The sequence below is a fragment of the Pyrgilauda ruficollis genome, unplaced genomic scaffold (assembly GCF_017590135.1).
Source record: "Pyrgilauda ruficollis isolate IOZ18807 unplaced genomic scaffold, ASM1759013v1 scaffold106, whole genome shotgun sequence".
NCBI lineage: Eukaryota > Metazoa > Chordata > Aves > Passeriformes > Passeridae > Pyrgilauda > Pyrgilauda ruficollis.
Window position 1 is genome coordinate 1,262,154 of NW_024508766.1, and position 106,202 is coordinate 1,368,355.

At 38.7% G+C, this 106,202-nt stretch overlaps 2 protein-coding genes across 9 annotated transcripts in view; one reads left to right on the forward strand and one right to left on the reverse strand.

The window, feature by feature from the left end:
* Window positions 1-2,237: 2,237 nt before the first annotated feature.
* On the reverse strand, window positions 2,238-70,379 carry GAK (cyclin G associated kinase). 5 transcript variants are annotated; one of them, XM_041470671.1, is made up of 29 exons: window positions 70,081-70,379; window positions 63,759-63,820; window positions 62,457-62,516; window positions 60,535-60,649; window positions 59,969-60,111; window positions 57,755-57,880; window positions 56,570-56,659; window positions 50,388-50,523; window positions 49,664-49,776; window positions 48,995-49,106; window positions 46,625-46,748; window positions 38,253-38,302; window positions 38,018-38,166; window positions 34,236-34,359; window positions 32,311-32,443; window positions 31,120-31,314; window positions 30,444-30,561; window positions 30,238-30,330; window positions 28,040-28,119; window positions 27,516-27,709; window positions 25,451-25,609; window positions 24,214-24,681; window positions 22,086-22,256; window positions 15,370-15,504; window positions 14,917-15,036; window positions 12,152-12,364; window positions 10,587-10,735; window positions 9,330-9,506; window positions 2,238-7,726 (listed from the first exon to the last, which is right to left on the reverse strand). In XM_041470671.1, the coding sequence occupies exons 1-29, from the start codon at window positions 70,220-70,222 to the stop codon at window positions 7,625-7,627; spliced, it is 4,053 nt and encodes a 1,350-aa protein (XP_041326605.1). In that variant the 5' UTR covers window positions 70,223-70,379; the 3' UTR covers window positions 2,238-7,624. The 5 variants fall into 5 exon arrangements, with proteins under 5 accessions (XP_041326605.1, XP_041326596.1, XP_041326629.1 ...); XM_041470662.1 differs by having other exon boundaries at window positions 24,214-24,684; XM_041470695.1 differs by lacking the exon at window positions 31,120-31,314 and having other exon boundaries at window positions 24,214-24,684.
* A 27,150-nt stretch (window positions 70,380-97,529) lies between these two features.
* The window catches only part of TMEM175 (transmembrane protein 175), an 11,745-nt gene continuing 3,072 nt past the window's right edge, over window positions 97,530-106,202 (forward strand). For all 4 annotated transcript variants that reach the window (XM_041471251.1, XM_041471259.1, XM_041471266.1 and 1 more), the window contains exons 1-8: window positions 97,530-97,703; window positions 97,870-97,908; window positions 99,011-99,108; window positions 100,188-100,239; window positions 101,095-101,130; window positions 102,488-102,571; window positions 103,214-103,378; window positions 104,673-104,751. In XM_041471251.1, the coding sequence (XP_041327185.1) occupies window positions 97,572-97,703; window positions 97,870-97,908; window positions 99,011-99,108; window positions 100,188-100,239; window positions 101,095-101,130; window positions 102,488-102,571; window positions 103,214-103,378; window positions 104,673-104,751 (685 nt within the window). In that variant the 5' untranslated portion in view covers window positions 97,530-97,571. The remainder of the gene's footprint in view (window positions 97,704-97,869; window positions 97,909-99,010; window positions 99,109-100,187; window positions 100,240-101,094; window positions 101,131-102,487; window positions 102,572-103,213; window positions 103,379-104,672; window positions 104,752-106,202) is intronic.

Consider the following 106,202-nt stretch of genomic DNA (forward strand, 5'->3'; position numbering starts at 1 on the left):
AATATCTCAGCGTGAAATGAGATAGAGTATACACTGGGCTCAACAGCCTTAATTCAATCCATTGAAAAAATGTGTAGGAGTCCAGTTCTTGTGGTTCATACATCTCTAGAACAGAACCTGGCACCTTATTTACCTCTACGGTGAGCCACTGCTAGGATGTGGACGGGGCAGGTGTGCAGCAAGAAAGGAAGAGCTAAGAGCCGCCACAGCAGCTAACTGCTGTAGGTCTGGTTTCTAGTTCTAGAACAGTTTCTGGTTTTCCTTTGCTGGAGGTCAGTTTCCACATGAAGCCTAGTGAATCCATTGCTTTAGAAACTCCTGAAGACCAGAGAAAGATGAAATCTTGGAACTGTTGATAAAAGGGAAGTCGTCTTCTTTCTCTAACAGCTTCTAGGAATGCTGTCAGCAGCATTTTTGAACTTTGTAATGAGACTGACAGTACTAGGCTAGTAGGGATCAGGAGAGGAGCAGACCCAGCAGGAGTGCCAAACTCAACTATTATGGAATACTCACTGCTTCATAGCACACACACAGCAACATCCCTGCAATGGCAAACCAAAGCTTGTACTTTAAATCAGCTTCCTGAGCAAGCTGGATGAGCTGTTCCTTCACATTTCCTCTGGCACATCAGAAGTGTGCTGGTCACATTGCATAGAGTCAGGGCTGCAGCACACTGACAATCCCATCTCCTGCAGAGTAATTGTGCTGTCCTGCTCCTCAGCAGAGCCATGCACAAGGAAACCAGCATTGCAGTTCACCAATTAATAATGGCTGGGTCTGCCAGCACCATTATACACCAGAAAACTTCACCACCATTATTTCATGTGTGTCCAGAGCTTTGACTAGGAGCTGAAGGCACTCCAGCCAGCAGCTTTACAGATTAAAGGAGATGAGGAGTTCCTTGTAAGTTTGTACTAGAAAGGAGGCAGTGCTGAGGCAGGATCATCTCCAACATTACTGTAACCAGGTCAGGTGTCTACAACTGCAAACTTGGAAGGCTTTGATTGCTACCGGCTGCTCTGCACACTACAGTACACAGAGTGTTTCTGCTGCCTTCTTTTAATCCCCATTCACTCTGTTTTGTTTGATATTGATTTTATGGCCATGCTATCTCTTTGCAAGGCATTCTGCTTACCTGGTGTAATTCCTGATGCTTGGTAGGTTGAGTCTTCAGGATTTCTATTTGCTGTGTTCTCCCAACTCAAGTCTTTCTATACTCACATCAGAGTAGCCAGAAGCCTTGCATACAGCAAAGAAAGATGCACTTGACTAACATTATCCTCCTTTGCTGCAGAGGTGAAGAACCAGAAGTAGGTATCAATACATTTTTCAGCATCTTTGCATGTTAGGAATGAACTGATCAGCAGCAAAAGTGGTAGCATGTTTTGTACATGATACAAGGAGAGAGGTCTTTTAGCATTTTGGCACTGAGTAATCTATCATAAATTCTTGTAAACCCATCAGATTATTCAAAGTAGTAAGCAAAATATGAAAAACATTATCCAGTAGCAATCTTCTGCCTAAGAGGCCATTGGTACTGGATAATTTGGTCATGCCTGTCCATTCTCTTATTTCCTGCCAGTTTTTACCCTTCTCCTTGGGAAGCCCCAGTGGTAATCCCATAGTTTTGTGCTTTTAACTTTTAAAGAAACTTTCTCAATGTCACCAAGTGGCTTGTTCCCACCTATGAAAGATCCTGCTTGCCCATTCTTGTTGCAGAGTATGGAGTCAAGATGCTTCTGGGCACCTTGTCAGTACGCTCCCAGCAGAAGCTCACCATTTGCTATGCCACATTCCCTCAGATTCCTGCCATCTGCAGTTCTTCATTGCCAAATGTGTCCCCCCACCATCCTTACAGGCTGCTCATATTCCTCTCTCCTGCCTCAGTCGTGTCCATGTGCTCCTGTTCTCTTCCCTTTGATCACTGCTACACACTTAAGCCAGAACTTCCCTTGGGCAATGGAAAAGCACTGCAGCAGCTCCTGTGCAAGAACCCCTCAACCCAACACAGGCACTTTGAAAATGCAGCTGCCAAATCCCAGAGCACACTGCAGCGACCCTCTCCAACACAAGAGACTTCTCAAGAGCCACTCAGCCCCTAACAGGTTCAGTCAACCTGAACATAACAAGAACCACTTCTCTAACATTTGCAGACTATTCTGGAAGACACAGTGGAAATGCTTCAGGTGTTCAGGCCATTTCTCTCTTGGTAAAGAAGGAAATAGACAAAGTTATTTTGTTTGTTTTAATTGATCACTGGTTAAATTGTAATACATTCCAAAGCAAAATATTCTGTTCAAGGACATTGTACCAAACATTAAATCTACTTTTAAACAAGGCTTAATTTGACCATTTTACCTTATATACATATAGGTATAAGTTTCATTTCACTAGTAGCAAAATTACACAGTACATTGCATTTCCTGAAAGATGGCAAAACCAGGAACTGAATGTCTGTTCTGTCCTTCCACACACTCCAAATCGGAAAAAAACACAGGTATTGAAAGTACAATCACAACTACAGGTAAATACAATAAGGATCTCAGAGCAAGCCAAGACCTTATGAGAGATGACAATCACTTCTAGAAATCTACATCAAATATACAGTACATTCCACTAGAGTTTTGGGAATTCCCACAATGCCTCTTAATCCCCTTTTGGTAATAAAAGCTTCTATGACAACATGTATCCTTCATAAAAAGTACTGAATTTGTATTTTTGGAGCATATGTTGGAAGTTTAATGCAGTCTAAGCTGCAGTCCACAATAAGCTCACCCAAAGAGAGAGTAAGCAAGCATTGCAAGATTCATCAAGTTCAGAACCAGAGCTCAGCTCCTCATCATTGAGCTTCTGGGTGCAAGAGCTGCTCTGCACCAGGGACAGGCTCAAAGGGTGGGAAATTATACATTCCTTTTACAGCTTTCACAGGTCAATCACCTGCAAGTTCTTGACAGAAAATGTCAACTGAGTCATACAAGATTAATTTGAACTTATTTACAAAGCAGCCATTACATTGCAATTGTTAGACAATTAAGGACACAGATGAGCAACAAGGTTTCCACATTTATGCTACTCCTGAAAACAGCAGTGAGTGCAGTGGCCAGCAAGTATGCAAACACACTGCCACTGCTGGGAAAACTGCAGTCTGGCCTCGGGAAGTGGAATGGTGCAGAGAACCCATCAGCCCCAAGGCCTGATGAGATTTCTGTTACGCTGAAACTCCGCTTTGGTTTGTGCAAAAAATTGACCTTGTGCATTTAGCTTTCACAAACTAACTGTTGCTCTGTGCTTGGCAAGACAAAATGGGAGGAATTGTTCAGAATTACCAAGAACATGGAGGTAAACAAGGCATTTTTCATGAGCACTAGTTACCCTCACAAGTACAACACCAAGGACTCTGCCACTGTTCCAAGGAAATGTTCATCAGTACTTTTGGAGGTTTTCTGTTCTGTACTTGCTGAAGAAGCTACCACTGATTAGCAAAATAGCTGAACTTGACCCAACTAACAATGCTGAGGACCTCTTCCTTCCAGACTTTATGTCTAACTAACCACGAACACTCTTTGCTGCTCCTAAGGAACTCTGACAGCACTAGGAAACACCAAAGGCATGCCTGTGGTTGAAGACACCAACTGATTTCCTCTGGTTAAAATACCTCACTTGTTTCTATTAGGCAGACTCCAGCCACACACTCTCTTAACACCAATTCTTCTTCACAGATCTCTGTTTTTAAAAGTTGTTTTGCTGGACTCTCCAGATCTAACAGCAATGTAACACAAGTAATCTGTAATTAAAAAAAAAAAAAAAAAAACAAAAAACTAGTGGAAACCTGCCCATACATTTTTTAAACCTGTTTTATATAAATTTTGGTGGGGGCAAGCTAAGGACTTGGTACTCCAACTTGTTACAGTCAGTCAGCAGTGTTCTAAAAGGAATGAAAAGCAGGCTGCAAACCAGGTTCTCTCTACTAGTCTACACCTGTTTTTAGCAGAGGTAGGCAGCAATAGGTCAGCGAAGAGAGAATTAGAAAACAGTATTTTAGATGTACTTTAGAGCCCTGGTGTTTTTCTCTACTCTTCCTTTAACCTATCTTGTGCTGTTTTCCTTTTATCTTGCACTAACCATCTCAGCCTACTTACTTTTGTGAAGTGAGCCCTGGTAGTCTGCAAAAAATATATGACATTAGTCAGGTGTTGTTACCAGACAGAGGAAGAACCAACATGGGCCAGCAGGCACCATGAGTCGCTGCAGGAGTCAAGGAGGTGCTTCATAAGAGAACCTCAAGTGCAAATCCTTGGAGCACACGCATGCATGCAGAGTATCAACCTGCAGGCAACACCCAGTGATGTCACCTTCAAGCTTCACAGACAGCAGAAGCAGATCTAAAGTTCAGCTTTCAACACTTCAAAACTTAACTGTGCAATGAACAACTAACATGAATGGAAAATAAACATTTTAAGAAAAGACAGAATCCAGCCAAGTCTCTGATTAATCATTTTTTTTCTGAGGCCTGCTCTAAAAGCTTTTCAGTTTGTGGACACTAAGAATAGAACTACAGTGAAAAATGTGTGTTACCATTTGAGAACTCCTAGTTCATACAGCAGACAGACAATTAACGACCAAGTACAAATCAACAGGTTGAAAAGCCCTCATTCCCAGATTGTCTACCATTTTTTATTACTGTTTTAAGATGAATTCATAAAACTGCTGGACTTTTTTCTTCCAAATTACCATCTCCTATAAAAGCAACAGTAAGACTCAACACACATTTATATGAAATATACTTTAACTTCCCTCTTCCCAGCTTCTTGTACTTAATATATAAGCCTTACACTAAGAAACATCTTTGGTGGTCCTCATGCTGCTTTGTGTTGCACAGAAAACAAAACTTCCATTTATTATGTTTATATTCACCACTTGAACTTTTTTTAATTTCCAGATTCCAATTTGCTTACAGAATCTTAATGAAATCCCCATTGTTTGCACATTCTTGTATGTAACACAGAAAAATGGCACAGTTAAAAAAATCAAACCAAAATCAAAACACGCTACCCAAAATAGTTTCATTGTCAAGATTTATCAGTTTACCAAGCCAAGCTTGTCCCAGATTCTTAGCAGCAAAATTCAATTATGTAGAAAGGAGCAGGACAGAGAAATGAGCCAGTTCCCCCACAGAACCAGAGCTGACTAAGCCATAAAATAAGCTAAGCAGCTCTGTCAACCCAGCTGAAGTTTCAGTAATTATGTAATGGCTCTTGGAAGAATCCATAGCCAAATTTCTTGAATTGCCATAATTTTTAAAAGAGAGAGCTAATTTCAAGAGATCTTCAGTTCCAGGTAAAATACTTGCACTCATGTTTTCCCTGCTAACTTAAAATCACATCTAAAGGTTCTTCTCTGATGTTTCAAGAAAATTTTGCAAGCAAGAGTAGAGAAATTTAAAAAAGCTTAATGTAGACATCATCCAGAAAACGCTACCAAATATACAAAGCAGAGGAAGATATTTGCCTCCCAAATTTCAGGTTTTAAATTTTTATACACATATTTCAAGAAAATAGCAATTAAAAATGTATGCCTTAAAATGAAGTTGCCTATACGTGCTGAATGAACATGGGTTTTTAAAGCAGTCCTTCCTTATTCTAAGCAGCCCCCTTATAAATGCTTTATCTCTCAGTTGTATATAGCACTACCGTCAAAGTCATTATATATCTGTGTTTGTCTTTTTAAACCTATTCCTACATAGCATTTGCCCTAGAATTGTAAAAAGCTCTCCCACAAATCTATCCTACCAGCAGAAGCCTTCAATTTCCATGGTTGCAGAACACATACACAAAGAATTAATGAAGTATCCAAAGGAAAAAAGATTAACTCTTACTTTAAATCAGACAGCAAGTTACATACATTTGTAAAGAAATCTACTGAGCTTTAAGACTGCTTCAAAGCAGTAACTGACGTACAACAGCAGCTATGAATAATATATAACCTTCCTGATTCATAACTGATCCTAGCTTCACCTTAAAAAAAAAGAAAAATCACAGCAGCTAAATATATATGCAAATATACACAAACAAAACTTTTGATCAGAGGTTAATAAGTAACTGTGTTATATCAGAGCTAGAGATTAGGCATAGCAAGTGTTCAGCAGTCTCTAACCCACCAGCCCTCGGGCTGGTGCAGCAGTGGAAAATCTCATCCTAGGTACCTTTCAGGTGGCATTAGAATCTCATGTTTCCTGTTCAGATGTTGCTCAGTGAACAGTTACCTCTGCTAACAATACAGCTTCCCTCTCAGTTAAGCATGCAGAATGTATAAAAAAGGCAAATGATCAAAATATCCCCTTGAATGCCCAACTGTCTGGTTTCAGGAGACTGTTGCTGAAGATTTAATAGCTCAGCACTAATTTTCAACATTTTCAAACTTGATATGAAAATTGCATTTTGTTATTACACAGAGTATAACAGTCATTGGTTGTTTGCATCATCCACCCTAGCACTAGTGAAAAAGTGCCTTCTGAACAGGGATGAGAAAACATGGCAAGTTTTGTTACCAAGCTGTGTCTCTACTCATCTTGCACTAAGCAGTGCATGGAAATAGGTGAGCAGAAATTCAACAGTATACCAAGACACACCATGTTTTCACATGCACTGATGCCATGAGTATCTCAAAAATACACAAGTGCAAACATGCAGCAAAATGTTTGTTAAAGCACTTTAAATGCTCACCAGACGACAATGAGTGATTTAATAATACTCAGACAAATCAAAGCACAGTAAAAGGTTTGTGCTTGCACTTCAAGTTTCAGAGTAAAATTGTTTCTATCAGAGTATTTGAAGTTCAATAAGAGGAACGTTCCACTGAATTTAGAAGCAAAAGACACCATTTAAAGAACTAGGAAAATAAGCACAGGTCAGACTACTGCAATAAATAAACAAAACAGCAGGAACATGCAGACCTCAGAGTCAAAATTTCTTTTTAGATTCATGATATGTTTAAAAAAAAAAAAAAAAAAAAAATCAAGAACAACCCTGTCTGACTTTCCCACATATGCTGTCTTTTTGGCTAAACAACTGCTATTCTACTGTAAAGAACACAGATATTACCAGAAAACATTATTTACAGAATGATTATCAGATTGATTATATAAAATACAGATGAAAATATACACCCTTAGGTTTGAGATAAGCCAAGCAAATTCACTGCTGCTAACTAAAGCACTTGGAAGAAGGCAACAGGCACCAAATATCAAAACTTAATCACAAAACTACTCGAAGTAACAGACAAATTTGGGACGGTAGAGGTACAGCAAAGATCAATTAAGTTGGAATGATTTATAACTAATACTAGCCTATCACTTATTACTTAGCTTCATTCAAATTCTATTTTTCTTATACAAAACTGAAGAGAAACCCTTACTCCCAGACTGATTTCTTCAGCAGCATTTTTTCTTAATGCATCTATGTAATGCTTTGTACTCTACATCTTACAAAATACATCCCCACATTTAAGTGCATAACTAGAAACTGTGCTGAAATCGTGGAAAAGCGCTTCATAAATCTCAGGCGCAATAAAGTCATAACAATGATCAGCTCCAGTTTCTGGAAGCAGTTCTGTGAAAGTTGAAGTTTCAGAAAAGGGACTTTGATCCCTGGTTTTCAAACTCTGACCACGCATCATTCAATTCCATGAAGATCATTTTGGCATATTGCTCGTAGGGTTGTCCTGTGGCCTGGAAACAAAGAGAACGCACCATAAGCATAAAAACATTAGAAATTAGGTCTTTAGAAAAGATCCCACCCCTTTTACATTTGCTGTCTTATTCAACAGCTATAAAGTGCTCTATTAATATAATTTTACAGACAGAGAACTCTTTCCAACCTTATCCAAAGCTTGCCATGAGTATTTTTTAAGAAATCCAAATCCTTGATTTCCTTATGCTTTCAGTACAATTTATATGTAATCGAAATTGAAGCTTTCAGTACAATTTATAAGTAATTGAAATTTAGCTAAAAACAATTTTCAAAGCTGTTCTTTTCATAAATAGTTTCAGTTACTATTACTTACTAATCAAATTAAGTAATTTTTTAGAATTGCTTCCTGAAAGATCTTGCAGCAGTGTACAAGGATAAAATCTGAGTCCTCTTTAAGACAACTTATTTTGAATGAAATTTCCTGGAGGAAAATCTGTTGCTGGTTATGAATGATGCTAAGACTCAACATGACTGACACAGTCCTGTGTGTTTGCTTCCATACTCAAAGATAGTACACTCCTGATTCCCTGCCTGTTTCACAGCTACCCTGACTCTGGGCCAACACAATCCAGCCCTTTTGGTTAATAAACACCTAGTCCCAAAAGGTGGTTCTCTCCAATAAAAAAGGAAGACCCAGAGCACCCTCCAGTATCCTTCCCCTTCTCCTGCTGCTTAGCTTTTGCCACCAGTAGTACTTTATTGACACATAACAGGTTAGTAGCAGAATAAAAGAAAAAGGAAGACAAATATGCCTTAAACAGAGCTGTGTTCTGACACTGAAGCATTACGGGCCTTACAGAAAACACCTAAAAAATCACAACAAAGGTAGAAGTCACATACCCAAGAACTCTGAAGGAGAGGAGGAACCAAAAAACCAAAAAATGTCATGTTTGTTATGGCCACAAGACAACATAGGATTTAGACTACTGCTCACTAAACCACCAGTAAATGCAAACCTGAAAATTCAAACCAGGTATATCCAATGCTTCTCTTTCTATCTAATGCAAGAGCTCACAACAAGAAGCTACCTTGATACACTGGAATGCATTGATTTTTAAACAGCCTGCTGCAATGTAATATTCATTACATATTTTTCATCTGATAACTTGTTTATTCTAGTAAGTTTACTTTTTTTAGTAAAAATGGTTTAGTAAATGAGGTTCAGCAGGTTTTTCCTACCAGTTTTGCTGTGGCCGCCTCAGAGTCTCCATACTAGTTCTAAAAGACTTGAAGTACTAGCTCACAGAAATGAAATAGATTCTACTAATCAGCATTAAATCTGCCATCTGACATCTGTCAGTCAGAACCCAGCATGACTGACTTTGGTGCTCAGTACAACCCTCATGGGATCTTTCATTTGTTAACCCTTCTCTGTTGAATTCTGTGCTGTGTCAGGATGGCAAGAATAATTCTGTACCACATGAATGCAGTAGGACACCACATTCAGAAGACAATGGAAGCACAGTGAAGAACATCTAGGGTGCTGATTGAGAAGCAAGGCATTTGCCAGTAACCAGTATGGTATAGTAAAAGCAGTTTGTATTCCTCCTATAATAAAGAAGATCAGAGGAAAAAACTCACCTTATCAGGATGAACCACAAGCACTGCTTTCCTGTAGTACTTCTTTACTTGTTCAGGAGTTACTAGATCTGCCATGCTGACTGGTTTCCACTTATTTTCCCCTTCCCAAAGCACTGTATGTAGAGTGGATATTAATGCTCTGATATTTCTCTCCTTTCCTTCAATCCATTCAAGAATCTGGGAAAATCAGAATATACAGAACTGAATGCAGCACTGTAAGCATTCTCAGCCTCTAGAGACAAAATCCTCACTCTCTGCAAGACTATATGATCACGACTCAAGTGCAGCTGTCCTACTGCAGTCACTCCCCAAATTCAATTGTCTTAGCCACTCAAAAGTCATACTTTGCATCTACCACTAGAGAATAGCTCATTGTTACTAGTTTATTGCAGAAATTCAGTCATTGCAAGAGAAATGACAGGAGTAATTAACACCTGTTACAATTAGATATTACATTAATCTTTTCCCTGTCAGGGCACACACACAAATTATTACTTGATTTGTACAAAAGTGTAAATATATTTTAAAACTTCTATTGTACAAGCTTTGTACAAAAGATAATGTCTAGTAATAATTCATGTTTACTTAAGCAACATGCAGAGGTACACAGACTAAAGTGCTCTTTGAGATCCCCAAAGTCAATTACAGTAATGTTGCTCAGACTTTAACAGCAATATATTCAAGCCATAACATAGGGATACAGTGTTTTCATTGAACTCTTACTATCACCAGTGAGGATGGTAACTAAACATCTGTACTTATTTCTACTTGTGGTGATTTCTGTTAAAAGGTACCCATGCACTCTCTCTTCAGCAAGGACACTTTGTGAAAACAAATTTCAGCATTCCTTTAAAGTTCATTTACAAACTTTTCTGAAGCATCATAAAGACTAAAAAACTGGAAGTGTATTAATATGTGAAGTTATCAATGACTAACAGGTCAAAAAAATCTGAACAGCAAGCAACACATCCCAAACTAGTTATAAATCCTGTCTCCAGAATTGTACCTTCTAGTAATTTCTTAGGACAGTAGCAGCAGTTATTAACCAGAAAATGAAAGTACATGATCACCCTGAAGACAGCTATACTCATATGCATCATTTTTAAAGTGTATTTTTGTAGTATCAGCTAAATTAATCTTTTCTAAACCATTAGCCTTTAGTTTCTCTGTTGGTCATTGTATCCTTCTGCTCTGTTATCAGCAGGTCTAAGCATAAGATCAGATTTTCACTTGACTCAAAATCACTGTTAAACAAACCTTGAGTTTCAAGGGGTCCATATCTTTAGACATCTCTTGTTTTCTCATCTCAGCAATTGTCTTTGGTCCCTTTTTATCAGATTTCGCTGAAAATCCTTGATTAGATAAGAGATCCTCAAAGTCATTTTCTGAAACTTTTGGTTTTTGACCTATGAAAAGAGAAAAAACATTTAATGAAAAGTTTCCCTGGAGAATGCATTATCAGGGGAAATATATTGCCCTTAGATACACCTGGATGGCATTTATCACTACTATGATAAATATATTCTTCAGTGACGCCAAAAGCCACAAAACTAAAAAGGATAAAAATAAAAGGGATCTTTAACAAACTTTCAGTCCAGCAGGCAGACAACCTAACATGCTAACCTGGGACTAAATACTTGCATGTCCTCCTTTTTAAAAAAATGGAGCAGATTTAAGGGAGCACACATCTATCCACAATTTTGGAAATGGCTCCATTTTTCCACTGTAAGTTAGTTTCAAATGCTATGCAGCAGTTTTTCAAGTAACCGTATACTCTATAGTATCATTGAAAGCATGTGAAGTAGTCAACACCTAAGCATGTTGAAACTTATCCAGAATAATGAATGGATAAAATACCAACATGAATATTCATTACAGAACCAACAAATTTCAGAGAACTGTAGAGTAACTGAACTCTGAAGAGGCTTCTGGATGTTGTCTAGTCTGATCCCCACTCAAAGCAGGGACAACCAGGTATATTTGTTAGGCCCTTGTCCAGCTGAGGTGGAAGGGAGAGGAATTACAACAACCTGTTTCAGCATTTCATCATGCCAATTGATTTTTTTGCCTTGTTCTACAGACTCTCCTGTGCTGCAACCTATACTGACTGCCTCTGCATCCTGACACCTTTCTCCAGGTATGGACCAACAGAATAATTACAGCTTGAGGAAGTATCTGCTGCTCACTTACTTATATGTCAGTTTAAGGGAAGCATAATCCTAATACCAATACACCAGAAAACAAAATTTTTCAAGAAAGTTCATACAGAAGAGGCCACGCCTAACCCTACAACTCCAGGTTTGCCTACTCAGTTGGAATGTGTTAAAAGACTGTATGATTCTACCTGGTCTTGTCCCCACATCTCTTTCAAAAACAAGAATTTTCAGTAATTTTAACCTCAGTCTTTCTCAAGACAATCTACTCTTCTTCAGCTAAGAAAAACAGTGTATCCCTTTATCTTTGTATCACAAACAGGCTAACATGAAACAACATTATCAACCATCTCTCCCCGGATGGATCAAATTTACCTTTCTAAACTCACTGATACAAAACCAGTTCTCATGTGGGTGAGTAATTATAGCCTTGAGACTTTACGCCCAAACTCACATTTACCTGTGCTATCATCAGTTCATCTGTTATGTACTGGGATAGCTTTGGAAAGGCAGGATACCAGATTTGGATACCAAGTATTTTTCTGTTTTCTACTAGACACAACTTAAATATAAATAAAAATATGAAGGTAGAAGAGCTTCTGCAGGTAACAGCCCACCCAACTAACTTCACATGGGACATTATAAGTAATACACATTCAAAAAACTTACCAAAGCTTGGGGCTCTGACTCCTCTTTCTTCTCGTCCCCCAATAACACTGAAGTTTACTGTGTAGTTGGGCTTAGCTGCTGTGCTGGACTTAGTTTGGGACTGCCATGAAGTACTTGGTGGTTTGGAGGATTTCTGCCACTGATTTCCTAGCTTCTGAGATGGAGCAGTCTTCTGACTAAATCCACTACCCAAGAGTCCACCAGTGGATGAACCTAACAAAGAAATACTAACTTAGTTGTTCAGTTCAATGCCTGTCACATATTTAATACAAGTAAGACAGTTTGCTCTTAATATATAACCACATAGCTCACAGTGTAAAGGAAGGCATGAGTAAAATGAAGTTCAGCCTCATTAAGAAGTAACTTGGATAGCAGGAGCTGGAGGCTTTACTGAAAGTCTTCTCTTACAACTCAAGGTTTCAAATGTCCGTTTTAGCAAAAACATGCACCCTTATCTGAAGGGTCAGGCACATGTCAGGCTAGGAGATAATATGGCTGTGACAGTAGTTCTGCCTCCCACTTCTGCTAATATGCAGTGCATAATAAATAATTAATTACAAAAAATGGTAACAGACTGAGAAGATTTTCAAAGTCTCTAGTAATTCCTTGCACTGCTGTTTAAGGAAGATGAGAACATTATTCTATAGCAGCATTCACAGGGAATATACTCCACATGAGTAAGAAAAGCACTGCAGGAGATACTGTAATCACCCTCCTTTGGCATAGGCCAAGCCTGTCTGGGTATACACAGCAATGCAAACTTGATTTGCTCTTTCAAAAATGGCTCCTCACACTTCAGCTCTCCTGATGCTTTTCTCATTTTTTTTTTCTCCTTTTGAAGTGGCTGCTCATACCTCTAACTTGCACAAGAGGATGTCTCCCCAGGGCCACGTACCATACACCATACTATATCTTGAAATATCACACCTGATAAAACCCAGTATTGCAATACAACACCCAGTAAAATCTAGGAATGCACTGCTTTTTCATTAAATCACTCAACTGCAGTCAATTCAGTTTTTTTCAAGTCAGTGACAACTTGTGAAATTTACAGAAAAAAAATTTGTTACTAGTCAGAGCAAATAACCCTGCATACTGAAAAATTATCTCTCTTTCACCTATTCTTTCAAAACATTCTAAATTCATTATTGAATTTTTCTAGGCCAACAAATTCTTCCTGTAGGACAAGTCAATGCCTCACTGTTCACAAAAACTTTTCAACACCACACTCCTACTTTCTGATAGAAGACCATTCCTAAAGAAGAGTGTGATAACACCAACCAGCACAGAACACTATTGGTATCCTACCAGTATGCTAATACACCAGCATTCATTACTTTTAGCTGCTATTTCTTTTGGATTTATATAGCATTTATATTTAAGCAGTTTGCACTCTCATAAATTTTCTTCCAGAACAGCATCTTGTATGTGGAAGCCAAAAAACTCTTATGAAAAATACAAAAGAGTGTGGTATTCCAGCTGTATTCCAAAACTGAATTCCAGTTCTTGTGACGCCTTGAAAATTCCAGTTCTTGTGATTCCTGAGAACATTAACTAGGACAGCGACATCTGGCTGCTTCTTAATGCAATCATTTTTCCTATTGAAAGCTAACTGAAAGAGTAATGAATTGACCCTGCTAAAATTAGTTTCATTTCTTTAATCTGATTTAGTGTGGGCTATGCCTATATCTTCAAGTCAAGAATAAACAGACTTTTTTTTCTGTCACACTATCTGTGCAGTTAACAACCTGTGTTAACCTGAATTATTACACTAGAAAATCTTTGAACATTTTTTACTGCAAAGCAGCCTCACTGGTACTGCTTCAACAGCAGAATTTTGCAGCACTTATGCCCAAGCAACATGAAGAAGTCAAACACTGCATGCTACCTAGTGTTTCTACAACAATTCCACTCAATTCAATACACAGTACTAACTGCCAAGGCAACAGGGTAAAACCTCCTTCAGCTCCAAGCTAAGGGAAAAAGCAGGTTTGCTCAATTCAGCAACACTAGGCTGCTCTGAATCATTCCATGTACCCTGGGCAGCTGGTCACATTTATTATGGCAGTGTGGGCTCTGAAACGCAAGGACTTCAGCTCTTTTGTGATTGCTACAAGACTAAATTCCCGAGTTTCAGGCCAATAAAACACCCTGGAGCAAGAGTTACTTTGCAATGTGTCTTATCTTCCAGAACTCCTTGTGCCCTTCACTGCAAACTGACAGATACTCATAATGCTTTTGGTACTGGTGTGCAATGTATAGCCCTTGATTTGTGCTTATCTTACTAACATGGTAGATGTGAGTAGCAGAGCTATGAAAGTCTGCTGAATTCAAAGGAAAGTACTGAATTAACCGTTACTTTGGAACTAAAAAAAATTTAACTAATTCAATCCTCCTTTCATTTTAAATCCTTCAAGAACAGTATTAATCAATGTTAGGTAAGAAACCTCATGCTCAGTTACTGAATCAGCAGCTCCTGGTTTCTCTTACCTTCTCAACTCAATTCTCAAGCATTAATTATTTTTACTCTTCTTACATCACAGCTGTAGTTATATTCTGAAATATTATTTTGAATATTTAAAAAAATATCTGGAAGATTCAATCTTTTCTTGATACTCACCAGGTCTCAGCAAATACGTCAAGCTAGATGTTGACAATTAAAAGGAAACACTTCCCTTTATAGGCTGTCAGCAACATTTATCGGTATGAGAAGCAAATCAAACAGCAGAGGCAGTAAATATAGTCTATCAAAAGTAAGATCTTACCTGGAAGACCAGATCCCAGATTGGCAAGATCAGCAAAAGGATCAAAGTTCTGAGCTTTCGCCTGGCTAAAAGACAAACCTGAAGACACACTGGACTGGCTTCCGGTGGTAAAAGCTTGGCCTGTATAATAAGAAGACACATCACATACCTAATCTGTTTGGAAATTGAGAGAAAGAATAAAAGTAGTATCTGCACAGCACTTCATGCAAACCTCCCCAGTATTCTACTTCACAACATCTTCTCCCATTACAGGAATCACCATTATTATAGAGAATTGAAACAATTTAATTCATGTGTCTTGAACTTTAATCTGAAAAACTACACAAGTGCTTTACTAAAAGAGCATTTAAGAAGCAAAGCAAAAATGCATGAAGACATGTTCAACAGTTTCAGGTGATTAAACTGACCCAGTCTGGAGCAGTCCTCTAATGGAAAAATTTAATTTCATAATACCTTCACAAACAGGCTTCAGCTGTGGTGATGCTACATTGCTGGTTGTTGAGGAATCTGCCCAAGAATCCCATCCACTTAAGAGATCTGGGTGGCTTGTAGATGATGATATTTTAGGTGGCTCTGGTGTCAAATTGCCTACAGAAGAAAAAGTAAATGTTTTCACGTTTAAGAAAACCATTATAATAGTATATATATTTGCCAATACCAATAGAATGTGTATCACATTGTCAGCTACACAGCTTGCTTAAATCTCTCGGTAACCGTTGTGCAGTCTTAAACAGACTCAAAAGGGTTGTACCACTGGAATTCCTCCCTTTCTATTTTAAAACATCTCACGCACTTCATAGATAAGGAATTTTCATGCACAGGCAATGCTGTGAATTTAGCAGTTTAGGTCTCCCAATCCAAAGGACTAGCTCAGGTACAGATCTAAGGCACGATGCTGTTTCTGACAACACAGCTGGTAAGTGGAAAGCAGCAGTGCTCCATGAATGGTGCTCTTTATCACTCAGCAGTCTGGGTGTTAGACAGGTGAAGACAGGTCACTTCAAAATGCAGGTTTGCCTAACCCAGGCTGCTTGTGACAAAGGGGCCTCTTGCCCAACTAATACACTCTCTGAGGTGTAATACACAAATGAAAGCACACACGTGAAGAGCAGGATACAGCAAGAGTGATTTTTTTCTGGGAAAAGGTTAAGAATCTCTAGCTGCATGGATAATAACCACTTTTCTATAGACCATGACATCTAAATGAAATTGTCATATTTAAAAGCACGCAAGGGTGCTTCCACTAACTCCTGGAAAATGTCATATCCCATCTAAAGGTATTATAACTGCCATCCCTGACACTTCCAAATGATTCCCCACTTATCACTCATACAAACTATGAGGTGAGCCATCCTCATCAGAATGATATATGCTATGTACAGAACACTCAAAACTGCATATCAGCTCTGAGCATTCTCCTTGAGCAGAGCTTGTGGAGACTCACAGTGAAGGAGGATAGCTTTTGAATGTAATCCCTACTTTAATACTATAACAACACTCAGTGCTACAGGGAGTGGGGATATTTCAGTAATTTAGTGGTGGTCTAAAACATTTCACAGACATAGGGTTAACCCAGCCATCCTTACAAAAGCAGTAACATTCTGAGGCTTTCAAAGTCTCAACTACATCACAGCCTTTCACTTGTCTCAGTATCTCAGCTTTATATTTTAAATATTAATATCAAATTCTCTTCATTAAGGAAATAACTAGAAGCACATTAAATACCCCTATAGTATCTCAATCTACTAATACCATTTATAATTAGATCTTACAGCTGCAAAGTGAGCACATCAAATACTGTGCAATAAATATCTGCTGAAAGCCTGTATTTCAGCAGTATTCTCTGCTGCATGTGAGGGAAAACATCAGAATAAAATGCAAGAAGTACCCACCATTTCCAGCCCTTTCTCCAGACCCAAGCTTCATCTCCCTGCCTCTGAAACCATGGGAAAAACAATACATATTGGTCTCAGTACCCAGCTATCTGCTAAACTGCAGTGTCTCTGGCTATAAATCAGCACCCATTCATCAGCTGAGAACTTTGTTGTATCATATTCCACTCTCCAAAGTTAAGTGGGTCTTGAATTACTATTAATATTGATTTTTAGGCTAGAAATTATTTTGTTCTATAATCTTTGCTATTAAAAGTATTTTACAGGAGCATAAGAAAATTAAGACCATCATATGAAATTAACTACTATGAAAACAAATTGAGAGAAACAAGAACAAATTAAATTACAGACAAATGCATTTGAAGGATTGAGAACATACTATGGGAACGAGCTGTTTTGTAACAGTTGGCTTAAGAGAAGTCAAGTTCCTTACCTCCCCCAACCTGAACTAAGCAGGAAGTAGCCTACTGCTACGTGTAGCAGTAAATTCACTATTAATAGTAAAAGCTCATATACAACCACTACACTTATCAGGAAAATCTGAAACAATGCAATGTACAATATATTGAACAGATAACCCATTCTTCCTGAAACTGTTTTCTCTCATGCTATCTTCTTCTTAATTTTACAATGTGGGCATTATGTCAGATTTTAACATCAAGAAAAAGTGTTATCAACTTTTTGACTTTGATACTTTGACTTCTACATGTTCTGAAGAGGTATGATGCAACTATACTGAATCCCTGTTTTTATAGCTGACACATTGCAGTTCATACAGACACATTAAGATAAAGGAGCACAATTACTAAAGATATGGTAAAACATGAACTATAGCTCGATATCCCAAAAATGGAAGCAATTAAGATCATGAACATGAAGATCCAAACCTGGCTGTCTCAAGTTTTTTAATATGCATATTGATAATCCTTAGCCATACAGCAATTAACCACTGGAGGTCATGGCAAAGAACGTTGTTCTTTACTAGCACTGTACAAACCAAGCTAACATGTAAGAATCAGTTGGTGGTAATCAGATCACACTTTCCAGCTTCCCAAAATAAGAGACCCGCATTTTACTACACACAACTTCACATAAGGTTTTCTTTATTTAACTTGTCGTGTCTACAGGAAATCCTTTAATCACAGACAACAGGATTTTCTGTGAACCAGGAGGCTGGTTTAGTATGATGCAAGGTTTCTTTAACCTTATCTAAAGCCTGTCTGAGAACTCAAGTTCACAGGAACTAACTTTTCCTCAGGAGGAAGCTACACTGATCACTCAGGTTTCTTTTGATCACCTTCCAAATCTCCTGCTGTCTTTGAGGTAAGTATATCTTGACTCAACCTGCATTAAAAATGATCTACTACTTAAAAAACACAGAAGAAAATTAAGTTACCTTGTTAATACACAGCTGTTTAGCAGCAACAGCACAACATTATCCTGTTACAGGACAGCATGCCTTAAAAGACCAGATATTGTGTAAATATCTTTCATTTTAAAACTCCTATGATTTTCAATTTTAAGCCAACATCTATGAATACAAGGTTAAAGCTCTACATCTTGAACTTGTATTCACTGAAACATCTTTTCTCCTGGTATCTACAGCAGTTTACTAACCATGTACTAACAAACAAAGCTTATCTATCACTAAAATTTGATTCTAGACAAAACTGCTCTAACAGTAGAGTCATCAAATTTCATTACTGCAGCTTATTTTGAATGGTCACTGCCATTACTACTAATTTACTGTTCGTTTAATTTTTTTTTCTCTCTTTAATGACATTATGTTTGCACTATCTTCTGCTCACTTAACACAGAATATGTCATTTGAGAACATGTTCTTATTTTTCCTTTCTTCTCCAGTTACTAGTGATCCTGTCCTTTCATGACTCAAAAATTCACATTAAGAGCAACATAACTATTAATATGCCTTATTTACTTGATAAAATTGATACCTGTAACTGATAGAATGCTAAAGGCTCAAATACATACACCATTTCAGCTAAACACACATATAAGCTCTCATTTGAAAAATAAATATAAAGGAGTATGATATGTCACCCTAGTTCCTCCACTTCCAAACTGTTTTTAAAGACTGCATAGCAATAGAGAAATATTAGGAAATCAATGTAAAACAGTAGGCTGAAGAGAAAATGGGTACACTTTAAGTATCTTTTCCTATGTTGACAGAAAGCTCCTGAAATTACATTAAAATAGCAGGTATCCTAATACAAGGGTGCAAGCTATCAAGTAAAACCAGAAGGACTAAGCACAAAACAATAAGCATTGAAGTCAGATGTGAAAACATTCCTTTTTTTTCTCTACTTGCTCAAATGTTATTAACAGCTGACTATTGATGGTCATCTCCTTAAGGCTGCAGATAAACATTTAGTGAACAGAAATCCATATTTTATTTTCCCCACTTTAACTTAACACATAAAAGGTTTTTCTGTGTCCTCTCTGATATGAGGGTTCTGGTACTATTAAACTTGGAGAAAAGAACTGGGAACATTCTTATAAATGTGTAAAAATACATAATGTAAAGAAAGAAAAAAAAGACTGAGACAGACTCTTCTCCATGTTACCCACTGAAAGGACAACAGGCAATAGGGCACAAACTTAAACACAGGGAACTCCATTAAAAAATACTTTCTTTCCTCTAAGATCTCCCCAAACCTGGCATAGGTGGCCCAGCTGTAGAGTCTATAGCACTGGAAATGCTAAAAACCAGAAAGGAAACGGTCCTGAACAGCCCACTCTACGCAACCCTGCTTTGAGCACATCAGGTAGAGAATCTCCTCTTGAGAGGTGCTGCCTCTCCAGTAAGTTAGATTTTGGCTGAGATTATAAAATGTGCTGAATTACAAGGGAACTACAAGGATCACAGAGTACAGCTTCTGGCTCTGCACAGGACAGCCCCAAGAATCACATAATGTGCCTGAGAGTGTTTTCTAAACACTTCTGGAACTCTTGTCAGGCTGGTGCTGTGACCACTTCCCACTGTTCCAGTGCCCAACCAGCCTCTGAGAAAAAAAGTCTTTTCCTGATACCCAACCTAAACCTCCCATAATACAACTACAGGTCCCTTCACTGGTCACCACAGAGATCAGATCAATGTAGGCCCCTTCTCTTCCCCTCTCAAGGAAGTTGATGACTGCAGTGAGGTCTCCCCTCCATCTCCTCTTCTCCAGGAGAACAGACCAAGTGACCTCAGCTGCTCCTCATACAGTTTCCATTTAAGGGAGAATTCCTTCTTTACCACACTCATGGCCCTTCTTTGGACAGTCTCTAATGGCTTAATGTCTATTTTCATACTGTGGCACCCAAAACTGCCCCCAGCACTTGAGGTGAGGCAGTCCCAGCACAGAGCAGAGTGGGACAATCCCCTCTTTTGCCTGGCTGGTGTTGCTGTGCCTGACGCACCCCAAGACAGAGCAGGCACTGCTCAGTCATTCAGGCTGCCATCGACCAGGACCCTCAGGTCCCTTTCCATGGTGGTCCTCCCAGCATCTCATTCCCCAAGTATGTCTGCATCCAGGTTGCCCCATTCCAGATGCAGAATCTGCTCCACAGACGAGTATTGATCAAATCTTCTATTAAGCAAAATATTTATGTTTGGTAACCTCACACAGGGAGAGCAATAGCGGCATAAAGCTGGTAACTATACAAGTACACAACTGAAACCTACGGCTCTTACTATCAACAGGACAGAACAAAAACATTGCAAAGCAAATGGAATCTTTCCAGCAGAATCAATCACAGCTGGAATATAATGATTAATAACACAGAGCGAGCAATCAGCTGGGTAGCCTTTTATTTCAAAGAGAAAGCCCTTTTCTCAGTCAGACAAATAATGTATTTTTTTCTGCTGAGTTTATCTGTAGCTAACACTCAGGCTGCATCATTCAGATGCAGAGTCAACTAGAGAAACTGCTAAACAAAGAGGGGTAAGTCAAAGGTGCATACAATAAGCCCTGGGAAGAAATCACTCTGGATTCAGGAAAAGGTGCATGATATCACCATTCCTAGCTACCTGCATGTTGTAAGTAGGCGTCTGCAGGAGAAGAGGCCTGGGCTTCTCTGTTGGACACAGCCAGCTCCAGCAGACTCACCACAAGCCACAGCTGAGCCTCCCAAACAAGATGTCTTTGGGAAAACATGTTTCCCCTAAAAATGCTGCACAGCAGCTGTAAGAGAAGGGACAGATATGACAGAAACAGCGCTGCAGACATTAAGGCAGGTATGGAAGGAAGGGGAGGAGGTGCTTCAGATGCCAGAGCAGAGATTGCCCTGCAACACATGCAAAAGACCAAATATTCACACTGCAGCCTGTGGAGGACCCTACACAGGTGGACATGTCCTCGATGAAGCCACAGCCCAGCGAGAGCAGCCGACACAGCAGCAGGTTCCTGGCAGGACCTGGAGCACCTGGGAAAACCACATCCCTACAGCAGTTTCTTCCTAAAGGACTGCACCCTACACAGACCTGTATTCTTAAAACATTGTATCCTGTGGGAAGCACTTATACAGAAACAGGGGACTGAGAGAGCAGCAGAGAAGAGCCTTCACAGACTGATAATAACTCAAATCCCTATGGAGAGAGCTCACACTTTTCTTTGAAAGTCAGATTTTAAAAAGCTTAAACACTAGTGCTCTACCACTCCACCATTTTTGCAAATGCCTGTTCCTCCTAAAAGAATGATGGGAAGACTGAACATATCACAAAGATTTTTGTTTAAAGATTAACAGATTTTAAAATAAATGCATGAGGAAAAGGCTTCGCCAAGAATATATCAGAGAAATGAAACAAATAAGATTAGAGTATTACATAATGTACTTTGTAAGTATATTAGCAGAATACATTCAGGTCAGAAAGGTGCAAGCTAGCCTCAGCCTGCACTTTGAGAACTGGCTATATTACAACTTGACTTGCTCATTTGTCTTCCAAGGTTTCCAGAAAATCTTTAAAATCTGAATATAGTCAACATAGCATATTATCATCTATAAAATAAGTTTCCAGATGTTTGGGCATCCTCAGTTATTAGATCATTGAGAGGAAACTCCAGCTCCTAACATATTATCATTAATAATAGCATGACATTTTATAGGAAATACTTGCTTCTTGATGCATTTGCATCTGTACTTCCAGAGTACAAAGCTAATTAAAACAGCAATCACAACAAGTGGATCTATTAAGTTACTAATCCACTAAGCTGAAAGACAAATGCATAGAAGAGAAGAAACTGTTGAGAAACAGAACACCAGAATCACACTTACCTAAATTTAAGAAATCCGAGCTGGAAGAAGGTGGAAGTGAACTTTGTGTGGAAGGAACTGTATTAGCTGTAGATGTTGAGGTTGGATTAAGGAAGTCCCCAAAGAGGTCTGGACCAGAGAGGGCTTGATTCTCTGAGCTTGATGACATTGTGAACGGGTCAAATGGATCGGCTAAAAAAGAAGCAGAAAACAAAATTATCTCATTACAAATTGTAGAATAAATGAAGTTGAAAAATACTTACTCCTCTTAGGGCACAGACAAGAAACAAAGCTCATGCTAGTAACTGCAGCAGCCTTCTGTGAATTTTGTGTGGCAAAGAGTAACCACCTATTCCTTCCTCTAGACAAACTTACTTTCACATGGTACAGAAAGGGTCTCAGCTATATATAATATGAACAGCTATGTCTTCTAAAAAAAGCAGCAAGACTGCATACAATTCAACAACATTAATTTCATCCATTTAAGACACATCTAAAGTTTGTGTGACCATCTGACACACAGAAGAACTACATTTGTTAAATACTCTATAATGCCAAATCTGCAACAGATTTGGAGAAAATGGACTATTATACTATTAAAAAGAATATGACGTAAAATGTTTATACTACCATTCAGACTTGAAGGCATTGGCGATTCTGGGGCAGAAAACACGTCAACCCAAGAATGAAAACCAATAGAAGTAAGACTTCGGCAGGTCTCTAGTGATCCCAGTGAAGAAAAAACTAACTGGAAGAGTATTTATAGTCAGCATGGAGCAACATGTGACAGTCAGCTGGAATCAGGGCTTCAGATATTCCTGTTCCTGCTGCCCTCTAGGGTCAAAACCCCTCAAGAGCCCAGGGAGTCCTGCCAGATTCACTCAGAAGCTGAAGAGAAGGAATAATCCTGCTGTAATACCCCAGCACATCCTCAGGTAATGACCACAGTGTACAGGACTCAAAGACATTTCAAGCAAATTTACTATAGCATCACACATAAACAAAACTTCAAGTTTGTTGTGCAAAGCCAAAATACAAGTGGCCAAATATTCTCACTTCTGCAAGTATCTCTCTTAATACAATTCATTGAAATACACTAAATGAGAATGACTACAAGAATGAGATACATACATGACTACTGATCAGATATTTCATGCAATAGACATGGCTAAAGAAAGATATTGTAATGAAGGTTTCCTTTTATAGAATTCTACCTGTGTAAAAATGGTAAATTACAATTATTCTTCCCTGACCACAGTAACAAAGTTCAATAGTGAATTGCCTCAAAATAAGAAAACATCTCAAACGATCTAAACGCTCTGTAAAAAATACTTCTAGTTGTCTACAGATCAAAGCTTTTAGTACCTATGAATTATCTTTGTGCAAATAAACAAAACTTTGTAGTGGTTTCCCAGCTTATGCAAGTAATATTCCCAGAAATCTTACTATTAACTTTAGGCAGAGAATTGTGACTCCCAAAAAGTGACAAAGAGATGAGTATTCACTGGTAAGACGAACAGAATCTCTGAACTAAAACACCTTGCTTAAATACCAAATAGACAGCACTACATAGCATTCTCTTTAAGGATACTGACTTGCCAACAACATCAGTAAAACCAGCATGAAAACATCTTTTAGCAGTATCATTATCCTGGTTTGAACAATAATCTACAGGATTTCCAGTTGCTCAGCAGTCTTAGGTGATTAACACTTAAAAATCCCACACAGACATTTGACCTAAGCAGCACAGCTCTACACATCTAATGCCACTGCTTTAAGTAAAGTTCAAGTTATGGCAAGTCTATGCCTTAACAAGGAAAGTTATGGATTTAGAAAAGGATCCAGCATGCAACATTCATATAGGAAAGCTAAAAATTCCTTAAGATACTGAATTCCTTTGAAATTCAAATGTGATACTTTTCTATTTACCAGAGTTTAAAGTTAACAGGATACTGGCAACATAACAGAATATGTGGGTAATGTACAGGAACTTCTTCATGCAGAAGTAACATTTATTCTATTCATAGTCTTGCTACAGACTGACATATCTTCACCATTCACCATCTTGAAACATGGTACTTATTTTCTAAGCACAAGGCAAGCAGCTGTTTTCATGTGTTGCCCAGCTGACAAGTACTGATTTACATACCTGAAGACACAGCTGCTGCTGAAGATGAACCCTGAGTAGCAGCTGGACGCTGACTGCTGAAAAAGAAATCTGCTCCTTGTCCAAGAAGATCTCCAGTGGGCTCATTTGAAACCTGTGACACACTGCTCACAAACAGATTGTTCAACAAGTCAGCATTACTTGATGAAGAGTTTATTTCTGAGATAGGTTGTTTCTGTTCTGCTGAAATATCAGAGTCTAGTCCCAGCAAGTCTACATTCTCTTCAGGGAGAGATTTTTGTAATGGCGCAGATGGAGTTTCAAAACTGGCTTCAAAAAGCAACTCTCCCTCTGGAGTAGAGTCTTTCTCATCAACAATTACTGCACTTCCTTCATCTGGAAATGTGGGGAACTCTTCATCTGAAGGATCACTCTCTTCCCTGTCATCAGACAGCTGAACACAATCATTTTTAGATGAACTGTCCTCTATTCCACTTTCTGGAGTTTTACCTTCTTGAATAGAAAAAAAAAAATAAAATTTAAATAACCAGCATTATTCTTCTGACTAGGGAAAGAGAAACTTTTATGGTGACATCATATGAAGTTAATTCCTAACTAACCAAAACTTATATAAGAACTGATGAAAAAGGAACTACATGCTGCCTGCCACCTCTTTGGACAGGTAGAAAAAGCAGCAGCTGACTACCGTATTTGCCACTCCACAAAGGTAGGCATTACAAATTTTTTCAAAATGAGACTGACTTGGACATTCACCTCAGATCACTAAGTGTCTTAGAGCTTACAAGATTTCCTAGTAACTGCTGCACTCACTAGAAGCATAAGCAGCTGCTGACATTTTTAACAACACAGAAGCAACCAGAAAAGGGAGTTATGTATGTGCTATAAAATTATATTTTCTTAGTCCTACTTACTGATCTGGACCCCACTGGCTAGTCTACCTTGTTTCCTCTGTTCCTCAGCCAAAGTGGGGCTGTGGGAATGAAAAGCTTCCTTGCAGACCTTTAAGGTTAAGTTTTTTACAGAAAAAGAAAAATTTAGCTCAGCATTTAAGTTATACTCAACACCAAACCCCCTTACTTGGTGTTTATCCAAATGAAGCAGAATAACCACTTGTTATTCTGCAGAGCTCACTCTTTAAATAGCATTTCCTCGTGGTTAGTGAATTAGAGACTTTTGCTGCCTAAGAAGGCTTAAGCATTCACTGGAAAGCATACAAGACAAACATAAACCACACAGTACTTCAAAGGAAAACCTGTACCTTTCCAGTCCAGAGAGTGAAAGAAGTTGTTTGCATCAGTACTACCACTGTGCGGGGATTCTGTATCAGTAGGTGCACTTTCTGAAGACTGCTCCAGCTGGGATGCCTCTGGTTCATATTGTGCAGTTGAACCTGGCTGTCTAGGCAACTCTGGTTTCCCTATAAAACAGAATTTAAACCAGAGCCCTTAGAGAGAAACTTCTCAATCCTCCACACAGCAGCTGATATTTGTCTTTCATGCTGACTGCTGTAGGAAGGCAATTATCACCAATCTATTGCTCTGCAAATGCAAATTCCTGCCCCCACCATTTTTGAAATTAGTATTAACTTCTTTTCAACCGCAAAAACTGGTAAAACCCAGTTTTGAACTAGGACATTAAATCAGAATCATAGAGTAAAACTCAAGCATTCCATTTACATTTGTAGGAAAAGGTAATTAACACTCACTTGTACCAACCATCCCCTAAAACACAAAAGAGCTATGAACAGTATCTGCAATAACAGACAGAAAAACGCAAATGCAGCTGTAGAAAAACCCAGAATATGCAAAGCCAGTGAACAACATGGAGTGGTTAAAAAGGGGGTGTTACACTGTATGATGCTATTAACTGCTTCTTATATTTCTTATTTTACTGAAATCAGGTATTAAGTGATTCTTGTGTAAGATTCAGTTGCACTGTTACCTACTGCTGTATCACCTCTCAAAACCTAAGTTTCCTGAAATCAAATGAAGAAGACGTCCTAAATTAGTCAATATTCATCTACTGTTTGAAAAAAATGGATGGATGGATGGATGGATGGATGGATGGATGGATGGATGGATGGATGGATGGATGAATGGCTAGGAGAAACCTATTTGTCCAAATTTAAATACACAATTGATAGAGCACTTTTTCACTCTCCTTCCACATTCTCAGCTATAGCTTAGAGATGCTGAAAACATAGTTTGTCTCAGAAAAAATAAAATATCATAACTAATGAAATAGTAAATTCAATTTTAATTGCAAGTTTGTTTTTTTTAAAGCAGTTCACATTACTTATTTTTGTCCTATTCCTTTCCCACCAATCTTAAGAAATACTTTCAGTGTAATTTGAAATCCTTACATTTCCTGTACCAATCAGAAAATGGAAGTGACTTAAGAAAACAAGACTAACTTTTACAGAGCCCCATCAACAATGATGATGTAAAGCTAAACACCTTAGCTTTAGAGAGCTGATAGTTGTGTTCACGGCAGGATTAACCTAAATTAAATAGAAAATGGCCTAAATTATAATACAAGCAACACATATCTGCTTAAAAGAAAAAAAAGGCCAGCAGCAGCTATCTTGTATGAAAAGAAATGCACTTGAGATGTACCACATTAACAGCACAGGGTGAGATCTCATGTATCACTCAAATCAACATAGTAATTTTCATCATGCTTCTTTATCCTCAAAACACAGAGGAGGCTTAAGAACCTGAATGAAAATGTCAAAGCTAATCACTGATACCAGGAGAAGAAAGATACTGAACAGCATTAACTGCAACTAATGCAGGCATCTACAGATAAAGATAAATACAGATAATAAAATAGTGTCTGCTGGAACATATTAGGGAAAGTGCAGGAAATTAATTACAATATTACATGGCTATGCGTAAGAATGTTGATAAGAACATTCTTACCTAAAACCATTTGTGAGGAATGCTCACATAATTTTAAGTGAAATTATACTGGTGCCAGTTTAGCCAAATAAATCCCATTCAAGACATTGTGCCTACAACACTGACTGTTACAATTCTATTTGCTAGAAGTCCCTCCCTGCAAATAGCCTATTCATATTTTTGTAAGCTATGAAACCAAGCACATGTAAGCACAGTAGAAGTAAGACAAGTATAATTATAATCCTCATTACAGGAGGATAACTTAAGCTCCTCCACACAATGCATATTTTTAACTGATATATAAAAAAAAACCCTTTCGGATTTTTTTCAATTAATGGCACATCAAATATTAAACAAAAGCCTCAAACACTAAGTACATTGAAAACCTTCTCATATTCTCTAGTTTTTCAATGGATTCATTACCAAATTTTGATAAAATCTCTTGCTGTTCCTCTCGGGTGGAGAAGAGTATCTTGGGATTCAGTCCCTTTATATTCATGTTATCCCAAGGTGGCTGTTCACAGCTGGGCCTATCTCTGGGCTCCACCTCTACTTCCAGATTGACTTGAAATAAATCAGGGTATTTCTCTTGTATGTCACAGGCATCCAGATCGTATCTGTAAAGAGACAGACAAGAAGTTTCTTGATACTGATGGCTAACTGGATTAAATCTACTGCAGTCCAAAACAAAACTCTAAAGCAATTAGTATAAGGCATTAAAAATGCTGTATTTGTTTACTTTTCCCATTTTAAACAGGTGGTATTTTTGTACATTGTTCGTATCATGAACAAAACATTTCATTTCCTTAAGGTGAGTAAACAAAAGACTCTTTTTGCAACCGAAGTAATCTACTTCCTGCACTCCCCAAGTATATGTTGATGTTTGGCAGGTTAAGCAGTTTCAAAGACAACTTCTTCCAGTCTCCCACAAAAAGGTGTCAACATACTTGGCAAATTTCACTGTAGTGGCATTTCGGGGCACAAAGCCTGTATGGAACTGAATCTGAAACATCTTCATTGAAGCCATCTGTTGAAAACAAGAAACAGGAAACTATAAATCCACATGAACAGTGTTCTGCCTTTAACATAATGCAAAGTATTATCAGTATTAAAATATTTTGAAGTACTTGCTTTGCTACAAAAATTTCCATTTAATTAGAAGTATACTTTATCTTGAAAGATTTAAATGCAGTTGGGATAGAACATAAACCGATCTATTACTAGCACTAACAAACCAAAAGACCTTCAAGTATGTCTCATCACTAACTTCAAAACTGACTATCAAAGTCTAAAGTATTTCCAGATCCTGTTCTGGAGGCTAAAACTGTATGACCCTTGTTCCTTTTCTGAATAGCATATGCTCAGAAAAATCCATTGTGCAATACACCAAACAAGAAATATATGTACATCACATACAAAGGAACAGATTTAAAACAGTTTTAAATGTACCACATTTAAAAGGACACTTCAGAAGGCATGCAAGGAGTCTTTTTTTGGTGCAACTTCAAGTCAGCCATTCATTCCAGACAAAATTCCAGACAGGGCTTTTGTGAACTGACTCATTTTGATCTCTCAACTGTTCACAGAAAAACCACTTTCCCATGCCTGATGGGAATACAAGTGTCCAGAAAATGCTACTATAGAATATTCAGGTAGCTTCAGATCTTGCACAAATCCAAATTACAGCTCACTGATCAATGTAGCCTGTATTTGTTTCCTGGCATTAGTCACAACACCTGTGATATACTCTTGCCAGTCTTTACAAATAAGTCATGCAGTAGTAGTCCAGAAAATATAACAAACCTGAATTATGAAAGCTTTCCTTGTAAATAAGTATTTACCGAACATGATAGCCAGAAACCAAATAATACAAAAAGCATTGCCACAGATTAAGGCAGGGTTGATCCTTCCCCTCTATTCAGCACCAGTGAAGCCTCATCTGTAATTGCAATGCCCAGTGCCAGGCTCCTTAGTACAAGAGAGACATGGACATACTGGAGCAAGTTTTCCTGATTCTTCCATCCCTACCATCACTTTCCTAAAAGATAAACTGAACTCTCTAATTAGCTGTGAGAAAGAAGATGACATTCATAATGACCAGCTCTAAACACAGGAGAAATTTTGAAATGTGGTGGTTAATCTCTGTAAGAGATCTGTAGAGTACTTTAGGGGGCAATTTACAGCACATAAAACTAAGGACACATTGAATACTGTTCCATCAAACCTCCAAATCCAGATCATCACACACACTGTTGATGCATCATGTGCTATAGCTGACAGCTGAGAAAATTCTAGTCTTTTCTATCAATGAATAAACGCCAAAGAAACCACATAAAAGAAACTCTACCATGAATAAAACAAGGAGTATAACCTAACCTTGGCTAAATTTTGTCAGTTTTATGCCTTTCTCCTGACGACCTTGAACAATACAGTAGTTATGTTTGCACACTAAGGAATCATTTCACTGAGTTTTTAGTTTTAAGGTATTCTGGAAGGTCTTGTTGAGCATGACAAGATTTGATACCTTCCTACTCACAAAGCAGAAAAAAAAAACAGGGGGAAAACAATTTCAGGAAACAGTATGTATGAATACACATGTATGTCCCATATGTATCAAAACTGTCTGAAAAGCTGTCTTATCAATTTCCACAAACCTCCAAGCTCTAAACTTTGCGCTATCTGTCCTTATCTTTTACATGGATTTCCAAGTTTAATTGGGTAACTTATCTAGAGAAAAAAGAACATGCCTTTTAAAAAATATGAAGACAGGCTTCATTAACAAGTTTTTTGTGATCTTGCAATACATTTGCATCCATAGTTGAACTAAAACAGAAATATGCATTCTCCCTAGTAGAACAAAGACAAGTAAGAAAATTAGCTACAAAAACTGAACCTGACTTTAGAAATAGGCTATAAAACCACATGGATTTTTCTAGCCTGTTTTGTACAGGCAGTCTCTGGAATCCCACTTTTCTGCTGAGTGGTATTTTTCCTTTGTTTGCAGTTTGTGTGCATAGAATTAAAAAGTTCTGGCTTGCTGTGCAACTTAACAGATAATAATTGCTGCCTCAAAAAAAACTGGCTGGGGACTTTCCTTACAAATATAACAATTATCAGTACTGAAGTACTTTCCAGAAATACTTACAAAAGCATCAACATGTACAGCATTAGGAGTGGACATACTCAGAAGGCTTGAAAAGGTTGAATTCACAAGTGAATGAAAACCACAAACATTTCTCTGAACAAAGAACAGTAAATAAAGCAAAGTATTCAGTAGATAACAAGTAGGTTACAAAACTGCAACCAAAAACAAAGCAAATCTTCCATTCAGGCTCTTAAATTTATCATTACCTTGGCTTGTAGTCGTCCTCCTAGAGTTGACCTGGCATGATAGATCACAATGAGAACATCTCCTTGGACTGTTATACCCAGTGGGATTACTGCCTTCCCATCTTCAATTTTAAACTCCCTAAAGGATAAAAAAAAAACCAAAAACATAACCATAGTCAATTTGGTTTAAAAAGTGATTAAATAGTGTATTACTTTAGATTTAGCCTGCTTTCTCCAAGGCCTTCAGTAGCTGAAAAGCTACAAGGACTTCAGTATTCTTTCATTTCTATGATTACCCACATCCAGCAGTGTTAGTACCATTTGCAATTGTGCAGACACCAGAGTTGTACAGGGACTAATAAGCAGTCACCCTGCAGCTGCCATGCCTGGGGGATCCTTACAGTTTCCATGACTGACACATGATGTTATGCTCAGCACAAGTACATCAGGGATCTATGTTCCCAGTCTTACTTCACATGGAGCGAGAAGAGGGTCTTGCTCACTGCCTCACATGGTCCAGTGTGCCACCCCACCATCACACCCACTGTTCTGCAAGACCAGCTCCTCTAACAACCACATTCACGATTCACCTTTTGAGACCAGCTAAAAGGGGACAGAGGAATCTAGAAACATGTAAATGCTAGAATCTAGAAAAATGTAACTTGCTATTCCCGAGCAAGTCAGAATCTGTACTTACTTCATTTTGTCATATTCCTGGGAGGTAGTGGTTACTCTCTCATCTCCCACATAAACCTCACAAAAAGGCCTGCAGCCATTACGCTGCTTACTGAAAAGCGGAACAGGAGTCATGACAATTGATCTGACCAGGATGGGCTTGCTGTGAGGAATAATGGGTTCTTCAGCCATCATGTCACACATGTACTCAATGTATCTGCCAAAACCAGATGGTACTCATTTAGTCAGAGCACAAAATTCTAAGAAACGGATGGAACACATAAGCAAGTTACATCTCACCCAGTCACTAAGCACTGCTAACACTGAAACAGTGGGAATATTTACCACCACCTCCAGCAAACAGATTTTCAAATCTGATAGAATGACACAAAAGGGTCTGTAGCTTTACATATAATGACTTGTAAAATAAACTAGTTACTATTTCAAAAAGTCTTAAAGCACTAACCTAGGAAAACTATTTATTTTGTATCTTATATATAATAGATCACTCAAATCTTCCTAAAGGCTTTAAATTTGTCCCGATTATTATATATTATTTTGTGGAGAACCCCTTAAGTATACATGAAGTAAATGTATACAAAAACATAATTTGCCATTTATACCGAACTAATACTTGATTTCCCATCCTTCAAAATCTAATCCCTTTTTTTAGGAAACACCCTTGCTACCAGTGTCACTTGTTATTCATACTTTACAGTTATAAGATCTATCAAATTAAGTCAAACAAACAGTTTAAAACATTTCTCAAAGTATATGCAAGTCACCTCTACATGCATTCCAAAAAAAAAAGCCCACTAGGCATTTTTACCCAATTGAGAAAAATAATTTCTGGTATTCCCTCAGAGCTTACCGTGTTCTGACATAATAAAACCTATTGAAATAAACTAGGAAACATGAAATAAGTCTTACACATGTGGAAGAGAATTTCATAATTAAGAAAGCATTCAAAAGCTCTGCATAGCCTTGTGTTCACTCCTAACACTTCTTCACCACAGGGAATAATTGATCCATTTCTGATGGGTACTTACAGGGTCAGAAAATTCAGAACTACCTTTAATTCATGATACAGCAAAGTACTTGGAAAAACAGATGTTTGAACACAGACATTATTGAAATAATTTATCTTTCTAAAGACATCCTCTACCATATTCAGAATTGAATAGCTACTTGCTTCAACAGTACCTTACAGTACCTTTTATGAGAAGGCCAAATGCCAGGTGGACAGCGTTTCATACTGAACATATAAACAGCAGCTTCAGCAGTAGTGAAGAGACGACAAAAACACAGAAAGGAACAAACTACAACAGCAGATGCTGCTCTTCCAAAAAAAAAAAAAAAAAAAAAGAAAAAAAGAAGAAAAAAAAAAAGTAGATTTGTTAGTAAATCTAGTGGAAAAAGCATTATCCAAGTCACTGAAGAACATCCCGTTATGTATCCTATATCCTATCATTATTTAATGTCATGATGTCCAAAGTCTAGTGCCATTATTTGATTTGAAGTTTGCAGTTGAGTGTGAAAGGTTTTCATTTAACTTCTACACCATACAAAACGTATTACATATTACTTTCTCATTCAAATGTGAATAACTACTTTAGCTTAACACCAGTTGAAATTTTCAATTTATGTTCTTTACCTTACTGTCACTACTACCCATTTTTTGAGCTTTGTTTCCTGGTTGCTATCTGAAATCCCAGAACACTGCTATTTTTGACTGACAGCCATGGACTTCTGCTGCAAGAAAAGTACAAAGACTCAGAAGAACTAAACCACACTAAACTGTTTAGACTTCTGTCTAAAACTTTTAAGAGCCTGCTAAGAAACAAAGAGAAAGAGATTAAAACTGAGCTTCTTTCTGCAGGAATCCCTGCTACACACATATCCCAGATACACCCCTGTATAATAAAAGGCAGAAGATTTGACAGAGATAATGGTGGACAGAACAGGACTTCTCCAGGTTTGTTGGCTAGCAACATGGAATGGAATATTTATCATTCATTTCTTAAATTTCTGATATACACTTTACATCACATCTGGCACAAAGCCAGGTATATACAAAAGTTTGCCTCACAAGTGAGGAAAAGAAATGAGTTAAGTACCTTGAACAAAAGACTTCAAGGGAAAGATGTTACAAAAGCTGGTGTTAACTCATCACATCTGCTTCTCACCTACTTGACCAGCAATCACGTGACACTGAGGTAGTAGAAGTATCGCATTAATATAGAATTAAATGCCTAACCTCACAGCAGCACTGAAAATTCTACTGCCTTTCAGGAGCTGACATGAACTGGCTTTTTACTTGCAAAACACTACATAACTCACAAATATGATTTGTCAGATTAACAAATCCTGGTTTTGACTCTGATAGTGATATTCCCTATTGATGGCTATGCCACATCACCAGATAGGTTTTGAAAGTTTTCCAGCAGTATTGCAAGTATTGTCAACTAGTCACGTTTTGCTTTTTACTCTGCAGCAAAATAAAAATGACAAAAATTCACATGCAATATTCTTAAACAAATGTAAGAGTGACCTAATTTTCAACTTCTGAGCAAAGTATTCCTTAAATTCATTCCTCTCCCTACACCATGTTTGACATGATGTGTCTCTATAGACAGTTTCATTGCTTTTTTGGTTATATCGAAGTTAATAATACTTTGAAGAACAGTGAAATCTACAGAGCAATCTGCTGCCAGCAAAAGCAGGTAAACCAGAAGTCTTACAGTCAGTTTCTGAAATTCTGTGGCTACAGATTATATTCTAAATGGACAGTAAAGGGACATGCAGTGTACACCCATCTACCACACAGAAAACAAAAAATGGAGCAAATACTGAAAGAGGAGAGCAGATTTTTTTTCTTCCAAAGGATACTTTATCTTAATACTGCCTGTATGCTGCCTTCCACTCTAAATGCAAGCAATGGCTACATTACCATACCAATTTCCCTAAGGAGAAAATTGATGCAAGTGACTTCCCTACGAACACAGCAGGAAGGAATTGACCCTGTGGCATCCAGTAAAGAAAGCCAGTAACAATCACAAACTGAATGGATACCAGCACCCTTCTTCACAATTTAAAGCTCTATTGAATAAAGTGCTTCAGACTTAAATCAATTTCTTACAAGGCAATGCACAATGCAAACATTTTTCTGGTCTTGTTTCAGCCATAAATGCATATTCTTGCATATGCTATAGAGATTCTGAAGATTTGGTGCTCGTCTTGCTGGCCAGCCACATTCAGAAACCTGCAATGAGAGAGACAAGAGACTTGAGAAACAGTATAATATTGTCACATATACACAACTTAGGTTATGCAAATGTCTACAAGGCAATTTTACACTTGAATGCCATGTTCATGTTGAAATTAAGAAAGACACTCAAGAAAAGCAGTGTTGCACAGTGTAAACACCACTTTTTAGGATGAAGTGCAATAAAACTACAGTTCTGTCCACAAATCTGCTGCACAAGAAGTATCAAGAACTCAGATTACTACCTGAAATATTCTTAGAGCAACGAGTAAAATAAAACAGCTTTCAACATGATTTGTGCACATATACTTAAGAAAAAAAAAAAATAGAAAACCCCAACAACAGAAAAATTAGGCTTCTTCTAATATTTGTCCTTTGTTCAGAGATTGAATGATTCAGTAATATTCCATTTACAATTCCTGCTTCAAAGCACTAACAAAAAATCAGCTTCACTGCTAGGAATCTATATCCTTAAAATCAATTGTCTAGTAAGGACATAGGATATGAAACTTGATTCTTGGGGGACTTAAAACACTTAAAGAATAGATACATTAAGGATTCAGGAAGCAAGTTACAAATTAAGCTTTTTGTATTTTATTCTCAGCTGCAATTACCAGATATTGAAGACCAAGTTTTCCTATCAGCAACATGTCTTCCTATCTAGAAAAAGAGTTCAAGGGTTACTCTGAGATAAATTACCTCAACTGATTATCACAAAAAACTGTATTTGTGCCAAGCACAGGAAAATAGACTGAAATAAACAGTCAAAGTCTCCTACAACTTTTCATTGTACTCTAGTATTTTAATTTAAAATTAAGGCCATTTCAGAAACAATCACTTTGCAAGAGATTTAAATTCCACATTCCTTTGTTAGTGCAATCTTATGTAAAGTCTCTAGAAAACAAAGAAAAGCTAAGGCAAAAAGTCCTTTATATGCCTGTTCACCACAGGATTCAATGTGGGCTTCAGTGTATCTCAAATATGACAACAGTAGCGTGTGTTGGTTTCAGCTGGAGTAATTTTCTCCATAGTAAATACATGAGGCCGTGTTTTGTATTTGTGAGGGAACCTACTAACTGTATTGTTAACACAAGGATTTATTTTTTTTTATTGATAAACACGGCTTAGTCAGAGTTAAGGTCTTTTCTGCCTCTCACATCGCCTCACCAGCAAGCCGGCTTGGGGTGCACAAGAAGCTGGGAGGGGACACAGCCAGGACAAGTGACCCCAGCTAACCAAAGGAATATTCCATAACATAGGACATCATGCTCTACCCATAAATCTTTGGGAAAAAGAATGGAAGGGGAAACATTCAGAGTAATTACGTTTGTATTCTGAAGGAATCACAACGCACGATGGAGCCCTGCATTCCTGTACACCTGCCTGCCCATGGGAAAAGGTGGATGAATTCCTTGTTTTGCTTTGCTTGTACCTGTGATTTTTGCTTTACCTGCTTTTATTTCAACCCACGAGTTCTCACTTTCACCTTGTGATTCTCTATCCATCTCTACCAGGGAGGAATAAGCAAACAGCTTGGTTGCTGGCTGAAGTTAAATCACAACACCACAAAAGAATCATATTGAAGAGTGGCAGCTTCAGACCAGAACACAGCCTAACAAAAGTGTATTCAAAAAAGCAAAAAGTACTGACTTTTTTCCTTTTAATTTACCATTTACTTTCCACTGAAACACTAGGTTTCCTACAAGACGTAACAAAAACAACATTACTTTCTGTTTCTTTATCTGTGTTTTCAGCTCCAAGTGTCCTGACAATTAGCAGAATTATGGATTATGCCCAAACTCTCAGAGCAACCTATTCAAAAAAGAACTCAAAACTAGCAGAGAAGCTAATTTCAAAACTACCATTAATTTTAACCAAGATTAAAGAAATTTGTAGAAGATCCATACAGACAGCAAACAGCAAGAAACCAATCATATGTTGGCTTCATATGAAGCTATTTCATAAATACCTTCTTAGCAAAGTGTCATAATAAAGAATTTCAGAAGCTGTTCTCTGATTGTGTTTAAAGGTTTGCCATAATCATCTCTTGCCAACAATAAAGTCAACCTAAGCTTCTTTAGATTCCTACATGGCTGCTCTCATCCAGCACTGAACAATAAAGTTAGTCAATATTGCTAAACATCTCAATTTCAATAGGCAGGTAAGACTTCCAAATACAATTAGAGTTTGTTTCCAAGTAAAATAACTGCCTTCCTTTATTTAGACAATAAAGCAGTCATGAACCTGTAATGTTTCAACTAACTATGACCTACTATGACTCCTTAACAAAACCAAGATCATATTACTATTCTTAGTACCAACACATCAGAAATATCAGGTGTATAGACACCTCAGACTTGCACAACCAAAAAAATTCACTAGTAAGAAAATTCCCAGTCACAGAATTTATCATTCCAGAAACAGAAACTGATCACTTTGCAGGATGTGGAATAAATCAGTCCACCACAGCAATCTAGTGCTAAAAAGAATTGCTGAACATTTTGCTTTGAGGTACCTGCTACAAATAATCATGCAGTAGATTTCCTGTGTAATCAAGCTTTTTTGCCTTCCATCTTGAATAGCCTCTGCCTGAACCTCATATTGAACTAGAAACACATAAAAAAGCTGATTGCATTCATCCAAAGAGACAGTAATTTCAGGTGTTTTTCAGTTTCAGTAAATTCAGGTTTCTTTCAGGTGTGACAATACTTTATCTTGTTTACAAGGAAACAAAAGGAAGTGATAGCATTAGAAAAAATACATTAAATATATCTCACCCCAACATTTTAAGTCAACTCTGGTAACTGAAATAATGCTAAGGATGTCTCTGTATAATAAGGCCCAAAAGGCTTTATTATTCTGTAACCAATAATGGTTCTAGACTCTCTTCTTGGCAGATAGTATTGTGTGGAAGGGGCATGATCACTACAGACTGTTAAGGTGCTGGACAACTCACAACACAGAAACAGTCCCAACTGTTGACCAAGGACAGATGAGTTTTACTTAGGAGCAAACACTGAAGTCCAGTATCTTGGTACCTAACAAGATGTTCTTAATGCCTTGTTGCTGAATTAGGCAAATGCCTTCACATTAGTATCAGAGAAATTGCCAGGAAGGATAATGGAGGCTCATGTAAGCCACAACAATACTGAAGATGGTGAGAACAATCAGACAGCTATGGCTGAGTCATATGGTAGTCAAATGGTATGCAGTGGGACAAGGAGAAATTCCAGTGAACAGGTTATGCAAATCAGTCACCATGTCCTTGACACAGGAAAATGGTAGAATATAGGAGAGACTGACATTTTAGTAACTTTCATTACTTGAAGCATTCTCCACTTAAATTTGAAACATATAAGGTACATGAGCATGTTTTCAAAGATATTACTATCCTAGAAAAAAAAACCAGACTTCAGTCTGTTTAACATTAGTAAGATTTTTTTAAGATTAAAGATTGGTCCGCTACCAGTTAAGTTTGGTTTTAAAAGAAGGACAAGGAAACAATAGGTAACTCTTTGACCTTGTGTTTATACTTACTCTTTTGCCATCTTTTTGATGAACCTACTTTAACCTATTTTACAATAAAAAGCTGAAGGTATAATGAAAACATTATGTTTCAAGGCCTTTCAGAAAAATACACAAAAACTATACACACCCTGTTATGGAATCTTGAAGGCCTGTATGTTCTTGGAGAGAGATTGTACACAGCATAATGGCCAGGATGTTTAGAGTCCAGACACAACCGCACATCTTCTATGTTATTTTTGATGGCAGATTCTACACCTTCAGCTGGAAAGGACATCACTGAAGACAGAACAAACAGCAAGTGAATTTTTTCATGTATTAAGAGCAAGGAGAAATCATGTTTAACAAAAATATAGATATCATACCAGCAATCCTGGAAGTGATGTATGATATATCCAAGTCTCCTTTTGCATAACTGAAAGAGAAGACATTGGTTGTAATACTGGGACATATAACCATTCAAAGTGTAAGCCAGATCTCTCAAGTGGCACCCAGCATCAGGAATACTGTTTCATTATTTCTATCTGAGATTTGTTACATTCACATTTCTAGAATTTCAGAACAGAGCTTTCAGAACAGAAAATGTTTAAGCATTAAGCATGTCTACTGTGTTTAAGCAGTTACTCATTTATATTAGTTGCACCAAAACCATCCATGGATTTTGTACAGATACCTTTAATCTTTAACTCACTCCTCCAGCCCCTGTTCTTACTGATAAAAATGCACTAAAGGGTGTCAGCTTGAAAATCTAACGATGATACATTAATATCTTTAATGAAATATCTCAATGCTTAAAAGAAAGTTGAACATCAAAGTTTAAATTACATAACTCTGGCATGTTACTATCTATCACAGATGGCCATGCTGCCCAATACCCAAATTCCATAGAGACAGCGTTAAGAACATTTTCCTGTCTAGCCATCCAGGAAGGACTCTGGCAGCACACCTGAACCACCACCAGATCTGACACTGCCAGGACTGAAGCCCCTTTGCAGCTGGAGAGCCAATGGGTGCCCCACTTGACTCCCTACACCACTCAGTCAGACCAGGTTTCCTTACCAGTCCCACCTCAGGCTTCCCATAGCAGAGTCCCAGATCTATGGTTGCTCAAAGACATTTAATCCTCCTGCAGCAACAGAGTAACAGCTGGAACTGCTGCCTCCCAGAAGGGACTCCCAAGAAGGGAAACAGTGGGCTTTTACACCCTCACAAAGTGTGGGGTCTTCCTGCTGTGTCCTTGGCTCCTGCAGCGCCTCAGTGTCTGGTCACCTGCCTGGGTCACAGCCCCTGTGCCCTTTGCTGTGCCAAACGTTGGCAATTCCTGACCTCTTGCCTCAGGCTCCCAGCCAGAGCTCAACCTGCAGCTCCCACTGCAGCTGTACCCCGAGCTACCTGCACTCAGCACAGAGAGTACCACAATCACCTTCCTCATTTAAATAATTCTTACAAAAATTCACTTCCAGAACTCCCATAAGTGAGCAAGGCATTAGTCATTACTCATCTCTCTCTCATACAACTGTGCACAGTTCAAAAGTGCAGCTTTTTCAAAAAATCTCCCAGTGATACTTAGATTACTTACAATTTCCCACACCTTTACCTAATCATCCACATTATGTCAACCAAAAAAAAAAAAAATTAACTAATTTAAGACCACTATTACTTTTTTGTTTCGATGGTATCTGCTATGTAGCAGAATGAAAAAGCAAGGGAAAAAAACTGAAGAGAGCCAGTGGAGGCCAACAACCTTGAGTATAACCACACAGGTCTTCACTCCTGGATTGGCAAAATAAGAACAAAACTCACCAACAGAATTTGATTTCTACTAATGGGTGAATTTGACTTACACTAACTTAAATATCTCAGTAGCCTATTAACTCCAAAATATCAAAATGTCATTAAAACACTATGATGTATATTTCATTAATTCAGAAGCACTAACAAAACTTCTGTATCACAACAGAATTTCAGGACATTGCTTAGAAGAGCAGACCTAGGATACTACACTCAAATTTTGAAACACCAAGAAAGAACACTAAGTTTTGATTCCTTACTGCTTGCTAGTAATGATGAAGGTAAGAGGGATTCATTAAAAATATATATTGTATATATAAATGTATATTTCATATTCAAGGATAGTGAGGAGGATTCTAGATTAGGGAAGAAAAATCTTCTGAATGCAATGCCATTTAACAGTATTTATGCAGAATGACATCATCAGTGTCTTAGCAATGACAAGGACTCACACTCTCAAACTAAAACCACAAGGGACTTCGAGTCTCACTAGACATAGCATTAAAAAAAAAAAAAAAAAGAAAAAAGAAAACAACAAAACCCTCAGCCTTGAGATACCTTGCATAAGGAGGTAAACAATTTCAAAATTGTTTGCACCTTTGGAAGGATATACTTCATCACATAAGCTCAGGTGTTAATCTTGCTGCAGCCAAACTCATTAAGGCAGAAATTTACAATCCGAGATAAAAGCAATTGCTTACTAGAATTTGTGATGGCTGTAGCCCTTTACAGAGATAACAAGTGTCAAATGCTATTTGTTGATTACATCCAGCTGTTTCAAGCAAGAAACATGTAATCATTCTAATATCAAATTTTTTTGGTATCAAGGTAAAGGACCAACTAATACCACAGCTGCAGAACACAGAACCATTATCCCTTGAACACTGTAACACCGAGGTTAAGCAGCGACTTGCAACATTGGCACAGAACTATTAAGAGCAAAAAACCAACAGTACACACACCCATTCCCTCGAGAAGACTTTCAGAACTGATTTCTTACTACCACCACCACTCAACCAAGCTTTGCTTTTTACATTTGTCTAAATTAAAAAGCAACATTAGGAGCATGGATCTCACCATACACACATAGTATGTCAACAACAGAGTACAGCATAGCCAACTTAAGCTTTATATTTAGCAGGAGTATTCCAAGTATGTGACTATTACATTGAAAAAGCTTCAGAATTTTTGTGCAGTTTTGATTAAAATGAAGCTTCTTAACTGTAAAATCAACACAAGTCTCCAGAACACCACCATATCCTTGAATTCATTGAACTTTATTCTGAAAATTTCACAGCTATTTCAGTAGTAAGACCTGAAGACAAGGTACTCTGTTTTCAGCAGATTGTTGTATGTCAGAATCGTAACTGAGATTTCTTTGAACAGTAAGAAGGTGAAAAAAACATTTATTAGCCACATTGTTTAAGCATTCCTGTGCATTTCAAGATAAAACTCTCTACCTAAAAATCACAAATAGAGCCTTTCCTTTCATATCCTTAACAGCAGAAATTTCATTCAGATAGCAGTTTTGCTAGCAGGTTGTAACAGAAGAAAAGCATGCCAACAGAAACATACATAGAGTGTTCTCAGCCTGTGGTCCAACATGGGAAACTCTTGTGTTTTTAAGGGTCTAATTAAGCTTAAAAAAAAAAAAAAAAAAAAAAAGTATGATATGACACCAACATTTAGTCACTTTTCTGATCATGCAGACTTATTCAAAACCGGGACTACTTCACTGTGAGACAGGACTAGCCTAGTCTAGTCTCTGTATGGAGGCAGGGGGCTATTTCCTTACAATATCTAATGGGAGCCTACAAGAAAGCTGGAGAGGGACTTTTTGCAAGGGCATGTAATGACAGAATATGAAGGAATGGCTTTAAACTGAAAGAGAGCAGATGGATATTAGTCTGGTCTAGTTGAAGGTGTCCCTTCCCATTGCTCAGGGGTTAGAATCAGATCCTGCTTCCAATCAAAACTACTGTTTGATTCTATGAAATGAAGCAAGTAAGACATGAATTCTGATTTTGAAGAATAAACATCAAAGCAAAAATAAGAAGTTCTAACTACATGTTAAAAACTTCTCACTGTGTAAATGGTTGGCATTATTATTATTCTTGCCAGAGACTAGATGCACCTAAAGACCATAAGTAATATTAAACAAAAGACTACTCCTGCAAACTAAAAACAATGGAACTAAAATTAGCAACTAAACTACAAAATAAACCAGATAACATACAGAACAAAATTCTACAACAGTACCATCTGTTTACAAACAACTGAAGATGATAAAGAACAAAGAATGACAGACTAACCAGCACAGCTACAATGTCAGCATATAAACCATTAAATTAAATACTGTCCTAACACTAAGCAATCTTCCTACAGACATCTCTGCATTTACAAGATTAAAAAAAATCCATTCATCTTTTTTTTCAGTTTATTTTTTAAAATCCAGGAAGAAAAACAGCACTAAAAGTCACATCAATCTGTTCCCATTTGGTTTTGCTTCAGGAAACTGAATTAATCATGCAACTACCTAGTGCAATGCAAAGATCCATGAAATAAAATATTAAACAAGAAACAAAATTACCTTAAAAGCCAAGAAAGCAAGCATAAAAGGCAGTTAATTGTTCCTAGATTACTACATTATAATCTTTTCTGCAAAAGAGATTGTTCTGACAAAGCAAAGGAAGACTGATCACAAGTTTTGCCTGCTGCTTTCATTACCAGTGAAGATCCAATCCTTAAAACATTTAGCTATGTTTTTTGACAGGGCATTTGTAACCTGTATGGATGCAGGCCTCACTAAGCATAAAAACTGGTGTCCCAAAAAAGAGCACAGAAGCCCCACAAATGGGAAAAAAAAAGTTCTCTGGGCGTAACAGAAATGCTGTGGCTGCACAGCTGCAGGCTGAGATTTCAGGCACATATGGGCACATCTGCTGAATCGAGGCTCCCGTTCGTGCAGATGTGCCACTTCATAAAGCAATGCATATCTTCTCCATCTCCACCCTGGTACTTGCTTTTAAGGCAATTTGTAACAAGAGGGTTGAACCCCCATTGCTCTTTGTCCTCTCACACTGCATCTGCCTGACCTGAACCTGTAACAGAGGTTATGACACTTGCAACTGAGGTGGTCTGGGGGACAATGAAGATAGTCCTCATTTACTCTCCTGTTCCAAGCAGCCTGAAATGTGTGCTTCCGTTTTCAGATTTTATCTTTTATCAGGACTAACAAGAAACCAAAATCAGAATTAACCTAAAGGCAGCTACAGAAAAGAAAAAATTAAGATTTTTTTTTTTTTTTTTTTTATCACAACAACAAAATACTTAAATCTTACACTGTAGTTTGGATTCAGCAAGATAGAAGTCTGTCTGCAGACAAAGGAAGTAACCCTGTAATTCAAAAACGCAACGATAAGTAGGAAGGAAAAAGCCTACCTAATGAAATTATAGACTCCAAAAGTACTTAAGTGGGGTTAGAAAATGCATGACAAAGAAGAGACATTTTAATTTTTCCAGAATGTCTGCTTCTTATGTTGGTTGAAGAGTTTTGAAAAGGCAGTCAAAGATGCAATAGCAGAAGAGGTATGCTCACATCACCAATTGCATCAGCTATATCCGCAACACAAGCTTGTGAAGGCAGAGAATGAATATGACAGAAACAGGCACACCCTATAGCAGATGCAAACAAAGAATTAACAATTCAGCTTGATTAAAACACAGTTTAAGAATGCAAAAGCCCAGTGGTGGAACTCTCAGCAGAACAGTGAATGTTAAATGCTAGCAATGGTAAAATACTAAAGGACTTAAGCCTACCTTAGGCCCTATAGAACAGTAAGTATTGGTCATGTTATTCATGTTTTGCCATTTCACTGTTAAATACAGTAAGGATTCAAAATATAACACAATACAAAGGAAAACTACACAACTCAGTGCAGCAGCCACAAGCCTGCAAGGCCTCCCTGGCAGTCAGTTGCTTAAATAAGAAATGCCTAGTCATGATGACTGGACCAAAGAAACCCCTCTTCCACCTTCGGACCCTTGCTACCTCTCTATATGACAATAGGTCATTTTTGCCTCGACCCTTACTATTGGACTGTTTCCCAAAACGCCTACACCCTATAAAAACCCCTCTTTCTGCCCAGCTCTGCAGAAGAGCTGTCACTGTGGCCTTCTGCAGAAGCTGCCAATAAAGACACCTCTGTGGAACCGCATACAACTCTTCTCATCTCTCTCCTGCATCTGCCGAGGCACTTAGCAAGCTAAGAGCTGGAATCACTAAAGAGCTGAATTCACCAAAGAGCTGAGCTCACATAAGAGCTGAGCTGCTTGCTAAGATTGCCTACAGCTGGGAGCCTGCTGAGGGACCCAGACAGGTTGTGCTTAGCAGGACTTTGCTATCTGGGACACCTATGGCAGCCGGGCTTGCAGAGACCCCGAGAACCCCTGCCGTAATAAATAACTGAGGGCTGCTAAATAATATTGGTAAATTACAAATGGAGAGAATTTGTCTTTCAATCACTGGAAAAGTAAGTATTAAAGTAACTGATTCTCACTAGCAGAACTACATGCTTGGAGCATTTCCTCTTTTTTTCCCCACTCCTCAGCCCAATGACTAAATCCACTCAGATAATGCAAGAAAAGAAAAACCCAGTTGTAGGGAGACAGAGGGTGCTCCACAAAACCAACATTTGCTTATGATAGCGCAGAACTTAAACAAAAATTTGACAGTTTCACATATTGTGTCAAAGGTGATGGTCAAGAGCCACTTAAACAAAACCCTTATTCAACTAACCGAGTCCAAAACATTTGAGAGGGACTGATCTCCTCATGATCAATCTTGGGACATAGCATACCCTGTCTGACAGCCCTCTGTCAACCCACCTTCCTCAGTAGTTTGAACAGGTCTCTGGCTAATTGATCTTATCTGGATATGACAACATACCCTCACACTAAAAGCTACAAACTAGTATCAGGTCAAACAATTACGTTTTCAAGATACTCAGTTCTAGTAAACGTCCACATGTGACTTACTGTAATTCAAACAAATGAGGTAAAAGTAGTGAGTTTTCCTTTGGCTAATATTTAGTAAGTTCCTCAAGCCATGCACTAAGCTGTTGTGTTCAGCCACAGAACACTAACTAGAGACTGAGAAGAGGCATACTAAGTTTCAACAATAAGACAGATGTAAGACTTATTTTGGGCAATCACCATAATCTAAACAAACAGTTGTGGAGAAGAGCATGAGAACTGAACAGAATCTTTTCAGACAGCAAGTACTCACTGTCCAGTACTTCAGAAGTTGCTAGATGAGCTCTGCAGATGTGGTTGGATGTACAGTTACTGTTTGATTCCTTGCCCACTACACTTACTATGGAAGCAAAGGAAATCACACAAAGCAAAAAGCTACACACATCTGTAAGGTAAGAGAAATAAAAATAAGGCGTAGGCACAGCACAAGCCATTCCATATTAAAAAGACTATTTTAGACAGTTCTAACCCATTGCTAGAAAAGGGAAAAACTGCACAGGATGAAATTTAAAAAAAGATTAAACTTCCAGTAGCCTTTAAGGAAGAAACCACTTGCAAGAGCAGGAAGAGAAAACTCCTTCAAACATAACTAAGTGATGAAGGTGCACCCAGAAAGTCATGTGGAGTCAAGAGAATAAGCAAGTGAAGTGTAGGAGTACTTCAGATGCATGTAGAGTACAATAAAAACATAGTATGATCTAATAAACAACCATGGGAAAGTAGGGCTTGTAACTTTGTCAAAACTGCTTTTCATCATGCAACAGTTTGTTCCCCTTGTACAACCTGCCCTGTGTTCATGTGGTTTTCCCAGGGATAAAAGTTTAATGCCACTATCCTAGTTACTTCTATAGAATACTTAAGGACAAACCAAAGCAGCTTTTGCCAGTTTTAAAAAATAGAAGACCTGGCCCTTCTAAGCCATATTTAGAAGTTTTAACAGACTAAGCGTAAGAGCCAACAGCTAAAAACACACTTGAAGTGGACACAGAGGTGCAGTATCTACAAATCTAACTTACCTGATCATTATAAATACTTTAGAGCAGTACTATGCACAAGTAACACCCGAATTCTGAAAAAAACCTACATATGAAGAAACGCATTTCACAAGCTGTAACGCAATATCCTAACTAAAGGATCACAAAGCCTACAGTGAGAAACAGAGTTTAGTATTCTTTTGGAGGCTCTAATTCAGACAACATATTCAGTAGTGACTTACCTGCTCTTATTTTAACAGTGCATAGAATTTTATTATGAGCTAAAAATGTATAAATTTACAGACTGATTAGTATTGATCATAAGGAAGCATTAGAAATATTTGAAATGGGACTGACAACCTGATCAGAAAAAAAATAATCACACAATACAAATCTGAAAACATACACCTCTAAACATTAGAGTATTCATACATGCAATACAGGGCACAGGAGACAAAGAGTGCCTCTCCCACTGTCTTGAAGGCATAGGATTCCACCTGGAAACTAAAATGAAGAGCTTATTTTCCTGCAGGTATTTTCCCCTCTTCACACCTATTCCCTTGATTTGTACATTTCACTACTCCATCTTTTTAATTCCTCTTTTATTCATGAAGGCCCTATCTAATAATTCAATTCTTCATGCTGCTTCAGCCCCCACCTGCTCATGTCTCAAAGGTTTTCAGTATTTAAAGTACAGTAGGGCAAGTAGTACTTACAAACAGGCTCTTACTGCAACATTCTCAATTCTAGTACATGACTGTTGAAGTAACTTTTGTATTAATATCATACATAAAATCTCAGAGGGTAGCTATCAGCTACTACAGCTCAAACTTGGACAAATATGCTGAATTTACCATTTCTGGAGTAAACTCCTGTGCCTTCATTTAGAACTCTTATCAGCACAATTTTTTATTTTTTGTATTTTTTATTTTACTCACTTGGCCACAGACTGGATAACTTTAGAAGAGGTATCCTTAATATTAGTGAAAAATCGCTCTGTTCCACCCCTCAGAATATCAAAGAACCCTCCATAAGTCTGGTCACATTCCGCAACGGTCAGGCCTAGAGTAGTTGAATAAAAATAATTGTACTTTATTATGGAGCCCATTCCAGGATATGACTTAAAGTATGTTGCCTATAAAGCTGGAAGGAAGTGAATGCACATACAGGCTACACCTTACTGTAAGGCTCACAGTTCTAAAGTTCTCCTTAACTCTGACCTATGCAAAAAAATAGTACTTCCAGCAATCAGGAAGTAACAGTGATATACCTGACACATTGTTTAATTTGCTGTCTGTATTTATGAGAAAACAAGGCAGAAAATTCTGGAAGTAAGGCATATGTTTCATAGTGTCAATGCAAACATTGCCTTTCTTTAGTACCAGTTTCTGAAGTGCAGTTTATCATAAGCAGATCTACTTAATCATCTCCAGTAGACACATTTTAATGCATTTTAGGGCTTCAGAAGCAGCTGGCATAGTTAAACTTAAGTATCAAGTACAACATCCCAGATAGCACAACATCACAGCACAATATACCTATTAATATGATTGTATACAACAAACAGTAGGCATTCTTACACAAAACAGATGACCAGACAGACTTTTGATTATAATTGCACTAGGATGTTGGATTCTTCCACAGACGTTGATATACACACATTATTAGTGCAATAAATGCTACCCAATTTTAACATTTCCCCTGGAAAATTGATATCCCTTGTCTCATTGACAGTTCATCATAATTAATATCAAGCAAGAAATGTCAAGCTGGAAGGAAAACTGAATACAATACGAAATAGTCCCTTGGTATCGTCTACATTAAAGAGCTCCATATTCAGCGGGGCTGGCCGGGGCTCACTGGGAGGCACCCAGAGAGACGGAGACAAGATATAATAGTTAATATGGATGCAGAAAGAATAGTAAAAAACTAGATGCAAATAAGCCTATCAAGCTTATTTTCTTTACTATATTTTCAACTGAATGTACTCTGGATTATCTATTTCTACAGATTAAGTATGTCAGCTTTGAATTGTGTCATTTTGGAGAGATGTTTTGGTTGATTCCATTTAGTTCTGCTAATCCAACAACTGTTTTTCCCAGATGGAACCCCAACTCCTCCTCACCACTGACGCCCTAGAGTGCAGCCCTCTCCTGAAGTCCAGTCTGGACAATGCTCCCATAATTAGCTGGATTCAAGGCAGTACCAGCTACAGCTGTTCCTGAAAGTGCTGACTGGACAGTCACTAAACCGAATGCTGCCTTCTCCCTTTGAGGTTGTCAGACATGGATCTTTTGGAAGTGAAAAACTAAATAGCTTTAGACTACTATCACTGCCAGATGAACTTCAAAATATCACGGTGGGGGGTCCAAAGTCTTTTTGAGCAGGAGAGAAAATGAGAGAGAGGTGGACCCAGGTGCTTACGGAACTATTTCTTCCTCATACAGGCTTTTTGCAGTCTAAAATAAACACATTTGAGGTCAGCAAATTCCATGCATTACTGAACTACTATGGTCCATAGCCAGAATCCCTACAATTTCTTCTGTATTTCTTTATTAAGCTATCTGTATTTATCCAGACATTAAGCCTGTTTTAACACAAAGTGATAACAACACACCAAAAATAGCTGCTATCTTTTTTATGTTGTAACACATCTGATGTTAAATAGTTCCTCTTGAAAAGCAAAGGCAACTGTTGCTCTATTTACCTCAGAAATTCAGTGTCGAACACAAACTCAGGCTATGTCCTGATTTCAGTACCTTCTGCCACAAGGTAACAACGTTTCAATTAAAATACAAAACCCGAGAATTTTTAACAGTTTAAATTCAAACTCCTATTAAATGCTGCTCTTTAGACAACGCACTTTCAAATATCGTTGCCTAATTGAATCAAAAAGTTTCAGGGTTTAAAATAGGCTATTTTCACCCCTCTGTCATAACCAGAACACTTCCTCTACAGCTCTTATTCGTTAAACTATTATTGCTTCTCATAACCACACCTTTACCAAGTTTTAGTTCACTTATGTCAACACCTCTGCTTCTACTGGTCAATAGTGCACTTTAAATTATTTTCCATAGGAAACATAATTTTTATCTTGCACAGCAATGGACTTGAGAAATTAATATTTGCATAACAACATAAATTCAAATCTTGCAAAAAAGAAAAAATATAAGGCTAGAAGCAATGACATAAATACCAAATAGCTAGTACCAGTGCAAAATATGTAAAATCCCCAAATGACTTTTTTTCCCCCCATGGAAGGTATGCATTTGTCTTTATACTAAAATGGTATCTCTTTTAGAACATACCTGCATTGTACAAATTGTTGAGCTGCCCTGCAGGCTTGGAGCTCTGTGAAACAGATGTCACAGATGTCCGAGGCTGAGCATTGTTTCCATAGCCTCCATTTTGCTCCAGAAGCTGAGAAGAATAATACTCCAGATGAGAATTTTCTTCCTAATTTACCCATCTTGCTATGCTAGGCAAATTATTGCTCCTTGGTGAGAACAAGCAATCTAAACCTCAGGACAAAGCCAGAAAGTTAAGATACACTAATTGACTCAGCTGCAGTATAGTGCAAATTAAGCATTGAACAGGAGATGCCTAAGTGGGTTTCAAGTTAGTGTAAGCAGAGCCTTCATATACAAAACTTTACTGTGCAAGTTAATTATGATAGAAAACAGCATGTCAAACAGAGTGCTAGCATACTAAAAATAAACAAGAGGATGAAAAGATTTTCAAAAAGCAGTAAGAAATACTAAATTTCTTTTAAGGTCTCTGTTCTTTAAAGGGCATATTTTCAAAGATCCTACAAGTGATACTGATCAATTCAACTGAACTTCAAAATAAATCCGTGCAAAATTTTCAAAATATGAAGGAACAGGGGACCTGCTCAGAAATCTTCTACTAAACACACATACACTGCAGAGGACAGAAAGGAGGCCTAATCAATTATATTCCTTATGAGACATTTTTACCTCTGTGATGGGGGATTTAGGATTGACATTCCTAGCTGCTGCAATCTCCTGCAGTTGGTTCACAAGTTCAGTGATTGACAATCTCTCCTCTGGGTTCACTTTCAAAGTGGAGCCTAAAAAAAGGAGATCCAGACAATGTAAACACTTCAAAGCTTTTCTCCCAGCTGATAATAATTTCTTCAATACATTCCAGTGCAATAAGCAAACACCTGAACAGAGTGGAGAAATTACTAAATCAATATCCAAGTATAATTCTCTTAATAGTATCCATGAGCAAAAAAAACAACACTACATAGGATCAATAATATTTCAAAGAATGCACCCTGGGAACAGTTAAGAAAGAACATGAGAGGTAACTTTGTGTCTAATACTATTGCAGTCAGATACATTTCTGGAACAGTAATTAACAATTCCAGAAACCTATCTGAAACCTAAAGCAAACAATTTTTTAAGCAAGTTCAAAGAAACCAAATCAAAACACCAGATGTTCCAATGGACTAATTCAGATACCATGCAAGACACTTAAAAGAAACTAAAAAAGCAACTTTCACATAAAATTTCATTATTTTTCTATAATGGATTAAGATTATTAATAAAATAAGAAGTTGCTGCAGTCTACCTTTTTCACCTTCACATGTCAATAACATTTAACTATCAGTAGAACAACTGTTAATAACAACATGTATCCACAAAGACACCCAATAAAATAATACTGTAAACTTACGAATGAGATCATGAAAGACAGAGTAGCGGGTGTCATTTTGTGGGATGACATATTTCCCATTGACTATGCGAAGTTTAGCTCCGTCTTCAAACGGGTGCTGCCTAAAGCACAGCAAGTACAGGATACAGCCCAGAGCCTACAGAGGTAAACAGAAATACTGCGTAGGATTATGCATAGGATCATGCAGGGGACCGTGAGGCTGGAAAAGACCTTTATGATCCTCAAGTTCAAAGGTTAATTTAGCTCTGCCAAATCCACCGCTAAACCGTGTCCTCAGTACCATATCTACACATCTTTTGAATGCCTCCATGGATGGTAACTCAACCACTGCCCAGGACAGTCTCTTCCAGTGCCCAAAAATCCTTACAGTGAAGAAATCTTTTCTAATATCCAACCTAAACATCCCCTTGTGCAACTTGAGGCCATTTCCTCTTGTCCTATCACCTGTGATATGGGAAAACTATTCCTGTCTATTTTTAAAAAATCATTTAGAAGTCATTACAAGAAATCCATTTTATGAATTTCAAAGCATACAAAAATAAGTAGTCTTGCCATACTGAACATGTTCAAGAGCAGGAATATTCTTTCAAAAAACGTTCAGAAGTTTTACTTCATATCTCAATCCTGTGCTGCAAGGAGACACATTTTATTTGTCAAGACAGAATTTGGTCTAACTTGGATACATTTTTATGCAATACAAAAGCTAGGTGATTATATAAGTACTACGCAACTTGCTTAAAAAACTCTAGGGAGACACACAACACTTTCTCTAAAATGCATCTTCTGATGAAGGTTTGAAAAAAATAAGCCCAAAATTACAGTCCTTTTATTCTCTACAGTCAGATAGCCATTCAACTCTTGGAACAAATAAAATTTAAGACCATTTTCAGACAAGTTTATTCAAGGCTCAAAAATCACAAAACCCAGACTACTATATCTTGGGAACTTCCAAGTTCCTTCCTGTGTCCAACTTGAGATTCCTTTAACCTGAGAAGACAAAAACTAACAAAGACAGAAATCAGTTGTGAATTCTAATCACCTGAATAATCCAGGTGTTAAGGATTAGCTAGGATAACTGAACCCGTTACTGAAGTAAATGTAAATTGATACATATGTTTTCAAATAAGATATGAAATATGCTGGCAGGTATAATATCATAACAGAAACATGTTCTTTCTTCAAGAAAGAAACAAACTTTCACCTATAAAAGTTTGATAATAAAGCACCCAATGCTCCACGCAACTGTTGGCATAATGAGTTGTGAAAATTCCTCTTCTAAGTTTCTTCTGAAAGCCAATATGTATAGTTACTTAAACACTGGGGCTTTTATAGCCCTCACAAATGAAGCAATCCATTGAAGATGTTACCTAAGAAAACTGCCCACTACCTTCAGCCCTCTGTGTGCACCATCTCCAACTGCCCTTGGTTGTCAATTTATCCCAAGAAGAGCTTCTAAAGTCTGAAAGTTATTGAAGTCTCTGAGGTGTAGGGATTTAGTTACTCCAAAATACTTTGAGAGCCTCTCAGTCCAGGACCAGAAATAAAGTACATTTGTTAATTCTGTATATTCTTGCACATTTTTGTCAGGCTGTGGAGAAAGACTCTCTGTAAAGTGTACACAGAACCATCATACAGTCCACACCAAATAACTCAGCAGGGCAGTACAGAAAATAGCATCTACTCCTCCACAAAATGCTTACTCACAAAGCAGATCATCATTTAGTTAGAGAAACAAAACTACTCCCTGTGCAGCCCAAGATACTCTGCACATCAGGAGAGAGCACCCACAGCCACACAGGAGAGAAAAGTACCAAGGCAATCAGTTGAACACACAGGAAACAGAGAGGCCGCTCAGATTTGATTTTTGCTTCAATTGCTGGAGAATGTTATTAACTTCCTCTGGTTTACCTGTAACTTAGGATTGTAACTGTGATAAATTTTGGTTGTTTTAAACACCAACTGTCATTCAATTTGTCTAGAAGGCAATTTCAGCTGCAGCAAGGCAAGTCCTCAAAGCCAACACCATTCACACAGCCTCAGCACTGCTACACTTGACAGAAGAGTTCATTCCCAAGATGTTGTCCCAAAGCTGCACAGTCCTTCTACAGAAGTTACCCAGACCCATCTGACCACTCACAAGCCAGAAGGTAAAAAAGCAGAACCACAATCAAAAATAGCTAGGAGTAACTTTTGACCTGCTACTGGGCCTTTACCAGCAACTAATTGAAATCTTCCTTAGGATGACAGTGGTGTTTTTAAAAGGTTCAGACAGTGTTTGGGGATTAAGGGGATAAGAAAGAAACAAACAAACAAATAAACAAATTTAGACAAATAAAAATAGTTATTTTTCCCTGGATTATTTTCAGGTAACAAGCAGCACACTAAAGTTCTACAGTACAACTGCAGGATGACACAAATATTAGACACAAGTAAAATTAAGTCAAATTAAACTACATGAAACCTGAAGAGATTGTTCAGCTCACATTGAATTAAAAGCTGCAGTATGTCTTGCATGGACCATTAAAACTTTTTAATTAGATATTGGCTAGGAGAACCCAGCTTTGAAATTTTGCTCCTTAACAAACATTTCTGAAGTCAACATCTTTGCTTTTCAAAAATCTTTGAGAGTGAGAGGGTATGAAGGGCCTTTCAAGCATGGAGAAAAAGCACTTGACAAGGAACAGCCTGTCAGTAGAATTTGAGTTCAGGAATTCACATTAATTTTGAAAACAAGTAACTAAAACATTTGGATTCAGTGTATATTTTCTGATCTTTAGATTTAGGTAGAAAATGTACAGAAAGCAGACAGCAAGTCTAAGAAACTCTGGACTTATAATGACACCTAATCACATTCCCACTGTGGAGTCAATGTGGTTGATAACTAACCTTTCATCTGTGCTGCTGTTCTAAGACAGACATTACTTCCTTTGTTTTTAAGCTCATGCAGTGATAAATACACAGACTCAAGAGTGTTAATCACTCTACCTGTTTTCTTTGAAAAATTGGGTTTTTTTATCCTAGGCACAAACTACAAATAATTTATGCTTCCAGAGACAGGGCCATATTCTACTGCCAAATACTTTTATATTTTTTATTGAACCCAAAGCATAAAGGAAAAAATATGGAACAATACATTCCAACTCAGGTATGGTAAATGAAACAGATCTTCCTAAAATACAGAAGGAGACCACCATGTTAACATTAACATATACAGAGTTATTTTCAACAAAAAATAAACTGCAATTGCCCTTTTGAGCGAGGATTTTATTGAACACATTCCTAGTTTTGTTTTTGACTGGACATTAACACGGCAAACCTGGATGGGCAATGAGGTTTCGAAGGAACTTAGGAATAAAAAGAAGATTCATCATCTTTGGAAGGAGGGTCAGGTATATCAGGAAGTATTTTATGGGGTTGCTAGAGCATGTAGTAGGAAAAAAGTTAGGGTGGCCAAAGTTCAGTTTGAACTCAATTTGGCAACTTTTGTAAAGGACAATAAAAAAATGTTTTTACAAATACATTAATGGCAAAAGGAAGGGTAAGACCAACCTTTGTTCTCTACTGGATGTAGGAGGGAACTTAGTAACTGAAGATGAGGAGAAGGCAGAAGTGCTTAACACCTTCTTTGCCTCAGTCTTTAGTGACAAGTTGGCTTGTGCTCAGGACAGCTCTCCTCCTGGGTTGGCAGATGGTGTCAGGGAACAGAATAGTCCCCCTGTTATCCAGGAGGAGACTGTCAGAGACCTGCTGAGCCATTGATGTTCATAAATCTATGGCCCAGATGGGATCCATCCCAGGGAGATGAGGGAGCTGGCAGATGAGCTTGTGAAGCCACTCTCCATCATTTACCAGCAGTCTGGCTCACTGGTGAGGTTCCAGATGGCTGGAAGCTGGCCAATGTGACACTCATCCACAAAAAGGGTGGGAAGGAAGATCCTGGTAATTATAGGCCAGTTAGCCTGACCTCAGTACCTGGTAAGGTAATGGAACAGTTTATACTGAGTGTCATCATGCAGCACTTAGAGGATGGCCAGGTATCAGATGCAGCCAGCAAAGATTTAGGAGGGGCAGGCCCCATCTAACCAACCTGATCTCCTTTTATAAGCAGGTGACCCACCTGGTGGATGAGGGGAAGGTTGTGGATGTTATCTATTTGGACTTCAGCAAGGCCTTTGACACTGTCTCCCACAGCACACTCCTGGAAAAGCTGGCAGCCCATAGTTTAGACAGGGGCACTCTGTGCTGGGTTAGGAACTGGCTGGATGGCCGGGTCCAGAGAGTGGTGGTGAATGGTGCTGCATCCAGCTGGCAGCCAATCACCACTGGTGTCCTTAGGGGTCTGTGCTGGGGCCAGTTCTGTTCAATATTTTTACTGATTTTTTATTACATGCATGAGGGTGTTGAGTCTTTCATAGTAAATTTGCAGAGGACACTAAGCTGCGAGTGTTGGAAGATAGGACGGCTCTGCAGAGAGAGCTGGAATGGTTGGATGGATGGGCAGAGTCTAACAGGATAAGGTTTAGTAAGTCCAAGTGCCGAGTCCTGCATTTTGGCCACAATAACCCCTGCAGCGTTACAGGCTGGGGCAGAGTGGCTGGACAGTGCCTGGGCAGAAAAGGACCTGGGGGTGCTGGTGACAGCCGGATGAACATGAGCCAGCAGTGTGCCCAGGGGGCCAAGAAGGCCAAGGGCATCATGGCCTGGATCAGGAATAGTGTGGCCAGCAGGCCCAGGGAGGTCATCCTTCCCCTGTATACTCAGCACTGCTGAGGTCACACCTTGAGTGCTGCGTCCAGTTCTGGGCCCCTCAGCTGGGGAACGATGGTGAGACGCTTGAGCGCATCGGGAGGAGGGCAACGAAACTGGTGAGGGGCTTGGAACACAAACCCTGTGAGGAACAACTCAGGGAGCTGGGGTTATTTCATCTGGAGAAAAGGAGACTCAGAGGTGACCTTACAACTTCTCTACAACTCCCTGAAAGGTGGCTGTAGCCAGGTGGGGTTGGTCTCTCTCCAGCCAGCAGCTGACAGAACCAGAGGACACAGTCTCAAGCTGCTGCAAGAAATATAGATTAGATATCAGGAAGAAGTTTTTTACAGGAAGACTGGTAAAGTGCTCCCTGTCTGCCCAGGGAGGTGGTGGAGTCACCATCCCTGGATGTGTTTAAAAAAAGATGGGATGTGGCACTCAGTGCCATGGTTTAGTTGAAGTGTTAGGGCACGGGTTGGTCTCGATGATCTTGAAGGCCTCTTCCAACCTAGTCATTCTGTAATCCTGGCTCAGGCTGACAGTATTTAATGCACATGAAGAGACCAAATGGTCAGAAGAATGTGTTTTATTTTGTGTTTCTTCACATGCCACAAGGACATCACCAACAGCTGTAGAAACTGAACAAGAGTTCCCACAATATCTTGCAACTAATTTAATAAACTGAATGAAGTTCCAAGACTGTTTATGCAATCTTTTAAAGCACCAGCATTACACTTTCTCAATTTGTCTTTTGATACACTGCTGATACAGGTAAGAACTGAACAGCTTGACACCTGTCTTTATAAGAACATCCAATAAACCAAGTCATTAAGTGCTACACTACTGGGGAGCACCTCAGTACTGCAACATTATGCAACCGGAAAAGATAGAGCTGAGGATTTAATATTTACCTTTAATCCTCACTACAGATTTAGTGAAAGTGTGCAGCTTACTATCCTTTCAAAGCATGAATGATCTCTGCATTGCTCTCATTCTTGATATCTGTCAGTATTTTAGCTACATTCCATACCTAGACATAACCATTTTGAACTCAGCAATAGGCTGTCACAGGATTATATGCATGGCAGAACATGAAAGGCAAGAATTTGAATCTAAGGACTCTAAGTATTCTGGATTTATGGTGGCAAGCTCCAACTAGGCAACAGTTCTACCGAATGTTAGTTCAGCATTGCCTTTCAAATAGAAGTCAAGTTTGATCTGGGAAAAAACCTTGCATAGTATATCTCATTCTTTTAACATGTAGATACAGAATCCATACTACTTAAGTTTATTTTGATCTAAGACAGCATCCTACATTTATTTCGGTGCTTTAGTTATTTAATCAACAAACTAACACAAAGCCTGCAAAATCAGTTTCACTATGACATGAGCAACTATGATGCAGCAAAAAAAAAAAAAAAAACACTTCTTACCCAAATGTCCTGCTTTTCACCAATTGGGAAGTTTGAATACAAGTCTATCATTTCTGGTGTCCTGTACATTGGTGTTGTATTCCTTGTGATCTGGAGAAGACAGAATTTATTGAAACAATCTTGAACAATGAGCTTTAACAGCAATCAACCAAGGAAACAGCTCTCCATGCAGAATGGATAATACGCTCATTTTTAAAATTAATTTCAGAAACACTTGTCAAGGAAAAGCCATCAATTGAATCCTGCAGTAGTCACAACAGCTTTGACATAAGGTCACGTGAAGACAGTAGGACTCAACATTGACCACCAGGAGTCCTCCCAAACAGCAAAGCACATGAAGTGACTGTTCTACATGAGGCAAAAATGGACAGGAACACTAATACCAAAAATTGACAATTAGCCAATAAGTGAATTCACACTCCAGTGCATCTCTCTCACTTTCTCAGCTTAATGACAGTGCAGACAAATCCAAAGAGAAACTCTGGTCATAAGAATACCTGGAAAGACCTTTTCTACCATCTTTTTGCACAGACTATACAAAACAGTAGTACAACATCATCATTTCATCAGTGCAATGCTTTCCAAGAATACCAGACTGCAAAACAGGGGTTTGTAATGTCAGAAGTTGTACCCATGAACTTAAGTGTATTTCTCCCGCTGATGTACTACACTAGATTTGCTAGCATTACTCTCAACTCTAAACTAAGAACAAATGCACTTTGCAAAAGTATACTGCGTCCTAGATTTGGTTACTGTAGTCCAAGGCACTGCAATAATGCCCACTCCTATTCTGCTGAGCAAACTTGCCTCTCATTTACAGATCATTCAACTGAGGAAAAACAGATCAGGTGGTGGACATCAGTGTGGCACAACCAATTTCTTCTCCAGTGCAACTAGAAGAAGCCCTAGTAACCACTTTTATTTTCACAGCAGACTGCAGAATAGACACTGACCATGCTGAAGTGTTTCTACATGTAGCTAGAGAACACAAGCTGTGATTGTAAATGCAGACAGCTTTTGAACTCTAGCAAAACTAACACAAAGCCAAAGCTTTATAAATAATGCTCTAGCTGAAAAAAATCTTCAGTTGTCTTAGATATCTCACAAATTAATATCAGATTAATATTAACAGTTAAATTAAGCCACTGTTGATATTAGAATTAAATCACATTAAAATAGTCTCACCTCTTCTTCAACCACTGCTCTCTTCTGTGCAGACCAGTTGTAGTCAGGATAGTAAGCTATAGTTGTAGCACTACCGAAGTCACAAAGTTTAATTGTCCCCTGGTTACTAATAAGCAAATTTTCCACCTTCAAAAAGATGTAAAGTAACAGATTTTAAAAAATGTCCTTTTCATCCTAACACACATGCTCTTTTATACACATCATCTTACTTGTGCATACACATAAAAACTAATCACTTCAGCCAAAAATATTGTTTACAGGAAAACAAAGATTTCAGACATTACTGTAGTTTTATATAGTAGCAACAGAGCTAGGTTTTGAAAGGAAGCACCAAGCACACCATGAAGAGGAAACATTCCAGAGAGCAAGAAATAAATCTCAGGGAGAAAAAAAAAAAAAAAGTAATCTCATTAGAGCCTAAGAAAAGGCCAGTTTTTCAGATGAGAACTCTGCAAGCAGTGTCTTAGAATCCAAATGTTTTCAGGCATAAAACTGAACACTGTTAGCTCAGCTGCAGTGGGATGAAGGTTACGATTGCTACAGGCAAAAAACAGAGAAGTACTAATAGAGAAGCAGGCTGCTAGGAGACACCCATAAAGAAGCAGCTGTGACCCTGTGCAGAGACAGTTATTTGAGAACCATGTGCTGCCTAGATAGTTTATCATCCATTATTCCTGCCTTTTTCTTATTCATAAATTCCAAACATACTGTATTGTTGATTGAAATGTGGAAGAAACTTGAGGAAAGAATAGAAGTATTGGGCAGATGTACTTGGAGTCATAATCACAAAAGGACTGAAAAATAAAATTTGTACCTCTGTATAAAGTTAGGAAAAGGTGTCAAAGTTAATTGGCTCAAAACTCTGAATTATAGTTTTCTACGCTGTTGACCTTAGTTTAGACTGCTAACAAGGGTAGCACAGTTAAATGATCCCTATTAGGCTCCTGGCTGTAGTCATGCCTCTGCCTCTTGCAGCACAACAACCATTTAATCTTGTTTTGCAGCCTCTGCAACATGAGACCAGCACAAAATCAAATTCCTGTCTTTTCCCATGTTTTAGCTCTGTCAGGAAGATACATTCCTTGAGAAGAAAAAAACAGTTCTGAATTACAACGTTAGCTCAATGTCTACGCAGCTGGCTATGAAAGAAATTGTGTATTTATTCGTAAATAGGTTTTTTACTTTTTTTTTTTTTTGGAAGAGAGATGCACATTTTCTACAAAAGCTAGAGGCCAGCATATAGAAATTTCAGTGCAGAATGGTTAACGTGTCTTTGACACAACCTAAAAGTCTGTTCAATGGTACCAAGCGAAAAAAACAGAGAAGGAGTGCCCTGTCACCAAAGCTAGGTTTATATTTATGGGCTATACTAATAGCTAACATCAAAGCTTTCATCAAGAGTGTTAAAATCATTAACACTCTTACTTCTAGAAGCGGTCTTATTTTCCTTTCCCCAAAGTAATTGAGTACATGCTTACTTAAGGAGGAACAAATTTTCCTAGTTTTATATTAAATGAAATCACATCAGGTTGGAAAGACGTGTGAAAATTAGACACAAATCCAAGAATAAGAATCCCCTCTGTCTTATGTTTTTATGCTAAGTAAAATTCAAATATATTCATAGCACAGCAGAATCTCACTGATGATGAGGACTTCTTCATCTAAGAGTGACAGGCATATTGGACAGGTAAAGGTGAATCCCTGTCTTCAAAATACAAAATTCAAACTCAGGTAAGTCCTTTCAAATCTCCAAACCTCCTAAGGATAGAACACTTTGTTACAGCATAAGCCTATAGATTCCAAGTAAAGACTAATTAATTAAAAAAAAAAAAAAACTAAACAAAATACAACCAAAAACCCCCTAAGAAACAAAATCAACCCTGAATTATGCCTATCAACTTTTACAATTCAAATTATAAACAAGCACTGAAGTACAATGCAAGTTACCAGTTCTAAAATTAACAGGTTACTATACATTCTCAATGGCAATGTAATCCTTCAAGATAATTCAATATTCTTCTCCTTCAAAGCTTTACCTCTTCTATTAAGACATCTACTTAACCCACAACTGCACTTCACTAGTTGTAACTGAATATTTTATCAAAACCAAAATACTCAGGCTAATTCAATCAGTAAAACATGATACACTACTTTTCTGCCAGCTTGTTTCAGATAGACTGCTTGTAGTCTATTCATTTAAATATTGTAACATACCTTTAAGTCTCTATGAATAATAGGAGGCTTCTGCTTATGCATATGCTGCACTGCTCTGCAGGTCTGATAAAAGATCTTCAAAACTGTGTCACAAGAGATAGGTCCTTTGGATTCTACTTTCTTTAAGAATTCCACCAGCTGTCCTGCAGGAAGTGAGAGAAATTCACATAAGCACACAGAGAACACTGCAAATTTTGAAAGACTGATACAAATAGACCCTCTCAAGAAAAAATCTTGAGTTGTATTAAATAGATTTTCTGAAAATGGCAAGTCCACACTGACTACAATGACAAGAGAAAGAGTGCTCTAATGAACTACTCTTACCCTTCCTTTCTCTGACTAGTCTCAAACACAAAAAAACTTAATGATTACCTCATATTTAAGACAAGGTTAAACTGTAGACTAAAAACCCATGATCTTTATCCTATAAAAGATAAGTTTTAACTCTAGCTCCACTGAACCATGCTATCTTCTACAGTCATTTCAAGCTTTTAAGTTAACAAGCAACCTGTGCAAAACAGCTTCCAGAAGAAGTGTGCACTGCTGGGAAAAGAAATAAAGCTTACCTTTACACAGCTCTGTAAGCAGAAGAAACTCTCCCTGCCCCGTGTCTGATTCTTCTTTTCCTATAGATGCTGCAGAGCAAAACTGGACAATGTTGGGATGACCTGAAAGTTTTTTCTGGAGACAACATGCTCAAGGAAGATGACTCCCAAGTTCATTGATACTATTGCATCCAATAGTAGTTCATTTGAAATGTTAGCTTAAAACCACAGATAGCATAGTAGCTGCAATCAATACCCTAAGCAAAACTGGGAAATACATACCTCAGCTGTAAGAAATCTGAGAAAGAAATCTAAGGTAATTTGATAAAAAGTTTTAAAAAAATTTTTAAATCCTTATGATTATGGCTCGGAAGAAACTGGACGCAGTAACAGGGCTAATTCTTTTTGTCTTTTGACAATGACTGCCTAGAAGCAGTAGCAGGGACATCTTCTAATTATCAGCTGCTTCTCTAGATGGCTGATCAAGAAAGGGCTATTGTATCCTCACCTATCTTTCCCAAAGAAGTATTAAGTATGCCATGCTTCAATTTTAAGTAATTAAAATAGAGTTCAAAACAATTAGAGGCCTAAAAGGGCATCTCTCATCATTAGTAATAATTTGTCATGCTAAAACCTCTATCATGTTTCACTTTCAGTTCACAAACTTGAGGTATCATTTTTGAGCTATGTAATGGGGAGTACAGTGTAAGCGATCTCAGCTCCTGTCAGCGGAAGTTACGTTGCACTATGCTTGTCTGTGCATACATTGACACTCATGCCTGTGAGACAAACACAATCTATTTACAGGATGCATTCATCAAGTTTGAAGAGAGAAAAGCAAAGACTTTGTAAGTAGAACAAAGCTGTTAAAATGGGCAAGTTGGATCCACACAATTCATATTAATCTGATCTTATGCATCTCTCCACAACCCTCTATTCAGAGCTCTAGAAATTAATTGCACTTCACAGTCTTATCTCAGAAAGTCAGCAACAAGTAACCCTTCATCTTGTTGTACACCTGCTTTAGTGGCTCTGAGCTGTGAAAAACATCTAAAGAACATAGAGCTCTTTACTCTTGGCAAGATAATGCCAGAGAAGATAGAAAATGTATAGTGTTATGGTACTCTGTCTTGGAAGTGTACTTCTCATAAGTGGTGTTTAGGCTAAGATTTTGCCAAACATATCAGCAGTCATAAAAAGAAATATTTGAGTAGCTTGAATCAGGATCAGTGGGTTTGCCTGCTAGTTCAAAATGAAGCTGAACTCTCAGAAGGGAACGCATCAGCATACCACAGCTGAATAGCTGACTCTTGAAACAAACTGAGGGTCCAAGAGGAGCCAGGCCAGGGAGAAAATATTGAATTTACTAAAATCAAGGATTCAAAACACACTGAGATTACATTATACCCTACTATCTGACATCACTGAAAATAAAGAGGACAGCAAGGCCACTGAGAAACATCTGCTTGTTTCCAGTGCAGGTAGTCCACTGAAATTTATTCCTTAATAGCCAGCACTACTTCTTAAAGCCAGATGTATCCAAAGCAGAAATTAATAAACATTGAGAGTAAAAGCAAAGAGCAATAAATCCAGTGCATGGGAGGGAATTCTATTTAAAATCTAAATATCATGTGAAGTCAAAAGGTCTCTTGACGACATTCACAGGGCTGCAGGAAAGACCAAATAAGAATTTCACTTCTTGCTAGAAGTACATGGCAAATTCTACATTAGCTACAAAAACTATTTGCACACACTGTATAACTGTAATTTTTGAAGAACTGAACTTTCTGGATGTTGATTCATGATACCAGATTCATGACAAACCACAAACCCAGACCTGCAGAATGCCAGTCCTCTTAGGCACTGCATGGCATGAAGAAAAACAATCAGCTATCTTTTGTTACCCACTAATCTCAGGCAGTTAAATATGTTAAAAAGGATACCATAAAACAAACTTCCTGAATGATGGCTTTGTTCTTTTCCTCTTCATTAGATAACAATCGCTGTCAAAAAAAAACAAAATAATTGAGAAGATATGGTTACTGAAACTTACAGAATAACAATGCATAGATTTTTTTTGTCACAGAATATGAAGGATAAACTATAGTCAAAAACCTAAGGAACTGTAATGGGGCAGTAAACAAAACTGGCTTATTGTATCTTCTGACATTCTCTCACAAATAATACTCAGTTTTCCAGTTACCTGGACTATTCAGGTTTAGTGATAATTGAGCAGCTGTAACTTTTGACACTCTTTAAAGTAACTGTTCTGATAGTTCTGATGCGTAAAGCACTAAAGTCTCCTGGCTACAGCATTGTGGCCTAACACGGAAAGATTCAACTTCTGTCTGAAATATTCAGCAACAACCTTCAACTCGTTCTAGACTAAACGCCTCCACATTATGTAGCCAGGCTTTTTCAATGGTACTTGTGTAATCAGTAGCAAAATTAAGCATTACTGGTTCTAGTATTGCCTGGATTTGCAATCAACATTTGACTACAAGCAGCCTGAGCATTCTCTACAAAAGTACTGGTTTTACAGATCAGAGGAAGTATAGTAATGGTTCACCTTTTACCTGTTATTTTTTAATGGGGATATTTCTAAAGGACCTTTTGAACACATATAGTACATGGCTCTGGTCACATATTTTGTTACTGTAGGATGTGGAATGAAATGGAAAAAACAAAGTTATTACTGGTGGTATAATGTCAACTTACCTCTCCCACCCCTCATACAAATACCCTGTTTACAGCTGATTACCAGAAGCCTCTAGAAACCAAGAATCCAGAGAAGTGTCTCTAAAAAGTACCAAGCCAAATGTTTAAACAATGAGTCAAAGTGTGGAGCATTATTTTTAATACTAAGGAAATTTACTCTTAAAGTCAGAAGGTGCTTCTGACAAGTGAAAAAGATGCCTGTACTCCACTTCAGGTAACTATGAAATACTCTTTTACCCGTGCATCAAAATGTTTTGGACTGGATCACGACTTTCTACACTAAATAAATAAATAAAGACCAGCAGCACCTAAAAGACCAATTCCCCTGTCTGTCACCTAAGTATGAAGGGTAGGGTTCTAACTGGAATAACCATTCTAAATAGTGGGCTACAAACACCACTAACATACTGCATTTTTCCAAGTTACTTGCTCAGTGGCATACATCAAGGACTAATTGTCATACTAAAATATCAAGCTGAAATATCAAGCAGACCTTAGAAATCTATAGTGAAGTAAATTAATATTACCTTCAAAGCATAATCTTTGCCACTTCCAAGATCTTGAGCTTCATAGACAAAAGCAAAACCCCCTGCAAGAAGGCGGCACATTAAGTCAGTTTTATTTCAATATTCAAGTACATAATTAATACATAATATTCAAGTACATAATTTAGTCTAAGAGAATCAATACATGACTTCAGATACATTTCTAAATGTACCAAGCACACATTTTTCAGCATCTGGTCAACACTGCTGATATTCAGCAAGAGTTCAGATATTCTATTCCTTTCTTGTACATAAGCAAAGAGCACACTGACTTGTTACTTTCCTGCATTTTGTTTAAGTCTGCCTGTGCAGATGTCTTATGAAGCCATCTTTTAAAAAAGGTTCTTATAAAACTAAAATGCAGTACAGCAATATCACCTGATAAATTCAATTAAATTTTTTGGTATTCCACTGCTAACACTTTGTATAAAAACCAGCAATAACTAAGGAAGATAACTGCTAAACAAACACCTCCTGTTTTTAAGATAACTGTCATGTCAAAAAGCATTTTCAAGCACTGAAGCACACATTACACACATAATGGTAATATTGTTACCAAATTGCAATGTGTTATTTTATAAAATATTTCCCTTCCAACTCCTTTTGTAAAACTATTTTCTCAAACACTTCCCTTTGCTCAAGAGCACTCTGCAAACCTCATTGAGATAGCAGAAGTTTGACAGTACATAACTAACTTAAAATACACATTTCTACTTCAGTGATTGCATCTTATTATCAAGTACTGAAATGCTAAACAGAATGGAGTTCATTAAACTTTCCAGATCTTCAGAGAAAAGCCAATGGTATCATGCCTGATTAAATTCTACTTCATTGCACCTCCATTACAGAGATACAGAAATCTGCTGAGGCCTACAAGCTCACCTTTTACAACTACGCCCCTCTCAAAACATCAGTGTCAAATAAGTTTCCCATTCTGTCATTATCACTCTTTCACCTGAACACAATTCAGCTCCATATAACTCGGCTGCTTACATGTAGTGTTTGGTTTACTACTACTGCAGCAGAAATGTTTAATTCCATGGATTTTCTGGGATACCAAAGGAGTTAGAGCATGTTGTAAAGGTACTTCTAACTTTTTTTTTTTTTTTTAAGCCATCTGTTATTAGCAAAAACAACTCTTAAACAAAAAATAAAACCAGTCCTACTGCTTCATTCTTAAAAGCAGTTGCATTTACAGTTTGATGCTGGCTCTCTTGAAGAAGCAGTCTATTAAAGCATTTTTAATATACCCTCAGTAGGGACAAGCTTACTGGCAAAATTTCTCCTCTGCCATAACAGTTCACTCCAGACCCCCTGACCAATATATTTTACAAACATTTAGAAAAAATAATTTAAAAACACTTTCAACAAACACCCATACAGCAGATCTAAGTTAAGAGAACAATTTCTAAGGGTGTCTAAAGAATATATTTACATTGGGGTGTTTTCACTCATTTTTTCAACTCATGTAAATGTTTGTAGATGGTTTTAAGACAGTTTTCTGAGGACTTCTGTATCAGCAAAATCATCTCAGTATTCCCCCATACAGATCACCAGTGTAGAGATATGTACACATCCATCCCAGCTATTGCCCAGAGAGAAAGGTTTTGCCTTGCTGAGGCATTTCAGAGCCCCATTCTCAGAAGACAGCCCAAGCCCTCCAAGGTCATCTCAGACAGTATTTTCTAGTTCAGAAATTACAGCAGAAGAAAGCTGTGTTTATTTTCTGTAGACACAAGCTCTCACACATCAAGGCTCACTACAGAGCACCACACCATCTCATGAAAATCAGGAACTAACTCTACCTTATTTGCTTTATTTATTAGCAAGCACTCTCAACTTATCCTTGCACCACCACAGGCTCAGGCAGTGCTCTTGTCAGTACTTCATCACTCTCTTACAGAGATTTGAAGACCTGTGCTTTTCCAACCAAGAGATTTGGATTCTCCCTCAAGTCAGACCTAGGCATCACATAATACTGAATAATTTCACTGCATTTACACATCAAGTTGGATTTTAAACTGCTCTTTTTTATCATGTCCCCTTTTCACATATCTTCAAAAATTATTTTTTCAGATAAGCAGCTTCAGTAAAATGACAGCTAGAGAAGCATCAAAATAGGGACATCAAGCACATCATAACAGTGTTTGCTACTGTAATTCACTCACTGTTTCTTTACACACTTAACTAGTCATGAGAAGGTGAGGGTGAGAGTAGCTTCCTGTTTGTAACTATTTGATATGACTTGTCTACGCCCCTCCCAAATACTGACCAAATTTGTTTCCATATCAACCTTCAGTGGTTTATGTTTCAACCCTAGCTTGGCTGAAACACTGTAATTCTAGCCTGGAATGTAGGTTACAGTGCATTTTAACTGAAAGCTTTTCTATCAGAGTATCAAAATAGAAAAGCTGCTCTGTTATTGTTGCGAAGCATTGATTCACAAGCTTTTTTTTTTTAAGTCCAGTCATGTATTTGTATCCACTGCAAGTCCTAGTAGCACGACGAAATTTCCTCAAGAATGAAGGATGGCCCAAACTTAAAGATCTGTACAATTTCCCACACCCTTGAGAAGCAGAAAGGTAGAATACCTTCAAACTTTGAGAACTCCCCTGCAAGCAGGAATTGCTACAGCCAAGAAACAACAGCTTTACAAAACAGAACTGTTCTGCACCATTGTTGAAAACATTGTCTATGTTTACAGTAAAGAGAATGGAAGCTGGACAGCTGCTAGGTCAGGTGCTTTAGTTGTTCTTTAGGAATCATCTTTTTTTTCCCTTTTCTGTCAGCAAATAAAACTAACAATGTTCACAGAAACTTGGCATTAAGCATGCCTGTGCTGCTAGAGGTTTACAAAATAAATCCACCAAAAAAACCTGGACTTAATTAGGTTATCATTATCCTATGAATCTAGTAGTTGCAGAGACCATAGAATTGTTCCTATAAGCTTGGCAAATTGTAATACTGTCTGTTCACACTCAAAATACTGAGGAAGCCCTGAAGTAAATAAATAAAATTTAAAAAAAAAAAAAAAAAAGTCGCTTTAATTGCAAAAGTTTCACCTTGACAGAAAACAGCTGGTAACAATTTGATATGACCACCTACCTATGTGGCTTCAACTTTATGACATCTATTTTTAAGTGCAAAAAGAATGTTAAAGTCTGCACCCATTTAAGTCCGTAGCTATTGCCATCTTTCTGACTAAGGAATGATTTTTTCCATTATTCTAAAAGCTTTAGACTCAGATCAAACAGACTGAATAATGCATTCTTTTTCTCATCATGTTTCTCTTCTTGTGTGCTTTTTTGTCAATGTTTGTTACTCAAAGGAAGCACAAGATTTCATTACACGTGAAGAATGGTTGTTAAGCGTGTGCTACAGAACTTGCTTGTTCCCCGTTTTTCACACAATCTGGTTTATTCTAAATTGTTCAGTCTCACATACAAAAGAAGCAACAGTATTCACTAATTAGGCAGGAAATCTGTGACTATTTTACTGAAGTAAAATTGTGTGGGGGTCTGTGCGCTTAACAAGAGGATCCAAGAGAGCCGTGACACCTGAAGCCATTATCATACCAAGAACAAGTGGGGATTATATGTAAAGTCCCCCACCAAAGTCCTCTAAAATCTTGGCAGTGAGCTACTGAAATGTCCAAGTAGGGAAAAAAACAAGATACCATATTCTAGAAGTTCTCAGTCTAGTCTGTGACACACTTGGTCTGTTTTTGCATTTAGAGGTAGTATCAGCAAAAGAGATCATCACCAGCTCATCTCTCACAGGTTGCTGTCAGCCTCCTGCAGCAGCACACCGTATTTTCAATCAGCCCAGTCCTACCCCAGCACAACACCCCTGTGAAACAACAAGGAAAACGCAACCTGTGCAACAACTCTCAGCCTAGAGCACAGCCAAACATGGATTTGTACCAGCACTGGTGCACACTACAGAGCTGGAAGGAATTGTGGTCTAGGGGAACAACTGAACCTGTGCTACCACACGATAGCATGCAATGTTAAACCACAGGCGCTGTTCACACCAGCTAAAAAGCTGAGCGTACGAGCCCACAGAAAAGCCTGCATTGGCAGATGACACACAGGTCACCATGGATTTGAAATCCAGATTCAGAAAGCAGCACCTGACTTTCCAGAAGGGAATCCGGCATGAAAGAACTGATCTAGAAGAAAAACAGATCCCATATTTGTAACCATGGAAGGGAATACAGGTAAGCCACAGTTGTGGATCCATGTATCAGACAGTACCACAAGGTACCACAACAGGTCCAGAGTTGAAAGATAAATGCAATTTGAGCAACAAATTAAACTATACACTACAGACAAATTAATGTGTGAAGATCTCAGGAGAGGCTGGGATTTCTGTATTTTACATGTATTTTACCTTTATACTCAATATACTGCAAGGGCTCTTTTAGACCAGCTACATTGGCTAGAAAATTATATTTTCCAGAAAAAGCAAGCAGCTAGCTCAATTTCAGTTAGCAAAATAAGGAAAGAAAACAACCTAAAATGAAACTCTAACACTGAGACAAACATGGAACACAAAGCAATGGTTACAGAGAAATTGTAAAGAACTGTAGAGTCAAAGCATGTCTCCATTTGCTTTAAGTCATCTAACTTGGCATCTTTCCCCTGACATTTTACAATGCCTGTGTCATATTCTGGAAAACAGTAGGCTGCTGTCAAAGTAAAGCATTAAAATACCTGCTCCAGAACCAAGAACCAAATAGTATATACGCCTCAAAAACAGCTTCCAGCCTTAACTTTCCTTTGTCCTTCAGTAACTGCTGTGGTCACTGCTGGCAAGAATTTTACAATATCAGCAGCACAGACAGTTCTTTTAGCATTCACATCCTACTCAGTGCTTACATTTCAGTCACAGCTCTGACCGTAAAGAAGCTGTAAGTACAGGCTGAAGACAGAACGGGAGGGCATGACATCTAGTACCATTTAAAACGCAACTTACTACAAAGGAAACTGCCAGGTTTTCTCTAAGATCATATGCCAAAAGTGCTTGAGCATTCAAGCAACAAATTATGGCCCTTAAGAAGATAAAGCAGTGAAGACCTAGTTGTTGTTGTTTTACAGTTCAAAAATTTTATAAGTACCTTGCAAGTGGTTTGAAGTAGCTAATTTTAACCAAATTTTTCGTCTATGCTGATCACCAAGATTTCAACAGAAAACTACTTAGATATCAGATAACTACAAGAAGAAACTACAGAAAGAAACTCCAACAACCAAAAGGAGCTCTAAATAGAGTTTTGAGGTATTTAACCTACATAACATCAACCATCTCTACAAAGTTAATAAAATATTTAACTGCAGTAGTATAGAAAAATCCACATTCTAGTCTTCTGAGAGTAGCCTTCAATGGTTTTTCTGCTGGAGGAAATAAATATTTCCTCTGATCACAAGCATTAAGACAATCCAAACTTCTTCTAATATCTAAGTAATTTGCATGTATCAAATGTATAATCTTTTCTGAAACAGATTAACAAACTGTGTGCCAGGCTACCTACCCAAAGCTTCACTTAAACTGGAAACTGCCCAGACATTTAACTCCCTGTACTCTAGCAAAGTCTATGTGCACAGTCAAACCAGCCTCCTGACAGACGTGTTTAAAGCAAACATTTTCTCATTCCACAGTCCTCCAATCAACCCCAAACAACAGAGGCAACCTTGCATGTTTGGCATAACGTTATATATTGTGATTCATTTTTGGGATAACTTTTTATATTTTGTTTTAAAAAAAAAAAAAAAAAAAAAAAAACCAACAAACAAACAATTAAAAAACCAAAAAACCACGCAATCCAGAATTTTCACGAGGTCCTTGGTAGGTTATAAAGACCGTGACAGGCTACAAACTCCTCTGAGTTCTGTTATGTGGTGAAGGCATTTTAAACCACGAAGCAAGCGAAGAAACGGCCACACAACACAGCGGCCCTCGGGGGCTATTCCTGATGCGGGACAGTAATACCAAGCACCGCTGCGACTCCCCGTGCCTGGGGACACCGTCCCCCCGTGCCTGGGGACACCGTCCCCCCGTGCCTGGGGACACCGGCTCGGCTCGGCGCGGACAGCACGGACACCGCCAGCCCTTCCCGAGGAGCCAGAACGGCCCCGGCCGCCGCCCGCTCGCCCCCACCCGGGCGCGGCCTGCCAAGGAGGAAACCCTCCCGGTCTAGGAACAGGAGACGGGGAAAACGGGAGAGGGAGGCCCGCGGGAAAGCCCATCCCAACCCCGCAGCGCCCGGGTCCGCCCTGCACGGCCCGGCCCTGCCGTCCGCTCTTACCCTCGGCGATGACCCGCTTGATGCGCAGCTTCATGTCGCCCATCTCCACCGTCTGCCCCACGAAATCGTTCTGGTCACGGCTGGCGGCTCCCAGGGAGCCGGGGCCCGCCAGGAAGTCCAGGGCGGACTGGAACAGCGACATGGCCCCCGGCAGGCAATGGAACTGAATGGAACGGGAAGGGATGGAAGCAGAGTGGGATGGAGTCGGAGGGCTCCGCCGAGCCACCGACAGCCGCGGCGAGAGCCCGACTGCCTCCCCTACCCTCTTCTCGGCCGCTCTTCCTTCAGCTCCGGGCGGCTTCCGGGAACGCTGCGTCACAACGCGCTCCCGGCAGGCCGCGGCCCCGCCCCGCGGGAGGAGCTCCGGCTGCCCCCCGGCTCCGCTCCTGCAGCGTCCCCTCACCGACTCCTGCTGCCGGCTCCCGCCCGGCTCCGCTCCTGTAGCGTCCCCTCACCGGCTCCCGCCCGGCTCCGCTCCTGCAGCGTCCCCTCACCGACTCCTGCTGCCGGCTCCCGCCCGGCTCCGCTCCTGCAGCGTCCCCTCACCGACTTTCCCTCTCGCCCGGGCTCCCGCTCCTGCCGGCCGCGAGGGATGCGCGAAGCTCTCCTTCCTGCCCTTCCCGCGGCCCTTATCCCCTGGAAGGGTCGCCATTCCCAGGCAGCGGTGTGTTTCCGTAGTTTAACGCTGTGGTTGGCAGCCGGCAAGAGATAAATGTTATCCTGTCCGCCGGCACTGCTGGCGCTTGGGCAGCACCTGCGCTTTTCCCACAGAGCATTGCTGCCGTCCTTTGCCTCTTCGTCTGCCCTCGGGATCTTCCCACGCCTGTCCCACACTTTTCCCCGCAACCATGACTGACCAGCCGCTGCCTTCCCTGCGCCCCACTGCCAGCGCCGGGATGCAGGGGCGGGCCTGGCGGGGGAGCGCTCTGCGTGTGACACACTGTCGTGGTGTGACACTGTGGGTGCCGAGTGCCAGGCACCCACGAGAGCCGCTTGCTCACCCTCCACTGCTACGGCTGGGCAAAGGACGGAAAAATTTAAGGTGGGGTTCGTGAGTTAAGGACCAGGAGAAAATACTCCAAGGGCAAAACAGGCTCAACTTAGAGATACAAAGTGAATTTATTACTAACAAAATAAGAGGAAGATAATGATAAGTGAAATAAGCTATTAAAAACACCTTTTCTTCTCCCAACCCCTCCCTCCTCTCCACCGACAGCGCAGGGAGACAGAGCTCGGGGGCTTTGGTCAGTTCATCACCCGAGGTTTTCTTCTGCTGCTCAGGGAGAGGAGCCCTTCCCCTGTGAGACCGTGGGGTCCCTTCCCACAGGAGAAGTTCTCCATGAACAGGCTGCTCCAGCCTGGAAGCAGGGCCCTTCTCTCCACACGATCACAGCCTCCTCCAGGCATCCACCCGCTCCAGCACGAACATCTCCCCCACGGGCTGCGGCTGGATCTCGGCACCCCCCGTGGATCCCCATGGCTGCAGGGGCACAGCTGCTTCACCACGGTCTCACCACGGCCCGCAGGGGAATCCCAGCTCCGGTGCCTGGAGCAGCTCCTCCCCTGCCTTCTTCACTGACCTTCGTGCCTCACACGTTCTCACCTCCTCCTCTTCTCTGACTAGAACTAGAATTAAAACTGCAACCCCAACTTTTGTTTTAATATCTTCTAAAATATGTTATCACAGGGGCATTACCATCATCTCTAGTTGGCTCAGCCTTGGCCAGCAGCATGTCCATCTTCAGAGCCATCAGGGATTGGCTCTGCCAGACATGGTGGAAGGTTCTAGAAGATTCTCACAGAAGCCATCTCCATTCCCCCTGCTGCTACCAAAGACCAGGCCATGCAAAACCAACACACACACAAATGCTGGGACTAGCCATATCCACAGACAGTGTCAGCCTGCATTTTTACAGGCAAGGGTGACTCTTCTTTGTGTGTTTGGCAGATCCCGAACTGGTCAGTCCATTTCCAGAATATTGCTGTATGACCTGAGACAGCAGATCACTAGAAGAAAGGCTTGCCTCCAAACCTTTTGTTTCAGAAATAACACCAATAGTCAAGATTCTCTTTCAGAAGTTTAGTCCGTACTGTCTCCACCTTTCCAGCAGCCATCCCTTTGAGACAATCCCAGACAAACCCCAAATTCTGTAAGACTTCAGGTGGCCATGGCTACTTTCTCCTGCACAGATGACTGGTTCAATTTTTTGAAGTTCTGTTTCTCAATCAACTTCCAAAAACTAAGAACTTGCTCTTTTTCATGCACTGTGTAAATCACAGGGGCATGGCCTCTTGTGATTCTGCACTGTTCTGTAATGCTTGATCAGTCAAGAAGTGTAGTCTTAAAGGCAAGTAGATTTATATGAAGATCCCATGTTGTCATACCTTTAATTAAAAAAAAAAATCAAAGATTATAATAGAGAACTTTCTTCTATCTGCAGCAGATATCAGCTACTATTTTTCTCTTTCAATTCTCCCTGTAAGAAAACTTCTTTTGTTGCAGTAACTCACACCAGCATTACTTCTTTGCAGGAAATCCTACCTGCAGGAGCATCTTACCTTCAGTCCTGCTTTGGTTTCTGACTTTGCTGATTTTTTTTGTTCAGGCAAATGCTGTAATTATTTTTTTACAAACAAACACTGCTAGTTAGGCTTGCTACACCATGTTGTTCCACTCACTATCCCTTGTATCATTTACTGCACCTTCCCCTTCAAAGACTAATTAATAAAAGGCCACAGGAAAAAGGACAGGAATTTCTATAAGGAACGACAGAAGCAATCTTTCTGGTTTTGAAGATCTAGGTTTTATTTTAGTAGCTTTCTTGTTCCCGAATGGAAGACTCTGTCATAGATGGAATATGAGGCAACCACTTCATACTTGTTCAGCTTAAATGAAGACTGAGGTTTCTGATGCAACTTCAGTAACACACTGAGTGACCTGCACTAAAATAACCTCTTTTAGATGTTTGGGTTTTTGCGGGTTTTTTGCTAACCAGCTTTAATACCATGCTAAAATTCCTGGACTATTTCACTGCTAAGCCTCACATTTATCTCAGCTCAGAAGAGATGTCCCAAAGTCAGAAGAAACAGCTGAGGATGACATGGCAGCAGAACTTTGTTTCAGCAACAGCATGCCTGATCGAAATGCCGTTGAATATGTTGTCTGAGAATCTTGTTTCTCTATCAATGTGTACCTTTTTAATGTATAAAAATTAGTTAATAAAATTCCATCCATGGAAACTGATTATATTTAAAACTTTATGGTTTTAATGCTTGTGCAAGAGCTTTGGCTGTTGAGAAAGTGTCTTGACACAATAATCAAAATTCCAGTCCAAAAATTATATGCAGGTAGGCACCAAGTGTGAGGTTTGATAATAAAAGCTCAACAAATTGTTGTTTGAAATTGCTCAGATAGGTCAGTCATAGCTTACAGTGGGAGCTTGTTCTCAGGAATATTGTATGAGGAGTAACTATGTTACACATGAAGGAGGTATAAGAAAAAATGTAGAGTAGGCAGGAAGAATGTTACACTTGAAAAAGTCAGGATGGATTTGGCACTGGCGCTACTGCAGGTAAGATAGGAGAGCCTTGATATTATTGCAGCTTTTCTGGATTTAAAAAGTTTAAAAGAATACTTGGGTAATATTTTACTGACCTGTTGTTTTAAAAATCCAGGATAATACTGGAGAGGTCAAGCAGATCATTCCGTGAGCCCAGAAGACTCTGCTGTGGTGGGGGCTGATCCCATTTTCATTCACTGCTGAGGCAAAAGTGTGATAAAATGCTACATTTTTAAAGAATACTTGCTCAGAAAAAAGTGTTATTTTTATTTATGCAGCTTGAGAGGCCGATGTGTGTGGGGTTTTTTAATTGCTAAGGGTGGTAAGGCTTATCCATTTATATGCTGGCACAGTTCCTGTTGAAAAGCAGAGGAAAACAAGGTTGTGCCGTCTGTTACTAGTTTGCATCCCAGTTCTGACATCCACACTCAAGTATCCAGTGGGATACTTGAGCTCCTGATTAAAATGCTCAGCTCCAGCCTTCCCCTTGTAACTCTCACATGGTCTTTCTTCTACAGCATCACCCATCATTCTGGCCAAAAACTTTGGGCGGGGAAGGTGGTAAAGAAGCATTTCCTCTTGTGTCATAAGGTCAAGGCAGGGCAGAACCATAAATTCGGGAATTATTAAATGAAAAGTTCCTTTTTGCTATTAGCACGTAGTAAAGATAGCACTTTAATTTTTGTTCCAGTAATTGCTTTCAGCTTCTAAGGGATTAAATTAATTAAACAGCAATGAATTAGCATCCTACTTTGCATTTCTCTATATAACTTTTAATCAAAATATAACTAGAAAATGGCACACATAATAATGTCTCTGTAGATCTAGATAGGGTTCATTAGGTTCAGCACAGCTAAAAATCTATTTTAGAAGTACCTCTCAGAAGAAAGATTAAATACTTCTCAATCCTTGTACTTTTTATTGCAATTGCTCTTGTGATGTAGTCCAAAAGAATGAGTCATAAAGCTAGTCCTCGCACAAAGCAAACACAAGAGGCATGACCATTCTTAATTTAATATCTTTGATTTGCATGCAGAGTCCATCCATTCCTTCTCAGATCACAAATATACCCAAGGCACACTTAGAGCCAAGCTGGCATTTCTGTCCAGTCATTTTCTTTCCTAATTGGCTAGCCTAGGTTTGAGTGAAACTGCGCCCTTTTGAAAGATTTAGGCTTAGTTCTGCCTCACACAATCCAGCAAGAATCAGAAGATTTGGGAAGTGAACAGCCAGTAGTATCTCTGTGTTACACCCAGGTAATTTTGTGCAGCACACATTTTTTGTTCATGTTACTTTTTGTATTTATTGCAATACAAATGAGCTGTTGTGCTCTTCTGATGTACTTATTTTTCTTATGCAGATTATCACCTGCTATATGTTGGGAGACTCTTATAATATGTTCTAGCAGCATATTTCAAATAAGAGCCTGTTATTTTGATATTAAAATAATGAGGTTAATAAAGCAGTATTTGAAGCATTTGGAAATAAGGATATTTCAATTTATCTCTATGTATGAATGCTACATTGTAATTTCACTAAATAACTGCTGTTATTGATTTGGGAACCCTTTCTTTATAGCTAAGTTTACAGTTTGAGTTATTCTTTTCTGATAATAGTAAAATATGCCAATGATTAAAAAAAATTACTTCACTGGTTTTGTGGAGCAATAGTTTTGTCTCTAGCTTTGGATTAGACAAATTAAGTAGATGTATCTTTTCTCTGTTTGCTGGCTTCAAACAAGGCATCTTCTTTATCTTTTTGCTCTTTAGGAAAATTTTATATAGGGCAAATTAGTTAGCCTTACAAATAAAATTAATTTACTGGTTATTAGAAAACTCACTGAAATTTGCGGATAGGGTCTCTGGAGATTAAATGTATACTGTACCTGTTCCAGTCTGTAGTTAGGGATTTCTTCTGCAGCTGGTGCTCCTGTCTTCCTTGAAACACCAAATAATGACAAGGGAAAGAAAGATTTGGAGTCTATCCAATTCCTTGAAGAAAAGGTCTTTAACTTTGAAGCCAGAAAGGAAAGTGAAAGAAGTGTTTCAGGTATGTGTTCTTACTGTCTGAAATACACTGTGCGTTTTTTGGGTGGTGTTGCTTTACATGTTTGTTTGTTTGTTTGTTTGATGATAAACCATTATTAGCAGACACCTCAATTGAACAAATAATTTCTTTATTAAATTTAACGTAAGACTTTTTATCAAAATGGTCTTCTTCTATGAGAACCAAAGCATCACTCTTTCACTTTGGAAGGGTAAAGTATTATGACAGTAAAATTGATACTAGGTGTAATTGAGATATATATGCCCATTTACTGGACTCTCTTTCAAAAGGTCATTTTACTGTGTGGTCATCTCTGCAATCCCTTGCCATTTAAACATTGTACCCCTACATTACTAAAAGTGGATATTACTCTGACATTTCATAATTAGCAAGCTAGATTACCATTTCTTAGGCAATACCAATTTGAACAAATTTTAATAAAGGTTAATGATAGATTTTATGCCAACGTGGCCATATGCAAAATAAACTAGATTATTTTCAGGCAATGATAGGGTCCAGGATCCTATGATAAAAAGCAAAACTTGTTAAATTTAAAAAATGCAAAATTGCCCACAAAAGAATTGCAGAAATTAGTTTTGTGAAACTAAAAGAAAAATGTGCCTCATGTATAGGTCACAAGGACTGACTGCAGCACTCCTGTGCTAGATCAAGTTAACTGTACCAGGATAGGTAAGGTGCAGGTACAGATGTATGGTGACCTCACTTCAGATCTGGTCTATCAACAGAGCAGTGGAATAATCAGTTTTTGCAAAGGAAGAATCTTTTAAAAACTTGCTTGAGACTAAAGATATAATCAACTACTTGCATTTGGTTATACTTACCACTGGAGCCCTTACCTTTCTCTTAACAGGGGTGAGGTACCCATATTGCTTAGTTGTTTATTAAAATTTCCTGTTATTACAGCAATCATAGCATTCCAACATTGCGTCTTAGTTACCAATTAAATGATAAATTTTCTTGCCAGATTTGCTATTTTTGATATTCAAGCATTTTCATCTTCTCCAGTCCTTAAATATTTTTGAATGCCCTCTCTGAATTTTAGGCATTCAGCCAGAAAAGTGAAAGGAAAATAATGTACTCAAAGTACACGATTTTCATTACATTTCAGAAGTGGCCAAAATAAATTTAATTGAAAATTTATACAACAAATTCCAATTCATGGAAAATTCAAGTTTGAGAGAATGACTATAAATTAATAAAAGAATCACAACATAGGAGTTCATCAATTTTCACAGATACAACTACAAAATCATAATGTTCAAAGCAAACAAATAACACTACATAAGAGCTGGGTATATGTAGGGTATAGGTATATGTACATATAACATATGTACAATGACCAATGTTCAGAAATGGGTATTTCTACTGATTTGTTTAAACATAACTGAAGTACCTTAACTAAAGCTGTAGTTGTGGAAGTTCTGGCTGAAATAATTACAGCAATTTGTACTATTTCTGCTCTCCTCTCACAGGGAGCTCCTAAAGTTACCTCACCCACTTCATCCACTTCACTACAAAGTTAATTGAGTAAGCAATAGCAGACTTCCCTGGCAGAATAGAAATGGCATCAATATCCCCAACCATTTTAACATCTGATCACATCAAAGGCCTAAATTATTCACGTTACCCAATCAAAGCTGATTTAATTGTGAATATGTCCTAGATAGATTTGCGTGCATTAAAACTGTAAGGAGACTGTGAAAGTTAGAAATCAAATACAAGTAATTTTCACAATGTAGTTGCTCCCTTAAAAGTGGAAAGAGATAGTGTTTCTCTCCATTACTTGAGTATTTCAAAAAATGTCTAAGAGGTCCAGGTCTATCATGTTTGGTGAAAATCAGTGAAGAGATTAGGAAGTTGCCTAGGACTGAGAAGATGAACCTGTACCCTTAGGTCTCAGGAAGCCATACTACAAAAAGGCAAGTTCTGTTGCCTTGAAGTTTACATAAAAAATCATATGAGTTAGTCACAAATGGGAGAAAAATAGTGAAAAATGCTAGGGTCAAATTACAGCTCACTGGACTGTAGGTTGGTAGCTGCTGATTAGGACAGAAAGTGATCTGCTCATCGCCTCCAGTCCTTTCTTCTTTCAAAGAAAAGAGTAATTTCCATGCTACTTTAAATGTAAGGATTGTATTTGTCTAAAAAACCTGCTGTTTCAGGCCCAGAAATATTCCAGAAATGGTGGGCTGCAAAAGGCATTGTTAATAGGTTTGGGACCTCATGTCCTGTCTGGTTGCATGGTAGCCTCAGTGGCAGTTATGATCACAAGTGAATTTTGACTTCAAGAACATTCATTTCATGGCTGTCCTTGTTCTGGTTTTTAAATTTATACAGTGGTTCCATTACAAGAGTTTCATTGCAGTGGTTCAGATCTTGAGAGAGCATTTGAGAAACATGGATTCCTTTTTAGTTATTTTGTTGACTCCAAACTGTGACATGAAGCACCAAAGCCTTTCAGCTGTCTAACAAATTGTTTCCACCTGAATATGAAAGGCAAAGAGCCCAACATTTCTTCCAGAAAGAGCTAATGTTTCTGTTGCCCTTCACATAAGGCAGAGATTTGGAGCCTTTTGCACCCTGTAAACAGACTGGAAAGCCTAACTATGTCTAATGTTAAACTTTAATTCTGCTTCACTAGGTGCACTACCACCTGGCTAATGAATTACAACACAGCTCACTACTAGGGTTACTGGTAGATATACATGGTGTAATTTAGGCTGGTCTTAACTTACTTAGTGTACTTTGTGACCCAATTTGTCAATTGGTTCTTGTGTGTTGTGCTTGGTGCATGGATGAGGGAAGAGCAGAAATTATATAAATTAGAGATTTATGATGAAGGTGGCTTTTTTGAGGTTATAAGCCAGATAATTAAACTGTAACAGAGAGCATTAAAAATTATTCCATACAGTAAATACTAACATTACACAAACCTTATAATAGCTCCAAGGCATAGATGAAATTTTTATGGACAATTTCAAGATGCTCTTCTTCACATCTATCCGATGCTCCATAATGGAACACGGAGATGGCAAGAGGGTGTGAGACAGATAGCATATGATAGCTGTAGAATACAAGCATACAACCCAAATACAATTAATACAATCCTTCTTGCTTTTTGCTTAAGATAAAGGAAAGGCTTATTATATGTATCAGGGTGGAGTTTACTAACATCCTGTCACCATAGGGAAAGTTAGGAGATATCCTTTTGCTATGTGTCTTTTATGTTAGAAAATTATGTTCTCCTCAGAGCCTGGTCAAATATCAGACATAGGTGATACTCCTTCAAAACAAAAGAAATACTTTTTATCATCCTCTGCTACTGCCACTTTTCATCCTTCAGTTTCAGCTAGACACAAGGATTTAATGCCTTAAAGATTGGAGATGGAATTCTACAAATATTTATGTCTTGGTTTTGGTTTTTTCCTTTTGTTTTTGGTTTTATAGAAACTGTTCTAATTGTGACTATCTTCCCCTTAGCTGCTTATGAGATTATGACATCTATTTGCCATTAACCAATAAGCTGACAATTCTTTGTAACACTGAATAATATTGTGTTAATGTACATCTAATTAGACTGCAGTTACCTCTATTATCCATTTTTTCCTTTTGTTGTGAGAGATGCTTAGCATGAAAATAACATCCATAGGACAGCCAGCTTAGTTGTCAGCCCCAGTGAAGGCTGGCAAGGTTTCAGTGTAGCACACAAATAGTAATGGGCTGAAATCAATTTTACATTTCTATTTCACACATTATTCCTTTTGTTAATCTTTAATCCAGCCTTTGAAGACTTCAAAGGACATTGGCTTTTTTGGTCTCCTGTCTTCCTATTTTATTTTCATTGCTAGTATCTGAGATCTCCATAATTTGCTGTTAAAGAGATTACTCTTTCCTTGCCTAGAAAGAGGTTCAGGTATTTAAAGAGAGACTTTGAGAATTACTGGAATAACAACATTCCCACCTAACTCAAAAATAAGTGATGTAGATCTTCAAAAATACTCTCAAAATGTGTATACAAAGAGATCAGAAGTTTGTATTCTTTCCCTTGGGAAAAAAAAATTGTCAACAATTTGGTAATCAAAACTGATTTGTGCTTGGTTTATTCCCAATCAACCCTTTTATTGACTGATTGCAAACTATCAGGTGTCAAGCATGTGCACAACATCTGAAGCAAGAAGCTTTGTTGCTAATTGCGATGTCTGGATACTACATTGTGAATCATAATCACATGCAGTGGGCTTCTCCTCTGCTCCATAGAGAAATGAAAAAGATTTAAACATACCACTGCACCAAAACATTGCCTAGATTGCTGCTACATTTTACTTACTTAGGACATAGCAGCTACTCAGAACAAGTACCTATATAACTAGTATTGCAAATTGCCTTGGCAAATGTCACTTTAATAGTCACATTCTGTTCATGTGGAAGTGTCAAGGTGTCAGTAAAATATCTCTTTCTACTTCTTTGACTTAGTTATCAAAAAAAATTAATGCACAAGGAAGTGCATTGTTTTTTCTCTGAGGATATAAGACTAATGGAAGTTGTTCTTGTCTTAAACTCTAAAACATTTGAATTTTGCTTTTAGTCACACCCTATACCAGAGGAGAATACTAGGAACAAATTAAGGTAATTGCAAGTGCAGCTTAAAACAGATTAGTTACATCCAATACGACCATACTGCAAGCTGCAAGTTGAACAGCTACATCTAGGAAGTGCTCCCATGACTGTAATGTGCTGTGCAGCCCAGGCTGGAGTGCTGGGTGTGCAGGTGTGTGCAGAACAGCTAAAATGCAAGGAAGATGCAAAGAAGTACCTAGACCCGGGATGACAAAGGAGTTAGAGAAAGAACATTACTGAGAACACAGTCTTTGTTTCAGGACCATCCTGACCCATGTCTTTGGCTTCCGTCATAAGGCTTCTAAAAAATCCCAGGAGCCCCTATGAGAAAAGATTTTCTGAAACTGGAGAGAGGCTGTGATGGTGGTATGTACTCTGAGACAGAATTTGTGTTTCAGAATTTGGTGTATTACTTTTACAGTTGCTCTTATTCAGGTCAATACCCTTCTACAGAGACCAGCTTTCTCCAGAGGTTTTGCAATCCACTGGGCTGCATATGCTGCAGAACTATCAACTTGGGAGGGCTCTTTTCCAGAGAATGCACCTCCACCACAGTCTCCCCAGCCTCCGTACCTATCAAGAATGATCTTCTGGCCAGTCAGTCCAGAATCAGCCTGAAGGACAAACAACTAAATTTATTCACAAGACACAATAGCTCATCCAATACCATATTAGGTTATTGAGTACAGCTTTCTTTTCTATTTGTCACATATATGACTCTGTTCACATTCCCATGCTACTGCTTAATGAAAGAGTTCACTAGGTGGCTGGAGTACTCTTCAGAAATGTACTAAGCCATCTGTGCAGGAGTCACTTTTGAAAACTTTTAACAATGCAGCACAACTGTAAAAATGACAAAAAGAATGCTCCCTTCAAATCAGCAATGATGAAATGCTGTCTCTGGCTTACTGGTCAAAGTCTTCACTCAGCAGCACTTTGATGAAGGCCAAGAACTTAAGAGAGACAGAAAGAGATCACATACAATTTAAGGGTTGACAAGCTTCACCTAGATTCACATACTAAATGGGAAGCAGGGGCTTAGTGAAACTGCAGCTCAATGTTTTTAGCACAAGGCTACTGAGAAATTCTAGCTCAGTTCACATTAATGGTTCAGTGGTGACACAAGTGATACTACACTTCTTTCTTCCTTCCTGTGCCCCTGATAATGGTCCCAGATTCCTGCATGGATTTTGTCTGCCTCCTACAACTTTATGAGTTGATCTAACTTACTCAACCAAGAGAAGTACTGCCTCTCTGTCAAATTAGTAAAGCTGGCAACCACATGCTGATAAATGAACTCCAGAATGCTGAGAAATTCCATCCTGAAAGAGGATAAATGGCATTAATCCACTATTTTCAAATTTCCAAATAAGTAACATGGGAGCAAAGCCAACATTTATTTCTCAGTTAAAGTGGTATCCCTTCATTATTCCAGTGTGAATAAAAGCACACCTCATAGTTTTAATCCTTTTGAACTTTACACAAACAGACAGTTTTGTGTAACGTAACTTTTTACAATTTCATAGCAGTGGCTTTCTTATCTAGTGCCAACACCTGGAAAGCAGAAAATATGTCAAATTCTAATGACTATTGATACTCACTATGTTAAGTATTCCTTGAAATTTTTTCAGCTTTGTGAGTAATTTCAGTGTAGATATCACATTGATTGTTATTTCTGGTTGTGATTTTTATTGTACAAGTGAAGAGATACTGCAAGCCAGCCATTTTAGCACATAACTGAAGAATTGGGTTTTCCTTATTTAAAATACTTTCTGAAAACTGGACAAAGATCCAGGAATGTGTACATGTAGCTCTCGGAGCAGGTATAGCTGTCCAGTAGGAAAGCTCCAGTAGAAGTAACAGAAGCTTCCTTAAAAATGCAGAGACTTTTTGGTTAGAGGTATGCCATACAGTTCAAGAGAACATTTACAAGCATGTGGTGGAGTCCAAGTCTGCATAGGCTGTTAATTATCAAAGTACCATACCTTAGGACCACCTTCTACAAACTTTTCACTTGGAAGAAGATGATAAATGGTGGCCTCATCAAGATACCTCTCTGGAATGACTTTTTAACAACTTTCACCATCAGCTCATTCTGTATTTGCTGTAGCAGTATGTCCAGTGCATGATTTACTGAAATCACAAGTGTGTGCACTTGGATGGGCTCCAGTGCAACATTACATTCCTTATATTCCATCGGGACCTAGTGAGGAAAAAAAAATGGACGATGAACACTCAGGGCCAAAATGAACACTCATGGCCAAAAGCACCTGTCTGAAAGTTGGAAATGAACCTCACTGTTATTTTCTGCAGCTAAAGATAAACAGATGAAAGGAAATGGGATGAAAAATGATGGATTGCTGTCAATGCTTGAACTCACTGTGAGAAAGTAAAAACACTACTGAAAGGGTTAACTACAGGATATAGCATGTATTGCCATGGAGAAGTAAAATAACAACATGAAAGCTACAAAATCCCATGATTTTAGCAGCTGATGTTAATCAGTCTGGTTTGCTATGTTAACATAACTTCAAATTGTGACTTGGCAATAAATTTTTGAGAGCCCTGCTAAAATGAACAATGTAGATCTTATGATAGGCTGTATCCTTTGCTCTCTTCTACATGGCTTTTATGCACATGCAAGTATAAACTGGCATTGTTCCATCCTTAGTACCCGTTTTCGTACAGACTAAAGTGCTCTCTCTATTTTCCTACTCTTCAAACATGCTTGAATAGATTCTATATCAGTCTGTTGACTTGTTCTGTACACCCCTAGCAAGAGGCAGGGACACAATCCATGTTGTATTGCAACAACAGCAGCAATACATTAAGTGCACTCAGTGCACTTAATCCACACTAAATAACAGAAATTAAGAGTAGAACACTTTGCTGTACTGGAAACACCACATGTATGCTTTGCCTTTCCTGTGCTGTAGGTTTCACAGCCCAGAAAACAGGGAACTTACTGTCTTTGAAACAGCCAAAGTGCATTGCTCTTACAGTAGGCTCAGTGACTAATCCACTGAATGCAGCAACACAGCTGTCAGCAGCTGGTGATTATTCAAAAAAAAACCCAAACCTGCTTGTTGGTAATTTGTTAATGTTCCTTATCTCCAGGTGAAAACAAGGAAAATAGAAGCATTGTTTTGAAGAGAACTGCTTAGACAGTGATAGAGTAAACGAACATATGTGCTATATACAAACATAGCTTAGAAAACTCACATCATCTTGGAACACAAGAATGACAGCACCATTTTTGACAAACATAAATTCTAATACAGTAGCAGACAGGGTAAATTATTTCTGTTGTTTCTCACCCTTACAAAGTGAGTTGTTTTATACATCTGTTACAAACCTGTGTTTTTCCATCTGGTCTGACCCAGGGCCATGTTCCATTTCATTCCAGAGCCCTTATGTTTGCAATCAATTTGTGTGCCAGGAGGACTGCTAAGGGCATACATTCCTCAGTTTCATCAGTGGCATAGCCTAACATCAAACCCTGCATTGGGGAACTACATTGAAAAATGGGGAAATAAGCCACCCATCTCCATGTTCTCTTTCCATTCTGCACCTGTCTCACAGTACATCACAATCACCCAAGCTTAGCAAGAGACAGCAGTAATATGAAGAGTTAATACCCTTCACATACAACCAGCCCGAAATGACATTTATGTGCAAAAATTACAGCCACAACAGTGGCTGGTACCCCAGAATGGCTCTGCCTTACACATCTGTAAGAACCCACTGCAAAGGTTTCATTAACATAAAGCTCATCAAGACTGCTCAGTCTTCTCCCCGCAAATGACACAGAAACTTTTGCCAGGTTAAAGGACTTGAAAGATCAGAAACTTACTGACTGACAAAAACTTTAATTGTAGTTTTATCCTGTTAAGGCCACTGAATATGAGGAAAGCCACTTACCTTGAAACTGGTGAAGGCTATGTTCATACTTCTGGTGATTAAGAGAATGCACAGTGCTCAACTGTGATTCTTGTAATTTGCACAATAGTTTTTAAGGAAAGGCTCTTGTCCATTGTAATTGTAAATGCTTGTGCTTGTGCTTAAAGATATAAGTGCCTGGAATTACTGATCCCCTGCTCCAATGTCATCATCAGTCTTGCCATGGGAGACAGCTTGATTGGTTTCTTTACATTGTTGTTTTAGGGCCATTAAAACTGTGCAAGTCTTATAGTCCAGTCCAACTGTAAAGTTAGCTCATACATTCCTGAGAGTTCACAAATTACTAGAAAGGTTTTTAAGGATTATCTAGTTATCTTGGCTAAAACTTTTAAATTCTATGCATGTAAGCTTCCTATACTGCATTTTTTGTTGCTAACAGAAGCAGACAATCAGCACATCCATTTAACAGTTTCAGGGTATGGGTAAGTTAGTGCTATTAAGCCAAACTTGAATTTTTGAAACTGATAGGATACATGTAATCCTACAAGCTACCCTGCCAAAGCTTGTTATGCTTATTATGACATTGCTTATTTTGACTAGGGCTCAAACCATCTGGGTATTAAACCTGGGAGAGAAGTTTGGAAAATGTTACCAGAAACCGGTATTCAGTTTTTCTTGTAATATGTTCTAGGATTCAATTGAATTAGAGGAAAATGTACACACCATACATGAAAAGAGAAGACTGAAGGGGAGTGGTGATGTAAGTAGTTCAGCTGCTGGAAGGAAACTCCTTCAGGATGCATACAAAGAATACATGAAGAATTCCTTTGGTGTGAACTTCCAGTGTCAGAGGCTTGTGCGCCTCAAGGACAAGGAACATCAGTTTTAAAGCTTTCATTGTACAAAGCTACAGATGTAACCACCTTCTGACATTTGTCCAAATACTAGCTCTTCTGCATCAGAAAAGCAAGAGATACCTGACACTTTCAAGAATAAATCTTCTGCAAATATGCCACCTTAAAATAGCTCCTTCAATACTGTCAGTGAGAAATGCATACCAACAATGGTTGTGAGTTTTCTCCCAGGCATGGATACACACTTCATTTTATTCTTCAGAAGACCAGAAAAACATTACTTTGGCCACATACAGAACACCCAATGCAGGATCTCACTGGGGAAACACAGAGAATCACAGACTATTCTGAGCTGGAAGTGATCAATAAGGATTATTAAGTCCAATTCTTAAGTGAATGGCCCATACATCATTTGACTCCATGATCAGTATTATCAGCACCATGCATCTCACTCACCTTTGGAAGAGTCATCATATGCTATCCTCTTAAGAGTCCTTCTTAAAATTTGTTGATAATCTACTATAGCCTGGGATGTGATCCCTCCACAGAGTAAAATCATTCCAGTTTTTGCCACACACTCTGGAGAAAATATGTCAGTAAAATCTCAGAATTTTACATATGCTATTTTACAGAGAGATCCTGAAGATTATTCTGTGAACAAACGATTAATCACAGGGGAAACTCAGTGTAAAGCCTTAGCACACTTATGGGTCTTTGTGCAAGGACTCCTCTCTTCAGCTGATATGAACATTTAAAAGCCTGCATGCATTTGGGGCCCATCATAGCCAATTATCCTATCTTCACATTGGCCAGAAGCAGATGTCTATAAGAGCAGAACAAGTATGTAGGGCTTATATTTCTTCAAATACAAGAATTTCAGCTCAGTGTTTTCCTGAAGCCAAAGGAACATAGTTTATTAACAGATGGTGTTACCAGTCTTCGATATATTTTTATTACAGTAATTCACCCAGTTGCCCTTGGCAACCATAAAAACTTTTAGCTTCAACAAGATCCTGGAGCAAGAAGCTGTGCAACTTCATTAGAGATTTTGTGCAGAATCATTTAATATTTTATTTTGTTGTTTGTTTCAGGAGTCCATCTGGTCTGCAAACCCTTCTGTTTAATGTAAAAACATATAGCAGACAATAACAAAAAAAGTTGGTACAACAATATGATCTACTATGGTCTACGTAATCATGTCACGCCTGTTTCTTACATCTCTTACACATATATTTCCTTGACATTTTTGCAGCATTCCTCTGTTACCATCTTCAACTTTTCAGCAGCTTTAGAAGCACAACTGCCTGAAGTATTGAAATACAAACTCCATCAAGTCTAACACATATGAGAAACCCTCTCCTCACATCTTACCACTCACATCTGTGCACCAAGGATCACATGAGATGTTTCAGATAAAAAATATTAGATCATTGTGTACATGAAATGCAGCTAGTCCTCTGTGCTGTAACTACAGCCTCGGTGGCTTGTTCTAGAAATACAATCACTGCATTTGCATTAGGTACATTCGCTTTCTGCACCCATTTTCTCTGGCAATCCTGCTCAGTCCAACTTGGGAACATGTTCATAGCTTCTATTGCAAGTGACAACATTTGTGCATAGTGCTAGTGGAAAGTCACACAAAATAGCAAGCCACCTTGATCAGAATCAAATTCAAATGTTATTATCCTTCTGTGAACAAAGGGCATTACCCTAATTACTCCGTGAAGACATGCACTTTGACATATATCTTTCCACACTTCAGTTTTTCCTGATTTTCTTAGATTCCTCAGTAACATCCACCCTGACAAACCTACTTTTCCATGATACCACCTAGTGTACTTCTTACATTTCATAATTTTTAATTTGCACTGGAGTACTATGTCTTTCCTTTATTCTGTTCAAATTTTTGCAGCTTATTTCCTCCTTTTCCTTATCTTCTGAATCAAAGTGCCACAGCTGAGCTCTTTACTGGCTGTGAAAGTCCTGACTGGCAGCCAGCTACTGGAGGAATTCTGGAAAAAAATACATTATATCAACATTGATTACATGTTGTACTTCATTAATCTGTTTTTCTATCTGTATTGTACTTACCACAGGCAACCTTGGCATCTGGATCAATTCTGAGATGAGCATCTAGAACAGCATCACTTATGTGATCACATAGCTCATCTAGAAGATAAAAATAAGACAGGTATCACATTTCTTTCTTGTGAAAAAAATATATATTTCTTAATAAAATAAGTAATTTTCAGTGGTTTAGAGAGTTCTAGCTTTTGGGCATCTGCCAAGAAGCAATTCTATCAACTTACATCTTGAAAGATACATCTTACCCTGTTGTGATTTTTCGCCTCAAGTCAGTTCTGACGTTTTACTATCATCTGCACAGGCCAGCAGCCTCCTTGGTGAGGGGACAATGAAAAATACCTGCAAAGGCATCTGAAATAATCAGGATAATTTCAAGAGAATTAAATACTCTTGCAGTAATTCTGGAAGAAGTATTTAAGCAAAGACCTTTGTTTTGCAGTTTTGCATTCTTCTCCTCTTTTATTTTAAACTCTGTGTTGCATTTCCTGTGTGCATTACCTGTTTTGATCTGCATCTTATAACTGTTAGAGGTCTGCCCTTTGGCAAGTGTTTATCCCTTCTGTCTCTGCAGTGTGGACCTCTGAAATATCATGTGTCAATTTTTGTGGATGACAAGAAGAACTGCTATCCCTACAAAAGGGTACATTATACTGAAGTCTGCTCCTGCAACTATGCGCTGCTATCATTCAGGTTCAGAAAAGCTTCTGCATATATTTTCTCAGGGTCAAGCATTGGCCCCTCGCCATATTTTAGTTACATTTCTGAAGTGCTGGTCTTTCTGTTTTGGGAAAAAAACACTGGAGAAAAAAAGGTTTTACCCATACCATCTTTAGCACCTATGACCTATTTTCCACATGAGACCTGAGTATATCCAATACATTTGGTTTGTTTAAAGTTAATGAACAATTTAGGGGACAAATTGGGATTGTCTCATCAGGATAACTGAAGTAGTGCAAGCAATCCATGTTATTACTTCAAAGCAACAAATTGAGAGAGGTAGCATATCTGCAAAACCAACATGAGGTATATGAATTAATTTTCACCCACCATCATTACAAAAAAAAAGCCATCCAAAATATGTTCACCCACACGGGTACACAGCTGGATCTACAAGACCATCTGTATTAGTGAGCCAGATACCCACATAGCTTGTAACAGTCTATATAATTATACATGTAATTGCCAATTGAAAATAGCATCTCTTGAGGGCCCACAGAGAAAATTAATGAAGAGGCATAACTGAATGTCCACCTTAAACTACTTATTTACTTTTACAGATAATCTGGCCATGAAGCACACAAACATCAGGATGAAATTATAAATCAAGAGTAGAGTTATTCTGTATTCCAAAAAATCTGTAATTCAATGCAGGGTTTAAGTATAAATAGAAGTATAGTATGAGAACTGTAATTATCTTTCATTGCAACCTAAAAGCAAGGAAAAGGGAGAAATACTACCTGATAGTTTTAATGAACCATTATGTCATCCATACCACCACACTCAAATACAAATTATCACAAATTTTTTTTTATTTTACTACGGAAAAAGAAAGATGTTATGTTAGTTTTACTCTTAACATTAAAATGCTCTATTTGAAAGCACTACCTTTACTATGAGTGCTAAAAATAAATGGGGCCCTTTTATTCACATAGGCTACAGTGGTCTCAATATCTTCATGAGATTTCCTTATGGAAGTGCACAAGTTGCTTCTCCACTGACATAATTTTCACAACATGAATCAGCAATTTCTGCACTTTTTACATTTTATTTCTAGGATTTTCCCCAAGCAAGTTAAAGGTAAGCATCTAACTGCATTTCTTAATCATTTGCAAAGAAACTCCAACAATTTAGAGGCTTGGAAAAAAGCAAATCAAAACACCAAAACACCATCTTGATAGCTGTAAGTCCTGTCTTCAGCTCTTTGTGCTGCATTATTTCCTGCCTTAAGCATTATCCTCCTGGAATTTATTGCTACTCAAAGGTTAAGAATTCTGATCGGTTCCATAAATTGTATTTCACCTTCACTGATAAAAATGTACCACTGCTTGAAGACACAAGGACATGAGATGAAAGGCAGAAACAGCATGTAATCATAATTTCAGACCCAGAAGTCATTTGAGCAAGCAAGCATAACATCATGAATGCCACATCACCTGGCCAGTTTGATACCCTGAGGTATCAAACTGAGTTCTGAAGACTGAGAAACTCATTCCCACCAAAGAGTGCAAGGCTCAAGCAGGAACGGCATAATCTTTAACCACTTGTAAGTTTTATTGCCTACATGCACCATTACAACATGCAGTGCAGTGTTTTACAGCAAACGAGTGGTAGCTCAAGATATGGTGCCATATGCTGCAGAGGTCTCAGAGCTGGTAGGCTGTTCATTAGGGGCAGGGCAGACCAGCTAGTATAGCTGGTCTCACATTGTACCATTCCTCTCTAATGAGTGAGAATATGGATACACAAGAAGAAGTCACCACAAACCTTTAGTGTTTGATACTGCTCTCCATTTATCACTTTTTTTTTTCTTCTACTATGGAAAAAGTAAGACGTTATGTTAGTTTTACTCTTAACATGAAAATGCTCCATTTGAAAGCACTACCTTTACCATAAATTTGAGTCATTACCATGTGTCTTGGAGGCCCAAACTTCCTCTAGTGACTCAGTTACCACAGCTTCTAGATAAATATTATTGCAAACAAAGCTGTATGACAGATAGCTGAATTTAGTGAGCAATTAGAGCTGAAGCATTATCTTACCTGGAAAATACAATGGTTTCATGCATCCTAAACTTTTTGTAAACTTGTGTTACCAAAAATGTGACAAATAGACATATGCAGTATAACAGCAGTATGTGGAATGCAGCTCTGATGTAAATTAATGCTTAAGATTCCAAACATTCCAGAGAAACAAAGTTCAAAGATCACCTATAATACATGTACATAAAGTGCTACTTTTTTCATTACAGAATAAAAAAAAATAAATTGCAACACTAATACACATGGCAGCTCCTCTTCTACCTGTAGACTGAACCATGCTTTTCTCAAGCAAAAGTTTAGTTACCTATGTCAGATTATATTGCATGCTAAACAAATAAGACCAATTCTAGTCAAGCAAACAAAGACACTAATCCAAAGGCTATTTAAAATTATTAATTTGTTTTTTCATTTCTCCATTGGGGGAGATATCACTGAACTTTCATCAGATAGCATTCTTCTCTGTGAGTGCCAACAAAAGCAAAGATACAATCAGCATTTTTACTTACAGAATGTCCTCCAGCAACAGATTCTTAGGTAAAAAGAAATAGTTTTTCTATTTTTGACTTGTTTTGATATCTTTAGCAGGCCTGCAAGTAAGAAAGAACCAAAGCAACTGGACTACAGAAGAAATAAAGGCAGAAGGTGAAGTGGAAAGGTTAATGTCTTAATGCAAACAGCTGATGTCATTGCTCCTCCTGTTTGTTCCCCAAAGGTTCAATACGTAAGGCTGATCTTACCTACTGTAAGGTGGCTTTTACAATGCACTGCTACAGAGAGTTCTTTCCTAAGACTTCAGTGTGGTAACCTCCCAAACTCTGCAGAAGTGTATAATTATGAAAGAAATGTGAACATAGTAATCCAAAGTTCAGTGTTCTTGCAGACTTCTCTGAGCCTCAATTCTTACTCCTTATTCTAAGTGCTAATTAAAGAGCATTTTAAGATATTAACACAGAAAACAGATTTTATTTGAATTTGTAGGGATAAAGGATGTTTTCAACTAGGCATAATATCCATACTTTTTGCTCAGCTGCAGTAGTGAACTGTGCAGAAATGTATCTCTTTATGTGAGAACAAATGTTCAGTACAGCTTCAGGTGGAAGAACTGCTCTCTCCTTCCACAATACTGGTAGCTAAGTCAGGAGCTATAGAACAACAAAACAGCACTCTGTAGAAACAGGGATGAAGACAGTGGGTTCATTACAAGTTCATTACCTTTAATTCTGAAACTGAAAACGATACCCTAGCTCAATAAATTTTTGATTTGTTAATGGTCAGGTTCTCACAATTCATTTTAAAGACTCATATTTTTTGTCTCAATGGACAGACACTAGTAGGAAGCAGATAGACTCAAGTATCCAAACTAAGCAAAGAAGTGCTGCCCATTTGGAAGCACTTTTTCCCTTTGGCATGTTTCAGAACACAGGGCAACAACACACCAGAGCACCTGAATACAGCAGTGTCAAAAAGCTGCCTAGGAATAACAACAGTTGTGTCTGGTCTCAAAAAACCTTGTCCTTCTGATTAGCTCTACACTGCTGCTATACATCATGGTGAGCTCAGCTTCTCTAAATCATTTGTCACTTCTGAAAATGATGCTCCAAAACCTAAGCATGTTAAACAGCAAAGGCAGTACTGAAATGCAGGTACAACTTCACTGACAACAGAAGGATTTACAACTATCCATCACAAGTAAACTACATTCCTTACCAGACCACCAGCAAACATCTCACAAGAGATGTGTGTTCATTCTGAAGTCTTCAATGCTAGGAAGAGGCACGACTTCACTTCGGGAGACTTCCCAGTAGTGAGGTACGTGAGGTAATAAAATCAGTAATGAAGGTAGAGCACTTATACAAATGAGACAAAGCCAATCCTCAAAAAAATAAAGCAAAATGATATCTCAGCTGCAATGATTGGAGAAGGTACAGCCTGTGGCAATGCAAGTGATAGCTAGTGTGCTGCAACAGGCTAGTCACTAACAGGGAAAACCACCCCTCTGGAAAGTGATATGTGAAGAGGACTTAGTTGAAGGAAAAAGACCATCTTCACCTCTTTTGGTTTTGTCTTGCCTTGTTTTTTTCTTTAAATCTTAGAAACAAAAGGTTTCTGCACATAACACCAAGAAACACCAGTTCTCCATAGAACAAAGATTGTTTAAATGTTTGTGGAGAAGTGCAATAAAGAGCAAGACTTTAAACCGTGTTAATAGTTATCACAAATGCCCTGTGAAAACTACTAGCTATTTCATTGTCTTTCTTTAGTTTCAGAACTTATTATGATACAGTAGAAAATTATACTAGCTATACAGAGATTTGTGTGCCTGGAAATATTTCAATTCTGTGTAATAAATACATGGTGAGGTCAAGTTACAACTTGACATAAAATACTTCATACAAAGCACAGGAAAACATTTGAATTAATAATTTCAGGCTCCTCCATCAGGAATTCATGTTATGTTGCATTCTAAAATACTTGTGCTTTATGTTGTTTCATGTGAAAAGGTGATGGAATGGCTCATCCTGAAGGATACCTCTATCCAAGTGGATGACAAGAAGATGATCAGGAGTATTTAGCATGGATTCACTAAAGGAAAATTATGCTTGACCAACCTGATTGCCTCCTACAATGGGACAACTACCTGGATGGATGAAAGCAGTGGATTTTTTCTACCGTGACTTCAGCAAGGATTTCAATACTCTCTCTCTGATGTGCTCATAAATAAGCTCAGGAAAAGGAAGATGGATGAATGGATGGTGGAGTGGATGGAGATCTGGCTGAATGGCAGATCCCAGAAGGTTTTTATTCAGTGGCACAGGGTCTGGTTGGAAGCCTGTCACTGGTGGTGTCCCCCAAGGTTCTATGCTGGGCCCAGTTTTTCTTAGCTTGTTCACTTGGATGAAAGAGAAGATGCTTCCTCAGCAAGTCCAATGATGACACAAAGTTCAGAGGAATGGCTAATACCCCAGAGGGCCGTGCAATCCTTCAGAAGGACCTCAACAAGCTGGAGGAATCAGCAGAGAGTCTGCTGTTCAGTCTGAAGTTCAACAAAAGCAGACGCAGAGTCCTGCACCTGCAGAGGAACAACACCAGGCACCAGCAGAGGCTTCACCTGATCTGCTGGAGAGCAGCTCTGTGGAGATCCTGGTGGACAGCAAGTCCATGAATCAGCAGTGTATCCTGGGGGCCAAGAAAGTCATTGGGATTCTAGGGTGCATTAGGAAGAGCATTGCCAGCAGGTTGAGGGAGGTGATCCTGTCCCTTTGCTCAGCCCTAATGAGGTACATCTGGAGTGCTGTGTCCAGTTCTGGGCTCCTCAGGACAAGAGGGACATGGAGCTCCTGGAGCAGGTTTAGTGGAGGGTGACAGAGATGATGAGAGGAGCATGTCTCTTAAAAGGAAAGGTTTAGCCTGTCCAGCCTGGAGAAGTGAAGATTGAGATGCAATCTTACCATTGTATAGAAATATCTGAAGGGAGGGTGTCAGAGGATGGATCCAGGCTTTTCTTGGTGTTGAGCAATAGGACAAGATGCAATGGGCAGAAACTGATGCACAGGAAGCTCCACTTGAATATGAGCAAGAACTTTTCTACTGTGCAAGTAACTGTACTGGAACAGGTTGTCCAGACAGGTTGGGGAGTCTCTTTCTCTGGAGATATTCATAAGCCATATGGACACAATGCTGTGTAATATACTCTAGGGGACTCTGATGGAGCAGAGAGGTTGGACTAGGTATCTTCCAGTGATCCCTTCCAACATAACCTATTCTGTGGTTGTATCTTACAAAATATTCTTATTCAACAAATACTCATTAGTAGGGTATACTGCAATTCCAACCTTGAATGTAAAAGGAAAAAAAAAATACATACAAAGAAAAGTCAATTTTTCTGAGTGCTGTGTCAAGGTTATAGAAATACAGCAGAAAATAAACCCTCTGGCATTCCAACTGGTGCTGGGAGATCAGAGCATGGGCTGGATGCATCTGGGCTTCATTTCTGACTGTATACAACTAGGCACCGTAAGTCTGGTCATGTTCAGTGAGATCCCAGGTACAGAGATAGCGTGGGTTACACCAGAAATCCGGCCACATTAGCGGTGCCAGATTCACGAATAGTGTGGTTCATGAAGTCAGTGCTGGAAGTTTGGTCGAGCTCAAAAAGAACTTTTACAAACACAAATGAACCAATAGTGTGGTTTATAGAAAAAATGGTGTCCTGGTTCCAGCCCAGATCAGCAGGAAGTGGCATGGCCAAGAATCATGTTATTTGGTACCACCTTACATCACTGCCTGCAGTGGGGAAAAGGGACTTTGTCACTTCCAGGAGGAAGAGCATCTGTTTTTGGAGGAACAAAAAGTATGATGGTGTTGGGAACCTATCACACATTATTCATTCTCCTAGTCTAAGGTGAGCATTTTTGCACGCAAATTACCCTCTTTTCTTTTTACTTTTGTTTTGCTATTGTTGCTGTGAGTGTTCATTATCATACCTTATCTCATTGCTGTTTCCAGCAAATTAGTTTTGTCTCAACCCAATTTTCACTTTTTCTTCCTTCAATTCTCAATTCCATTCCTGGAAGGGGAAAAGAGAGGGGAAGCCAAGCCAACTGCATGTGGTTTGGAAGAGCCTGGGTGGGGAAACTCAGTTGGGGAGTACCATTTCTAGACCACAACAAACAGGCTGTAGATTCCTGTTAGATTGCTGGTGATAAAGGCAGTAGACCTAGAAAATATAAGTGTATAGGGTATGTACAATTGTTCCAGGTGCTCCTGGGTGCATGCTCTGATGCAGCTGGAGGCAGATATCTTACTAAAGAGGTGTTCTTCTTGGGAAGAAGAGTCAGTCCGTAGGCTGATCTGCATGGTAGGGGATTTCAAATGCCCATTTCCACTTTTGGGATAACTGGGGGTGAGACTGTAGTCAAGTATCCTGTTGCTTCTGTCTTAAACAATGGGGGAGGGCAGACACAATATATAAATGAAAGACATTAAGAACTACAAAGAGAAAAACTGTGGGATTTAAACAAAATGGAACAGAACCAGCAGTGTCACTTCTTCTTCTACTGCTGATTGCAGTGATAATGGTCATCCAGCAATAAAAGTAATCCAGCCTCTCCTGGTGACCTATCGTGCCCATCAGGTGGCTATCACACCCACATAATCCCTTCACTGAATACCTCCCAGCATATCTCATGCTTTTAAGTCTCATTCCTACATTATTTGTGCCATGGCTGCAGTTACTCCTTCAGCTCAGTGCCTCCATCACACCTGCACATAATCAATTTTTGGGGTATCCCTATAGGGCGATTCCTTATCCCTCTACTGAACACCTCCTTCCATTTTCATCCATCCAGACATTATGTGTAGCTGATGGATCATTCCACATGCTTTTACATACCTGGCTATTTTTAAAGTAAAACAGTCAATAGTAACAGAACCACAGGATGAAACAGCCTACTAAAAATTTCCACAGCAGTGAGTGACCATCTGAAAAGAGTATCCCCTCACTGATGCTCTCCATCCTTCTTCACCCATTCCAAGACACCATGTATTTCATCTGTATTATGATGGACAGTGATCAGAGCCTTTTATCAATTGTCATGGATCTGTTTTAACAGTTGTAAATCATCATGTCATAACAACTGTAACATGTGATGAAAGGATCTGGATAATTAAGGACACGATTCTAACAAAAATACAAGCATGAATATTCAAGTGATTACTTTTATCTCTGGCAATATTATCTACAAATACATGATCACAAAGGGTTCACACAGAAATACATGTTTTTCCAATATGTCCAAATATAGTATCAGAAGTTGTCATGGATGACAACAAGCAGTTGTCATCGGGACTTTGAGCCATTGACCATCCAGAAGGAAGTGGTCAATGGCTCAGAGTCCTCCTGATGGACATCAGTAACAAGTGGTGTCCCTCAGGGGTCCATACTGGGACCAGTGTTATCCAGTTCCTTCATTAGTGATACAGATGAAAGGATTGTGTGCACTCTCACCAAATTTGCAGATCATACCCAGCTGAGTGATGTGGTTGACACACCTGGAAGTCTTCCAGAGGGACCTGGACAGGCTGGAGAAGTGAGCCCATGGAAATTTCATGAGATTTAACAATACCAAGTGCAAGGTGCTCCACCTGGATCAGGACAATTGTGGTGGATAAGCTTGCCATGACCTGGAAAAGAGAAGGTGGGCTTCCAGCACCTGAAGAGAGAAAGATGGAGACTTTGGGCAAGGCCATGTAGTGACAGGTCAAAAGTGAATGGCTCTAAGACAAAGGAAGGGTAGGTTCAGGTTACGTATTGGGAAGTTCTTTACTATAAAGGTGGTGAGGCACTGGAACAGGTTGCCCAGAAGCCGTGGATGCCCCATTCCTGAGGTGTTCAAGGCCAGGTTGGGTGGGGCTTTGAGCAATTGGTCTAGTGAAAGGTGTCCCTGCCCACTGCAGGGGGGTTGGAACTGTCAGTCTTTAATGTCCCAACTTAAGCCATTGGGTGCAAATGCTTTGCTCAAGACCATGTAGATGATGTCAGCTCTCCCCTCAATGATCACCTCTATAGCCCCATTGCAGAAGGCCTCCACACTTGGCAGACATGATTTACTCTTAATGAAGCCACACTGGCTGTCACTAACCACCTCCTTATTTTCCATATGCCTTACTATAGTTTCCATGGGGATTTCACCAGGAACAGAGGTGAGACTGACTGGCCTGTAGTTCCACAGGTCTATATTTCACAAGATCACAGAATCACAAAATGGCTTGGAAGGAATCTCAGCAGGTCATCTGGTCCAACCTCCCGGCTCAAGCTCTAGATCCCATGGCACAGGATTGCATCCAGATGGTTATTGAGTATCTTCACTGAGGGAGACTCAACAATCTGTCTGGGCACACTGCTCCTGTTTGTGATCACTTACACTGTAAAGAAGTTATTCCTCATACTCAGGTGCAGCTTTTCTGCTTGCTGGCTCTCATCTTATTGCTTGGCATCACAGAGAAGAGCCTATGTCCATCGACTTGGCATCAACACATTAGATATTTATAGACATTCCTGAGGTTCCCCTCTCAGTTGCCTCTTCTCAAGGCTGAACAGGCCCACCTCCTTCAGCTCATCCTGGTGAGAGAGATGCTCCAGTCCCCTCACCATCTTTGTTGCCCTCCAGTGGACCTGCTCAGGGAGCTCCATCTCTCTCTTGCACTGAGAACCTCAGATTTTGACACGGCACTCCAGATGTTCCTCACCAGGGCTGAGCAGAGGGACAGGATCCCCTCCCTCAACTGCTGACATGCTGTTCCCATTTTAAAAAAGAGAATTTGTTTGAGGGATATCAATTGCTTCTGTAGGAGTGATGCTTTCTTTTCCTCTTCTGTTGATGTTTCCTGACCTGTCCTATGTAGAACACACTGTCAGTGTCACTGGATTCAGGATGTTGTTATGCAAAAAACCGAGAGGTGAACTGGAAGGCCATTTAAAGGCGGGACTGCCGCTTCAGCCGCTGGGCGCTCAGCGGCACGACCACTCACGGGCATCCACCGCATTGTTTCCGAGCAGCCTTCCTCCGCCCCGCAGGGACAGCGGGCGGCTCCCGCGCCTCTGAGGCGAGGGGAAGCGCCGCCCCCGCCGCCGCCGAGCGCACGGGGCCATGTCGGCTCCGCGGGCCGCGGCGCGGGAGCGCGGCCCGGGGCTGGGGCCGGAGCCGGGCAGCAGCACGCAGACATCGCACCGGCTGCTGGCCTACAGCGACGCGCTGCTGTCCATCATCGCCACCGTGATGGTGAGCGCCCGGCTGCGGGAGGGAGGGAGGGAGGGAGGGGCGGGCCGGGCCACGGCCCGCGAGCGGCTGTGACTTCCAGAGCTGCTCCTGGAGGTTGTGTGGTTTTAGGGAAGTGCTCAACAAGGAAAAGGACGTCATGTGCTAATAAAGCATTTTGTTATTTCAGATTTTGCCGGTGGCTCACACAAAAATACATCCCGACCAGGTATCACGTGCCGTGTGTTGTTTCTTGTGTCCTCGCAAGTAGATGTAACATCCTTGTTCAGCTCGTAACATCCTCGTTTAGCACGCCCGCTTCATTTCGAGTTACAGGCTTTCAAAAGCAGAAGCCATTGAGCAGCATAAAACCTAACATAAATTTCGCATAGGGCAAGGAGCTGGTGATTTTCGGGTGAAAAACTTTTAAGTTAGCATTTGTGTTATATGCAGATGTTGTGACATACAGCCAGAATGAGCTATGTGTTGCAGGCCATATATTATAACTAGTTACTTTTCTATGAGAGATGAATTGCCCATCTGACCAAAACATCTTTCAGAAAGGATCTGGTCTTCTTGGTAATAAACCATCACTGAGAGAAGCCATTTATATAGCACAATCTGAATGCTAGTTTTAAAGTCAGGTTCATAATAAATGTAATTTGAATAAACAAAGTTGGAAAAAGAAGACTATGGAAAATAAATTAATTCTGAGAATACCCAGGAATTTTAGGAAACATTAATAATTTGAGAAAGTTTACAGGTTTTTTCTTTTATCATTATTTATTTTTCTACTCTTAAATAGACCCAAATCTTAGTTTAAGGAGCTCAGATGAGATCTGTAACACAGCAAATATACTATATGAGTCTGTTTAAGCCATTGTACTGGTATTTGCAAAATTTGCTGAGGTTAAGCCCTCTCCTTTCTCCTTTTTAACAGTCATCACATGAAGCCTCTGCAATGCTTCTACTATGGAAGTCAGTGCTGTGAAAGTAAAAGAGGCATATTGTGTCTAGTCCTCTGAAATGCATTACTATAGTAACAGTGATGAGAGAATGCATAAATGAGTAAAAGGTGAATAGAGCATTGGGAAGCCCTTTTACAGATTGATGAAATGTGTTGATACATCAAATGCTGTATTTCAGCCTACTTAACAAGTTCCTAATAAACGATTTTCTCTGCAATGTACTAAAGAGATTGTTGAATGGGAACTGCATTCTTGGGAGGCATTTTCCAAAAATACATTACATTACTGTACATCTCTTTTTCAGATATTGATAATAATTTTGTAACATAACATTGTTTCCTTGGGTGTCACTTTCTGTTTCAGAAATTAGGTGAAAGTGTTCAGCAACTTCTTCTAGCAAAAATTGCAGTCTACTTGATGACCTTTTTAATAGTCACAGTGGCATGGGCAGCTCATGTAAGGTAGGAACACAGTGTTTAAATTTAAAGTCAAAAGCTAGAAAGTGAAGGAGATAACCATGTCTGTGATGTATTTCTGTCTTGCTGCCAGAATTCTGAATTGTCTTTTGTTGAATAATATTAGAAAATCATTGTAAATAAATGCTACCCTTAGCAGTGAAAAGCTACTCTTACACCACTGCCATAGTCATACAGAGAAAAACAAACATATATATATCTTTTAGAGTTACTTTTCATCTTACCTTGAAGGCTAGATGGAATTAGACTTCTAATTCTGCTGAAAAGACATGAATTTGTAACTTGCATGCTCTACAATCAAAGAACTGGTATAGTACAGCTGGCCTAAAACTCTGTCCTCAGCAATAGTTGTCACAAAGTCAGTTGTAATATTGCAGATTCTGTACTTCATAGAGCTGTGGACACTCCCACCTGCTATGTGTTGGTGGTTGAAAAGAAGTTGGCATGCAGGCATCATACTGGAACCAGGGCAGTTTTTTGTTTGAATTTTGAAATTTACAAATGTCACTACGCCAATAGAGGCGTGCAACCTGTAATTCAGTATTTGAAGCTGATACCTCACATCCATTCCTTTACCACAGTGCTTTTCTTTGCTTGTATAAGTAAAGAGTAAAGTATAAGTAAATGCTGAGGTACAGTCTCAGGGTTTTGTGGAGGGTGATGGGTGCTGTTCATTCTAAGTGACAGTTTTGTGAATTAGGAGTTTCCTTTACAAAATCCGGGGATGCTTGCAAGGAAAGTTTTTTCTTTGTGTGCTGTCTCTTCAGGAGAAATTTTTCTAAGCCTTAAAATTTTGAAAATACTCTGCTATTCATATAGAAACCAAGTTCTTAATAACTGCTCCATAATTGTACTTGATTGTATCTTGCGTTTAAGATTTTTCTAACTTTCATGTTTGAGCTACATGAGTTTTGGTGGCACCTGGAATACTTGTATTAATTCTGTGGCAAAGGAAATTGGGTTTCCCTATATTATCATAAATGTATAATTTATATGTAGTGTTGTAAAATATATTTTGTGAGTTGGCTTGTTCAAGATAACCTTACTTTGCCTTACCTTGACAGGTTGTTTCAGGTGATAGAACATATAGATGATGTCCTGGCTCTTCTAAATCTGGTGAGTCTTGTCAGACAAGCTGGATGGCTAACAAGCACATACAGTCACTTAAGTGTGTCTCTAAATATCCAAAAGTTTCTACATTAAATAGCATAACTCTGACATATTTCCAAGTCAGAAAAATACAAAGATCTTGAGTTTCACTGTGACTGATTGATAGATAACTTGCTTTTAACTTGCAAATGTTTTACTGTAAACCAGAAGCTCTGCAGCAGGTTAGTCTGAAGTTCATCTGAGGGAACTGAGTATTTTGCAATGTTTTTTTAAACTCTGTTCTCTGAAAGTATGCAACCACACAGTTATTCTAATTTTGTTAATAAAAGCACTGTTGGAGCTCCGTGAGATAAAACTAAAGGAAATTATTTTAGAAGAACAGCGTAAGGCATCTAATTCTTACGTAATGTAGCTTTCAAAGCAATTTATTTTATTTATGTTTTTGTTTGTTGGATTGGTTTTTTTAATTCTGCTTTTTCAGATGCAAAATATTTACAATCAGCTGTTAATGTTCTTGACAAATCAGAAACAACTGTTTAGAAGGTGTGGTATATTTAGCACTGCTACTTTAGAAAGAAGTCTTAGAAACCATAGCAAAACTTTTACCTGGGGTATTGGTAGACACAGAAAACTGTAGGGTTTTCTGCAATAAGCTTGTACAATTTGAATAGAGAACATGGAAGATTTGTACAAAAGCAGCCATTTGTTGTAGTCAAAACTGAGCAACTTCAGAAATGTGGGTATTTTTCATTATGCAGCACAAGCATTTGATTTCCTTGTAAAATACAAAGCAAGCAATGCCCTCATTGAAGATGTGTCCAGAAAATACATAGTGTTTCAAAATGCTTTTTTCTGTTTTAGGCTTGTATGATGATCATAACCTTCTTGCCATATACAGTAAGTAATTTTCTAAAATCTGACATTTGTTTAAATTGAATTGTTTGTTTCTTCATTTATTTGGAAAGACTTTAACGAAGTATTCAGAAACCCAGGAAAATGTTCTTATAGTATAAACCCTGAATCTATTATGGTAGTTAAGTGTTGCTTCTTTAAAACTCATGAAGCTATTTTATAACGTTCAAGTACTTCATGTTTTAGACCTGGCAGAAAATGGGTATTCTAGAAACAAAAATTAGAGTTATGGAAAGTCATAGTATCGTAGAATAGTTTGCATTGGAAGGGGCCATTAAAGGTCCTATAGTCCAGCCCCTGCAAAGATTAGGAACATCTTCAACTAGCTGAAATTTCTCAAAGCCTCATGCAGCCTCACCTTGTGTGTCTCCAGGGACTGGGCAACCATGCCAATGTTTTACCACCCTCATGGTAAAAAATTTCCCATGATTTCTTTTAAAAAAGCACATGTATTAAAGAAGGTCCAAGTTATCTGATAAGAATTTTGGTAAGATAAATTGTGTTTCAAACTCCTCCTTATATGGTAGGATGTCTTCCTTTTGTAATTTAGACCAAGTTTGTAGTATCATTTCTTACTTGCTCTGCAAGGTTGATTCTGGCAGCTGAGGGTTTATGTTCAAAATCTGCACAAGTTTTGGTCAAATGACCTCAAAAGAATATTTGCAAGTGAATACTATAATAACAGAACAAAACAGTTGCTTAAAATGCATCTTGACTGTTGTATGTGTAAGACAGGCACCTGTTTCTCTGTGGATATATATGTCTTACATTTAGTCTGCAAAAAATAAGCTGTGGTCAGTAAGACAGTCTTTATCAGCAAGAGAACATACTTTTCATTCTGCCTTAAAGCTGAAATTATTTTTGGAAAGCTGACCATGTTACCTTAACACTACACCCTACTTTTCTTTTTTTTTTCCCTTTTTTATCCTCCCCTAAAGAAGCTGCAGAAATTAATACAACAGGGAGCCATGGAGGTTGACAAAATAAAAGATTCAAAAAGGTATTCTAATATCAAGAATTTTCACAGCTATGACATCATGTCAACCAAAACCAGTTAAGCTTTATGCTCAGGTACAAGCCACTCTGTAATTATTATGGAAGCACAGTGCCAGAGGTTTAGCAGTGTCAGTGTCAGAGCAAAACCATCTCTCCAGATGCCTTTGGTTGGGATGCCTGCATTATTTGTGGCTAGAAATAGCATTTAATGGAATTATGATGAAATGCAAATTATTATGTAGACTTATGAATATTTTCAATATAGAATGAAGAGTGCTTCTATTTCTCTACTGTTATTCTTGCATTGTTTCTTAATTAAGTACACGATCTTGTTGATTTTTTCCAGTTTTCCTTAATGGCCTCCTTTCCAGGGGTACCTTTTGGCATCTTCCTGTTCAGTGTCTGTGCTGTTGTCATTGGCCTTATACAGGTATTGGAGCTATCCATTTACATTTTCACTTTTACATAGACTTTCTTATGTAGAACTGAAATTAAGCTTCTAAGTGAGTGGCATAAATTGCTAAATATGTTATTTGTATAGCATTCTTTTTCAAAGTTGTGCCCATTATGATAATACAGTACCTGTATGTAAGACAAAAGTTTACTGTCCCGTGAAACTGTTTTATTCAACTACATCAGCTGATCTCAATGTTCACTGAATTCCTTTCCCACTCTTTGTAAAAATGTCTTGGGGAGAGAACAACTGAGTTTTCCCACTGATGTCTTTCTGAGCCATGCAGCAGTGGGTGAGGGAATACAGGCTTTCAGTCTCAAGTCCAGCAGCACTTTTCCTCCTGGTGCAGTGCTTTGTTGCTTTAATTCCTCGTTACAGAGGTCTTCATTCCTCTTCATCAAGGATCAAAGGTCATGACAGACTCTGCAGAGGAGACTAAAATCTTCACATGCAGTGCATTGTCAAATCTCAGAGTTTCTAGGACCAACTTTCCATATGGGAGTGAAGAATAAGCTTGAAAGTGTTTCAGAATATGTTGATTTATAGTTCTATGTGTTATGTTTGAAATCCTTCATATATTTATATGTAGTAAGTTCAGTAATGCTCTTTTCCTTGCAGGCTGTGATAGTAGCATATGGATTCTATCACCCACACTTACTTAATCAACAGATACAGGAGTCTGAAAATCAGAATTTCTATAAACATCATATCTTAAAGATTATCCTAAGAGGACCAATTTTATGCTTTTTAGCAGCCATCTTTTCTTTTTTCTTTATTCCTTTGGTAAGTTCTCTCAGTTAACAGAAAACTTTGATACAGCAGTTTGTATTAGCTGTCTTTAGGACTGTGTATGAAAATAGTGATGTCTGTGTTAATTATGCACACTTTCTCAATTGCTAGTTCTAGGGTGTTGTTTTTTGCATTGAATGTATTTATTCACATGTATCAACCTGCAACTTGATCCATGAGTTTGTGTAGTGGAAAAAGAATATTCTGCTAAAATATTTCTTGCTATGACTGCTTTTTTGTTTGTTTTAAGCAGGTCTTCTAAACTCTATGTTAGTATCTTTTGCATCAGAAGTAGTTGCAGTAATATGGAAGCTTATGTGAAATGAACACCACGTTGCACAAACTGAAGAAAAGTGAATGCAATTGCTGCACTAACTTAGGGTGTAAGAGCAAACAGAAAAGGGAGACCAGTTAGCCCACCTGCATCTCAAAACAAATAGTTTTGGCTAAGGCCTGTTTTTACATAGCCTTTTTCTCTTTCATCTTGATGTCAGTTGCTCCTTGAGTTGCTCCTACTTCTTAATAGCTTTAACTCTTTTCTGGAGCCCCTACTCAGAACTGAAATCTAGTTTTTGAATATATCCTGAGCTTCCATTCCTCTTGTTTTTTAGGAAAAGATGGGTTTGACTGAATTTTGAGAAAGATTCCATAGGAATTGGCAGTATTTAAATATCCCCAAGTTTGTTGAAATCAGTTTGAGAAATCAGGTTGCTCTTGATGAAAGGAGCAGTTATGAGTCCAAACATGAAAAGGCCTAGTTTTATCTGAAAATATGTTTTCCTCTTTTTCCTCACTCCATTCACTGTAGTTTAGTCAGTTGTTTTTAATATTGACAATGGTGAAATTAGTCTCCAAGTTGCTCCTATGCTTAGACCTGTGCAAAGCCTGTGAACCACTTAGGACCCACCAATGTAGTTTTTGTGACACAAATAGTAGAATCTTAGAGTATCACGAATTGGAAGAACCCATAAGGATTATGTGGGATAATTACTCAAATTCCAAAGCAGTTATTCCTGTACTTCTTGTCAGGAGAATTATTTCCCTACTTGTTTTTGTTTGCTTCATTACTGGTACTGTATTAGCTAGGAAAAAGTAGTATTTGGTCCCACATGCATTATTCAGGAAGTGAATGAGCATTTCAGCTGAGCCTTTTTCTTTTTGAAAGTCAAGATTTCTTTTTCTCTATGTTATTAGTTCTAAGACTGAGAGTTATAGCTTCATATCAAATCTGGAAGGTAATTTATATTTTGATAACTATATTTAAACTATTCATCTTCTTCTCCAACAGTCTTACGTACTTCTTGGACTTGTAATAGTTTTTCCGCATCTCACTCGATTAATTACATGGTGTAAAAACAAAATTCTTGGTGAGTAACAAAATTCCTAGGCATATGTTCAGATTAGGTTGTCAACATGTTATGCAGACAGCCCATAATGAAGTAATTTCAGTTCTGCTTTCATTTTTGGTCTTGGAACATAGTGATTGTAGGGTTTATTGATGTGCTTCTAAACAATGTCTCCCTTGCTCCCCTGTTTCCCATAATTGTGATGAGATTTGTGTAAGGCACAGCACATTTAAAGATCATTTCCTGGTGCAAAATCTTTCTGGTTTGTCCTGATAATGTGAGTGCATGCAGACACACGTAGGTATATGAATGACGGCTGCAGGCCATCTATCCCCTTTCCCTCCTCAAGAGGGAGCATGGAAATGGAAGAACATAAGGAAGCAAGCTCTATGCCTTTATCACTTTCTTCCCCGCAATGCTGAATAGTCACACATTTTGAAACAGCACTACACTGCACCTGTAAATGAAACTGTCTCACAATAGTTAACTGTTCAGGGTATTACATCTCATTAATCTAACTGCTATCATCTAAAGAGGTGCCTTCACACGTCTTAAGTTAGCCTAAACCCATGCTTCCTTCCCTCATGTGCTTTCTGTGCTCCTTGTCTAAGGAGTAACAATTGCACAACCATAGCAACCTGAGCTGCTCTTAAATCCTGCTGAGAAAGAGGTTGCTATTGCTAAAATAAAAGGAGCAGGGGATATCATGCAACCTACTTGGCTGAAAGGTGCAGCGTCCCTCTGAGAGGGACCACAAAACCACTGAACAGATAACGTCTTTGGAGCTGACGCTCCCAAGCTGGGTCAGAAGAATGACACCTTTGTACTTCTACTGCTGCTGTTCAGACTAGTACGAGTCTGTCTGTTTCCAGTGCAAATGTGAGCATACTCTTCACTCCCCCATGTGGCAGCAATAACAGGGAAGCAGAAATGCTCTGAAAGGATGAATCTAGAGAATAAACACCTACAAATATTGTCCGTGCTTATTGTGATGGGGCCACTGTGGTTTGCAGTCATGTTATGTCTCTACCTCTCACCCTGTCAGGTGGCTGAAATACAGCTTTATTGAATTTCTTGTGATTACACCTGCTTTGCATTCCTGTGGAACCTTAACCTTTTTTATATATACCTGAAGCAGTGTATTTTGGCTAGCTAGGCACTTCTGAGTTCATTCTTTAGAGATGTGTTTGACGTTTCCTGTAAGAGCTACATCTTTTGACAAAAGGCTTGAATTATTTTAAGTGAGGTCATTCAACATCCCAGTTCAGCTGCCATGGTTTTTTTCAAGACAGGTTTTTACTGCCATGTAGTCTTAAGTTCTCCAAGCTGTCATAGAGGCCCTACAGCTATTGGGGCTTCCTGAGGCACAGCATCTCATTTGTTTTGTTCAATTACAGCTTTGAGTCATTATTCACTTGGTGGAAATTGTTTGCCATGCAGTTTAAAGGAAAGAGATTTTTTTTTGTTCCTAA

Coding starts and splice junctions, on each gene's coding strand:
- GAK (XM_041470662.1), bottom strand. CDS start 70,222: ATGTCGCTGTTCCAGTCCGCCCTGGACTTCCTGGCGGGCCCCGGCTCC. Junction 27,710..28,039: donor ACTACAGTGAAATTTGCCAA/GTATGTTGACAC, acceptor GTCTCTTTACAG/ATACGATCTGGATGCCTGTG. Junction 9,507..10,586: donor TGGACCCCTTGAAACTCAAG/GTTTGTTTAACA, acceptor TGATTTTCCCAG/ATTCTTGAATGGATTGAAGG.